Source organism: Phodopus roborovskii, unplaced genomic scaffold (assembly GCF_943737965.1).
Source record: "Phodopus roborovskii unplaced genomic scaffold, PHOROB, whole genome shotgun sequence".
In the NCBI taxonomy this organism is placed as follows: Eukaryota; Metazoa; Chordata; class Mammalia; order Rodentia; family Cricetidae; genus Phodopus; species Phodopus roborovskii.
Genome location: NW_026125278.1, coordinates 6,033,016 through 6,163,794, shown reverse-complemented (window position 1 = coordinate 6,163,794; position 130,779 = coordinate 6,033,016). Strand labels below are relative to the sequence as shown.

The following is a 130,779-nucleotide window of genomic DNA, read 5'->3' as shown; positions in this document are numbered from 1 at the left end:
AAAGACTCATATGGTCAGATAAAGACAGAGATACACAGTAAAGACTGATTCAGAGGGGGAAAAACACTAAATGGTTTACAGTGTGCTTAAAAATATGCATAGGCCTGGGAGAGAAAAGAAAAAGGACAGAGAAAGTCCATTAAACAATAGGGTAAATGAGTGTGTTGGCGCATGCCTTTAATCTCAGCACTCAAGAAGCAGAGGCAGGTGGATCTCTATGATTTCAAGGGCAGGCTGGTCTACAGAATGAATTCAAGGACAGCCAAAGTTACACAGAGAAACCCTGTCTCAAAATAGCAAAGAATAAAAGTAAAATATAAAAGTAATTTTAAAAGCCACATAAAGAGGGAAAATACACAGAGTCTGGATCCTGTGTGTTACTGTGTTGTTTTTACATTGTCTGACTACTGAGGAAGGAGCAACAGCTGCTAAAACGCATTTGACTACAAATGCTGCTGGATTAATTCAACCTATATATTTTCAAAATGCTTTGACCTCAAAATTTAAGTCTAAGGACATGTTACTTTGGAAAAGAGGTTCTGCTTTTGTTTCCATGGAAGAGAAAAAGCTGTGGATTCCTTCCAGACTAATTTGGTTTGACCAAATTAGACCCCCTGAAGCAGGAGATCCAATATCCAAAGTAGCTGAGACCATGCAGACTCCTGCAGCCAGGATTTGGCAAGAGTTCTGCATTTTCTCATGATTCTCTTGGGGTTGACAGTGCCAAACAGCAAGAAGTTTGGAGAGAACTATGCCCACATTCCCAAATATTATTTATAAATGTTTGTTTTCATTTAAATGGGATTGGTTATAAATGGTTAACAATCACAATCTATCTCTTTCCCCAAAACAGGGGATATAATATAGAAACAAATACATGGTATAGAGTTTGGTTTATTGATGCAAATTTAAGGACAGTTTTGTTATATTTACATTTCTGCTCTTATGTAAGTGTTGTGTTTATGCAGCTCTTTTGAAATGTAATGTATAATTAAAGAGAGGGACTTGAAGAAAGAACAAATCTACGGAGTAAATGTTTTTATGCAGAGGACTTTTCATTCCTATGCCCATCCTCACACAGCAAGAAATGGGCAGAGGTGGGGTTTAAATTCGGCAGCACGCCATGAGATTCCGTGTTTCTCTGCCCCCCTTTTAGACCGTTCTCCATCTGTGCAATGTTTCTCCTCCCATAAGCTCCATATATGAGTGAGTACATACTATGTTCCTCTTTTTGTGACTGGGTTACCTCATTCAGGATGGTTTCTTCAAGTGCCATCCACTTGCCTGCGAATTTCAAGATACCATTATTTTTTTCTGCAGAGTAGTATAGAAGACAGGAGAGAGAGAGAGAGAGAGAGAGAGAGAGAGAGAGAGAGAGACAGAGAGAGAGACAGAGAGAGAGAACATAAAAGAGGGAGCCAATAATGGTTTGAAGACAAAATAGGACACAAAGAAAGGTCTAGAGAACTACAAGACTGCTGCCAACTAACAATCTGAGCTTCCGTGGAAAGGCTATCATAAATGCCCTTCCCGGAGACTGAGATCAACAACTAACTTATCCATGGAGCCCTCAACTAATGCCTGTTGAAAACAGGAGCAAACACCCATACATAAACACTGAGTAGAAGTAGAGCCCAGATGCAGATGGAGAGGACAAGACCAGGCTGCAGAAACACATAGAGACAGCTGACCTGAACAAGGAGGAGCTAACAAGCCACCAGGCTGATAGCTGGGAAGCCAACATGGAACTGACTCAGCCCCCCTGGTCTCAGCCAGAAGGACTGAGCAGTCTAAGGGACCTCAGACAGTGGAGCCACAGTGTATCCCTGGTGCCCAAAAGGATCTTGAGAACTCATCCCCCATGGAGGGATAACTGCCTTAATCTAGAGACAGGAGAGAAGCCCTAGTCCCTACTTCACAGGACCTGTCAGATCTACATGACCCCAACTGGATGTCATTCTCCTACATATGGAATTGGGATGGGGAGATGGGAGGGAGGTTAGAGTGCATGTGAGAGGGCAGAGAGGGTAAAAAGGAGGGAAGGAGGGAGGGAGGGAGGGAGGGAGGAAGAGAGGGAACTGGGATCGACATGTAAAATAATAAATTAAATAAAAAAATGCTTTGACTCCAAAATTTAAGTTCAAGGACAAGTTACTGGGGAAAAGGATTTCTATTTTTGTTTCCACAGAATATGAAAAGATGTGGATTCCTTCCAGACTAATGTGGTTTGATCAAGCCAGACCGCCTGAAACAGAGTACAAGCTAATCCTACATTCAAAACAGCTGGACAAAACAGCCCTACAGACTACAGCCAGGATTTCTGAATCTTCTTTGAATCCCCTTGGCAGTGCCCCTTACCAGCATGAAGTAGTTTGGAAAGAATGACGCCCAAATTCCCAATTATTGTCTATAAATGTTTGTTTTCATTTAAATGGACTTGGTTATATTAAATAAATAAATAAATAAATAAATAAATAAATAAATAAATAAATGGAAGCCCAGCTCAAAGGTGCAGAAAACATATTCAACAAAATCAGAAAAGAAAACTTTCCCAACCTGAACAAGGACATGCCTGTGAAAGTACAAGAAGCTTACAGAACACCAAATAGACTGGACCAAAGTAAAAAGACCCCCTCAACACATAATAATCAAAACACCTAATATACAGAGTTAAGAAATAATATTAAGAGCAGTGAATGCAAAAGGCCAAGTAATATATAAAGGCAGACCCATCAGAAGTACACTTGACTTCTCCACAGAAACTCTGAAAGCCAGAAGGTTCTGGATAGATGTTCTACAAACACTAATGAACCATGGATGCCAGCCCAGACTACTATACCCAGCAAAATTCTCAATAACTGTAGATGGAGAAAACAAAATATTCCATGACAAAACCAGATTTACACAATACATATCCAATAATCCAGCTCTACAGAAAATTCTGGGAGGAAAACTCCAACCTGAGGAAGCTAACTACACTCACAAAGACATAGGCAATAGATTATTCCACTTTACCAACATCCACAAAAAGGGGAAAAATTCATACACAATACCATCCCCCAAAAAATCCAGAACATACAAGAATCAACAATCAATAGTCATTAATATCTCTCAGTATCAATGGTTTTAACTCACCTATAAAAAGACACAGGCTAACAGAATGGATAGGAGGATAGAATCCATCCTTCTGCTGCATACAAGATACACACTTCAACTTTAAAGACAGACATTATCTTAGAGTTTAGGGTTGGGAAAAGATTTTTGCAATCAAATGGCTCTAAGAAGCAAGTGGCATAACTATCCCAATATCTAACAAATTAGACTTCAAACTAAAATTAACCAAAAGAGATGAGGAAGGTAATTTCGTTTTCATCACAGGAGAAATCCATCAGGATGAAGTCTCAATTCTAAGCATCTATGCCCCAAATACAAAGGCATCCACATTCGTAAAAGAAACATTACTAAAACTCAAGTCACATAATAAATCCCACACACTTATAGTAGGAGACTTCAACACCCCACTTTTTAATTATTAAATTCTTTATGAGCTGCTCCCGAGGTGCTAATAGTACAGCCTATATTCTGTCCAGCCCACCATTTGTCTTCTATGGTGCCTGTGTCCCTGATTTCCCCAGTAATTTTGTTAATGAGGCACATCTAGCTCATCCAGATCATATCTGAGTGTCCTGGGCCGGGTGAGCGTAAAGCTGATGGCAAGGACACTACCATCTTTGACAGAACATTCTAATTTCCCTATAGGTTCTAATTCATCACAGGAGCTTTGATTTTTCCTGCCCCCCACCACCACCACCACAGTTGTCAGCCAGCACTCTACAGCTGACATCTCAGATATCAAATGCAAGCTTATTTAGTTTGGAATAAAATCCTAGGCAGCTTCCAGTTAGGGGAGGCACAATCCTTGTATTATGTCTCAGTAACTCTTATCTTCTAATTGAACCCCGTTTAAAGGAAGCCGTGGGAACATTACTGGCAATGTTATTTTGTAGTATATGCAATGCTTTGTACTTTGCATGATCGATACCATTTTATCTTAGTAGTGATTCCATAATGTATATACCAATTTGTGTTAGTTATTATCAAATCGACAGGCTCTAGAATCACTTAGAAGAAAGGATTCTGGGCATTCCTGTGTGGGATTACCCAGGTAAGGTGAACTGAGTCAGAAGGACCAACTTAGCTGTGGGCAACCTTAGATGCTGTTCTATGACCAAGGTAACTTATAAAAAGAATGCATTTAATTTGGGTGCTTGCTTCCAGTTTCAGGCCATCTTGGCAGGAAACGTGGCAGGAGATTGGTAGGCTAGAACACTAGCTTAGAGCTTATACCCTGATCACTCTGATGGAGGCAGAGAGAGAAACCCGACCTGGCTTGGACTTTTGAGGCTTTGAAGCTTACCCCACTCAGTGACACACTTCCTCCATCGAGGACGCACTGCTAATCTTTCCCAAAACTGTTTCAGCCACTAGTGACCAAACATTCAAATATCTGAGCCATTCTCGTTCAAACCACTGCACAGCCCCATTCTACAGGGAAGGAACCTGTACCAAATTAAGAGGAGAAAGCACACTGAGCACCGGTCTCTCTCTGCCTGCTGCCTGTAGATGCAATCGGACCAGCTGCCTCAAGCTCCTACCATCATGACCCTGCTGCCGCCATGATGGATTGTGCCTTTCAATTTTGAACCAAATAAACCCTCCTTCCTTCCTCCCAGAACTTGCTTTGTTGGGTATTTCGTTCTGGCAATAAGAAAAGTAGCTGAGACACCAATTTACCCTATTTAGGACTTTAGGACTGGGCGCTAGCGAGTTGATGGATGAACGAGTCTCAGCAGCATGGTTCTATCTATGCCTGCCTGCAGCACTTCAGCTCCATCTGTCCTACTCATCCACACATTTCCCTTCACTTTCTGTTTATCATTTTCTACTGCTTTGAGGAGCCATAGAGCTGGATATGACTCTTGGACCTGAGCTTTATTTAAATACTAATTTTGGTTTGATTTTTATGTGTTCGAGTGTTTTGGCTGCATACATGCCTATGTACCATGTGTCTCCTGTAATTGCCAGAGGGCACCACATTCCAAGGTGGGAGTTACAGATGGCTGTGAGCTACCTGGGAGTGCTGGGAACCAAACACAGGTCCTCTGCTAGAGCAGCAAGTGTCCCAGCCACTGAGCCTTCTTTCTAGCTTCAGACTTGTACATCGAGTGGTTCGCTTGCTAACATACTTAGTACTGTAGGTGTTAAGTTTTTATTTATTCCATCTTCATGAACTGTGGTTGAGGCTCCATGGAGAGTCACATAACTGAATGGATATGGGGTGGAAACTGGCAACAGTAGAAAGTGTATGAGATTGCAACAACAAAAATTAATTCAAAATTAAAAAGACAATGAATCTGAGATTTTTTTCTGTTAGTGATTATCTGTGGTACATGATGCAACTTCACAGCCTTGGCTCTAAACACGTCACCGCCTTACTCTGCACAGCACACACCCTCAGAACCATGAAATGCCAATGGACCTTGCCTAAAATAGCTTGGATTCAAGACCATTCTATTTATGGATTACAAGTGGGTGTAGTTGTTTGAAAGAAAATGATGCCCAAAGGGAGTGGTACTATTAGGAGGTGTGGCCTTGTTGGAGGGTGTGTGTCACTGTGGGGCAGGGCTTGAGATCTCTCATGCCCAAGTTTCCCTCGGTGTCACCTTCAGTTGGCTTTCTGGTTGTTGCCTGCAAGATGTAGTGTCATGGCAGCCTGCGCGCCTCCATCCTTCCCGTCATGATGATAATGACAGAGACTGTAAACCGTAAGGGAGCCACCGCAATGAAATGTTCTTTGTACGAGTTACCCTACAATTGGTCATCTCTCTGCTCCTCCAAATGTGGAAAACACAAAGCAAACTAAAATTATGGGTGCTAGATCTAATTTTTGTTTTTTGTAAAATGCATTCTATTAACAATTCTATAATGAGAAAACTACATATGGTGCTCTCTCTAAATATGGCCTTTCGAAGATGTTATGCTGTCTTCTATTTACAATCCAAATATCCCACATACACCGCACACATACTTTAGACAGAAGAAATATGATTAAGCTTGATTTATTCATATCTTATTTTTCAAAACACAAAAATTATTGTATATGTTTTCCCAAGCATTTTTGGTCTTGTTTTTATTCTCTAAAGATTAATACACAGAATTTTTAAACTTTTAGAATGACAAGATAAACCATATTAATAAATCTTGTTACAACAGAACACATAAATCAAATAACTTTATAAAGAGAACATTTTATTTTACTTTATTTATGCTACAGCCATTCGAATCACAGCCTCCAAGAGTGTGTTAATTCTTTTGCTATCTCTAAAATTCAGGTCCTTGCACATTTCATATTTTGATATTTCACAGAATATCATGCATGGTGTTAGCCAGGTCTGATAGGTATAAATGGAAATTATGGTTGATGTCCTCAGAGTGTAGGGGAATTCATGTTTGCAACATCAGTGAAGTCCAAAGAGTCATAGCTTATTATATTCATATTTTATCTCGATGGCAAGCAAGCATTTATCATCACTTCTGAAACAAAATCCGAGGTATGTATTCAATATTCTTTTTCTAATTTGGCATTTTCTGCCTTTTAAGTAATACTAACTCATTATTTTTGCTAGCCAAAGTTTTATATGTGCTCTGAGAGACTTATTCTTCATTTGCCAAACTGTTCTCCAAATTCTTCAAATGAATGCATATAACACCTCAGTTCCATTAAAATGTCTTAGATACAGCATCAACCTTATTTACAACAATCGTGAATCAAATATGCAGAAGATCCTGTATCACTGGTATTCATATCTGTAAGTCTGAATTTACATTTGCATATTTGCTTCTTCAATGGGACAGTAAGAATTATTTAATTGAAATGACTTCCAGGAAATTAACCTCAGTGTTGCTTTATACAGGTGGTCATATCGTTCTCAAACTGCATTGAGACGTTGAGAAGGGGCTGGGAAAATGGCTCAGTGGGTAACAGCAGCTGCTGTGTGAACATGAGGACTCGAATTTTCATACTCATGTGAAAAGCTGGGTATGGCCCACATAGTCCTGTAACTCTGGTGCTCTGGGGGAGGGGCAAAGAGAGGAGAGCCCATGGTGCTTACTAGTTGCCAGCTTAGCTCCAGGTTCAATGAGAGATTCTGTTTCAAGGGAATGAGCTAGCACATCCCCCTTTGGCTTCCTTCCATACAAAACAGGTGCACATGTACATACATGTGTACATAACACACACACACACCACATATTTCTTTTTAAAAGAAAGAAATTATGAGGAATAGAATAGTCATATAGTTCACATAGTTCAGATTCAAGGTATTTCTAGTAAGAGTTTCTATTGCTGTGATGAAACACCATGGCCAAAAGCAAGTTGGGGAAGAAAAGGTCTATATTTCAGCATACACTTCCACATTGTGGTCCACTGAATGAAGTCAGGACAGGCACTCAAACAAGGCAGAAACCAGGAGGTAGGAGCTGATGCAGAGCCCATGGAAGGAAGTTGCTGACTGGCTTGTTCAATGTGGGTTGTTGATCCTGCTTTCTAATAGAACCCAGGACCTCCAGCCCAGGGAAGACAAAACCCAAATGGGCTTGGCCCTCCCATATCAATGACTAACTAAGAAAATACTTGTAGGCTTACCTATAGCCTCTTAACTGGGGTTCTTGACTCTTGGACGACTCTAGCCTGACTCAAGTTGACACAAAATTAACCATCACAAATGACCCTTGTCAACTTGACTTCCAACAGTTTTGAAGACATAACCTTTCTTTTTCTTCATCCCCAAGATCTCAGGTCAATAAATATCACAAGTATAAAACATACTACAAGTTTAAAAGTCCCACAGTCTTTACCAATTCAAAGATTTTAAATGTTCAGTCTCTGTGAAAATACAGACTATTCTAAAGTCTGAAACATTTAAAAATAATTCAGTCTCCCAACAGTGGGCTCCTATAAAATCAAAATAAGCCCAAAACTCTCCTGCTACAAGGGGAATAACCAGAGCACAGAGCACAATATGAACAAAGCAACCCCACACTCCAATAATGTAAATAATTCATTGTCCAATATCTGGAATTCGTTCATGATCCTCTGGGTTCCTCCAAGGGGCTGGGGTCACTTCTCCAGCTCCGGCCTCTGCAGCGCACACGGCTTGTCTTCTAGGGTCCAGACGGCTCCTCTCCACAGCCACTGTTCTTGGCGGCCCTCCCATGGTACTGGCATCCACAGAATCGTGGAGGCCTCCGCATTTTCACCAATACCCTCTCTTGAGCTATCTTCATGATGCAACACCTCAACTTTTGTCTGACCCCTTCAGTCCTGGGGTTTCAACTGCTACCGTGGCTGCACCATCACCAATGGCGTCTCCTGACCTCTCACCATGCCAAGCTTCAGCTACTCTCTATGACCCCTTCATGCCTACCAGTACCACCAAGAAGACTCTCATATATGCCCACGTTTGGCTGCTAGTGCAGATTACAGCCATGCACCTCTTAACACTGTGAGGAAACTGCTAACTGTGAGAGACACTTCCCAGAAGAGCTCACCTCAATGAGGCTCATCCAGCACTGCGTAAGAAAATGTCCTACAGGCTTGCCTACAGCCTAATCTTATGGCTGTGTTTTCTTAGTTGAGGATCCTTCCTGTCTGACTGTCTGAGGACTTTAGCCTGTGCCATGTTGACATAAAATTAGCCACAACAATACCTAAATTTATTGGTATAAAAAAGAAAAAGTGTAAAAAGCAGTAAAATCTGTATTGTCCACAAGGAACCTATGCTGCTGATAAAATGATCCAACTTAAAACATGTTAAAAATTCTTTTTAATATTAAAAAAAAAAAGATGAGTGATAGGAAAAGCAAAGAAAGGGGACATTATTTAAGGGTATGTAAGAAAGGGTGTGGGACCCCAGGCCCAGAATCAAGGTAGAATTTGAAGTAGGGAATAAAGTTAAATATTTCCTACCAGTTATCCTGCACTGTATTTATCAGCTGCAAGTATCACAAAGCCTAATGAGTAGGTGGTAAGGGAGGTTATCATTTCAGAGATTTAACACTGGCCTCAGGAGCAAGCTTCTGTGCCTTCTAGGTCTCTCACAGGGTAGGGGCAGGGGGGAGTGTCTTCTGCTTTTCTACTAGGTCATACAAAGGAAGCAAGGATAAGGAAGGGGGCAAGAGCTTACGAGAAAATGAAAGACTTCCTCAGAGACCCTTGGTGTTCATCTACTTCACCAAAATTGGATCATCGTGATTCATGACTTAATAAAACTCCTGGAGATCAGAATGCAAAGCTAGCCTCATTAGTCATCTATAGAAGCTGGGCAAGGGTGGCATGCACCTTTAATCCCAGAACTCAAGAGACAGAGGCAGATGGCAAGGCCACCCAGGGCTACATGAGTAACTCACTGTAAAAGCGTAACAGAGCTCACACCTTTAATCCCAGCACCAGAGAGCATATAAGGAGCTCAGTGCAGTCTCAGAGAGCAGTCTAGGATTCTGAGGCTTGATGGAGAGCAGTGCAGTCTGGAGATGCAATCTGAGGTTATGTGGATCACCCCTTCGGCCTGAGCATGGCTCGGTAGAGATGAGAACTCTCTATTCGCTGGCTGCTTTACTTCTCTCCTCTCTGATCTTTAGCTTGAACCCCAATATCTGTCTCTGCATTGTTATTATTCATGTAACAATCATGCGTCTGCCAGTTTTTGCTATGATGGATACTTGGAAAGCAATATTTGAAAATAAATAGTTTAAGTAAATAATCGAATCAAAGCTGTGTGCTCATAAGGTAGAAGAGGGCCTTAGGAAGGGAGCTGGCAGTCCCTGTCTTGAGCTTTTACCCTTCATTTTTTTTATCTTGGTACTAGAGTTGGGTTTGATGACCTGAATTAGACATCCCCTGTCAAGTTTCTCCCACACTCACTGCGTTTCACTGCGAAACAACTGCTTTTCTCATGACATACTGTATGTAGTGACTCAAAGAGATTGTTCTCTTGAGAGCAAAGGCACCAGGATGGATGGGTCTATTGTGGTAAATAAGGATCAGGATAAACAAATAGGCCAAATAGATGTTTATTCAGAGAGAAATAACTTACAACCTAGACAGATGAACACCAGGAAATTCAACCCGATCCTCTCCTGTCCGAGTCACGCCAGAAAAAGAGCGCCTTTTCTGGCCCCCTCCGACCTCCTTCCACAGGTCACTTCCGCCCATGGCTCCACCCCCCAATGGGCATGGTCAGTGCCACAGAAAGACTATCTCACTACAATTCCCCTTTTAGTCTAAAGAAAAGATTTAGGCTTAATACAAAACTATATACAAAACAGTGAATAACAAGTGTGCTCCAAGAAAAGGAAAATTGAGAACAAAATGACCTACATATCTAGTCCTAGGGTGAGGGCATAATGGAGTTTACAATAGAGTTGTCCTAAGCTGGAAAACGTAAGTCTAATATCTAATATATCTAACTAGGAAGAGAGAATAATAGTTGTGATAGTTTAATCTTTAACCTCATCAATACCTGAGAAGGAAATTAACAATACTAGAGTAGACAGGAAATGCGCAAGGACAGAAACAGCAAGCCACCTGAACAGTCACCCTAGGTCTCACAGCGATGTTGGTACACCCAGATTTGGCTAAGGCCAAGAGAGCTTGACAGACCACAACAACAGCAGGGAAATAGAATGGCTGTCTTACCCTGACTTGGCAAGGTCAAGCAGTCTTCTATATTTGTCTCCTGCAAGCACATAGGACTGCATGTCCAAATCAGTGGTCAAGGTGGGGGCAGTTCTATGCCCAACAGGCCATTAGCTGAGGCGAGATTGAACTCCAGCAGGAGCAACAACAGTGTCCAACATATTTTCGGGAAAGTGCACAGTGCTGTCAAGAGCAACAGTGTCTCATGTCAATGGAGTACTAATATTAAAACATTTAAATGCCATGTTCTGTATGTCTATGAAGTGATTGAAGATTAAGCATCTATATCTGACTAATCTCATAGGTACAGGAAATGTGAGTGAAGATAATCTGTAATACTCGGGAACTTAGCTAAAAAGACTGACTAAAACTTTCCTGAGTAAAGCAGGAACAAATACTTAAACAATATAACTATTTACATATACCTACATGTAAATCCCTAAAATAGAGGTAGAGTATAAGTGTCAAGACAAGAGGTAGAACTATAAAGGGCAGCAAGATAAATATCCCAAATTGTATCAATATACAAAATGTCTTGAATACAAGAAAAGTATACATACATAGAATATGGTAAAAAAAATAATGTGCATAAAACATTGTAAGTGGAAATATTTAACACAATATAACAAAATATAAACTTAATTTTACATAGCTTACCACATAAGAATACACAACAATATAAGCTGTAAAATACTATCTCATTCTTACTCAAATTCTCAAGAAAATAGGCTAATCTACCTATATCCCATCTAAACCATACCTTTACCAACCATTCCCTATTCCTGTCTAGAAGATAAACCCGAGTGTAAGCATCACCCAATCCCAAATAACTAAAACCAACCCAAAGACGATGACTATTATCCCAAAATTCCAAGGGTAGGGAAAGGGGGCGTAGTCATATTAATAATCGAATCAAAGCTTTGTGCTCATAAGGTAGAAGAGGGCCTTAGGAAGGGAGCTGGCAGTCCCTGTCTTGAGCTTTTACCCTTCATTTTTTTATCTTGGTACTAGAGTTGGGTTTGATGACCTGAATTAGACATCCCCTGTCAAGTTTCTCCCACACTCACTGCGTTTCACTGGGAAACAACTGCTTTTCTCATGACATACTGTATGTAGTGACTCGAAGGGATTGTTCTCTGGATTTTTCTCTTGAGAGCAAAGGCACCAGGATGGATGGGTCCCCACTTGTTTTAAATCTATTTTCGACTCCACCATCTGCCTTATTGTCGCATGCAGACTTCCCTTCCCAGGAGTCTTTGCATTTCTCTGCTCTGAGCAGTCTTGTTTCACGCCCTTTGTGGCGTGGGCTTCTTGTGCTTCACGTGTTTGGCCGCATCCATCTTTTAACATTTTCTACCTTTATAAGAGAATGAAATTTGACAGGAAGAGCATTGCAGCCATTTTAGAATCTGGGCAGCCTGAGATCAAGAAACCGGTCTGGTTGGAATCTCTGGCTGGTGTAATACTGGAAAATGCTTCACAAGCAAGGTCTGGGGATAGGACCAGTCTCTCTCCCTCCTTTACACTTGTCTCATATGATAGCTCCATTTTCCTGATCTCCCTTAACCTCAAATACTCCCCCAAAGCCACCAACACCAAACATTGTCAACAAAGGAAAGTAGGGATTAAGCTCCTATTACATAAACAATGAAGGACACATTCCAACCACTGTGACCAGATCCTCCCACCAACAGCCATTTCCACCCCAGTGTTAAGGAGAATCAGTTCTCCTGCATTTGGGGATGCTTTTCCCAAGGTAGAGCTAAATATTTCCCTCTCAGTGATACCATGCAAGTCAGTACATATGTACACCAGAAACTCAGTACATGCTTACACCAGAAACTCAGTACATACGTACATCAGAAACTCAGTGCATACTACACCAGAAAGTCAGCACATATTTACACACGGCATGGGACCAGTCCCTTGCCTTCAGAGCATCTGTTTCTCAGTCTTCTCCCTTAGCTCTATTCTTTGGTGTCATTATTCTTAGAGACAGTCACGAGAACTGACAGAAAATACAAGGTCAGGAAATGTTTGATGTATGAATAAACAGGAGAGCTCTACCACTTGACGCTTCAAACAGCATTGCCTTGAAACACAAGCTACAAAAGCCAGGAAGCATATGAAGAAAATACATCTGTCGTCCAAGTGGGAAACTGTAGCATACTTCTTTTGAAGTCTGGTAGACTAAATAGCCCAAGCAGAGTACAGACAGAACACTTGAACAATGTGGGTTAACACACCTAACTATACACAGAGGAACATGAAAGGCTGCAGTGGACATTCTTTACATGTAGATTTGCAGCATGGGCAAAATTTAACCAAAATTTGTCACAAAGTACACTGAAAAAAATCAAAGCAGAAAATAATATGGAGGCTGCATTCTGATAATACAACAATAAGAAATTCTGTTTATATCCTAATTCTGCTTAGATCTGTCTGTCTGTACAGACTTTCAGACCTCTATGGTTAGCTAGTGGCAAGATCCATTCTCTGACCTTCAGACAGGCTTTCTTTGTACAAACAAGATATCACCACACACATGTGCACACACACATACATACACACACAATCTAAGTAATAGTGGAGAGGCTACCTTAAATGTCCTTCTCCTACAATGAGATTGATGACTACCTTATCTGCCATCCTAGAGCCTTGATCCAATAGCTGATGGAAACAGAAGCAGACACCCACAGTTAAGCACTGAGTCTTATTCCTGGAATCCAGTTTTAAAGAGGGATGGAGGAGGGATGAGCAAAGGGGTCAAGACCATGCTAGAAAAAACCCACAGAAATACCTGACCTGACTAAGTGGGAGCTTATGGACCCCAGTCGTAAAACTGGTGAACCAGCTCTGGACTGAGCCAAGCCTTCTGAACATGGGTGTCAGTCAGGAGGCCTGAGCAGTCTATGGGGCCTCTGACAGTGGAACCAGTATTTATCCAGACTGCACAAAAGGACTTCAGGAGCACATTCCCCATGGAGGGATACTCTCTCAGCCTAGGTCCTCCCCCAAATAATATGACAGGCTGTGATGATCCCCCATAGAAGGCCTCACCTTCCCTGGGGAGTGAATGGGGATGAAGTGGGGGTGAGGTATGTGGGGGGCATGGGAGGATGGGAGGGAGAAGGAACTGGGATTAATATGTAAAATAAGATTGTTAATAATAATAATAATAGTAACAACTCAATGAACAAACCTGCAACAAACATAAAGGTAATCAAGAAAAATGACTGCTTTGGGAGTAACCTTTGGGTGGAGACAAAGCACTGGGAAGGTCTGCATAAAAGACAGTTGGTGTGATCATTTCCTACTCCTGTCATGGGCTTCGCTTTACTGTCAGCTACCCTGCTGAATTTGTACTTTTATACCTGTACAATAATTTTAGGTGTGACTAACTTCACAATTTTAAACTATTTAAGGGAAGGAAAACAGGTAGGATACAAGGCTGGCAAAGTTACCCCTCCAGAAGAAATCTTAACACATACAGTCTGTATCACCTAGGATGAAGAGACAGCCTGGATGGCAATTTAGGAATTACATGAATGAATACAAATGTCTTGGATAGTATATGGCCCAAGGTGAAATTCCCCAATGATTCCTCATACCCTTCCCCCACACACGTAAGTGGTAAAAAATACACCAGACAAATCTTCAGTACTGACTCCATAAGTCCAGTACAAACCTAAGAGCTTGTAAAAGTTTCCTGATCAAGCCTGTGTTGCGACTGTTGATCTAAGGCAATCACTAGACTATGGCAGTGTTATTACATCAAAGTACACACAAGGATAACATTGACATACATAAACACCAAAGCACACTGAGCCCATAGCTTGTGAGATTAAAGGTGCTTAGCACCATGCTGGGCTCCAGGTGGCATCGTCTCAGAAGACAGATTATTCTGATTCTATGTAAAAGATTAATAGATATGCATAACAGTTCATTGTGAATTGTGGTTTTGAGAATGATACTTATGATTTTAAACACTAAAAATCATTTGACTGCCAGGCATTTAACATTCTGTTTGAATGCTTGGCCCATAGGAAGTGGCACAATTAGGAGGTGTGGCCTTGCTGGGGTGGGCGTGGTCTTGTAGGAGTGGGCGGGGCCTTGTTGGAGTGGGCAGGGCCTTGTTGGAGTAAGCAGGGTCTTGTTGGATGAAGTGTGTCACTGTGGAGGCGGGCTGTGAGCACTCCTATATGCTCATGCCATGCCCAGGGAGACAGTTCCTTTTCATCCTGTGAATCGAGAGTAGGATTTTCAGCTCCTTCTCAAGCACCACATCTGCCTGCATGCTGCCACACTTTTTGCCTTAATGACAATGAACTAAACCTCTGAACCGTAATCCAGCCCCAGTTAAATGTTTTCCTTTATAAGAGTGGCCATGGTCATGGTGTCGCTTCACAGCACTAGAAACCGTAACTAAGACAACTCCCCATTCCACACTCTCTGGATTATCACCATTAAGTAACAATGTGAATATGATTATAAGTCCATAGGATGGGCCAGACTTCCACCTTTGACTTTGATGAAAATAAGGCTCCAAACAGAAAAACTGAGAATTCATGATAGGCCTTACTTTAAGTTTGGTGATTCCACAGAACAACAAAAGGTTCGCAAATTTAGGTGCTATATTTGTTCTGGCAACAGGAGCTGAAAAACACACAGCGCAACAATCTTATGTGCCCTCTTTTCCAGATACACTAGTGAAAGCAGAACATCCAGGTAAACAGAACTTTTTTCTGTGCATGCTACACACGGGACACGACAAATGTGCTGTTGGTTCCGCATCTCCCTCTGGCTTTTCTTATTTTTATCAACATTCTGAGTTTGTGTTCCAGTCCCTCTGCTAAAATGACGCCATAATTCCATTTGGACTTTAACTGTTGTTTTATTTTTCTTTGAGCAAGTCTCTTGATCACGACCAGCTGTTTTAACTTCCTTTCTTGTAAAAGATGAATAATACACCTTTGATAATAAATTAATCTTGAGCAATGGTAGTCTAACCCTGCCTAACAAGAAAACTTTACAGCATATTGGAATTACCTGAGCAATTTTCATGTTTCTAACTTATTATAAAATGACTTGTTTGTGAAACGTCATTATGCCTTTTACCTGATATTCAATTTGATATCCTTTTGGTTTAGGGCATAACTACACAATAATGAAATATTACATTATGTGATTTAAGTGTTCATAATAACTATAAATCTTTGGTGGCTATATAACTCCCTGATTATATCTATCTGATATAAAATGATACAAAAGCAAAATAGCTTGGGTGTACAAAGAATAATCCATTTGTTTAACTGACCTGGTAAAAGAAGAAAAAAGTGTTTTTTCCTTTGTATACGTCATGTTGGAGGGTTCTATATTTCAAAAATTCTTAGCAATCAAATAAACAACATAAGAAGTTGGCATTATAAGTAAAAACTAGAATATAAATATGCAACTACTTTTTCCATCTTTTCTCACCCCCGAGTTAATGGGAAGTGGAAGCATAAGACAGTTGGGCCTCTCACTACTCCTAAGCCTCATTTCTCTTCTGTAAAAAGACAATAAAATCTTAACTGCATTAGGATTGAACTCACGGTTGCTTTGTACAATGCAGAGTTGCTGTTTCAGCACTTATGACTTGAGTGGCCTTCGCCAAGTTACTTAATATTTTCAGCATCTATTTATTTGGAAACAATGCAAGTAACATTCACTGTATTGTATATTTGTTTTATATATAAGCTTCTTAGCTTTGGTAGGTTGTGCTGTGACAATCAGATAAAAATGACAAAAAATGATTTTACAAATAATTTTTTAAAAACAAGGAAAACAATTCCCAAAGCAGTTCCCACTGGTTTTCCTACTACGCAGCACTGCAGGCTCACAGGTTGGTAAAATACGATGTGGAAGGAAACAGTCTCTCTCTGTACAGCCGTTTCCTACTGTGACAGCTCACAGAGGAGCACAGCGCAGGTTTACCCCATGCTTGCCCGTGGCATAGCAATGTGATTGGTGGCCAAACGCAGAAATTGTTCCATTCTTCAATCATCCAACAACAGCTGTACAGCTAAAGATTTTTGCCAGTTGTACAATTCGTAAAAATCTGATTATAACATAGTCTTTTAGATAGTACACAATGAATAATGTATCCCAATACAGAATGATTTTCTAATAATCAAAAGCAATATGTATGCGATTATAAGTGATCATTAATATTAACTAACAAATCACCATACTTGTTCTTTTAATTTTATATATATTTATTATTTTTTTCTTATTTTACATTTTGATCCCAGTTCCTTCTGCCTCCCTCACTCCCTCCCATGCCCTCCGACCACCCTCCCATCCCACCCACCCCCACTCCACAGGGAGGGTGATGCCTTCCAGGAGGGGTCATCTAAATCTGTCAAGTCATTTGGAGTAGGGACTAGGCCATCCCTCCTGCCTCTAGGTTAAGGGAGTGTCCCCCCATGGGGAATGTGCTCCCAAAGTCCTTTCATGCACCAGGGATGCATCCTGGTTCCACTGTCTGAGGTCCCTTAGACTGTCCAGGCCTTCTAACTGAGACCCACTTTCAGAGGGTCTAAGTCAGTCCTATGCTGGTTTCTCAGCTATCAGTCTGGGGGGGGGTCCATTAGTTCACCCTTGTTCAGGTCAGCTGTCTCTGTGGGTTTCTGTAGCCTGGTCTTGATCCCTTTTCTTATCACTCCTCCCTCTCTGCAACTTTTGGCTCAGTATCTGCTTCTGTTTCCATCAGCTACTAGATGAGGGTTCTATGATGACATATAAATTAGTTGTCAATCTCATTATCAGGGAAGGGCATTAAGGTAGCCTTTCCACTGTTGCTCAGATTGCTAGTTGGGGTCATCCTTGTAGGTGCCTGGACATGCCTCTAGAGTCAGTTTTCTCTCCAAAGCTACTATGGGTCTCTCTATTAAGGTAGCTCTTTTTTTTTTTTTTTTTTTTTTTTTTTTTTTTGCTCTTATTTGTCCCTTGACTAAATCTTCCTGGTCCCACATGTCCTACTCTTCTCCTCCCCTTCTCTTTCTCCTAACTTCCTCTCCACTCACTGCCCCCCACCCCCAATGTGCTCAGGAGAGCTTGTTCCTTTCCCCTTCTGTGAGGGACTGTGTACAAGTAGGTTTTTCCTACCGCCAGGACACACCAAGGCACCAGCCCCCAATTAACACACTGAGACTGACTCTGTATTTGATATTATGCTATTTTGGCCAGTTACTTGTTTCTTATTGGCTAGCTCTGTCTTAAGTATTAACCCATTTCTATTAATCTAAGTATTTCCACGTGGTCCCATCTTACCAGGGAATGGGGCCGGCATCTGGTCTCCCCAGTCTCTACATACTGACCCTCTTTACTACTTCCTCTTTCCTCCTTGTCTCCTAGTTCTGCCTATCTTGCTTTCCTATTGGTCAACAGTGCTTTATTCATTAACCAGTATGAGAAACATATTTACAGAATGACATCTCCCATCACAAATCTCTTAGGTTCCTCCTTGTATCCTAGTTTCTTTGGGGATGTGATAAAATTATAGGGTGGTGATCCTTTGCTCTATGTCTAAAATCCATATATTAGTGAGTAGATACCATGTTCCTCTTTTTGTGCCTGGGTTACCTTACTCAGGATGGTTTCTTCAAGTTCTATCCATTTGCCCGTGAATTTCAAGATTCCATTGTTCTTTTCTACTGAGCAGTATTCCATTGTGTAAATGTACCATATCTTCTTTATCCATTCGTCAGTTGAGGGGCATCTAGGTTGCTTCCAGGTACCTGCTATTACAAATAATGCTGCTATAAACATAGTTAAACAGATGTCTTTGTTGCGTGGATGTGGATTATTTTAGGTCTATGACTAAGAGTGGAATTGCCAGGTCCTGTGGTAGACTAATTCCCATTTTCCTGAGGAACCACCATACTGATCTCCAAAATGGCTGTATGAGTTTGCACTCCCACCAGTATTTAAGTTACATAAGGATCAGGATAGACAAATAGGCCTAATAGATGTTTATTCAGAGAGAAATAACTTACAACCTAGACAGATGAACACCAGCAAGTTCCACTGGATGCTCTCCTGTCGGAGTCCTGCCAGCAAGAGAGCATTCCCTGGCTCTTCCTCAGACCTCTTTCCACAGGTTACTTCTGCCCATGGCTCCTCCCCCCAATGGGCGTGGTCAGTGCCACAGAAGGACTATGTCACTACAATTCCCATTTTAGTCTAAAGAAAAGATTTAGGCTTGATACAAAACTATATACAAAACAGTGAATAACAACTGTGCTCTAAGAAAAGGAAAATCGAGAACAAAATGACCTTCATATGTAGTCCTAGGGTGAAGGCATAACGGAGTTTACAATAGAGTTGTCCTAAGCTGGAAAATGTAAGTCTAGTACCTAATATATAGGTACTAGGAAGAGAGAATAATAGTTGTGATAGTTTAATCTTTAACCTCATCAATACCTGAGAAGGAAAATAATGATATAGGGTAGACAGGAAGTGCGGATGGACAACTTCCAAAAGGTGCAGTAAGGACAGAAACAGCAAGCCACCTGAACAGTCACCCTAGGTCTCATAGCAACGTTGGTACGCCCAGTTTTGGCTAAGGCCAAGAGAACTTGACAGACCACAACAACAGCAGGGAGGTAGAATGGCTGTCTTACCCTGACTTGGCAAGGTCCAGCAGTCTTCTATATTTGTCTCCTGCAAGCACATAGGACTGCATGTCCAAATCAGTGGTCAAGGAGGGGGCAGTTCTTTGCCCAACAGGCCAATAGCTGAGGCGAGAATGAACTCCAGCAGGAGCAACAACAGGGTCCAACATATTTTCTGGAAAGTGCACGGTGCTGTCAGGAGCAATATTGTCTCATGTCAACGGAGTACTAATATTAAAACATTTAAATGCCATGTTGTGCCTGTCTATGAAGTGATTGAAGATTAAGCATATATGTCTGACTAATCTCATAGGTAAAGAAAACATGAGTAAAGATAATCTGTAATACTCAGGAACTTGGCTAAAAAAACTGATTGAAACTTCCCTGAGTAAAGCAGGAACAAATACCCAAACAATGTAACTTGTACATATATATACATATAAATCCCTAAAATAGAGGTAAAGTAGAAATGTCAAGACAAGAGGTAGAACTATAAAGGGCAGCATGATAAATATTCCAAATTGTATCAATACACAAAATGTCTTGAATACAAGAAAAGTATACATACATAGAATATGGTAAAAAATAATGTGCATAAAACAGCATAAGTGGAAAGATTTCACACAATATAACAAAATATAAACTTAATTTTACATAGCTTACCACATATAAGAATATATAACAATGTAAGCTGTAAAATACTATTATCTCACTCTTACTCAAATTCACAAGAAAATATGCTAATCTATTTATATCCCATCTAAACCACACCTTTCCCAACCATACTCTATTCCTGTCTAAAAGATAAACCTGAGTGTAAGCATCACCTTCCATACCCAACCCTAAATAACTAAAACCAAGCCAAAGAAGATGACTATTATCCCAAAATATGGGTATGGGAAGGGGGCGTCGTTATCTTAAGGTTACTTCCTGCTGAAATGGGATGATGATTGCTCCATGGGATCCTGTAGGAAGAAAATTTTAGCAACCAAATTTCTCAACAAAACTGGCTGTGACATATGTAGCTAGTCACTGTGTGGCAGAAAATGCTTGACTGTAGTTCTATTTGAAACTCTGGCCAGGGTGTAATAAGAAGGTGCACCATTACAGCTAGCTAGTCATGAGTTGTCTCCAGCAAAACAGTCTCAAACTGATTTTAGAGTGATGTTTGTAGTCCAGATGCCTCAGGTTGAGTCAAGTGGAAACGATGACGTGGAACTCCTTCTTCTTTCCAGAGAGTTCAAAGACTGCTGTTAGGCATTGTTATTATTTCTTGTGGAAAACTTAAACATCAATATTAAAGTAAAATTTTCAAGTTTTAAGGTATGCATAAGGGAAAGGCAAAAATAAGCATTCGAGATCAAGATTTATTAGTTATGACAGTTACATCTGCCCCTGTGTCAATTATCCCGTCAAACACTCTGTTATTCATCTAAACTATCAGTCTAGGCCTTTGATTATTTATAGAGGTTTACCAAAATATACAATTTTTATTTCCTTCTGTCATGTTTGATTCAATTTCCGTCACTAGTTTGTCATCCAGAGCAGTATGAATTTTTATAATAGGCCCAGAATTTTCTAATTGTCCTGTGGGAGATTGTCTTCCACTGTGACTGGGAATGTTTGAACCACCTGTGACTTGGGGGCCTTCGAGAGGCCCCCCAAGGAGTTTCCCGATGGTAAAGGGTTTCCTTGCTTGTCTCTTGTCGATCTACACTCATTTGTCCAGTGTCTGCCTTTGCCACACCTTCTACATAACCCAGGAGGCTGAGGCCTTCTGTTTGATTTATTCCTGGGAGTGTTATTTCTAGGGAAGCTTTGCCTACAATTTCTTTTTAGATGTCCTATCTTACCACAGTTATAACATCTGACATGTTGATATCTCTTCAAACCTTTGGGGATGGCTTCTCCTATCCAAGCTTCTAAGTCACCATAGTAAGGAACTCTGTTATCTTGATATCTTCTCTGACCTTTAGATATGGCTTCTCCTACCCATGCTTCAGTCTTATTGTCATTATACTCAATGTTGCCTGTACATAGGACCCATTCATCCAAGGGTGCTGATCGCATTTTTAAAGGCCAAAGCACCTGTTTGCATTGAGGATTTGCATTCGTATAAGCTAAAGATTCTATGAGTATTCGCCTAGCATCTATGTCTGCTACCTCTAATTGTACTGCCCTAGATAATCTTTCTAGAAACACACTAATGCGTTCTCTAGGTCCTTGCCTTATCTTGGTATAGGATTCTATCCTCTCCCCTAATTCATGAACCTTATCCCAAGCATTCAGAGCTGCTGTACTGCATAGAGACAAGATATGTTCATCATAGGCAGCTTGGGTTCCTGGGTCAGCATAAAGTCCCTCACCAAGAATTTTATCTTGGGGAGCTTTATAACCTTTCTTTAAGCCCTGAAGTTCAAGAGCTTTTGCTTCCTCTCTCCATAAAGCTCTCCATTCTAATTGAGAGGAGTTTTCAAGGACAGCTGATATTAATTGATCCCAAAACTTAGGGGTTACCTTGTTATTCCTTGCCCATGATTCTACTAATTGCTTCACATAAGGTGAGTGCAAGCCATAAGAGACTACTGCTTCCTTTATACCTTTTAAATCTTTCATACATATTGGTTCCCACTGGTATACTGATATGCATTGACACCTTTTGGGTGGTTTTTTTTTTTTTTTTTTTTGCTGGTTTTTCATTAATGGATACAGGGAAAGCTCCCCTGACCCTAAATGGTGTGGAAAATTTTAAGTCTTTTTCATGCCCTGTAACCTGTAGTTCTTCTTCTGATGTATCCGACTGAAGGTCTTCTAAAGCCTGAAATCTATTCACCATTGTTTCTTTGAGTGTCTGAACTTCTTGAATCAAATAACTTTCTAGAGACTTCATTGCATCAGTCAGTTTCTTACTTTCTACAACTACAAATGATTCCATGTTTTTAATCTTCTCATCCTTAGATATTATCTGAATGGCATGTAAACTGCCTTCCAGAAACAATGTTCTATCTGCTAGCTTGAGGAGTGTTCCCTTCTCCACATCCTCTCCAGCATAAGCTGTTACTCATGTTTCTAATTTTAACCATTCTGATGGGAGTAAGATGGTATCTCAGAGTTGTTTTGATTTGCTTTTCCCTGGTGGCTAAGGATACTGAGCACTTTCTTAAGTGTCTTTCGACCATTTTGGATTCCTCTATTGAGAGTTCTCTATTCAGTTCTGTACTCCCCCTTTTTTTTGGTGTTTGGGTAACTAGTTTCTTGAGTTCTTTTTATACTTTGGAGATCAACCTTCTGCCAGATGTGGGGTTGGTGAAGATCTTTACCCAATCTGTGGGCTGCTGTTTGGTCTTTTCAATTGTGTCCTTTGCCTTACAGAAGCTTCTCAGTTTCAGGGGGTCCCATTTATTAATTTATTAACTGTTGATCTCAGTGTCTGTGCTACTGGTATTATGTTCAGGAAGCGGTCTCCTATACCAGTTTGTTCAAGGGAACCTCCCATTTTCTCTTCTGAGAGGTTCAGTGTGGCTGAATTTATGTTGAGGTCTATGATCCATTTGGACTTAAGTTCGTGCATGATAATAGACATGGGTCTGTCTGCAGTCTTCTACACACCATCATCCAGTTGTGCCAGCACCATTTGTTGAAGAGTCTTTCCTCCTTCCATTGTATAATTTTAGTTGTTTTGTCAATAAGCAGGTATTCATAGGTGTGTGGGTTAATATCAGAATTTTCAATTCATTTCCATTGGTCTACCTGTCTATTTTTGTGTCAATACCAAGCTGTTTTCAGGACTATAGCTCTATAGTAGAGCTTGAAGTCAGGGATGGTGATGCATCCTGAAGTTCCTTCATTTTACAGGGTGGTTCTGGCTGTTCTGGGTCTTTTGTTTTTCCATAAATAAGTTGATTATTATCCTTTCAAGGTCGGTGAAGAATTGTGCTGGGATTTTGACCGGATTGCAATGAATCTGTAGATAGCCATTTTTACTATGTTTATCCTACCTATCCAAGAGCATGGGAGATCTTTCCATTTTCTCGTATCTTGTTTAATTTCTTTCTTTAAAGACACAAAGTTCTTATTATATAGGTCTTTCACTTGTTTCGTAAGCGTTCTGAAGTTATAACTCTTCAATTTGTTTTAAATTGAAACAATCATACAGCAATCTGACTTTTGTGAGGTGCTATGTCTTTGCCCCAGATGGATGTTAAGAAAACAATTATGGTAATGTTACATTTTTGAAAGGGATCCTATTAGGATAAGCTAGTTACTATTTGTATAACTCTTAGAATGCAATATACCGGGTGAACATGTTTGGTAATTTACTTAATTGACAGTAAGAAATAGGATGAAGTTGTTTATAATCTTTCACAGTCACCACTGCCTTTTTTTTTTTTCCAGTAACAAAACTTAAAAATCATACTGAAAAACCTCCTGGTATTACTTTCAAGTCAACAGCCACCCACCTATTAAACGGCAACTGCAGTTGGTGCTCCAAAGGCAAAAAGTACATTTCCATGGTCTCTGCCCTTTCAGAAGTTAATCTTTCTGTTCTAAATTTGGAATGTGTGCTCACATAGAAAAGCTCAAAAGAATACTGAACAAAAACTACTAGAGGAACGTGTAATTTCCTAGTAGGCTTAACTGAAAATCCTAGCACTCTTAAGATGCATACAAGCGCAACATACAATTGGGAATGTGTTTATTTTGAAATCTGCGCATGAAGTTGGTAACTGCGATGATGCACCCAACAGACCTGCTGCAAAATTAGTAACGTTTCCCCTTAGGAAACCGGTGGGACCAGGGCGTGCGAACTCGGGAAGGAATAACCTATCAAGAAGTAGGTGATGGGCCCGGTGTGTTGGGAGAAGAGCAAAGGTTAGAAGCTCCAGTGACAGTTAGGAGCAGAGCGCGGGCATCCCTGGCTGATGCTGGGTCCGCAGGACGCCCAGGGGCTCCTGCAGACGGGTCTCCCTCGCGTGGGAGCAGCGAGTGCATGCGGAACCCACGCGGCCCGGAAGCTGGAGCAGACCGAGCCCCGGCACTGTGCCCCCCGCCGGGCCCTAGGGCACCGGATGCCACGCCGAGGAAGGCTTCGCGGTTCTTCGAAGCTAACGGTTTCCACGTCCCTCCGCTACCTCGGAACTGGCCTCCGAGCGCAACTTGAACAACCGCGGCGGAGAACGAGGCATCGCCGCCCCGGCCGCGCACAGACAGACGGACGGACGGAGAGAGACTCCGCGCGGGAGGGGGCTTGCGCACGTCACTTCCGGGAGGCGCTCCGGCCGAGGTCGCGCTCCGCCCCGGGGGCGCGGCTGGCGGCCGGGGACGCGCGGGGCCGGGGGCGCGCCTGGAGGCCGGGGACGCGCGGGGCCGGGGGGCGCGCCTGGAGGGCGGGGACGCGCGGGGCCGGGGGCGCGCCTGGAGGGCGGGCTCGGGGAGGGGGAGTGGCCGCCGCCGCCGCCGCCGCCGCGCCGCCCCGGAGCTCGCCGCCTCGCTCTGCGCCCCGCACCCGGCCGCTCCGCGCACCCGGGGCCGAGCCAGAGCGGGAGCTGCTGCACTGCGGCCGGCGGGACGGCCCGGCCCCTCCCTCCCTCCCTCCGCCGCCACCGCCGCCACCGCCGCCGCCCGGGCCATGGGGAACACCGCGATCGCCAAGAAAGGCAGCGAGGTGGAGAGCGGTGAGTGCAGCCCCGCGGCCTCGCAGCGCCGCCCCCCTCGCAGTCCCGGGGCCCCGGAGCGCGGCCGCCTCGCTCTCGGTCCCTCCCCCACTCGGGCCTCGGGGGTGAGGGCCAGGCCGAGCGCAGGGAGCGGGCGGGCGGGCGCTGCCCAGCGGTCCCCGCGGTGATTCCCTTTCGCCCTGCGGCGAGGAGGACCGCCGCGGTCTGGAAGGCTTCCCCAAATATGGTCCTCGAAAAGAAGTCCCTTTTGTGATCGCGCCCTGCGCTCCCCTCCCTTCTCCCGGCGCCCCCAGCACCCTGACCCTCTGGTAGGGAGCTACAGGTAGTGCTTCGGGGTTGAGTTGACTCTTTTTTTCCTCCATCCCCCGAATCCATTCCGATCTTAGCGTAAGGTGAGCTCCCCTGCGGGTCTCCAAAGGTGGCGTCAACCCCTGGCGTGGAAGGATCTTTCTTTCACCCCAAGATTAGAGATGGCAAACGTAAACACAAGCAGCAACTTTGTCCATTCGAGGGAAAAAAGAAATGTGAGACAGGTTTGCTTTTACTCTAGACATCCAGGAATGTGTCAGGGTGCCTGTAGAAACTTAAAGGTCCTTCATTCTCAGTTGGAGTGCGCTGCTTCCAGACACTGTCGGTTGGTTCCTTCTGAGACCTGAGAGTGCACGCATTCAGGACTTTACACCAGATCTCAAGACAAAAAGGGGCCGTGGAAATTGAATTTATGTCTGGCAATCTGGTTTTATATTTAAGCTCATGCATATACACGTATAGTAGTGTAACAGGTTGTGAAGGAAAAATTGTGTGCCGTTATAGCGTTCATATTATTCATATTGGAGTTTATGATTCAGAGTAAGTAAAAGGTACTTGCTGTTTGTTACATTACCGTAGGTAAACTGTGCCTCAGCGCTTGAAGTAAGCCTGGCAATTGTTCATATTTATGTAAATAATGTCTCCCCGTTTGTGTCTGTGTTTCTAAGAGATGAAGCTAACCTGATAATTTGGTCCTGTATGAACAAAGCAAAACTGAATTGACTGAAGAGGTCTCTTAGCTATACGTTTTGTGTAATGTAAACAACAAAGTCAGATTTTATGGTGTATGTTTCATCAGTAAGATTTGTTCCAGAAACTTACACGAACAGCCTAAAAGCTGTTAGGAGACTTTGAAAAGCCAATGTAGAAGTAGAACTTCTATGTTCTTCTATTAATTGTGCAAATGTAGTAGTGACTGTTGTCCAGAGCCACAAAGGATGAAGGATGACAAGGTTTTATACCCTCTTGACATTGCTGTTTCCCATTCCTCTTGTACAATGTGGGTGTTAATTGTGTTATGAACACGTGCTTGGCAGTTGAATCAGCTCAGTGAATTTCTTAGCAAGTACTTGCACAGTTCTTATGTATTTAATGGCCGTCCACTCTCCTGTAATCCGTATATTTCTGCTACTAAGCTTCCAAACCAGTTTTCTCCTTGACAGTGTTAATTGAAATTGGTAGCTACGACAGAATCTTGTGTAAATTTATTTGTAGAAATTAAGATCATTGTAATAGTTTGAAAAAATGTTGTGAAGTACCAGAGGAAGATAGCAAGTGTTATCTCATGGGTAAGTCAAATGAGTCATTTGTGGTTCAGCTCTGTGGCTTCATTGGAAGCAACGTTAGCTGGTGTGTGTTGAGGTCCTTCTGTAAGCAGAGACCTTGCATTATGCTTTAATGTCATATCGTTACACACCTAACTGTTCTGTATTACTCTTGAAATTTTGTGGCTCAAAATTTGAATGTAATTATTTAAATTTCCCTTGATACACAGAACATGCTTTTATAAACATACATTAAGAGCTCAGTCTATGCATTCATCCCTTCTCAAGTGCCAGACCACTGAGGAAGCTGGGTTTGAGGTCATGTTTTTAACAATAGTAAAGGGCAGCTCTCGTGTTCTGTTTGCATCCTGCATCACTAAGTAATCAATCCATCTTTTTTCAGAATATTTACCAAGTGCTTTGGGTTTAGTTTTATACCCTGTAGACAAAATATTAAAATTTTACTATTTAGTGCCACCTGAAAGGTAAAATGTAAATGCTAACATTCTGAAAGTAAAATTAGAACTCAGAAAATTATCAGTAGGGAAGTGTTTGATTTGAAGAGCTAATTAAAGATATGAAGGTAAGATTTTTGGTTTGACGAGGAATAAGCCTCCCACAGACAGGTAATTCTAGAGCTTAGTTCTAAAAATACTCCTAAAGGATGAAGCTGGGCATAAAGATAAATGAGAAGGGTTTTTGGTGTTTTGTTTTGTTGGCTTTTTTGTTTGTTTGTCTTTAGTTATGTTTGACTATCTGGGGCTTGTGTTGGGCTCATTAAACTCTTCCCCTGTACTCACAAATATAAAGGACTCTATTCTGTTTGCCACAGTTTCTAGAGAGAAATTAATTTGAGTTCCTTAGAGAATTGGGGTGTTTCAAGGAACAACCTTTGCCATTTATACTTCTCCTGTGTGTTTTAAAAATTATTTTTGAAATAAATGCCTTTCAAAATTTGAGTGTACTTATTTAAACATTAGTTAATATACCCATAAACTTTTAGAAACAGGAATCCAAGAGTCTCAGAGGTTTTCAGTCCTTGTAATTCACATCTGTTTAATTTGAATTAAGTTTGTTATTCACATAGCCTTACTAATACAAATATGGGAAGTATTTTTATTTTTTAAAAAATAAATAACAACTATAAGGTACCTATGGGGCTGTGCATGATAAGCATGTTCAGGTCTGTGGGTGAAACTTGCTTGAAATTTGGTTGTTAATTCTCCCATGATTAGAAGTAGGAAAGCCACCCTGTATCGTAACGATCATTTTTGGAAATGACCTTGACAGTGGTACACGCTGTTGATCTCAGCACTGGAGAGGCAGAGGCAGGTTGATCTCCGAGTTCAAGGCCAGCTTGTTCTGTATAGCAAGTTTAGGTGAGCAATAGTGACATTGCCTCAAAAGAAAAAGGAAGAAGAAAAAAGATCTTTAGAGTCCATTGAAATTGATCAGAGGAAGTCATCAGTACAACAGGTTCAACAAATGCAAACAAGATTCTTAACAGATTTTGAGAACCAGTGTGTGCCTACTTCTCTAGGCGCTATGCACTGCCCTGCCTATCTCTTCAAATCCTATGGAGTGCTTCTAATGGTGCCTCACTTTCAAAATCTGGTAACGTGATGTGTAACTTGCTTAAGATTGAATGGTAGCTAATCAAGGAGTGACATTTGAACTCAGGCAAGCTGATCTCAGAACCTGGGATCCCAATGGATTATGCTGAGCAGTCGGAGTATCCAGTGCAAAGTCAACTTCAGGGCCCACAGAATAGTGCACAATTTGTTTCAGTTGACCAGTTGTATTACACTGTGGTTGCTTTCAGTAATGGCTTTATTTAGATATTCTGTCTGAAATAAGAGTAATTGTCTTTCCTGTCCCATTCTCTGAATTCATATCATGACCTGTGAAACAAAAGGCTAAGGTACCTTGCAGGTATTTATTTAATGTCGTAAAAATACTAAATTAACCGTAGGTAACTTTACACCCTTAGATCCTCCATTGCTGTATGTTTGTTTGTTACTCATTTCTAAATATGTGCCTTATCTTAGCAAGCCAAAACGTTGCTTGAACTTATATTGCTATTGTTAATGTGTTGAGAATTTTGCATCTTCCTGTACTTCCACATAGTTCCATATAACCCAGCTCCTTTGGTGATAGACATGCTCTCCACTTATACTGCTAAGTGAAGAAGCTTCTACCCAGATGGAGCTACTGAGAACTCAAAATGCTGCTGCTGCCATCAAGAGCTGACATTTTACCTTTTGCCTGTCTAATGGGTGTTTGGTGTATTGGCAGCGCATGTTTTTGACAGAGCTGTCTTTACATTTAATAAAAACGCTATCCCTTCTTTCTGTAATTTTGGTAATTTGGTAATCACGAGTGTATTTAGAGAAACAAAATTCCAGCTTTATGTTTTCTCAAAACTGTCAACATTTCTTCTAAGTAACAATTTATAAAGTTGGTGAACAAATTTTAGTTTAGTAATCTACATATACTCATGAAGTTGCCTGAAATTCCTTTTGCTGGTACTTAGTAATAAATATAAGAAAATATACTTCTGCTGAAACAGCTCCTTGTGTACTAGTTCAGCTTCCAGGGAGAACAGGAGTCATTTATGTTCATAAGGGAGATTATGTTTCATGTTCACCTTCAGTTCCAAGATAAATCATCCTGTAAATTAGACTTAAACAAAAAAAAAAAAATTCATGTATTTGTCATTCATTCAGTCCTTTGATCATTCTTAGTCAGTACTTACTGTCTGCCTCCCACCGGACACTGTACGAAGTATAGTTGCAAATAAAAGTGAGGCTTGACTCTTGTCCTCAAGCTGGAAGATAGCTGCTCACAACTCTGTGGTAAGGCATAGGGCACATGGGCCTGGATTTGGTACCGGGAGGAAATGGAGCATGGGAATTTCTATAGCGAAGGGTGCAAAATTCCCAAGTTGTCTGCAGTTGCCTGTTGAGTTCTGCTTAAAATGCTCCAACTGTGTTTGTGGCACTCCAGCTGCTTTGTTTTCTTTGCTGGACAATGTGATCTGTGAGGCAGAAACACTGCCTATCAGCATGTGTGTTTTTAATACACATCTATTTTATTTTATATAAAAATGCTTACACAGCTTTTCCTTCCAAACAGACTACTTGACTCAATTGCTGCGCAAAAACAAAGCTGAAGCAAGACTCTATTCTGCTTTGATTTATATGTGAGGGCAAGAAGAAAGAAACTGCTTAAAACAAAGCAGAACTGACCTTCCTGGAGACCTATAATAGCAGTGTAAGCAGTGTCAATAGACCCACTGTTGCTGGGTTGTTACAGGTCATACCATACTGCCTGCACATTCTGACGTCACACACATACCTAACAATATACCTGGGAAGGTTGCTGTAACTCAGTTACACATGAGTCCCTGCCAGGCAGGTTGATGGAGGAAGAGTAATTTGGAACAAGTATTACAGCAGTTTAGAAGAAAAACTAGCATCTGCTAAATGACCAAGTTACAGTAAAAGACACTGGCCAGGAATCTCCCTTTCACCTTGGTTCATTTCAGCTTTGTGAGTGCATACCTGTTTGATCCCTCTGCTTATAGAGCAACCCTGCCAGAGAACATCAAAGCACAGATATCCATCCCTTCAATCCACATTTTGAATATTAAGTAGAAACACAAATGGTCAAAACTCTTGTGGCCGCAATGGAACTAGGTGGGAAGAGACAGTGATGGAATGAAAATAATCAAATGTTCACATGTAGGGATGTGGTTCAAACCATTAGATTTGAAAACAAGACCCCAGAGGAGCTGCTGCCATGGAATTCCTAGGAAACCTACTTTGCATCCCAATATAGACCCCAAAAGCCCTGACATAAATATCTGAAAATTCCAGATAAGGGATACTATAAACCAGTAGTTCCCAACCTTCCTAGTGCTGTGATTTTTTAATACAGTTTCTCATGTTGTGTTGACCCAATCAGAAAATGTATTTCATTGCTCCTTCATAACTGTATTTGTTTCTGTGAAGAATCATAATGTAAATATCTGGTGTGCAGCCCCAAGGGGGTCAGGACCCACAGGTTGAAACTGCTGCTGTAAATACTTAGAGGGAGAAAGAAGAGCATGGCCTACTATACAAACCACAGTTCTTTAGCAGCTGATAGATCAGGACAAGCCATTGAAATATCAAAAGCGCCGAAGGGTGCCAAACAATATGTGTACAAAACGGTAACAGGACTTCTTGGCCAGGAAATTTTCTAAACAGTAAAATAACCTAGTATATTGATTTAGCATTAAGTGTAGCAGAATTTTAAATATTTATACATATTTATCACATATAGTGATAACAAAATTACAAGGCAGAGAGAGAGCACATACAAAATCAAGACTTTACTGTAGTTTTCAACAGCATCTATCCCACAAGCTAGATGTTTTTTTTTTTTTTAAAATGGCTCGTTTCAATTTATTGTATGATAGAGTTAGACTAGTCCATGTTAAATGTAGATTCCCAAATGGTTACTTTATGCAAGCTGTGAGAGTTTTAAACCTGTGACAAGTGACAGAAGGGAAAATCTACTCATTATAAGAAAATCCTCACAAGCTCCAGAGTACTGCAACACTGAAAACCATGTACTTCCAGCTGGGCATCCTTAGCCTGCCCAATCTATCAGCAGCTGACATATGTTCTTATGCTGGTCCCCCTGAGGTTGATTTACATGTATGGAGATGCTCAATTACAGCACCATCACAGACAAATTTCTTAAATGCCTTCACTAGTTTTTTTCTGTTGCAGTCATCAACAATTCCTTGGTGTTCCTGATGTTTCTCTGTTGAATTCTTACATGGACACAATCCTCGGTGCCAGCAGGAAGCAGGTCATCTCCCTTACCTGCATCAGCAAAGGCATTGAAAGAGGGACTTCTGGATAGTGGATGTACATAGGACTTTTCCTTGGTGCAAACGGCCTGCAGAAGGCTGCTGTAGAGAAGGGGTTGGGCACAGAGCATTGGCAACAAGGAGACTCAAGGGGAAGGCAGCTGAGTCCTAGGAGACCTGGACCTGTCAATCTTTGTTCATAAGTCTTCTATTCTTTGTAAGATCATGTGATGTTGAATCCTCTTCTTTTTACATATTGGAGATGCCTACATAGTCAGCTTTCTGCACTGTATGATTTTAAAAGCTCCTAGGTGGTTTGGACTTCATTAAAATCACTTACTGAATCCCATACCCCTTTATGACTAAAACTACCATCTTCATGGTTATGAACGAGGACTACCATCTTCATGGTTATGAACGAGGATCCAGCTACCTCAGCTCCAGGTAGTGTGATTATGATGAACTTCCACTTTGACCTCCAAAAAACAGTCCAGAAGCTTTTACACTGAACAATAGTCTGTAGCCTGTCTTCATTTTAGCATAAATAGTACAGGAGCCATTGACATAAATCTTTCACATGGCTCTTGAAGCTGTCACAAATCCTGCCTGAGACATCAAGCCTCCATCTACATCCTCTGGCTGGGGAAGGTCACTTGCTTCTTTCTATAAGTGAACAAAGTTGAAGTTTTGTTTCAGGGCATAAAACTTTTGAGATTGTACTCATCATTGTGGTCTCATCAAAGCCCGCTTGTAAGGAGTACGGTTTTTCCGCCTGCCGCTGCTGGTCTTGTCCCGCCGCCACACCAGCCCCAAATAACACACAGAGACTCTGTATTCGATATAATCTTTTGGCCTGGTTACTTATTTCTTATCGGCTAGCTCTGCCTTAATTATTAACCCATTTCTGCTGATCTATGTATTTCTGTTACCGGGGAGCCGGCTGGCATATTGCTTTCTCCAGACTCTCCATCTTGGCTCTCCTTAGTACTTCCTCTTCCTCCTTGTCTCCTAGTCCCTCCTATCTTCCTGTCCTATTGGCCAACAGTGCTTTATTTATTAACCAGTATGAGAAACATATACAGAATGACATCTCCCATCACCAGCTCTGCATTTCCCTCTGTCTTCATAGGTATTAACTGACCCATGTTATACTGGGCATTGTGCCTTTTGTGGGGAGATTGTCATTATTAAATAGTAGCTCGACCTTGACTACTTCATGCTTCATTGAACTCCTCTGGGAGTACATGGGTGATGAACTAGAAGCTGTGCCTAAGGGTGCAGAGGGATGGAGTCCATCATGGCAGGAATGACATGGTATGGCTGCAGGTCCAGAAATATGGCCTATGACACTTTTACATGTATGGAAAGCAGAGAGCTTGTTCAATGTTTTCACTCCAGGGTGTGCCAGGGTTGTTGGTTCATGTTGTGGTGGAAACTAAAATCATGAATGGTTATTGGGTTTAGATACGTTAGAGATTGCTCAGTGGTTAAGAGCATGTGTGCTCTTGCAAAGGTCATGGCTTCAGTTCCTAGCACCCACATGGTGCCTCACAAACATCTGTAACTCCATTTCCAGAGTCTGTTATCCTCATCTAGCCTCAACAGGCACTGGGCATGCACAGACATTCATGCATGCAAAACATCCATGTAGATAAACATTTTTAAATTAAATTCTATTTTGGAAATGTTTTTAACCCCCACATGACACCCCCCCCCCTTTGGAGAGTACTTTAATGCATTGACCATTTGGGGATAATAGCTACTTTACCTGATAGTGTTGCCTTTCTTTAGTAAAGAACAGTTTAATATTTCAAAGAAATATCACTTCTTTTAAAGTGAGTGTGTGTGTGTGTGTGTGTGTGTGTGTGTGTGTGTGTGTGTGTGTGTGTGTGTGTGTGTGTGTACATGCAAGTACCTCTGAAACCTAGAAATGTCAGATCCATCTGGAGCTGGAGTTACAGGGAGTCTTGAGTTCCTGAAATGGATGCTGGGAACCTAACTCATACAAGCTTTTAAGCACTGAATGATCTGTCCAGCCCTCAACTTACAATACTTTAATTGGGAGAAGAAAATTGTTCTCAGGGAGGTAGTAGATACTGGATTAAGAAAAATGTTTTCCTTTTGAAAACTCCCTCTTTTGAGGCATCTGTGGCTCATCTGCACTACAGCTACCTTTTATTGCTATGATTTCCATCTGTGTCATGCTAGCTTCTTAGTCACCAAAAACATGGGCAATCTCTTTGAGGTCTTAAGGCCTGCATTCATTTTGAGTGGTTTCAAATTCTGTGTGGTGAACCATCCATCATCACTGGGTCTCAGAAACCTGGCCTTGCTATCTGTAACCTCCTTCTCTGTCATATTTGGATATCTCATCTCATCAAGAACCTGTCATATCCATGAACTGTTCCCGTGATTGCCCAGTGTGGCTGTCGTTCTCTGAATACAGTGTCTTTAAAAGGCTCATATCCACTCCTCCACTGGGCCTCTCACTTCATCCTCCTTTTTTTAACCAGTTGAGATGATATGGTACCCAAAACCCTTTGCAATTCTTTTTACCATATCTGCTTGATAAAACCCAACTCTGGGAGACTCAGCTACCCCTCCTCATGCTGTCAGTCATGAACACTTGGGGAAAGCCATGTGGAAGGGTGCTATAAATTCATTGTCACCTTCAATGGGCTGTCAGCGTCATGGCAGTTTTATTACATTTCTCTGAACAACTTCCATTCTTCATGAATTCTGTTTCATTCTTCTGTCTGGCTTTTCCGCTGTCTTCTTCTGCTAGTGATAATCTTGTCTCATATGTCATGGAGAAAATGAGATAGCAGATGGGAAGTCACATATATTCAAAGGGGAGAATGTTTCATCTTCGGCTTGTAGTTCTGAGGTCTTTTATATTGACCTATCTAGGAATCTTGGTAATTTTATTAATTATAAGGTGTGTGCATGTGTGTGTAGTACTGGATTCTTTTTATTGTTACTGTTGCTGTGACAGAATACCTGAGATCTTACAAGACGGGAGGATTTGTTTTGACTCTTGATGACAGATGTGGTGGTAGGGCAAAACTTCACCTTGTGGAAGCCAGAAAGCAGATGGCTATAGGGAGGCTCTGGATCTCAGTGTCCTTTCAAGAGTGTCCCTTTAATGACACCTTTATATGATTAAAGAAGGTCTACTCTTTGTCTGACACACACAAATTATATATTATGTATATATATATGCACATGTAGTATATAACCTCATATACATTTGTGAGTATACAATATCATTATTATGTGTGTAAGAATCTGTACATATATAATAGACAATGGGTATCCTAGCTGGCTTCAGCTGTCAGCTTGACACAGCCCAGAGTCATTGGGGGATTGCCCATATCCGATTGACCTGTGGCTTATTTGTGAAAGATTGTCTTGATAGATGGCTGATTGACATGTGAGGATCCAGCCCACTGAAGGTACCAACGTCCCTAAGCAGGTGGATCTGTGCTGTAAGAAAGCTAGCTGCGCACAGGCAGAGAGCACACCCACAGGCAGTGTTCCTCGTGATTCTTGCCACTGGTGCTATGCCTGGAGCTCCTCTCCTCCTGTCCCTCAATGACTGACTGACCTGCAAGTGTAATCCTGTAAGCTCGTTTCCAGGTTACTTTTGTTCACAGCATTTATCGCAGCAACAGAAAACAAATTAAAACAATGGGTAATCTAGTAAATGTCACTTTACAGATACCAGTTTTGAATGTTAAACCAATATTGTACATCTAGAAAAAGCTCAGCTTAGTTGGGAAATATCATTCTGTATTTTTTATGTAGAGGGTGAGTTTAGTTTGTTAAAGCTTCCCTACATATTTAGATTTTTTAATGACATTTTCTTTGATTAATGTCCTCTAATGTTTTGTTTTCAAATGTTTGAATTTTTTTAGTTTAATTTCATTGGGACAAGACTGTATTTGGAAAGACTTTCAGTCTTAAAATTTTGGGACTTGATATATGAACCACTATGTAGGGTATAATTATTTCTGGTAAAAAATCCTGTTGGTAAAACATCCTGTTGCTTTTGAAGGGTATATCTGCTGTAGTTGCTGCTAACAGTGTTCTCCCAATCCTCAAACACCATCGTACAGTTTTAGACAAATTCGGTCATTATGTGAGTCAGGATTATTTATTTTTATTGATTATCTTTTAGTCTGTTAGTTATAGGCAAATATTTAAAGTACCTCACTGCATCTGTGTGTTTCCTTCCAGGCTGCCAAATTTCATTTTAAATGATTTTATAATTTTTTCTTTTAAATTACTTCCTGTCTTTATAATATGTCTTTCTTTAGTTTGTCAGGCATTAGTTTTGTTCATCCTTTAATCTTACTAGCATATTCATGACATAATTTTCTTAGTATCTTTAAGCTTCTCAGTGCTTATATGTAAGGGCTCTGCTACAATAATTGAGGTTTTACTAGTCGACTCTAACTATTTGTATTTTCTGATATAATCTCTTTATAGACTGAGGTATTTGCTACTATATTTGGATTAGCGCTTGTCACTTGTTTCCTGTGGTGTTTGTCACCCGACTCCTTTCTTCACTCTTTCAGATCTTCCTGATCAACACTTATTGTTCACTTGTTAGTTTTAAGTTCTACTTTTCTCGGTTTCCCTAAACATTGTATTTGTCCATGACTTAATACACTGTAATATGAGATTATTACCTTATAAATTCCAGTGAGTGTTAAGAGCCATGTCATACTATTGGTCACCCACTGCCTTAATCCTAGCTGTATTGAAATGTATTTTAATTCTATGTATAGTTAGAATTCCATCATTATTATGGTTATTCTTTGCCATTAATTATTTGGATACTGAGGATAAAGCCTTATCATAACATCCATTGGTCGCTAAGGCCTGTTTCCAGAGCAGCAGCTGCCTGTCAGGGTCCCTGGCTTCAGCGGGAGGGGCTCCGGCACTGGACACAGATCTTAGGGATCATCACATTTTATCAGCGGTGTGTAATGTCAGTGGTGTTGTCTAATAGTTGGACTATCTCGTGGCCATTTTTGACATTTGCCGCCCTCTTTTGTTTCTTATTCACACGATCTGTTGGTTAACTTTGCTCATGAGTGATTTCATACCATCCACAGTACACATTTCTTTTACTGATGAAAGTGAGGTAGATTTTTTTTTTCTCATAAAAATAAGTTTATAAACAGAAAACAGTTACTACATATAAAGGTAGAATATTCTAAATTATTCTTGTTTTGTTTTGTTTGGTTAGGTTTTTTTTTTTTTCATTTCAAGATCCAAAGCCTAACTGAGAAGACGGAAACAGCCTGTGCTGGAAACACATGTAACCCTGTCACTAGGGAGACCAGATGCAGGTGGACCACAAGTTCAAGGCCCATTTAAGTTACATAATATGATCTTGTCTCAAAAGAAGGAAAAACAATTTTCAGTAATTTGAAAGCAAAAGTAGTTAGGCATCACAATATTCGGGGTCTCAAATACTGTAATTATTCTATGTATGACTTTGTACCACCTTTGTCTTAAACACCAATGTGACCTTTGCTGTTACTCGGAAAGTGGAGCTTCGCACGCACAGTAAGGGAGTGCTCATAGCAGGAGGCTTGGTTTGTTTCCCAGACTTCAGCAATAGCGAGTCCATTTCTAGCGCCCCCTCCTCCATCAGCACAGGGAAAGGGAACGGTGTGAGGTAAGCCCCTCTGTGGCCTCCAGCATGTCTGTTCCTCACCTACCTATTTACCTCTTTCTACTGTTGGTCCCCAGCAAGGGCATTCACCATATGCTCCGCCTCAGACATGATGACCTTGTTCAAATAGTTTAGTTGTTCTTGCGGTTCAGGTGCTAAATTATAAAGTTAAAATTTCCATAATCATAACATCTAATTATTGAGGAAAGCAGAAAAGGAACTAGGTATTTATGTAAACAAGCAATACATACACACACATAAATCCGAGAAGGTACTATTTATGGGTAGCCAATATAGTCATCCTGTTTGGAAATTGCTGTTATACCTTTATCATTGACCCCACGTTCCCACCAACACTGTATAAGATAGGATGGGTGCTTTGTCATGGGAGTAGTTCAGACAGTTATTGGTGACTACTCTGATAAGCCAAGCTGAAAATACTTTAAAGAAGAATGTGTTGAGCACCATGATGGCTTAGCATCATAGCAAGTAAGACTATCATGTCAATTGGGAGCCTCACCTCACTTCCAGTGCCCGGCATCTCAAAAACATAGCTTAATTCATATTGCCAGCCTGGGAAAAGATGAAAATTCTAAATTTAAAATACAGTTTCTACCAAGTATGTGTTACTTTTATACCCCTATAATTTGTACCTCGATAAATCAAGGGTTATCATAGTGGATTGGCAAATTCTATCTGTTGTCATTACTATGGAAATCACCGGATGATACTCTCAAGATTGCATGTGTCTACAGTGTGCTGTGCATCTCCTGCATCTTATGGCAGGAGACGGTGCCTCGCTGCTGAGTCATGCAAAGACAGGGACTCCCCTCGCCTACGTTTCAGTGAAGTGGTGCATCCAGAACACCCAGGTGGCACTCTCAACTGTGTGTCAAGGAATTTATTATGTCTCTGTGATAGAAGCCATCTGTTCCGGCAGAGCCCAGAAGTACAGAGCAGAAAAGATACTTTTTCCCAGTGGATAAGTAAACTGGGTACTGCATTCCAAGGTGTCTAACATGAATAATTTTTTACATAGGGTTTGATACTAGACTGCTTTCTAAACCTTACGGTTTATAGTTAGGATCAACCAGGCAGCAGCAGCAACAGACTTGTACTGTTGTATACGCAGACTCTTAATCAGTATCCACATCTAGGAAACAAATCAGAGGAAGTGGGGATAAAGCCAAGCAGGAAACACTTCGGCATTGAATGTCTGTAATAGTGACGTAAAACTCAGAAAAGACTGAGTCCCAGAATGACTCAGAAATTAGATCCCAAATGGAAGGGTTGGGAATTCTTTAGTATTTTTTGTTTAATGTTTTTTTCATTGTGTATGTGTTCAGGAGCAGCATGAAAAGTTATATCAAAGTCTAAGGAGTTCTCAGTAAATGACTATAAAATTTTAATTAATAAAGTATGCAATGGTTGTCATTAGAATTTTTCTCTTGGCAGTAATGAAGTAATGATAATTATTAGAAATTCGTCTTAACTTTAGTGGTAAGTTGTGAGGTCTGCCCTTTCTATCTCTGTAGTCCCCAGATAGATTTTTGCAGTTGAAGAAAAAGCACTACTTCCCAGTTCTTAGTGAGTTTCTTTCTTATTTGAGCTTTAACATTTCAGAGCATGTCAGACTTTCTTGGTAATAACTAGTTTTAATTTTGAATTACAGTGTTTTATCGATCCCTTATATTTGTTGTTCTCCTGCTGACCACTGATGTTAGTGTGTCTTTGTCTCTGTTAATCATCTGTGTCTGTTATCAAAAGACATAACGATTTTCTCTAACACAGTCATATTATTTTTCTAAAATAGACTATTTAACCAAATATGTATTCTGTTTGGAATTTTGCCCTACTGAATACTTTGCTATGATCTGCAAACTTCTTATGATTAGCTTTTCTATGTAATTATATTGGTGGCTTATTGATCTGTGGCTCATCTTTATTAATCTGTGATTTCTAATTGTGATTTTAATTTAAACTTTGAGTATTTGGTATGTAAATTAATTCATATATATTCAAAGTAGGCATTGGTAATTTTGACTTTTCATCAGCAGTAACAGCGTTTTCTCTGTTAGAGACGAAATGGCCTCTTCCATCGATTCCCTACAGAATGGTGTCTTCCATCGGTTCCCTACAGAATGCTTTAGCTACCCCCTTTGCATCTGAACGAATGGGCAGTGTGAAGAAGAGGGAGTACAGGAAAAGGATCCTGTGCTACCGGAAACTTCCATTGAACACAGAGCTAGAGTTAGACCTGAAGTTCCTTGTTTAGTCTGCTCCGCACCAGTGTTTCTGGCTTCTTCTGCGAGGCAGCCTCTCCTCTGGCTGCCCTCCCACACACCAGTCACTCCCATGACTCCTGGTGGGCCGCTCCCTCCCAGCTCTTTGACTCCACCACTGGGTAGAGTTGCTTTGTCCTCCATGTAGTACTTATGTCTAATAGATTTGGAGAATCCCCTAAAACAGGCCCAGGTTCCTGTGGCTTTGGAGATCACCACTGCCCTTTGGAGCCCTCGTGTGAGACCTGATGAAGCACCTGCTCCCGTAGATACTGCTGTAGACCTCACAACCACCCCCGTTAGTTACGGTTTCTGTTGCTGTGAAAGTATACTCATGACCATGGCTACTCTTATAAAGGAAAACATTTAATGGTGGTGGCTTACAGTTCAGAGGTTTAGTCCATTATTGTCATGGTGGGAAATGGCAGCGTGCAGGCAGACATGGTGCTGGAGAAGGAGCTGAGAGTTCTACGTGTTGATCCCACAGGGACAGGAAGTGGTCTGAAACACTGGGTGTGGCTTGAGCATAGGAGACCTCAAAGCCCCCCTCCACAGTGACACACTTCCTCCCACAAGACCACACCTACTCCAACAGAGTCACACCTCCTGATAGTGCCACTCCCTATGGGCTCATGGGGTCCCATAAGCTCATAGGTATCTGTTCAGTGGTTTTCAGTCTTAGTTTTCACCTTGAGTTGTATCCTATTGAGCAAAAACTTGTAGTGGTTTATGTATTATGGGCCTAGTAGTAGTGATCACCAATGCAAAGACAAACACATCTGTTGTAAACAAGCAAGTGGTATTTAAGAAAAATATAGCTAACCTTATTAAACACCCAATATAAAAGCAACTTTTCTTAATAGCATTATGAATTTTATAAAGGATTTCACTTTGCTGTTGCCCGTAACTGCTACCAGCCTTATCAAATAAAATATGTTAAATGGCATAACATTTGTAGTGATTCTCCAAGGAGTTCAGTGAATTCAGACGCAATATTGGAATGGTACATAGGGTGTGGAGGGCCTTATTTTTCTTAGCAGTTTATAAATGTGTTTCTGGGAACAGGACAATGGGGACCAGTCTTCTGTTAGGACGGTCTGTGTGAGAGTTTTATAACCTAGTCTGTGCACGGCACGTGAAATATCTTCCTGTACATTCCTAGCACATCCTCTGGATGAGGGTCCAAAACTGTACTTTTCTTCTGCTGTCCAAACCTGCAGAAATGACAAAAGAATTCTGTAGATTTTAATTTCCATTGTACATAGCTCCATTCTGCCACCTTCTGGTTGACTGTGTTTCCTATACTGCTGTGAGTTCAGTGTCATCTATTTATTCCTATCATGGTACCAGATTTTCTATTTGGGGGCTGAGATACTTCAGGTGGGGTCAGTTTAAGCTATAACCTAGTTCTCACTGTAAACCTGAAAGCCCCAGATGCACTTATTTCTTGGTGGGAAATGTGACACATGGGGCTGTTTATACAGTGTAGTATAGTATGTACTCATAACTACTTTTGATGTTCCCAGAATCCCAACGTTTCTTCAGGTGTCACCTGATATTAAAACTGGGTCAAGTTTGTTAGCCATTTATCAGAGTCTCAATAAGAATATAACTTGTAAGGTAGTATAGAAATGAAAGTTAGGCCAGACGTTGGTGGCGCACAACTTTAATCTCAGCACTCGGGAGGCAGAGGCAGCTGGATCTTTGTGAGCTTGAGGCCAGCCTGGTCTACAGAGCTAGTTCCAGGACAGGCTCCAAAGCAATACAGAGAAATCCTGTGCCAAAGAATGAAAAAGAAAACAAAAACAAAAAAGAAAGAAAGATAAAGAAATGAAAGTTAGTGAAGTGATTGCAGCCTTCTCATAGAGAAACTAGTATTGGATGTGGTTGTTTCTTGTTGGTACTTTAAAATAGAATGAAAATAAAATCAGAAAATCTTAGTGCTTTTTATCTTTGGTGTTGTGGCACCTTGATGTGTTTTCACATTTCCAGAGTATTAACAAGTTACTAAAACATTTGTGCAAAGAAAGTCTGGGGCTTAGCTTTGTGGTTAGAGCACTAACATAGCAAGTGGATGGACATGGATTCAGTCCTCAGTCTCCAGCCCAAACAAAACAAAACAAACAAAATGCTGTTTGAAAATGCTGTAGTTGAAAATATATATACTATACTGAGGACTAATAAATGCCCTTTAGGAGCTGAGCAGATAATTCACTCTATCAATGTTGAGGACATGATTTCAATCTCCAGAATGAATACAGAAAGCAAAACAAAACAAAAAGCAAGGTATGGTGGCATGTGCTTGTAATCCTAGCCCTGGAGAAACCGATGGATCCCCAGGATTTACTGACTGGCCAATCAGCCTATCCTGCTTGGACAGTTCCAGACCACTGAAAGACATTCCTAAGAATGATGCTGGAGGTTATTTCGTGGCCATCACATGTCCATGTACACATGTGCACACTCACACGAACTTGCACTCTCTGTCAGATGCCTGAGTCTACAGTTCACCTGTAGGCACATTGCCAGGAACTCTCCCCTGCTCCTATTCTAGGTGAAACACAGGGGCTTGGGGTTTTCACTTCTGTGTAGGGAACCTAGAGAACCCCTCCAGGGTGATGTAGACTGGCTGTCTGGCCATGGTCCTGGCTGTTGAGTAATAAATGAAAGACAAGTGTCTCACCAACAGGAAGGGTTTCAAAATGTTTGGTGAAGAGAATCCTGTGTCCACCTTGATCTGGAGTTTCAGACTTCCATACTTTATTGTTCTGATCCACAGAGTCGTCTTCCCAATTCCTTTCACTTTATTGCACTTCTGGTTGCTGTCAGGCTTGGAATGTAATGACTTCTTGCCATGTAATTGCTCTTTGGCTTCCAACTCAAGAACATTTTCTAGTTAAAAGCCAATAGGTTTATCTCAGGGCACCTGAATAATCCGTCTGTTTTGGTATCAGTCACCTTAATTCCACCTGCAAAAGCTTTTGCCAAAATTTGTTTGTGGGTTGTTGGAACTAGTGGGAAGAACAGAGCATCCTGCCTTCCAGAATGTGCTCTTTAAATCCCAAGTGTGGCTTTGGATCAGAGCAAGAACCTGAGTTTATAGACATGGGTTAGGAAGGACATGTGCAGAAATAGGAGGCCTACTAAAGGTTGGTGATAGTGCTCGGTTACTTCGGATTCCGGAGGCCATTGGAAGTCACGTGAGTTTCCTGTGAATGAGAGAATATTAAACAAGACTGGATACTGCCTTAGAACATTGTGCTTCGAGATTTATCGTCTGTTAGCTAGGCATTAAGGAGACCCAAAGCTGAAAATTATGGAGAGTGATCACAAGAATTTGTTTACTTGTAAAGTTTCTTGAGTGTTAAATAGTAATTCCTCACTAGTAACACATCACCTTTATTCTGAGTGGTTGCCATATATTTTATATAAAAATTACATTTTGAAAGGAATATATTTGTGTAACTTTAAAAAAGAGATTCTCTTTTATGTGTATGAATGTCAGTCTGCATGCATGCATGTATGTCACGTGTGCCTGGTGTATGAATGTCAGTCTGCATGCATGCATGTATATCACGTGTGCCTGGTGTATGAATGTCAGTCTGCATGCATGCATGTATGTCACGTGTGCCTGGTGGCCAGAAGAGGGCGTCAGTGTTACGGACATTTGTGAGCTGCCCTTGGGTTCTAGGAGCCAAACCTGGGTCCTTTGCACATGTGCTTAACCACTTGCCACCTCCAAGCCACGTGCATGACTTCCTGTTCACAGTTCTGTGACAAAAGCGCTGCAGTTTGGTTGGATTTATTTAGAAAAGTGTGTTTGTTAACTTTACACTGAAACCATACTGCAAGTTGAGAAATCTTAATTTCTCAATCAGTTACCAGTTTACTAAAATAAAAAAGGTGAGATTGGCTTCTAGTGTTGACTAATGAGAGGAAGTAAGCTCACATTATCCTGGTTCTCCTACCAGAATACTTACAGTTGCTATGGAAACACTTTGAAGGGTAAATGACAGCAAGCAGTTTGGGCAGGGAAGCCAAACCCTGGAAAGAGAAGGGTGAATTCATGGTTTTAAAATCCACACCCCACCCCTTTCAGTCTATACTCTAGGCTCCAGTAGGAAGGGAGTTCCCTGCAGGAAGGAGCCAGTGAGTGAAGTTTGGGTGGTCCTTTTCTCCTGACCCCACCTCAAGCCAGGTGTGCACTGAAACATGTGACTGAAACTTGTGTCTCAAGTAGCAGTGCACAAGTGTGTAAAAACAGAGAGAATGGGGATTCCACGGGATTCAGTGCAGTAGCCGAGGGGGCATTTGTTATTGCCAGCAATGGGGGAGAGACTCTTAAGAGCCTATGATTCAATGTAAAAAGTTGTAACATATGCTTGGGGGGTCAGGGTCTGCAAGGGAAGATGGCTGAAAGTCCATGTTTGTGCTGTTCATACTTCTGGTTAAGATCTGAAGTGTACGCCCTTTTAAGTTCACGTGTTAAAGGCATGTTCTTTGTGTCACCGTATGGGGATAACAGACTGTTGGGAAGTGATGGAAACTTCAGGAGTGGTGCTTTAGGAAGTAAGAAATTAGGGGATTGCCTTTAAAGGTTATAACTTTCCTTGCCCCAGAGCATCCCTCGCATCTTTCTCTGCTTCCTGGATAGCATAAGATGGCTTTGCTCTACCATGTCCCCACCTACATGTTCCCCCTGACCTCAGGCATAAAAGCAGATGTCTATAATTGAACCCCTCTGAAGCCATGAATCTGTATGTGTTCCTTTTTTATAGAATATATTCCGCATACATACATACATCGTATACACACACACTGTTCCTTTAATTGCTTATCTCAGTAATCACCATGGGTTCTGAGACCTCTTTATATCTGGTCATTTTTAACATGTTTAGTGATGGAACACAGTATTTTACTAAAAGGGAGCAATAGGGTGCTTTCTTGAAACTGAACTTAGGTTACTTAAAGATGTAAATTGAGAATTCCAAGTCAGCCAGTATAGCATGTGTCTCGAAATCAGAGCAGTTTTGATGAGAGGGTAATGAGTGAAATTTAAGTTAAAACAAAAAGAGTACAAACAGCAAATATGAGTCTTTGTCAAGGGTCACTTCAAAGGATGTCAGTACACCAATTACAGGACAGGTCATTGTCAGGGTAGATTAAGATGAGACTCAGATACAAAAGCATAAACAAAATCCCACTGTGTGTTTTATCTTGGAAACCCACACTGAATACGAACAGATGGGTGGGGAGGACAGAAGCCCGCCTTGCAGTCACTAACATAAGGACGTGGGAATAGCTGCCTTAGCCTCAGACACTGACCTCAGAGCGCAGCTGGGAAGGGCTGGGAAGGGCCGGGCACAGAGCGGGTGTTACATACTTGCAGAGCGGGTGTTACATACTTGCCGCCAGTCACCTGGAAGGAGAAGCACAAGCCCATGCTCACAGCCAGGGGCTCCAGCACTGCTCCTTTAAAACCCCACCAGGCACGCTGAAATCACCCCATGTATTGATCACCTGAACAGTGATGGCAGTCAGCTCTACTCAGGTGACATGTGTGGGCTGTTCTATTCCACAACAGAGTGTCAGCCCTCCCTCCCCAACCCACTATGCAGAATGTTCACCAAAGACCACATTCTAGCCCAGAAACCACAGTTTAGCAAACTAAAAACAAAGGTTTCATAAACTATTTCCTCACACTACAGTGGACATTAGAAATCAATACTAGAAAGCCTCTAAATATGTGGAACCTGCAGAGCAAACCCCAGTAATAATGGGCATACCTGATTCCCTGATCACCCCGGTAATAATGGGTATATCTGATTCCCTGATCACCCCGGTAATAATGGGCATACCTGATTCCCTGATCTTGGTTTCAAATTACCAATGAAAGGGAAACATGGGCCTTGGAGAAAGTGCTGAACCTAGGACTTGGACAGAGATGGAGCATCTGGGTGTGTGAGAAAGTGAGGAGATGTGTGCACATATCACAGGGACACAGGTGAAGCTAAAGAGCATCCAGTGGCCAGAGTATGAATAAATAGTACGGTGTTGGATTAGAGGCCCAAATCTGAGTAAACAAGTTAACAGCAGTACATTATTAATAGGGGCAAAGACCACATCACCCATGCTGAAGAATTGTGCTCAGTCCCCAGGGAGATAGAGTGTATTCTAACTATATCCGATGATCAGAGCTTCTGCGGTAATAAGTTACATTGATATATAAACTTGATAATAACATGATATAAATAGCTGAGCATCATACCTATCATTAATCAGGAAAACAAGAACATTCTGGTGAGGGACATTTTACAGTGTTGGTGATCAGTGCTTCCTAAAGTTCTGAGGGGGAAAATGAAAGAAAAATCTACAGATGTCACAGCCAAGAAAAACACAAAGAGACTTAATGTACTGTTGTAGTGAGGTAGTCCTTCTGTAGCACTGACCACGCCCATTGGGGGTGGAGCCATGGGCGGAAGTGACCTGTGGAAGGAGGTCGGAGGGGGCCAGGAAAGGCTCTCTTATTCTGGTGTGACTCGGACAGGAGAGGATCGGGTTGAATTTCCTGGTGTTCATCTGTCTAGGTTGTAAGTTATTTCTCCCTGATTAAACATCTATTCGGCCTATTTGTTTATCCTGATCCTTATTTACCGCAGTAGTACTGTGGCATCCTGGGGGGGGGGGTAGTCCTGGAGCAGAAAAAGATGCTATGCAAAACCAAGGAGCTGGTTATCCTAGTGTGTTTGATGGATTAATTATAAAAATCCACTACATACAAGCAAGATGTCAGTAAAACTGGAGAGTGAGAATTTATGCAACACTATGCATTTCAATCAGTTATAAGACAAAAACGTTAAGAATGGAATCCTATTTATGTAAAGGTCTATGGAATGCAGGTTGTCTTATTGTTAACATGAGACAAGAGAGAGTAAGGAAGTGTGAGGAAGTTATGGAGGTATGGTTACATCCACCCTCTCCATTGTGGGTGTGATCTCACTGTTTTATTTGTATATCGAGACAATTGAAACTACTGCACTAACCCCAAAGACATGTACTTTCCAGCATGTCAGTTCTATTCATTGAAATTTAAGGAGTAAAACAGAAGAGAAACATAACCAGATCTAAACCTAGTTATGCCAATAATTACATTAAATGTAACTGGCCCATACAAGATCCAGCAATATGCTGTTTTCTTCTCCATTAAATAATTTGAAGAAGTTTGTTTAAAATGAGGAGAACCAGGGAGAATATAAATGCAAACACTGTTATTGTTAATCATAATTCACCAGAGTCTGGCATTACCTAGGTAACAAACCTCTTCTTGTATTTTTGAGGGAGGTTCTAATTGATTCTATGTAATGACATTCTTCACAAAACTAGGAAAAATAATTTTAAAATTTGTGTGAAGCATAGCCAGGGAATAGCTAAAATGATCCCTAGGAGAATATCTACATGCTGGAATTTATTTCAGCTATAAAACAATGAAAAATGTGGAAAAATATATACATCTTCAAACTATTATATCAAGGGGTATGTTGGTCTCAGACAGTCATTGTCTGTCCTTTGTCGTAAGGGTCCTACTTTACCCTGTGTCTGTTTGTAAGTAGCGGTGAGTGGGGCATAGGCTGTGAAACCTGAGAGGAGCCTGGAAGTGTGGAGAAAGTGATCAAGGAGAAAATGTTCATGGAAACATGGAGGTGAAAGGGAAAGGACGCATAAAAGATGGGGTGGGGTGTAGAGGAGGGGAAGAGAGCCAGGAGAACACGTTTCATCTAATACCAGACATGCTGATCAATTTCAAGTTTAAAACAAGCACAGTAATTAAACAAAGCCCAGACTATAGAAGATAGTAAACAGCACTGTTTCATTAGAGCTCCTAGAAGGACAGAGCCAATATAATGTGTGTGTACTTTAAAGGGTATGTGTTTGGTTGGCTTACACAAAACTCAGTTAACAGCCATCTGCACTGACAAGAAACAGAGCCAGGGTCACTGTCCAGAAAGCCGTAGGTGTGGTGATATATTGTTCATGATTTAATGAAGTTTGCCTGTGGATCAGAATGCAAAGCCAGCCACACTAGTTAGCTGTAGAAGCTAGGCAGTCTGTTACTCCCAGGACTCGGGGAGACAGAGGCAGATGGATCTCTGTGAGTTCAAGACCACCCTGGGATACACACGAGTGTATCAGTCTAAAACAGTAATAGTAACAGAACTCACTCGTTTAATCCCAGCACTAGAGAGGTATGCAAGGAAGAAGCAAAGTGTCTCATGTCAAATTTAGTGTCCAGTCACAGGGAAGACAGGATCTCCATTCCAGCCTTGGAAGAGGCAAGAGCTGCTGGCTGGCTGCTTTGCTTCGCTGATCTTCAACCTGAAGCCCATTGTCTGACTCAGGGTTTATATTACTCATGCTACACATAGGTCTCAGCCATCCCACTCCAGTGCTGGAAGCTGGAAGCTCCCTGAAGTCAGGGCTGTTGAGTCCACACTAAATGGCTGCAGAAGCAGGTACCTGATGTGAGCACAGTAGGTGGGCTCAAGGGACCTTACTGGCCTGTGCTCTCCTTTCTCATCTGGCTGTCAGCTTGTGGGAAGGCACCGCTCATAGCTAGCAGAGTGTCCTCTCAGACACTCTTCCACATCAGTTCAGTAGAAATGCCTTCACAGATGCACAAGGGAGCTTCAGTAGTACTAGACATCTCTTAATCCGTGTGTGCACATACACAGAGAAACAGACAGTTCAGTTGTACTGTATCTATTGAAGAAACTGTTAGTATTTGTAATCTCTCAATGAAAACAAAACCTTCCTTTCCCATATAATTTCATTGGCAAGTTTCCCCAAACTTTAAACGAAAACACACACACACACACACACACACACACAAAAAAAAAAAACGAGTATCCCTTTCAGAATCTTTTCTTGAAAATGGAAGACATACATTTCATCTTATTTTTATGAAGTCATCTTATCCTGCTTCCAAAAACATAGGCAAAATCTGAAAATAAAAGTGTTAAAACAGTGTCTAATCTAAATATAGGCACAAAAAATCCCTATAGCATTATTAGTAAATTAAATCCAGCACTATATGAAAAGAATGGCAGGTGTTCCTCCAAGCTGGTTCAGACAAAAGAATTGAAACCATGTGATGCAACAATGTATCTGCAAGTTATCACCAAAACAGGAAGAAATTTATTAGATCCAATAAGGATAGTTACCAAAATTGTGTCTACAGTTATCATAGTAAATGAAGAAAGACTTTCTTCCTAAGACATAAAATAAGACAATCCTATCCTCTCTTCTCTTGTTGAGCATTGCAGTGGAAGTCATAGACATTCAAAATGTATGGCAAGGAAATCAAAGGAAGCAGAAGTCTTAGGGGAATGGAGGCCAAAAATGACTAAATCTATATTAAAAATCCCAAGAAATCTACAAAAAAAGGAACCGGCAAGGTTATCATGGGTAGACTATTCAGTATCAATATATAAACACCAGCAGTGAACAATTATAAAATATTTGAAAATAAAAAAACATTCAAAATTGGTATATTGTGTTCTGTTTCAATACACCATAGTATATATAATTCCATGTTTTTATGCATCAGTTAAAAGCCAATTTAAACCTTAAAAAAGGCTTGAGTCTATATTTACCAAATTATGTATAAGTTTTCCACACTGAAAACTGTAGACGACTGATTTTTTTCAAAATGAAATTGTACACCCAGGTTAGTGCTAGGAAACTCTAGGGTTATGGAATGATTGTGTAAAGTGAAGATGTTAAATCTCAATGAGCAAAATCCCAATAAAGCCCAAGAGACTCTAGGGTCATGGATTGATTGTACAGGGTTAAGATGTTATTTCTCACAATGAGCAAAATCCCAATAAAACCCTAACATGATTACTTTTTGTTTGTTTGTTTTGGTTTTGGTTTTTTGTTTGTTTGTTTTTGCTTTTTTGTTTTGTTTTGTTTTTGAGGCAGAGTTTCTCTGTGTAGCCTTGGTTGTCCTGGAACTCATTTTGTAGACCAGGCTGTCCTCGAACTCACAGAGATCCTCCTGTCTCTGACTCTAGAGTGCTGGGATTAAGGGCGTGGATACCACCACTGCCTGGCTACATGATTACTTTTATAAAGATAACTAAATTGATTTACTCTGGGTTTAACTTCCATCATACACACACACACACACACACATACACGGGGAGAAGGGAGAATCAGGAAAATGATGGGGTGGGAGTTAGAAGATTTACACTAAGATTTTAGGGTGAATAGCAATTCGCAGCCTCCAAAGTCAGTATGGTAGAGATGCAGTGACTGACACAGGTGGATGAAGTAAGAGACCAGGCCCCAGGAGTAGATATACACAGATACAGCCACTTCATTTTTGACAGGTGCAAATGCAGTTTCTTAGGGGTTGTGTAAATTGTGGTAAATCCATACAGTGGAATACTTACTCATTAAAGGTGAACATTCAGACTACATGGATAAGTATCAGTTACTATGCTAGCTAAAATGAATTTGACATGTTGTATGTGAAATCACTTAGATAACATTGTAGAAGAGGCAACACTATAAACTTTTATTTGAGTTAATAAGGTCATGCTATTTGTCCTCCATGTGAAGGCAACATCATTACAAATTAAATATGATTCCATGTCTCCCTTAACCTTCAAACTTCTGTACATAATTTTGCTTGGCCCCAGCGTGGTTGTAAACATAGGTATGGGCAACAAAATGGACAGGCTACAAGGTGACCTTCTGAAGGTCACCCATACCCATGGCAGTCTCGAATCCCGGAGAGAAGATCCAGCAGCCAGTCATGCCCAAGGCTCTCACTGTCACTTCCCAACAGGAGAAACTTTGTGCAGAGCCCTGCTGTGGAGTGTAGAACACCTGGTGACTCTGGGCAAGTCACCGAGGTTTTTAAGTGTGTTTCCATCTTGAAATGGGTGTGGTTAGCTGAGCGGGGAGCCATAGTTCTGCAGTACCAGTGCTCAGCTCAGCGAGTCTAAGATAAGGGAAACTCAATTTCCAGACCAGCTTGAGCAACGTAGCAAGACCCTGCCTCAAAATACAGTTTTTGAAATATCTGAGAACATATCTCAGTTAGTTCAGTGCTTGTTTAGAATGGGTGAGACCCCAGTTGGGGGGAATCACTTGATATTGATCCTGATACTCATAAAGAGTTTGTGAGCCTTAATCACACAATATCTTCTTGTATATGGCAAAGTGTGTAGTAAATGTATCATTAACATCATAATTTTACATAATTTATATAATTACATCATAATTAACATAATTTTACATCAAATTAAGAAACATGTATGTATGTGTTGCATACATACTGCATACAGCAGTCAGAGCAAGATCACTTCTGAAAAACTGCTGTTGTTTCTTGTAATTCCATCTTTGTTGGAGCTGCAGTTGTTTCTTTCAGGCAGTAGATGCCAGTAGAGTTCTTTTTAAATAAAAAGCAAATTCTCTGAACTCCATAGCAACAGCTTCCTGGTCACATTATCATAGAGAAATAGTTCAAAAATGAAATATTCTACATTCTGCATGATCTTCCAAACAAAAGGAAAGAGCTTTATTTAAATAAGAAAAGGAAAAGAGAAGCTTTCAAACAAGCATTTTCAAATACTCAGTTTGTGAATTTTGCTTGTTTGCTATAATAATTTTATATCTTATGTGTTTTAATAAAATGAATCTCATTTCCTGTCTGAAGCGTGGGACTGCTGTGTTTAAGCAGCATCAAACTAAGTCTGGCTAGATGTCTGTTAACAGTGAACACTGCAGGGCTGCAATGTCACGGACACTTAGTTGTGTTTGACAAGGAAACACCATGGGTGTAGTATGTGGAGAGGTCCCTGATCGAAATCAGGGGCAAAAGAAGTGGGTTGAAAATTTGTGTTTGCACTTTAGAAGAGGGGAGATAAACTTTGATTGTCGAAAACTGGAAAGTCTGATAATATCACTTCCATTATTATCTAACATAAATTACTTAGTGCTTGCTAGTTCATTTACAAATATAGTCCTGTTATAAACGCAATGTTTTCTAGTATCTGGGGATTTTTCTTCGAACTTTAGAGTGCTAACAATGAATACTTCACTTATTCAGGTAAGACACAGGGACTCAGCTCCATAAATAGCCAATATTAGCATGCCGTGATAAGGGCAGTGGACGCAGGAGAACAGTTTGCTTCCTAAGACTTGTGTGGGAATGCTGTGCCGACAAGGTGACATTGGTGCCGAGCCTGGTACTGACTGGAAGTCTGTTTTTTCCTTGCCTGCTGGTCACTCTGCTCTGGACACAAACCCTGCAGGCTCCCAGTCTCTCTGTTTTGTGTGATACATTGCCTGCAGGTGTTAATACATCACTGACCAGCCACAGTTGATTTTAGAGGCAGCTGCACGTTTTTACGGTTAGTCGTGTAGGTCCTGTTGCTTACCCGGCTATCCCCTTTGTAGCCCACGCTTTACATGGCAGGGTTCACAGCTCGGTGTCTCCCTGGCAGAACTGCTTGTGATTCTGCAGGTGTGAGCCTGGTGTGCTTACATTATTGTCCATGCACATTTTATTTACCATTTTGGTTCCTACTTAGTGTATTAAAGCAGCTAATGGGACATATGGTCTTAGTTATTTTCCAGAAAGATTTTTTTAAAGTCTTCCCTTCGTTTTCCTTTTCCTGTATTTGAACTTACGGGGTGGGGGTGGGAGGGTCATTCCTGACACATATAATATCAAAAGGCAAAAATTCAAAACTTACTAAGTGCCATCAATTACCTTTTACCCTGCAGACTATAGGTGGTAAATTTTATTTGTTGTAGGTAATGTTTCTAAGATGTCATTAAACAGAAGATCGGGGAAGCAGCAGTCTTTTCTATTCCGAGTTCAACCACTTGGAAGGAATACTTTTTCCCTGAATGAAAATTGCATGGTATGGCTAACAGCCTATAAAATTACAACTTATGGTTGTCTTCCATAATTTAAATTGGATTTTTCCTGTTTTATTTTTTTCCAAATGTTAGCGTGTTTTGAAATGTACTATTTATAAATAAATTTGATAAGCAAAATGGGTATGCTAAATTTCTGTATTAAACTTGAGTGAGTGAGTTAGCAACTTTGAACTCTTTGAAATTAGTTCAGGTTTTTTTTTCTTAGTTATGACATATGTATTAGCTATTTTTTGAAAGAGTCTTGTCACATCTATTCACACCAATTTTCATGGAAAGTTTGCTGCTTATAAAGATTCATAGAATCTGTATGTCAGCTGACTTCCTGTAAGCTAATTCTAGCATGTTAATATTTGGCCTCTTGTTACATGGGGTTGAAATACATGTTTAACTAGTTTCCCATAGTTTGAATGAGACCATTTACCTTTGCTCTATATGTGAAACTTTATATTTACTGTGTTCATCCCCATGCATGTTACTGTCATAATAGTAAAAACTTGGAACCTTTTAGCAGATATTGCAAGTTTTAACGTGTACATCTCCAGCTGAGATGAGTTTCACAAAGGAAGGCTCGTAACGTGCTGTTTTATATTAACAGGAAACAGCAGCAGTAGTGGTTTGCAAACCCTGCAGACAGGAAGTTTTAACACATGCATAGCTCTTAGCTTCTTGATAGGAAGTTGAGCTCCTTCTGGAAACATTTGCAGTTATTTAAAGTGTAACTGCACGTGAATGGCAGCTTACAAAGACCTGTCCTGTGGCCAGCACACGGGCACGTCCACGGCCCTCCAGAAGCTGGAAGGTTTCGCCAGCCGGCTGTTTCACAGGCACTCCAAAGGCACCGCACATGACCAGAGGGCAGCTCTGGAAAATGACAGCCTTCGGGTCTCTGAGCACACTGCCTCATGGGACAGATCAAGTAAGTTTTGTTTGTTTGTTTTAACAGATACATTGTAATTGGTAGCACTTGAGTTTCAGGAGCAAACACAAAGAACCCAGTTTTGTCAACTGTTTTATGACTTGCAGAAGGACATTTTTCAAGATGGTGAGAAATTTCATAAAGTTGAACTGAATCATGTGTATGTAGTTCATTAAAAAAAATTTACATGACTACCTCAGTCAAACATCAGTGACAAAATTGTCAGTGATATATTTATATAATTTCTAATATATATCACTGTATTTTTTACTTTTTCTTCTAAGGTAAAAAAAAATATAAATGTAAACAGTGATCTGATCATTTTTAAATTTCTTTTATCTGTAACTAATTTTATAGTTTGAATGTGACAAGAAACATGTGTTTATGTTTACAGTTAACATTTTATTGGGTTTGTCACCTGTTTAATACATATGTGAAAGTTATTTCAGTTGTTACAGAAAAGTCTTTAAAATAAAAGCAGATTATTAATCTATGTAAAAGTTTGCATTTGTTACATAATAGACATCAAACCTTTCTTATTTGCATTCATATCCTGCATAAATATGACTGTAGGTTAAACTACTTGTGCATTGTAGTACGTTTCTTTGGGGTCTGTTAAAATGTTCAGACATACTACTGCTTTGCCGAAATGACTTAGTAGCGTCGATGGCATGAAGTTTACAGGCTGAGTTTCACATATGAACAGCACTGGTAACTCCATTCCCTACTTCAGCTAGGACCCCTCCCAAGGAGTCCATAACCATTTTCTGCTGTCATCAGATAGAAGTAGAACTTGCCCCTTTGTATCCATGGATTCCAAAGCAGTTAAGGAAGAAAACTCATTTCAAAAATAAGTGTACATGTGGATGGCTCTACAGAAGCTTAGGGTGTGTTTTACTATACCAGACTTGATTTTGTTTTTAACTCCTTGAAGCTACTCTAGGAAGAAAAGGAAAAAGAGTGTGTTTTTGTACAAAACCATCTTCAGTGTAATTCAACATATTCTCTCAGTGTATGTGTGTGTATGTCTGTCTGTCTCTGTGTCTGGGTGTGTATGTCTGTCTTTCTGTCTCTGTGTGTCTGGGTGTGTGTGTGTGTCTCAGTGTGTGTGTGTGTGTGTGTGTGTGTGTGTGTGTGTGTGTGTGTGTGTGTGTGTCTGTGTCTGTCTGTATGTGTCTGGGTTTGTATCTGTCTGTCTTTCTGTCTCTGTGTGTCTGGGTGTGTGTGTGTGTCTCAGTGTGTGTGTGTGTGTGTGTGTGTGTCTGTGTCTGTGTCTGTCTGTCTGTATGTGTCTGGGCTTGTATCTGTCTGTCTTTCTGTCTCTGTGTGTCTGGGTGTGTGTGTGTCTGTCTCTCTGTGGGTGTGGGGTGTATGGGTGTGTTTCACACAAGGTCTCCTGCCTCAGCTTCCTGAGTGTTATGATTATAGGCCCGCACCTTCATTCTTCACTACACAGGAAGTTAAGAGGTGACGTGTCTTCTGTGTGTCTAAGTTCATGAACTGTTGAGAACTGGAATAGCAGCGCAAGGTTACACCTGCTTTGTGATAAAATCTTCATGGTTCTGCTGCCTGCTCTGAATTCCAACCTTATAAACTAGTTTGTAGATATTTTGTGTTCTTTAGAGGTATTTTTTATTTCAAACAAGGAAAAAAAGACAGAATTGGTTTTCTGCTTTTGGAGTGAATGGAATTTAATCATTGAAAGTTATGTTTGAACTTGACTGAAAGGGCTGTAAGTGTGTAAGACCTGTACACTTTCTGTAACATTTTTAAATTCAGTGGTAGTGTACAGTATTGTGATAGACATATAATTTCTTTTAGAAAAATAGGCTAAAAAATGCTGGGCTTTATCCTCTATTAAAATGAAAAAAAAATAAGGCAATAAGATCATGGCATAAAAATACAATCATGACCAAATGTTGTAGCTCTGAGAATAATGAGCTTGGGTAAGAAATGGTTAATGAGCAACTGAAGTTCAGTACATGTTCCTCCACCCTCTTCTCCTTTTCATATCCCCAAAATGTTCTAGTAGGCACCGTGAGTTTATATGTAAGGAGAGACACAGTCAGCATGCACTCTTGTCTGTCAGTGTAGATGAAAATATGCAGAAAATAGAAACTACAACCCTGCCATTTCTGTACTCTGCATTTATTTATTTTGTGTGATGGAAATGTGTTTTATTCATTTGTGATTGTGCTAACAAAGAGCTTTTTCAAAAAACGTATTTCTTTGGGGGTGTGGATGGAAATGATTAAGTGCCGAAGTCAGAGAACAGCTTTCAGGAGTTAGTTCTTTCCTTCCATTGTGTGGGTCTTGAGACTGGACTCAGGTCACCAGGTTCAGGGACAAATAAATACCTTCCCACTTTGAGCCATCTCGCCTGGCCAAGCGGGAGCCGTTGGTAGAAAGCACTGCAGGAAGCTCTTCTGGGAGTTCATTTTGGGTCTCCCAAAATACCAGGCGAGCCTCACCCCAACGTGCTATTGAAAGAAGCAACCAAGGCTCTTGGACTGTTGAATAAGGATTGAAGGCTAATTTAGGCAAACATGGTTTTGGTTTTTGAAACAGTTTTTTGTTGTTGTTTTTGTTATTTGTTTGTTTTGTTTGGCTCAGGTTGACTTTGAACTCACTATGTAGCTCAGGCTGGCCTCAAATGTGCTGTGGTCCTCCAGCTTCAGCCTGAGGATAACAGCTATGTCCCTTTCATTAAATGGCAGATATGAAATATGATAAGCTTTAATCAGACTTTCTTTCTTCTCCAGGGACACTATTTGTAGGAATAAATATAGAAAATGGGCTACAGAGTCATTTGTATGGGTTTCAGTTCTAACTACCAAATTAACAGTAATTCCTAAATGGTAATTTAAGAGTTATTTCCATGCACACTTGAGTACATCATGTTCAAAGTAACAACACAGAGGAATTCTGTTTTTTGTACTGACTCAGAGTAAACAGGTTATTGACATTCGTTGATTTGTCTTCCTAGAAAATTTATTGTATTTTTCCTTTAAATCATTTTTATTGTAATTGCAATTATATAAAACTGAAAGCAATTGAGGATTTGCCTGTTGTGAGCCATTGATTTCCACACCTAACACTGTCTAAACTGAAACATTTTAAACAGCAAATGTATTGATACCATCCACCCTGTTACCTGTCCTTCCTTCCCGAGAAATGCTTGTCAGTTTCTGTGGCAGATACAAGTTCATTTTAGTCAAGGGTGTATTTAAATACTGTAGTGAAAAAGTACATGATTAAGATATGAGCTTCCTCATATCTTACAGCTCAAGTGCTGTAATTGACTTAATTTATCACTCTTACCCCTCTAAAGCTCTTTGAACCCCATTTGTTAGTCCCTTGAATTTGTGTAATTGTAACCTCTAAATCATTTTTTTTGTCGCTCCTTCATTCAGCAACTCTTTTATGAGCTGACTGACTATAATCAATTTCTACGCATTTAAAAACCGTTTTGAATTTATTTATTATGCCATAGTTTCTAAGCCATTGTTACAGGGGCCACAGATATTGCTCAGGGTTAAGAGCACTTGCTGTTCTTGCAGAGGACTTGCTTCGGTACCCAGCACCCACATGAGCGCTCACAACTGCTTGTAATTCCAGTTCCACGAGATCCAGAGACCTCTTCTGGCCTTCTTAGGTACCAGGCACACATATGGCATGTATACATACATGTGTGAGAAAACATTCATACACATAATATTAAAATCATTTTTATTTTATTTATTAATCTATTTTTTCATTCCAATACCATTTCTCCCCCCTCCTCTCCTCCTGCCTTCCCCACTTCCCTCCCCACTTCCCATCTACTCCTTGGAGAGGGTAAGGCCTCCCCTAGGAAGTCTACTAAGTCCCATCTCATTGAATCAAGACCAAGGCACCTCTCCACCCCCCGCACCTCTGTGTCTCGGCTGAGCAAGGTATCTCTCTATATAGAATGGGCTCCACTAAGTCAGTTTGTGCGTTAGTGTTAGATTTTGGACCCACTGCCAGTGGCCTCATGTATTGTCCCAGCCACGCCATGGTCCCCTGTATTAAGGGATTCTAGTTCAGTGTTATGCAGAGTCCACATTTGTGAGACCCAAGTCAGTGATCTCTTGCTAGCTCAGGCCAGCTAATTCTGTGGGTTTCTCCATTATGGTCTCGACTCCTTTGTTCATATTATTGTTCCTCCCTCACTTCAATTGTACTCCAGGAGCTTGGCCCCATGATTAGTTGTGGATTTCTGCATCTGCTTCCATCTGTATCTGGAAGAGGGTTCTAGCTTGTCTGGGTTTGTGGATTGTAGGCTAGGTATCTTTTGCTTATTGTCTGGTACCCACTTATGAGTGAGTACATACTATATTCATCTTTCTGTGACTGAATTACCTCACTCAGGATGGATTTGGGGAAGTTTAGATTATGTTACCCTCAGAAACAAGAGTAAGAAACAAAGTAATATTTAAAGCACACTAATGCAGAATTTTGGGCTGTAATAGTAGAAAGCCAATATGGAGTCTATTTCTCACCACCACTACCCAAGTCTGTGTGTATGATGCTGTGCATATAACTCAGGGAATTGAGCACGGTGGGTAAACAAGCAATATTTCCAGCCCATTAACATTATTTCTATGGAAAATTATAACATACCTTAGATAGAAGAGCCCCCAAAAATTTGAAACATGCCATTTGGAATAAGTTAATTTGCTTATTCTTTACAAGAAAGTGCATATAGCTAGCATACTTTTCATTTTGTGCTTGGTCTTTAATTCAGGCCAACACTTTTAAAACTATGGCGAGTAATAGCCAGATAAGTGAATAGTGAATCTCCCTCCCTCCCTCCCTACTCCTCCCTCCCTCCCTCCCCTTCCCCCCTCCCCCTCCCTCCCCTCCCTCCCTCCTCTCTCCCTTCTTCCCCCTCTCCCCTCCCTCCCCCTCCCTCCTCCCTCCCCTTCCTCCCTCCCTCCTCCCCACCTGTCCCTCAATAGTATTTGTTCACAGTACTCTGATAGGAATTTCTTTTTGGAGTTTCTTCTGGTAAGCTTTGTTCATAGTTAATGTTTCTTTTAGATAACAGCTCTTAACAAGACTGCCAGGGCCCCCTATTCCTCCATCTCTCATTCTTTTTAGAATATACGATTTCTGTATGTTCTCTTCATCATCCTCTACTCACTTTTAGGAACACTTACAGAGTTGGAGTTGTGTGTCTGTTAATCCTTACAGTATGTTTGTCTGTACAGTTTGATTTTTAACTCCCTGGAAGCATAAAAAGTTTGAGTTCATTCTGATATTGCTACCCTGTTCTCAGTAAATGCTTTGTTTGTTATCTTGACATCGTATATCTTTATACTTATGCTTATAGATTCTTTCTAACTTATCCTATTATGGTTTTTGCAGTGTCTTTGAAAATTTTTGAGGTATTTACTAAAAATACTCACCCAACCTTAGCAGATACTGTGCTACAGAGGCCAGGCACTTTACACTTTCTGTACATTTTTTGTGATTTTCATAAGAATTCAGGTAATCAACAATTTTATTTCCATAACATCTCTTTGTATCTGAGTGGAGCTGATCTCCCACTCATACCTAAACTCATAAATACTTGACTACTTCCTCTTTCTGTTCATGTCTTTGCCTAGATGTTTTGCATCACTGGATTTATATGATATAGAATGTACTTTTTCTGACATCTTTCATCTGTGTGGCAGAATATATCAATAGTTGCTTGCTGTTTGTTTCAGAACAATTGTGTTGTGTGAGTAGAGCAAATTTATTTAAAATCAAGTCTGTGTAGATAGTTCTTTTTTTTTTTTTCAGTAGATATATAGTAGGAGACTGGGAAGGAAATGACAGTGCTCTGTATTTATATTTCCTGAGAACTGGCCAGCATGTTTTCCCTAAGTAGCTGTACTCTTTCAAACTTCACGTGTAATGTCAGGAGAGGCCATTGCCTCATATGCTCATCCGGACTTGGTAGCATCAGTCTCTTGGAATATAGCCAGTTTGAGGTTTGAATTGGTATTTCACAGGATGGTTTCAGTTTCTGTGTCCATAACAGCTAGTGGTATTGGTTTATCTCAGAAGACATTTGTGTATCTGGTTTGGATATTTGTATATTTAAATATTTTGTTCACTTTCAAAATTATACTTCTTATGTCTTAAGAATCCATTTTATATTCTGAATCCAGATTCTTCTGAAGACTTGTAATTTGCAAACATTTTCTCTCAGCTTCTGACGTGTCTCATCATTTCTTAAAATGGTAACTTTGAGGAGAGAAAGTTTGTCACGCTAATGAAATCAGTTTTATCTCTCCCTTTCCTTTGTGTAGTGTACCTTTTGTGCCAGGCCCTATGCAGTCTTTGTTTTACCAAAGTCACTCATATTTTTTAAGTTTTTATGTATCATATTTTATGTGTATGGGCATTTTGTCTGAGTGTCTGTTCACCATGTGTGCAGTGCCCATGGAGACCAGAAGAGGACATTAGATTTCTTGGGACTGGAGTTACAGATGTTGTGAGCCATGATGTAGGTGCTGAGAATTGAACTGGGGTCCTCTGGAAAAAGGTAGTTTCTGCTCTTAGTCATCGAGCCATCTCTCCAGCCCCTAGTAATATCTGTCTGTTCAGTTTTATATTTGCTGTGAAGTGTGGATTGTGTGTGTGTGTGTGTGTGTGTGTGTGTGTGTGTCTGTCTGTCTGTCTTTTATTACTTCACTTTTTACAAAAACTTTCCTTAGTTCATTAAACTATCTTAATTCCTTTGTCAAAAGTCATTCATTCTCAAAGTACATTTCATCTGTGAACCCTTAGTTCTGGACCAGGGGGCTATGTTTGTTTGTTTTAATGCCAGCTGCATTGATTTGGTCACTGAATTTAAAGCAAGTTTTCAAATCAAGTAGTACAATTCCCCTAATTTTGTTCTTGTACCAAAATTATTTTAGCTATTCAGGGACTTTGTCTTCCATATAAATTTCTGGATCAGCTTGTCAATTTCTAAAGAAAAGTCTGCTAAAGTTCCTGTAGATAACAGTGTGAAATCTATAGGTTAATTTGTGAGAAATTGCCATCCTAATAGTGACATGCCTCTCCATCTCTGTCAATGGTCTTTTCCTTCTTGATACACATGTCTCTGTGAATTCATAGCTAAGCACTTTATTTCTACTAATGCTATTTGTTAATATCACTTTTGAATTCTTTCCTGTTTTTTGCTTTTTTTTTTTTTTTTTTTTTTTTTTTTTGTAATTGTTTTTAGCTTCTGTAGGTGTTTCCCATCATTCCTTTGGCTATACAGAGTTTATGAGGATGAGTGTTTTGTGCCTAGTCTTATAGAAAAACACCCCTACTTTCCCTGTCAAGTGGATGTGATCCGCTGGACTCTTCTCTCCATCATCGTCAGAGAAAGCCCCTTCTAGTCTTGTTGTTGAGAGGGTTTTATGTCTGTTGGAGTTTATGGAATGCTGCTGCTGGTGGTCATGTGGTATTTTATTCACCGATTTTCAGTGTGGAACTAGCTAGTTTCCTGAGATGAGCCTGCATAGCCATGGAGTATCATTCCTTCAGCAGCAGACTGCAGGCATATGGGTAGAGACCTTTGCATTAGTGGATATACTGATCTGTCGTTTTGTTTAGGTCTTTGTCCAGCTTTGCTTTCAGCCCTCATAAGATGAGCCACAAGGGTGCTTTGCTTGGAATTCTGTATAATTCTGAATACCCTGTGCTTGTTAAAATTAGTATAATATTTGATAACGCCATAGTACTCATTATGAAGCCATTTGGTTTAAGCGTTCGGTTATGGTATAAAACTTAATTATTTTAATGTTTTTGTGTGTATTCATGATTTCTCCTTTCTGGATTAGTTTTTGGTGATTTGTAACTTTTAAATAATTTATTCATTTCATTTAACTTAGTTCTGGGATTTTGTGTTTTTGACTAATTTATCTAAGTCATCTTATATGCTTGGCATGTGTCTTAGGGTTTCTGTCCCTTTGAAGAGACACCATGACTATGACAACTCTTGTAAAAAAAAAAAAAAAAGACATTTATTGGGGCGGCTTACCATTCCAGAGGTTCAGTCCATTGTCATCATGGTGGGGCATGGTGGCGTGCAGGCAGGCACGTGCTGGAGAAGCTGAGAGTTGCATGTCTTGATAAGCAGTCTGAGACACTGGGCATACCTTGAGCATGTATGAGACCGCCAAGTGACACACTTCTTCCAACAAGGCCGTGCCTACTCTAACAAAGCCACGCCTCCTAATAGTTCCACTCAGTTGGGAGCCATTTTCTTTTAAACCACCATAGTAAAATTGCCAATAGTGGTTTTGTTTTGTCTTTATAACCTTGTTTCTCTAGCCTTTGTGATAATACCATTTTTATTCTTTAATTCAGTAATTATTATTTTTGTCATATTTAAGTGTCCCTCCATATAGTATTACTGTAGTTCCATATTATTGGTCCAACTTGCAGTTTTCAATCACTTTTGTATTTTCAATTTTATTGATCATTTCTTCCATTTTTTTTTTTAAGTTTCCCCCTTAAGCAATCAACAAAATGGAAGAAATTATCACTTGGAAACCTGTTAGTCGCCCATGATCTTGTATTTTAGTTGGTTCACAGTTGGCCCCACAGTCCTGTGAGGTTATGGGACCTCCTAGGAATAGGATGCATTTGGCCAGCATGGATTCCCAGGAGCATCCGAGAAATGGCTATCCCTTGTTTCTTTGCTGAGCAGAGTGTTTCCTTTGTGATTCAGTGTTCCAGGAGTTGAGGATTTCCAAAATCTTTCTGTTGTTGATTCTTTAATTATGCTTTTAAAGATTACTGACTGCATCATCTTTTTATGGTGCGCGCGTGTGTGTGTGGGGGGGGCACGGGAATGGAAGCTGGAGGGCCAACCACTTACAGGGAGTTGGTTCTTTCTGTCTGCCTCATGGAGCTTGGGGATGGAACTCAGCTCCTCAGGCTTGGCGCTGGATGTCTTACCCACTCTGTTATCTTGTGGGCCCATAGTTATATTCGAAAAGATTGACTAAGCCTTTTGAATTAATTCACTTACTATATTGCCATACATATGAATACAGAGCATTTCCATCTACATTGTAAAAGAATCCCGTTCTGCTGACTTTGGGTGCTGTATGTTATGGATTGTTTAAGGCATTGTGCAAATTTAATTTATCCTTGCTCACTGCCTGACAAGTTTTTCTGTGATTTATTAAGAAAAGGGTTTTGAGATCACCAACTGTAGCCATGCTTTGAGTTGCTGAGTTTTGGTGAATGGTGAACCACCTCTGTGGTAGCAGCTCCATTGTAATGGAGCTGAAACATTTGTGTTGCGTAGGGATGCTGCGGCTGTCCTAATTCCATAGTTCAGTGTATTGTTCATGTGTTTGTAGAAATAGTGCCATCAACAAATCTCCAGCTCTGACAATTGTATAAAGGTGCAGCACATGAATTATGTATAGACTTACATAATCCCTGGTAATGAGAATAAACAGATTTGTTCTGGTTTTGTGTTTTGGGGGATAAACTGTTTATCTTCTGAAGCAGGGTACCAGGTTATGTGAGCAGCAGCCGCATGCAGCTCACATTGCATTTCTGTGCTGCATCCGCTGCATCATTTTCTCTTGTGTTTGATTAAACTCATATCGTTGTGCTCATCCTGCCAGTGAGAGACCTCATCAACTGACCTGAGGGAGCCACCGAGGACTGCATAGGTGGAAGTCAGTGAGCCCACTGCTGGTTTGTTGGATGTGCTCCATTCTGCTGTGACTGATCTGGAAAGGATGTGCTTCACTGACAGCAATGAAACATCTCCCTTATATTTCCCTCTCGGTACATTTGCAATGTAGGAAGGGATTTTACAATGATTGAGATTTTTCTACCGACTCTGCGTGTTTACGTGATTATTAAAAGTGAGCAGGCTATGGTATAGACATGAAGACAGCTGAAGCATTAGGGGACCCACAGTAAGCCAGTTGTGGAGGGAAACTGCTTCCAGACATCTGGAGAGCAGCTCTGGCAGAGCAGTAGGCTGCACCAGAGCCTTAGGTATGTTGGGGGTCAGAGTCCGCTGTCTAGGTGTATGGTTCCCTCTGATGTTTGCACAACAGAATGGCTTGCAGACACGTTCTGTCTACGGTCTCCCTTCTGTAAACAGGTCACAAGTGGATAGTTACTACAACTACCCAATTCTCCTTCCAGTTCTGTCCGGTCTGTTGTCGTATTGTAAGGGCTTCTGTTCAGTACAGACGCACTAAGTACTTACTCCCCTGGTTGGGTTGGTTTCACAATGAAAGCTCATACTGTTTATGAGTGAAGTGTTTTGCTCAGTGTCAGTGTGTGTAGACACCCAGTGTCTCCTGGCTATTGTTGGGGTGGGATGCCTTTCCCCCTCTCCTTCCTGCTTCTGTTCTCAGATTTAAAGTGTCTCTTGCAGATGGCATCTGTTTGGACGTTGCCTTTTAATCAGGTTGATAATTACTGCTCTTCACTTGTGTTCTTTCATTACATTAATTGTTGACTCGGTGGGTTTATATCTTGCTTTATTGTTTTCTGTTTCATTGATTTTGTTCTTATTGTTAATCCTATTTCCCCTTAGTAATGCCTCCATTTTTATTGAGCAAACACAGATCACACCATTTGAAAGCCTCTGTTGATTTTTTGTAACGTTAAAACATTTTTTCTTAATAGATTTACTGGATTTTAATTATTTTATCTGGTAACAATCTACTTCAGGGTATAATTGACATAATTTATAGTAAAATAGATCTTTGCACTAATATAATAAATTTATTTCCTAAGTATGATGTTATTTTCATATATATTGCATTTGTTCATTTTGAAAACTCATACCCAACAGGTTTAAGATTTGATACTCAGCACCACACACTCACGTATGTCACACCAGGCATAATCATTATATGTGTATATACATATTTCCTCATTGATTTGCCATACACTGTACTCTTTGTTTCGTCCTATCAGCTTACCCAATAGTAGCATTTCTTGTCATCTGAAGACTGCCATTTTCTATGTATCATTTCACTGCTTCCTGGTCACTCTTATTTCTAAAGAAAAGTTAACATTCACTGTATTGCTTTGCCCTTGTACATGAGCACTGATTTTTCTCTTCGTGCTTTTAATTTTTTTACTTTTTCTTTATTTTACACTTGAATGTAAAGTGTCTAGATGTGAGTCTTTCTGTTTGTCCTAGTTAGCATTAGCTTAATTGTTTGCTTCACTTGGAATGGAGTATGGATTTTTTTTTCAAGTTAGGGCATTTTTAGTCATTATTTCTTCAGACATTTTCCACTCTTGGTCCTGGTTCCTATTAGTTGTGTGTTGGGCCCTCAGTATTAAATACACTTTTAGACTGTTCACTGTTCTTGGTATTGTTCGTAGTTACAGTCTATCTTCAGCAAACATTTGCAGGTTAGCTTCACTCCCTCTGAAATGTGCTATTAGTATTATAGTGAGTTTGCATTTTTATATTGATCTCTGTTCTCTGTTTTTCATAGTTCTCTATCTGTAGTGAGATTTACATCTGTTGTATCATTCTCATCAAGTCTTTCAACTGTTCCCCTTCATTCCGTCCAATATTTTACTAAATGTTTGCAAATATTTTCTAAATTGTACGTAAATTCACTTTATGGGATGCTCTCTGTTGACTGCTTAGTCTTCTCAGTATGAACCATGGGTTTGGGCAAAGTCGAGTCCTTAAAATGATGTATTTGTAGCAACTCAGTATTTGGCTTAACTTTTTCCTCCAGGAATTGGTGTTTTTACTTAAACATCCTTCGTCCAGTTTGGAGATTACGTGGCCTTCATGGTTTGTGCTGCTTATGTCTCAATTCTGTCCCAGGACTCAGTTGATGTACACTATCGGAGTTCGTGCTGCTGGGACTGTGCACACGCTCGGGCCATGGCAGCACTGAACTTTGGGTCTGGAATGGAGGCCACTGTGTCCTGTGCATGCAAAAGTGTAGAGAGCTGAGCTCCTCTCTGTCTTGCTGCCATTTGCTCCCCAAACCTTTTGCTAGACCTCCAGTCTGCTGCCCCTCCCTGCCAGGGCACTAAGCTAAGGGAGCAGGCATTGCCCCCACTAATTCCTTACAGTTTGTCTTTTTACTAGTAGTATTGCATTGTGGAGCTTCAGGCCTTCCTCTGACAGTGCTGCCCCCACGCCTTTCAGACCTAACTAGGGGATCTGAGTGCACATGAAGAGCACCGATTTCGGTGTTCTCACCCAGAGCCCCATGGTGCCTTCAACCTGTCTGTGGTTATCTGTACCAGAGCAGTGAACCTCCTGTCCAGCAATCCTGTCCAGCTTGCTGGTTGTTTCTTGGGGAAGGTTCCTGACTGAATGTGCATCACCACAAGTCCTGCCTCTCCTGGCTTTAAAGGGGCAGACTCACCTGCTAACACTGCCTCACAGACTTGGCTCTCTAGGCCATTTGTATCATTCCTGGGACAAGTCTTGGGTCTGTGAGATGACAGTAACCCACTCATGCTCCCCAGCCTTCCCACTGTGCCCTACACTCTGTCCTGGAGTCCTGTTGAATGGGAGGAATGTCACACTGAAATAATGATTGTGGTTTGTTTTGGTTTTGTTTTTTTGTTTTGCTTTGTTTTTTAGATAATACCTGGGTAGTATCAGACGCTTAATGCTGAATGTAATGGAAATTTACAAGTGTTATTCCCTGATTTCCCCTTACACGAGCAGGTGTCTCTCCCACCATACAGAATGTTTAAATGGTTAACATTTTGTGCTGCAGTATAGCTTTTGGCTCATGAAAAATGAAAGCTGTCAGCGATCTGGGCAATAAGATTCATTGCCAATAGTCACTAGCCGCGGCTCACAGCACTTTAGTCTCCGTGAGGTCCGCAGCTGGCAGCGGGGGCTGCTGGAATGAAAAGCGTTTAGGAGCAATCATTCTGCTCTTCCTTCCTGACTGGATCCAGCATGGGATTGTGTGAGTATTTGACGGAAAGGGCATCTTAAAAGTATCTTGGAAAGATGTATAAAAAGGGTAGTTTGTCGCTTAAATGTTTAGAATGTCTTAATTTGAAGATCATGTTGCCCTAAAATAAAAAGGCATTTTGCTTTGCTTCAGTAAAGCTTTAGGAAAGCTACCTCTTGGATAAGAAGGAAACCGATAATGCTGGTCTAATGTTGCCGTGGTAACAACTTGTGCTTTTACAATTGAGAATATCTTATACATCCTGGCTCGCATTTTCTCTCTGCCATTTTGAGTTATTCTGGAGGTATATGAAGGAAGCTAGGCTAGCTTGGGGGGAAGAAAATAAACCTGGTTACATAAAAATTCTTTGGCATTATCCTGTTATCTGGGTTCCTCCTACTGGGCAGTCATCCTTTGCTTCTGGGGGCTTTGCTTTTTAAAACAAAAGAGAGAGCGCTGCTGTTTGGCTGCCTGCTCCAGCCTATGTGTTTACACCATCAGCTCTGCTCTGCCTCCAGAGATTAGCATAACTCCCTTTGCTGTGGGCTGTTGTTCTGAGCAATATGCTCTGGAGAGGTTGGCTGTCATCATGAATGGTGAGTATGGTCTCGGAGACTCTTCCGCTGTATATGTTTTTTTAAAAATACTTAACTGCAGAAGGAAAAGATATTTATGTCGAGGTAGTTATAAAGGCCAGAGCTGTGGTACATAACGCGTGTTTTGATGCTTGTAAAGTAGGCATTATTATAAAGTGCCTTTAAAGCCATTAAGAACTATAAACAATAACAGTGCTGATGGAACCAGCATCCCTTTTGTGGCTTTCTTTATGGTTTGACTTCTTGTATTCACTAGCAGTGTTGTTGTTGACTGTGTTGTATATTAATGACTAGAAGACCATACACTACAAAGAGGGTTTATTTTAGTAAATGGTGCTCAAGGTAATCATATTTAACTTGACTTTAATTAGTTTTGTCATCCAAACAGTATTTTTTTGTTGGCTTCTTTTGGGATCTATTTTTAAAACACTAACCCTAAAAATAAGATGCTGCCAAAATTTTATTGATTTTTCTTTTTGGTGGCTTTTAATTATAACTGGTGTGAAATAATGAATTAAGGATGAAATAAATATATGTGTTTGGCTTTGGAGGCTTTGTTTAAATGATTTTGTGGAAACGAGACTAAGTACATTTGTGAAAATTAATCTTTTGCTGTGATTATTCATTTTTCTAAGCATGTCTACAAGTGCTTTAATTTATTTTTTGAGAAAATCTGCCATAGTATGTACTGCAGCTTATCAGAGAGCAGGAGCTGTTCACTTCAAGCAAACCTGCAGCTAAAAATAGACATGCTGCTGTCAGAGTGAGAGCTTGCTCCATCTCTGCTGAGGCGGAAAGGGCTGGTCCAGGTGCCACTCACTGGGGAGTGGGGAGCGCTGTGTGGCCCTGACCCTGTGCTAAGGGGTCACACTTGAGACATTTGGTCAGAAAGACTTGGGATTTTGTGGAATAGTGAAGAAATTCAGAGCCAAAGAGCCTTCCTTCCATACGTAGTGATGACTTCATTATTAGCAGGAACTCCTCCATGTCCTGCTGCAGTAACGCTCGCTCTTCACGTTATAGAGTGGCATTCCCTACACAAGGGGCTGTGTACATGCACAGTGTTAACAATTGCCTGGGCAATTATGTTCTTGTTTCCAGAGGCCATATTTCCGATCTAGCCCTTGAAATTTGGGCTGATACTGTGAAATCCATATGTTGACATTTCTTTGGATTTTCACAGATATGAAACTGCATAGACCTGGTTATCTTTCTTTTTATTTGGTTGAGTAAAGCTGTGTTTCCTTTGAGAACTTGCAATAACCTTGGAATCTTCAGCAACCACTGTAGTGTTGTGAGGATCTTATAGTCTGATGTGTTTAACTGAAAACATTGCTGCTTGATTGTTTTAGTTTTCTTTCAAGAAAGCTATGGGTTAAAGATAGTACATCATGCCCTTGGTCGTAGTTGCCTTCCCTTACAGCCTTTTCTGCCTCACTAAGTGTGGTAATAACAAATAGATATTGGCTTTTTCAAGAATATTCAGTCTCAAATAATTTCACATATTGTGTGACCGAATGCTCTAGCCATTTCTAAATATGGAAAATTATAAGAGAATGTGGCTTCACTAGTAAAAATAATCAAATATTAGGCCTTTTTACCTGAGTCTGAAATTACAGTGTGGTGTTTATGTGTGTGGTACACGCACAGCTATGTTTGTGGACATAGCTGTGAAGCCATTCCCTCCTGCATCCTGATAATTAGATATTCATCTCTGGAAGTCTGTCTTTGGCCCTCTCAGTGCTTCGTCTTCCGAGTGATCTCATCCATGCCCACGCCTCAGTCACTACCTGAAGCATCCATTTCCAGAGCCAGTTTTCTTCCTCTCTCTTAACATCTATCTGTTCCTTTATCCAGGGTCCACACTTCTGTTAATGACCCACAGGCCATATGAGCAATGAAGGCCAGAATCTTATTTACAACTTGTCGACCCAGTTGTGTATTTGATCATTTAGTTGCATTGATTGTACATCGGGAGTTTTCTCCAGATCTAGTATCATCAGGAATGCCTTTGGAGCTGACACTCAGTCTCCGGTCAGCACCATTTTCTGACTCCCAAGCTCCCAGTGTCCTATCTCTTCAGATGACTTTCCACACTGATTTTTTAAATTAAAATAAGTTTTTTTCTTCACCCATTGTGAAACTTGAAATTCTGTAATTGCCACACAAATAAAGACTAAACTCCTCAACAAGCCGGGAGATATCCACAGCCTTCCTAATCTGTGCATCAGGTATGAGTAATGAATAAGTAATGAGTAAGGAATATAAATCTGGGAGAATTGTGAAAAATTGTGAGAATCGCCACAGCTTTCAGGACTTCCATACAAACGCTGAAGGTGATGTTTCTGTACCTTCCAAACACATGTATGACATGTAACAGTATTTTATTAAAAGGAAAACATATATTTACTGTGAATTCCTAAGCGTTAGCTCTGGGGCTCCTGGGTGAAAGCCTTCCTTTGGCCATATGTATGCTTGTAGCAATTATTCCAGTATCCCAAGTGAAGCAGGGAAGTTCAGTTAAAGGCTAAGTGAGTGACCAAGTAATATAACCAGTGAACCATATCAGCTCAGTGAACTGTCCCAGAAAATACTGTAGTCACATGTCCCTCTTGAAACACAAAGACCAAAGTGATGAAGAAGCTAAATAGTACTCTTCTCCTCTCCCGTCTTTCCAGATTTAAAAATTGCTTATGCAAGAGTCTTTCCTGTCCCTTCTGGGTGGTTTTCATTTGGTGAGGATTTTTCTCTTTTTAAGCAAGTTTTGTGAAGGAGTTGTCACAAAATTCTGTTGAGTTCCATAAAGCCCCTTGACTAGAAGACATAGCAGCCTCCATGAACAGAATAGCTCTTGCTTCCCTTTCTAGCTGTGACCAAGCACCTGTTGACTGTCGTTCCTGCATGCCACCCTCTCCTGTTCTTCAGGTAGGATTTTGATGCAGTGATGCAGGTTCTATTGAAAGATGTGTGAGCCAGGAGTGCATGGTAACTGAATGTGTATGGTGACTAAGCTCCATCTTGCACAAACGGCACAGAAACCTAAGCTGCATGCTGTGTTGACAGTACGACACAGAGAAAATGAAAGTCATTTTATCTTAGAAAGGAAAGCCAAGAAGGGTGTTATGATTTCAGGTTCCTTTACCAGTCCCAGTGCTAGTCTTTGTCCAAGCTTAGGTCCACCTTTGCCTAGGAACTCAATAGCTCAGCAGCCTGAAAACACTGTGTCTGTGCATGCTTCTGCCTCTCTGACAAGATGTGAGGATTCTGCATTCTGCTAGTTCAATGGGAGAAGATTTCTTATGTTCTCACAGCAAAAATAAGGCATTGAGGAAACAGATGAGCTCATGCTGACTTGACCATATAATACATCCCCAGAAACATCATATGGCACACTGTAAATATGGACACATTTTATGTGTCAATTTAGAAATGTTCTAAGTGAGCTTGCCTCTTGGTCCAGCGTAACTGAGGGTGAATGTGAAGAAGACAACTGAATCTTCTATGGCTCCCAGAAATGCTGCGGACCTGAACAAGAATAAGCAGCTGGTTAGTTTCCCTTTCTTATGTTTGACTGAAAACATAAGCACAACATTGAGAAGGCCATGCAGTGCAGCAGTCCTCCAGCTGAGGAAGGGCATTTTCCTGGGAATGAACTAGACCAGAGAATGACCGCCCGCTACACTCTGTTTTATTCTGAATTGTTTGCCTTCAAGAAAGAGAAACAACTATTCACCTGTACTGACTTCCCAGGGTGAGGCTCCTGAGGAAGGCTACCCTTTGCTTTTGCATTCCAGCACCTCTGTTGGGACAGCCAAGAATTCATTAGGTCATTGCAAATTCAAAAGTCAGCCTTTGTTTTCCTGGTATGACAGCCTTCTCCCTTGATGTGCCTAGCATCAATACCAGCAGGTCCCCTGTAGTCCTGAATATTTGCACATTTCCTTTATGTTGTTGTATGACTGTTTTTGCCTTATGTATGTACTCCCTGTGTGTACAGTGAACCAGAGACAGAGGAAAGAAAGCATTGGATCCCCTAGAACTGGAGTTTCAGATGGCTGTGAGCCTCCATGTGGGTGCTGAGAACTGAACCTGGGTCCTCTGCAAGAGCAGCTGGTGCTCTTAATTCTTGAGTTAGCTCTCCAGCTCCTACGATCACTGAAAGTTGCTGTTTTTTTTTAAAATAATGTATGTACATACAGACAAAAATATCTATGCACTTAATTCTAATAGTACCTACAATAGGAGGTGATATGTCAAAAGAAAAATCAACTACCTTATATGTGAAGATTTTAAAAACTTCCCATTGGTTATGGATCAAGAAGCAAAACAACAATGTGGAGCCTATAAAAAAAAAAAAAAGGCTATACACGATTAAAGGATAAAACCAGGGCCTTCAAGATAAAAGGATGAACATATTTAAAAAAAAAAAAAACAAAAAAACCTGTGGAGAACATCTGGACTGCTTAACATTTCAAGGGATTCAAATTAGGACAGAGGAAATGAAATAAACCCAGAGAGGCTGGAGAGATGGCTCAGCCTTTGCTACTCAATTGTAAGTTCCTGAGTTCAAGTCCCAGCACATCCACATCAGGGAGCATATGACTTTACCTGTGACTCCAGCTCCCAAAGCACACTTATGTGTATGTAAATTCACACATACACATGGACACTTGCATGCACATTCATAAATGAAGTGAATCTTTAAGAAAACAACAAAAGACTACGATGGGAAGAAGGGGCTGAAAACCAGGAAGAATAGTGTAGAAGCCCATTGTGATAAGGGAAGGCTGCATCAGATCAGGGGATCCCAGAACAGGCCATGGTGGGAGAGTAAATAGACTAACCTGATAAGCCCTTCTAGGATAGGAAGGAAATGAGCAAGATAAAATTTTCAATATACAGGCAGGGTAGGTGGCTCCATGGGTAAGCTTGAGGGTGTGAGCTTGGATCCCAGGACCCACATAAAAGCTAGGCATGGCTATGGATGCACAGATTAAGATACACGGGATGAGGTTATAATATGGATTATCATTTTATTTGGGGAGAAGTCACTTACACGAAAGACCAATGACCCTCAAGTTCCTGCTCCAAGGATCCATGCCCAGGCTGCTCTCCGACCCTGGAACCAAGAGAGATTGAACTGGGTCTCAGGACCACCCCTATCATGCCATGTCCTCACCTGTGACCACGCCCTTGGCATGGTCAGTGCAACAGTTTCAGGCGGGGTGGATATCTCACTACTGCATGGCTTCAGGTGCCTGTAACCCCAACACTGAAGGCAGAGACAGGTGGCCAGCCATTATAGCCAAAACAGCTTCCTTGTGGTTCAGAGGGACTTTCTCAGGGTAATAGATATGGTGGGGTGCAGACTCACACTCACACACATACACACACACACACACACACACACACACACACACACCCCACAAATAAATATAAGTAAGTGAAATCGGACCCAGGTGTGGCGGTGCAGTCTGCAACCTAGACTCGGGAGTTTGCCAACATTCTTGGCTCTACAGCCAGATACTGCTTCAAAATATACAGAACAGAACTGGTTCAGCAAAACTGAGGTCCTGTCTCAGAAAGTAAAAGGAATGCCTACGAAGTGAATGCCATGGTATATAAAAGCAGGCCATTCTACAAATTCATTGAGCAGTCTTCACATAGGACAGTAGGAGCAGTGGGAAGATCAGTTTTGTTGTTGATGTTTGTTTTAAAAATGAGGAAAACAAGTTTTTTGTTTTGGTGGCAGGGGCCTACAGCATGTACTGTCACCATGCTACACACCTAATACATGAGAAGATCACATGAGCAGACGTCTTCAAGAGAAGCCAGAGTCTGCCAATCAGCAGGAGTCATTGTGTTTTGACAGAATTAACAAAGATGTAGACACCATGTACTTTCTGGTGGCAGCTTTAAACTTTAAGAGAAACAAAACAATCCTCAAATATCTAGGTCTCTTTACATCTTAAAATCTCATGTGAAACTCTTCCAATCAGGAAAAACAAACAAACAAAACACCTAGAATTGGAGGCCACATAACTTAGAAGTCCTTCTAAGAGAGAGGGAAACAAAGCGAAGATCCAGTGCCTTGGAATGCTGAAGACTCTTAGCAAGCGTCCCTTATGTCAACTCTAAATTCACAAGAATTAGAAGAAATTCCCAGGGTGTAGAAAAGCAGGTGGGAAGTGGAAACAAGCCTTAGAGTTTCAGAATTTGTTGTCTGAAGGGCTTTTGTCCTTCTCTCTCTCCTTCCTTCTTCCTTCTTCTTCTTCTTCTTCTTCTTCTTCTTCTTCTTCTTCTTCTTCTTCTTCTTCTTCTTCTTCTTTTTTTTTGTGGGGGGGGGTAGGCAGGGGTGGTGACACAGAGCCTCATTAGGTAGGTCTGGCTGTCCTAGAACTCACTATGTGGTCCAAGCTGGCTTCAAGCTCACAGAGATCCACCTCCTGGGTGCAGGAATTAAAGGTGTGTGCCCCTCCTGTGGCCAGTTGAGGGCTTTCCTGTTAAATGTCCTCACAAAGAGAATCCACACCCTTCCATCATGCAGCCTGGGATTATGCAGTCAGGACCCTGGAAAGATGTTCCCAGTGCAATGTGGGTCAGGAAACCCGACTCTACTCTCATCTCTGGGCTTGAGTGCCTGGGTCAAGGATGAGATGTGTACTCATTCATGTGGGATGCCTCTTCTGGGAAGCCATCAGCAGCCGCTTCCCCTCAAGCAGGTTTTGGGATTAATATATATTAATTTTGTGGTATAAGGAGCTGCTAATATATACTCTGTTGGGAGAGAGCCAGGCTGGTAACACACTAGTGCCAGTAGAAACCAGTTCAGTCTCTGCTAGGAAAAGCCCTTCACATTTTCTACAGGCAATGCATCATTCAAGCTTTTATTCACCACCCTAAAACAAAACACCCACACTTGTGAGGGTCTGGGCCTTCCCAAGAGAATCACATAGTAGTATCTCAGAGATTGGAGTCATTATGTGGGTTAGCATTTAACATCAATAACAAGAAGAAATGAAAACCACAAAGGCCTGAGTCTCAAAATGCACAAAACAAAACTGACCTAGTAATCACAGAATAAACAAATATAAAGAATAGTTATAGAATCAATTCTATAATTAAACATATTCAACAAATTCTGAACACATGAGATTACATTTATTTACTTCCAGTCTTGGACGTGGAATAATTGAGTTCAGTCAATAAAGACTCATTCACAAACACAAATATGTTAGTTTATAGATTTACAAAATGTCAATAATTCTTGGGCCAAGAATTTATATAAATTAAAATTCAACTATATGTTGAAGTTTTTGGAGTGGAGCTAAAATAGAATGTGAGATACGTTAACATAGATTGTGAAGTGTTGAAGAAAAGCGCTACACAAACAAATGTGTTTGTGAAAGTACACACAGGTGAAGAGCACAGATGTGAGGGGCAGGTGCAGAAGAGAAAGTATAGAGAAGAGCAACATTTTTTATTTAGTTACTTATCTTATGTCCCAACTGAAGTTTCCCTTCCCTTCTCTCCTCCTACCCGCTCCCCTCCATCCCCTCTCAATCCACTCCTCCTCTGTTTCAGTTCAGAAAGGGGCAGGCCTCCCATGGGTATTAACAAAGCATGGTGTATCAAGTTGTGGTTATGACTAAGCACCTCCCCTTGTATTTAAGCTGTGCAAGGCAATCCAGTTTGAGAAATAGATTCCCAAGAGCCAGCCAAAGCATTAAGCTGATGGGAAGCAATTTTAAAGAACAGATGAAAATTATTCTCACTTATTCAAGCTGAGCCTGGGAGTGTATGTTTGCAATCCCAACACTGGAATTACAGGAGGCCGAGACAGGAGGATTGGCCTCTGTTTAAGCCTGTTTGAAGCATAGCATATAGAAGTCTAGCCATGGGCATAGAGTGAGGCCCTCTCCAAATAGGACAAACCTAGATTAAAACTTCAAATGTTTAGTCCAATATGGAGACTTCCAGAGAATAAGAAAGAAATCCTGAATTCAGCTCATCACTGTGTAGATGTTTACAGAATGATGTTGTGTCCAGCAGTTGCCAGATTGTGCATTCTGAGATCATAATGGTAGAGTGTCTTGACTTTGTGTGTGGACAACTGTACATGTGGATCATGTCATGTGGATCATGACACTTTGGGCCTTAACCTTTTCCTTGTCTCGTGGTTACTGTAGCTAACAGTGCAGTGGTGTAGAGAAGCGTGGGGTGGGCATCTTTCCTCTGTTCCTCACTGCAGAAAGAATGCTCCTTGTTCATTCTCCTCGATTTCTCTCAGTGACTGAGTTTGAACAAATGAGTTCATGCCTCTTACACAAGATCACCTCGACCCGGCATGTCCACTCTCCCACCTTTCGCTATAACCTTGGAGATTCTGTGCAGATGTGTGCCAGTCCCCATGTGCTTCACCCAACTCTCCAGGAGCTCCGGCCAACTCTAACAGAACTTCTGTTATTTTTTTCAAGACAGGGATTCTCTGTGTAACAGTCCTGGCTGTCCTGGAACTCACTTTGTAGACTAGGATGGCTTTGAACTCACAGAGATCTGCCTACCTCTGCCTCCCAAATGCTGGGATCAAAGGAGTGCACCCCCATGCCCAGCCACCTCTTGTTATTTTAAGGAAAATAATTATTAAACAAATTTTGGCATCAAACAGCAATTGTTAGTTTTATTTCTTGATACTTTAAAGTATATTATTTGAATATAAGCAGTCAAATACATGGGTTTTTATATTAACATTTTATCTCTACAAATATTATTCTAGAAAATGTATAAGTGACTTTATTCTAACATGCCACTTTATGAGTGTATTTTAATCATCATTATTTTGTTTTTGTATACAAGCTTCCTCTTCTTCAGAAATATCTGGTAGGCAACTCTTTTTTTTTTTTTTTTAATAAAACAAGTATTTACTTTAAAACTTTCTACTCAGTAATTTGCAAATTTTTATTATTCTCATAGTTTGATTTTATTATTTTGGTTTAATAAAATATCTTTGTAATGAAGGAGATGATTTGTTTAATTTGTTTGGAATTTTGTAAGATCACCATACAGGTATTACAGTCTCTGTGATAATTTACAGATAATAAATATAACACCATGAAATGGAAGGTTGTAGTAGATAGAGGACAGAAGACACGTGAATGTATGTCGCTTAGGATTATGCAGGTTGATGGGTGGCTTTTGAAAAGATATAATGATATAATTTAGTAATTTAGTACTGTAGTTGCACATTTGACCCAGGAAGCTTGTAGTCTGTTGCTTCTGTCTTCTAATGTCCTTGGACTGAAAGTGGTCCTTTCACTGTGCAATGGGGGAGATGAAGTGCTTCCCCTTAGAGACTCTAATAAATCTACACACTCTGCACATGAGATGCCCATGATAGCATCTAACCGTTAGGCCTTGGCACAGTGTGACTCACATTGTGTCATGATAGATAAGCATCCATCAAGTTCATCTAACAACGCCTTGTGGATTTGCTCAGTGTCACCCTTGAAACATTCTTGTTCGTTGTAGAGCTACATGATTGCATGGGTAAAATTATGCCGTACTTGAAGTTTTCTGTTTAAAATGAGCTTTAATCTGACTTTGAAGTTGTGGCTTGCTTTCAAGTAATATGTAAAAGCACCAGTATTGGGGGGGAGGAAGAGTGGTAAGAAATGAGTATATTTTCATATTTTTTCTGTTTTTTGTGGAAATGCATGAAACCTGTCTCTTGTTGCACCTTCCTTCATCCCTTGGCTAGTAATGAATAAAGAGAACAAACCCTGGATGAATATAGAGATTCCTTTGGTATGCTCTTTTAGACTGCAACGTGATAGACTCTAGAAATGACAAAAGCCAAAGAGAAAATCATTTAATGTGGATAATAAGTAAAATTGTGTGTAAATTGAGGTTTGGTGTGCCCTTTTTTGTACATGGTTTGCTCCATTATTAAACAATACAGAACAAAATACACTTGCAGAAAACCCTTCCTTGAAGTGTTATTCCTAAGAGTAGTAGGTAGACATTGTTTGAGGTTTTGCTGAAGATTCCTGTGATCACACAGCTAGAGAGCTATTGCTATTGTGTACCAGGTTCCCACATTGTATCAGCCTGTCACACTGGTTCAAAGGGCTACTGTCTACAAGGATCATATATTAGAACAGAAGAAAACTGAACATTGAGACCCTCACTGTGCTTGCTCTATTACCTTGAATTGAATGAGGAACAGTGTGTGGGTCTACCTATCTTCCCCAACTCTCATTTTGTTTCCTATTAATATGTCAGAGGGAACAATTTGAAAATACCTATTGTTAGTATTAGGCATCTGTGCTGGCCTGTCCTTGGGGTTCTGACAGGATACACCCTCAGCTGTAGCCATTAGGAGCACGGTCTGTGCAGTCACTATGTTCCCTTTTCAAAGGGCCCTGCCTACCTCCCATCATTCTCTCTCTCTTTCTGTCTCTCTCTCTTCCCCTTCCTTCCTCTCTTCTATCTCCAGAGACTGATTTCCCCTCCCCTTCCCCCTTTTATGATCTTTTTCCCTATTTTAAAAAAATAAAAACCTCTGCTTGAACCCTGTCGCATGGCATCTTTCTCTTAAATCACAACACCTACAGAAAAACAGAAGTTAAATCCACCCATATCTGAAAATAATAAAATCCATGGCAAATACATGTGGTTCTGCATTGTCTGTTCTTTAAATATATAAAATATTTTAGTTATATAGATATAGATATACATACATACATAGCAACTACTTTATTGAGAGCTGACTATATTTGTCTTTGCTTCTAAATAGTGCACATGCATCCTAGAGATTACATGTTTTTACAGATTGAATATGACAAAAGCATGTTTCGGGAACAGAGTTTTCTTCATGGTATTATTTGATGATGATATAACTAATGCATCCTTAATTCTAAAGGGAAATGCCTTTCTATGTTTAAATGTTACTGAAACTTAATATTTTTATCTGCACCTATTGGTAATAGTTTTCCCATGAAACTTTTCTGAGCTGTTTGCTCCTTCCAGTATGACTTGTCAGTGAACTCAGAATACTGTTGAGTGCGGAGAATATTTCAAAGATCAGATTACTGAAGAATATTGAGGAGCATCAGAAGTCTTTCTCACAGCTCATCACCAGAAGAGGAAACTTGTCTTTGAGCAGAAACCTTTGTCATACACTCCCACTGCCTACCAGTCACTTTCCTTTCCTTCAGATCTGCTCACAGTTGGCATGACAGGAGCTGCAGCAGGACACTCAAGGGTCCCTCCCCACTCTGTCTGAAGTCATGCACAACAACTTGTATATATACATGAGAAAAAATCAAATTTTCAGAATCTCCAAGTGTGGTCTCTGAGAAGCCACAGTTGTATGTTCCAACATACTTTGTATTTAATTTAACTTACAGCCATCATTTCCAAGTCATGGCCATATGCAGACATTGCTATTCCATGAAAAAAAAAATCAAATAAAACCAGCTTTCTTGAACCTAGGATGAAGCTCATTAGTAGAGTACCTGCCAATTATGTGTTCCTGGGTTGGAGATCTGGAGCTTGAACAAAACAAATCAAACCTCTTCAGCTGCAACTAGTATACTCACTTTCCAATATACTATAATTCAAAACCTCTTGACTTTTCCAGTCCTAGATTGAATTAGGTGCAACAATTCATTTACGGTTGTGGTACATGAGGATCCTAACTTTGGAAGTTAATTGTTTATGTTTTATAATAGATGTTTTGGAAATACTGTATAATATAGTTCTTAGAAAATAGTAAGATTATATTCCTAGAAATGTATAAACCAGTGTTCTTTTAATACAAGTCTCTACCACTGATGTATGTCATCATCATATTGAAATGTCAAAAACGGTTAGAATGTCAAGCGCCATTTTGGTTTGTGCTGGGCCAAAGGTATACTGTAGAAAACATGAAAGACTAATTTGGGTTCCCATTCCAGACCTCTGTTTTGTTCTATTTTGGTTTTTGTTGTGGTAGTTTTGTTGTTGTTTGCTTGAGACAGAACCCTCTCCCTGTAGACTAGATTTGCCTGGGACTCACAGTGTAGCCCAGGCTTAGTCTGAACATACCACAGTGCACCTGCCCCAGCCTTCGTTATGCTGGGATTATAGACCCGATAACCATGTCCAGCATAAGTGTTGCTTTAGTCCAGGCCACTCATTGTTTCTCAAGTCTTCCCCATCATCCGACTGTTGCCATGGCTTCCAGTCCTACTCTATCCATAGTCCTCCATAGAGCCAGACAGGGAAGTGTCAGGAATCTGCTGAGCAAAAGAGAAATAGTAAAGGAATCTTGTATAATCCAATTGTATTTTCACTTTTCATACAAAACATACAACTATATCAAAATTCTTAAAAAAAATGTTTACCATTATTTGTTTCTAAAATATCAAAATTTGTTTTAAAAACAGAAGCCCTTGTTAGTAAATTTGTGGGAAGAGTGTGTAAACAGGGCATGCTCTAAAATAACTCATCTTTTGTAACAAATCTAACAATATAAACCACAGCTCCGTAAAAATACAGCTGTTATTAGCCATTATGTTAACACTGGCTTTTGTTTGGCTTTATTTTAATGTAAATTTTAAATTAGACATTAATTTTCGCAACAAGTTCAAAGCTTGTTTTTAAAGTAGTGTGTATTGTTAGTGGTGTTTTGTTCCATTTGGGTTTTATTGGTTTGTGGATCCTGTAGCTGTTAGTCTGTGGTTTCTCCTTTGCTCTCCGCTGGTAGAGACCACAGGTCTAAAGCACAAATCCTCTACCTGGGACTTCCCTTTACCAAAGCCTATTGTTCTCAAAACTCCATACCAAGACATACAAATACCCTCAGCCTGTGTTTCAGACTCTGTAATACCATTTCCAGCTTATTAGAAGTCACAATTTTGTCCTTGATTGATGTCTTTTACAAGACTTTAAAATATGTTTTCTGGGACATTGTTACTAGGCTTGAAGTTATTGGAGGCGCTCAGTAACTCCCTGTGATGTCACATGGTGGGCACACTTGTCCTGGCAAGGGCACCTATGTCCATAGCGCCACATAGCATGCTCTCCTTCAACATGAAGTAAGCATCCTTACCAGACACCATCTGTTTTCCTCTTTTCCAGTGAAAGAATTTCTAGCCAAAGCCAAAGAAGACTTCCTGAGGAAATGGGAGAACCCTCCCCCGGTAAGGAATCTGTATGTTTCCCACCACTGGAGATGCCTCTGTTAAACAATTCACAATTCTTGCTTATCTTATTGTTACTCTAGAAAGTTTAGTTTTTAAGTGTTATCAGTAAACATATTATACTGTCTATTGTGGGAATTCTACCCTAATGCTGTGATGTCATGGGTTAATTGAAAATCTTATAGACACCTCCATTGAAGAAGCAACCAGCTTGTCATAGAATCCCTAAAGGGCAGAGAAGTGGTGGTTGTTATTTTGTTTCTTGGCACAGTCCTGTGAATTGAATGTAGGGTCTCACATATCCTAGGCAAATTCTCTACACCACGCTCTGTGTCATGATTGTCTGTAAATGTTGATACTAATTCCAAATCGCTGTGACGGAAGCGCAGTGTTTTCTGAAGTACTAATTTCCAGTTATCCAAGTTGTCACGTGACATACTAGAAAGAGCACAAGGAAGGGGGCATTCTTCTATTATATGAAGAAGAGCAATGGTCAAACATAAAGAGGTGTCCTGTGGCACACTTTTTGGTCTTACTGCTTGAAGGTGACTATATTAACCTTTGCAACCCCCTGTGTCAGTGAAGTCAGAAATTAGATGTAAAGCTATAAAGTTAATTCAATCAGCATTGTAAAGACTTTTCTCCTTTGGTCATCCCACAAATGTGAAATGACCAATATCATACAGTTTTATAAGCAAAATGTCATACTGCTTTCCTCTGTAATGATGCAGTAAGACACCAGGGTGTGTCTCTGAAGCAGCATTACTTTACTGTGGAGATTAAGTTGCTGTGTGTACTGAAGCTGTCTGATCTGTCACGTATAGAGGAACCATGACCATACTGGGTTTTGCTCAAGCTGCACACTGCAGATTGAGCCTTGAAAATATTTTTCTGATGTTTTCATGAGTATCTTCATAATAAAACCTATTAAACAGATGGGTCAGCAATTACTACTTGTTGCTAGTACCTAATTTGTTCCCAGTAATTTTCTTGTTGTGATGGCAGCAACACATTGAGTGGATTGATGCCTCTAATTCTTCGGTCCTATGCATTAGTCAAAGCCAAACAAAGATGTGTGCTTATAACAAAACAGCTATTCAAGGGGGGAAAGAATCTGACTATTGTTCTGAGACTTCAGCTTCGGTTCTTTGTGGGAAGAAGACTCCGCTCCTTCCTGTTTTAGGTAATGCTAGGTTATTATGTCACCAAGGAGAATGCCTGGGACTGCACCGTTTTGAGGACATTGCCTAGTTCTGGCTGTTCCCAAGTGCTAAGGCCGTTATCTAGTTTTACAGGTCTGTACAGTTCTATGGCTCTTCTTACTTCTGTGGCTGATGGCTGGTTCTTTGCCTGTCATCTAGTTCTGTAACTACATACAAAGACACATAGAACCCCACTTTCCTCGGAGGCATGAAAGCTGATCTCTCACTTTTCATTTTGTACAGTTATTTACAGGTGTTCTGTGTCCATATACATCATTTGACTGTGAGTTTGTAATTCTTAAAATGTACACATAGTTCATTAGCTGTGTTAGGAATTCACAGTGCAGTTGAAATATGACCATTAATGTTTTTGCCAAGGCTTTTATTTCCTTCAGTGTTTTATACTCCATTTTATAAAATTATCCCCTATTATTGAACTTTTGTTACTCAATGGAGAATATAGGATGAAAATAACCTGAAATATGAAGAGTCTATATGTGTTGTTTCTACACGGATAAGCTACATTTAAATTTCTCACTATGATATATAACACTGAATGATGATAATTGTAGTCCTGTGGGAATTTCTAATTTAAAAGTTTGTTGTATTATTATTTTCTAAATACTTGTATAGAGCAATGCTGGGCTCGAAGATTTTGAAAGGAAAAAAACCCTTGGAACGGGTTCTTTTGGAAGAGTCATGCTTGTAAAGCATAAAGCCACTGAACAGTACTACGCCATGAAGATCTTAGACAAGCAGAAGGTGGGTGTCCTGGTACCCTACTCCCTCTTCTTTAAAGCAGTTCATTGTGGCTGTAATGTGTGGCTGATGTAGGTCATTGCGATGCTTGTTGATAACATATGTCTGTGCACACTAACAAAATGCAGAGTTCCATCTGTGCAGAGCAAGCCCCAATTATACTGCGTACACGGACTGATGAACACAAACTTAGTGACATTAGTTACTGTTACATTAATTTATAGCCGAAACTTCTATGCTTGATATAACTGAGTTTGGTCTATTTAAAATATCAATTAAGTTATGGAAAACTGTAAAACCTGTATTATACATAAAACAACTTTTAATTGTCTCTATTTCAATATGATAAACCAGGACATCTGAAGTATTTAATACCTTAAATAGTGAGCATTGTTTTTGGATTCCTAGCTAACAGTTTAGGGACAGACATGGGTAAATATTGCTATCTTACTCAGGTGTTACCTGACAGAGACTGACTTCTTGGTCTGTTGGGATCCAGGTAGAAATCTGGTGGCATCATAGTGGGGAAGTAGCCAGGGGACAGACGTGATGGAGAAACTGTCCTATGGGGATATAATGCCAGGGGACAGATGTGGCAAGGGAACTTGGTCCTTGCCAATATGGCAGTATAAAGAAGCTGTACTTGTGGCTCTACATTACCTAGTAGCCACACTTTAAGAAATAAAATCTGATGTAATTAATAGCCCAGTGTGTAGTGCTTAACTGGGGTTCATACCAAGTCTTCAAAATCTATTGTGTATTTTACATTTTGATTAGCCACATTTTAAATGTTGAATAACCACCATCGCATCAGACTGTTCCAACCTTCATTTTATTGGAAACCAGATTCATCTTTCACATGAACAGGGAATAATGACCTAAGTGCCTCTAAAATTAAAGATGCGGTACATACATTTATCTGAACATCTTTGGCAGCCGCTCTCACTCACAGATTTTCTAACTGTTCTTCTTGGAGCAGTGGTCTCACTAACTCACCTCTTGTTGGCTCTCACCCTGCCCATCCATCCCCTGCCTCTCACTGCACTCACTGCAGGGCTCTGTCAAGGACCACCACACCCATGCCCAAACCACCAGCGCCAGGGCATGCTGCTCCTCCCATGTGCCTTTTCCTCTCTCTGTTTGCATATGACTGCAATAGCCTTTCCTCCTAACACGGCCCTGCCCCAGCCCATGGAAATAGCATTCTCCTGACCCCCTGCTTCTCTGGTCTTCCTTTTGTACCTTTCCCATTTCATTGTGTTTACACACACACACACACACACACACTCATATACACACACACATACACACACATTACTCATATACAAACTCATACACACCAACACACTCATACACACTCACACACTCAAACACACTCACACACTCAAACACATACACAGACACATTCACACTAATACACACACTCATACACACACAAACACACTCATATACACACATACACATACTCATACACACATACATACACACACACACACACTCATATACACACACACATACACACACATTACTCATATACAAACTCATACACACTCACACACTCAAACACATACACAGACACACTCACACTAATACACACACTCATACACACACAAACACTCATATACACACTAATACACATACTCATACACACATACATACACTCATACACACACTCATACACACACATACACACACATTACTCATATACAAACTCATACACACCAACACACTCATACACACTCACACACTCAAACACATACACAGACACACTCACACTAATACACACACTCATACACACACAAACACACTCATATACACACATACACACACTAATACACATACTCATACACTCATACACACACTCACACTCATACACACACACACACACACACACACACACATTTGGTTATTTCACATTTTTCCACATATATTCTTATCCAGCAACTTCCACCCTTCCTGGGATTTTGTTCCTATGCTGTGCAGTCTGAGCAGGCAGCTTTTGCAGGTCATTTAATTCCTGTCTTGGTTCTGTGGATGACATTAACGGATCTCGTGCTGGTGACAAAAAGACAAGAGACTTTTATTTCATCTTGTATTTGTAAACCTGCTATTACAGTATTTATTACATGTTCTCAAGATAGCTTCTAAGGGTATGTCATCTTTCTTAAAGAATTATGAAATGCTTCACTTCAAAAATATTGAGAAGATAGTGGTATTTACCATCTTAAAATATTTGGAAAGATATTTTTAGCTTCTAGAAACATATTGAGCAAATACCTAAGTGGCTACCTCATGGATAAGTCATGGTAATGGATATTTTTCAGGAGAATAACTAGAATTTCATGTAATTTCTGTTAGTGCAGACTGTTGAATCTTGACATAAATTAACATGAAAGATGTTATATCCTTACTTCTGTTTATTTAATTTGTATGAGGTAATAAAATAACAGGCCATAATAACTCTGTCAGTAAGTTCATACAAATAATTCAGTTAGGTAATCTTAACTTCTCCAATTTTAGTGTACAAGGGGGAATCAATACCAAGATTAAAGAGATCCCATTACTACAATGTGTCCAATATTACTAGGCTATTACACATGTGGGCAGAGACAAACACATACATACACATGTGCAAATATATGGGTCTGCACATATACACACTTGTAATGTATGCGCGCCTGTGGTATCGGTGAGTCTTCACAAATGCGTGCGCATTGATTGGTCTCCCTTTTAAGCTAACCACCTCTCAATTTCTTCAGTGTGTGACAGCTAGAGAGTTAAACCCATGTGTTAGCCAAGGTTTATCTGATTTCTGTGCCTTATTCCTCCTTAATTTTCCCTTCAAAATGCACCTTATCTCCAGGATCCTTTCTTCCAGCCCCTTCTCTGATGACCAGTTGACTTTAGTAGCACCACGATTCCCAAAATCCCAGACTTTTTACTTCTACTTTTCTTCCTCTCTGACCAAATGCTTCCTTACGATCTCATCGCATTTCTCTGACTCATCGGAAAGTTTCTGACATTTATTAAACGAAGACAGAGTTCATCTTATTCCTCCTACTTCCTAACATGCCATAATTGCTTCCCAAAATCCACCGGAGCCTCTTACCCCATGCTGTCTGTGCATGGTCTGTATCTGCTTCTCTGGCTTGAAAGCTGATACACAAAAGGGTTCTGGGATTTTCTGGGGGAGGGACTGCTGTTCAGCTTGTCTCGTTTATTAATAACTTTTGTTTTACTTGAAAGAACCAGCTGGTGATCTGGCAGTCCTCTCATACCAGGGTATTTAAGCTGGCATCATCATATTAAATGTGAATATAAACTTTAAGTGAATTTTCAAGATAAAATATGAACTGTATCCCAAAGGATATTTGTAAAATTATCTCTGCCACATTCTTTACCAAGTTTTCAGAAGTGCTATCTTTTTTTTTTTATTATTTACTTATTTTTCTTATTTTACATATCGACCCCAGTTCCCTTTCCATCCCTCCCTCCCTCTCTTCCACCCTCCCATCCCCCTCCCCCAATCCACATGTAGGGTGGTGCCTTCCAGGAGGGGTCACCTAAATTTGTCAAGTCATTTGGAGTAGGGCCTAGGCCCTCCCTCCTGCCTCTAGGCTAAGGGAGCATCCCTTAACCATAGCTAAATGAAACCAGGGCTCTTGCCTCTGTGTGTTTCCCCCTTTAGGACTGGTTTTGGGGTTTAGCCTCTACCCAGCTTTCCCTTCCATCTCTTCTGAGCCTTTATTATCGGTCCGTCTTTTAAACTCAGCCCACCCCTCACCTCTTTAGACAAATTAAACTAACAGATGTCTGCTTCCGAGCTGTTACTGTTGTGTGCCCAATCCGGAATGTTTGATAGAAAGATTGTATTTCTTCCATGTTCTGCTCTGTGGCTATGTAAATTGAATTTTTAGATTTTAACTGTATTTCTTCAAGTACAGTTTGAACAGCTTACTCACTTTTGCCCACTCTTTTGGCTTTTCCTTCATCCTTAATTTCATTCTGTTTACTGATAAGTGATTTGGTCATGTCATTAGCAGCAAATATCTTCACATAATAACTTTTACAGCAATCTTATAGATCTATTTTTTGTTCCCACTTAAGTTTTTCTTAACTTGATTTATAGCTGACTTTGGGGTAGGGGAGCCAGTCTCACACTGTGTAGCCTAGGCTAGCCTTGAACTTACAGTAGTCTTAGTGTTGGGATAAGTGACCTGCATCACCACAGCTGAAGACCAAGGCTGGAATTCTCTGTTAGGCTGTCAAAAGTAGAAGCTTAGCACTCTGGTTGATTATTTTCTTTTTATTGAAGCCTAGTAATTCTGCTTATCCATTGGGATTATTGTATGGAAACCTTTCTCTTTAAAATGATAATGTCTTTTAAATCTGTTTTCCACTTACAGGTGGTTAAGCTGAAGCAAATAGAGCATACTTTGAATGAGAAAAGAATACTACAGGCAGTGGAGTTTCCCTTCCTTGTCCGACTGGAGTATTCTTTTAAGGTCAGTTGCTCTGCTGTCTAGATGTGCTGTTGACGTAATGGTGACAGGGTTCCAGTGAAGTGGTAAACCACGATGGTGGCCACGTGCTCGCCATGCCTATCAACTCTGGGGATTGGGGTGATGGGGGCGGGGAGTTCTGCTTCACCCTGGAGTAGCTGTTGATGAGGACCTGTGTGCTTTTCACGGAAGGCAACACAAAACCAAGTATTACAGTGATGCAGACACCCTAGGAGGTCTTACGCTCCGTGTAAATGTAGATGCTGAACACACTTTCTACATGGTTTAAACCCTTCCTGTTGTGACCTGGACCTGGACGCTTCATGTAGTAATTTGTATCTGGCTTTTTGTGGTTTGGGTTTTCGCTGTTGTTATTTTGCACCAGGAGAGCCACCTCTGTGCTGTGCTCATGACTCAGATGAATTGGGGAGGGTTGGCCCTGCTGAATCATGGGCAGTATTTGCCTGTGCTTAGTTCTTTGTTCTTTAAATCCAATAAAGCCTTATATACTTAAATATTAAAGCCATCCATCTTGAAAGCATAAGATGAAAATATTCTTATTAGCGTTTCCAAATTGTTTTTTAACTTTGTTACTCCTTTGCATGAGCTGTGCTACTGTGCCATTGCTCCAGTGTTTCATTGTTTTGAAGTTAAATGTCCCCTGCAACAACAGAACAGCAAAAGTCCCAGGCTTCTTCTGGGATACTAAGGGAGTGGAGATGAGTGTGGAGAGGCCAGAACACTTTTTAGTAATATCTTTCCCCCTCAAATTTTTGATCTGTCAAATGGATTTTACTTTTTCCTTTCTAATTTAACATGGTGTCATCCTAAAATGTTTCTTACTAGACTTTATAGTTGGTACTTGTTTGTTATTTGTTCATAGGATAATTCTAATTTATACATGGTTATGGAGTATGTTCCTGGCGGCGAAATGTTTTCTCATCTAAGAAGAATTGGAAGGTTCAGGTAACTGTTGCTCCTGACTTCTTTCCATGTTTGTGTTTACTTTAAACCAGAATACCCTGGAATTTATTAACCCGTATTTTATCCATAGAAAAGTATTAGGTAGAAACTTCGATAGAAGGCCATGCCATATATGAGCTTTAAAATCCAAATCAGAATGCAGTGAAATCAATTTAAATATTCTACCATTGCTAAGTATTATGAGATGGCTTGAAGAGTTTCCAACAAAAAAATACAAAAATTAAATTTTAAAATACCAACATGTACTGAGTAAATAATAGCATTTGAGACATATGATAATATATGCTATGCAACTTATAATATTTAATGGCAATAGCATTTATGGTAGAAATTTGGATGTAAGTGAATATAAGAAAAGAGATATAAAAATAATAGTGATACAGCACTCGGGAGGAAGAAGCAGGTGGATCTCTGTGAGTTGAAGGCCAGACTGGTCTACAGAGTGAGTTCCAGGACAGCTAGGGCTGCACAGAGAAACCCTGCCTCAAAAAGCTAAATAAATAAATGTTATATTGTGGCGAAATTATATTACAAAGTCTTCTACAGTTTAATTAAAGTCTTTGTTACCTTCAGTTTCTTGAATAAGTACACAACTTAAGGGATTTGCAGCATACTAGGTTATCTCTAACACTTCCTAGCTTTTCTCGTAGTTTTATCTGTGTACAAGAGTTATAGCTATTACTGTAAATTAGCAATCATTCAAGAAGTTAATTTAAAATTAAAACCACAACCAGTTTCACTCAATATTCAGAAATCAGTAAAAACCTAAGGAGAGTTTCAGTTAAACGGAGTGTGAGTTCCTCTGAGACTGGTGACTCACAATAGGGTGATCATAGAGTTGGGTAATCACAAGAGTAACAGATAGGCCACTGGGCGTCATTATTTGAGTTGCCTAGGGCCTAGGCAAAGATCTCATCTATTGACCTTTAGAGTAGGGAACCTACTATGTGTGGAAACTGTGTAATGAAAAGTGGCTTCTATTTTTGATAATTTCCTTTTACTCCCTGTTTCCCCTCTTTCCTGTCTCCATGTCTATGTAGGCCCAGAGTCCTCATGTTCCTCTGTAGTTGTCCCTTGCTTACACTGAAATGCCACACCCAACCCTGTCCTAAAACACGGTGCCTCCTTTTCTGCAACCACTTTATGTCTTTGCTTTGGAGCTACCCACATGTGTTTCTTTAACACCCCACATAGTGCTGTGAAAAAAGCAAGCGGGTTGAAATAAGTCAGCGGGATGCTGTCTTTGCTGAATTCTGACATTTGCTGTGTGAGCTCTAGGAACTGCGCTCACCCAGGGAAACCCAGAGGATCTAAGTGATTGCTCAGTGTGACTCCATCTGTCTGGTCACTCATCAAATCCTGACGTACTCTCCTGTCTCCAATTAAAGCTGCTTTAAGTTGTAGACTACAGAGCTACATACCCTCCATGTTTCTTCTACCAACATCAGCTTGTATAAACAAATAAATAGGATACTAAGCAGATCTCATACACACACACACACACACACACATGCACGCACCGGCACACACTCACACGCACACATGGAGAAAAAGTATAAAGGGGCTTCCATATGAAATTCTCATAGATTCCGAGGTCGCATGCCCCCAAACCAGGAAGGAGTCTCCCAGTATCTACTCCAGAGCCTCCCTCATTCTTTACTACGGTGTTTGGACCTGGCTGAAACTGGAGGGGTATGATAAAAATACTGCTGCTCAAAGTGTTATCACATTCCTGAGTCAGCCGGTATTTACGGAGTACCTGAGTAAGGCAAGGACTTGGGAGTGTGTCAGTGTGTATAGAGAGCAGCATGTGTCAAATTCTTTGTAGAAATTTCTCGTTCTGGTGCCATCCCCTGAGGAAAATCATAGTAACAATTGAGGTTGTTCATAAAAGACACAAATCTGAAAGTCATTAAAGTCAGGCAAATTGGCAAACATTCAATGAATGTACTAGAAAATGAACTAGAAATTTGGTACACCATTTTCAAATAACACTAAAATTGTAGCACGAAAATTACACTAATATATCAAAGTTGCATATGTGCCCTATGCATAAGAAGCTCACCTGGGTTTTACAAACATTCAGTGAGTGTGTGTGTGTGTGTGTGTGTGTGTGTGTGTGTGTGTGTGTGTAACTATAAACATACCTAGTATGAGATTTGGAAATTCACATGAGAAGGATGCCTGTGGATTTTAGACGGGCTGTGTGCACTCTTCTTTTTTAAAATTTTATTAATTTATTTTTTACATTCCAATCTAGTTCCTCCTCCTTCCTCCCCACCCCTGCCCCCCCCCACCTCTCCTCTGCTCCTCAGAGAGAGTAAGTTCTCCCCTAGGGAGTCTACTAAGTCTGTCCCATCATCTCATTGAAGCAAAACCAAGAAACCTCTCTCTTATCCATACTTTCCATCATACCTTTTCTCCGATGAGTGTGTCCCAGCCGTTTGTGCAGCATGAACTACTTCAGAGTAGGGGTACAGATTTCATCTTCAGATGACCACAGATAAGATTCTGTACAGTGAAACCCTTTACGCCTATGAACTGGGAGCTGTACTGGTGGCTCTTAGAGACTACAGAGTGGACACATTTACTTTTCCATCCTTCTCAGGCCAGCTGTAATTATAAAGGCATTACTGACTTCCAATGTGGGCAGTGATAATTTGCAATAAGATGACCATTTTAAAATTATGTTTTCCTCAGTATGAATTAAGGTCCTGAGTGCATCTTATATTTACAATTATATAAAGGAAATATGTCCCATAAATGTCCAGCAGTGTTATTTGAAGGCAGTAGATATTTGTATAATGATGAGTTCTTCTCCTGAATTTGAGTGAAAATATCTCACCCCAGACCCATCTTCTCTTTTGCAGTGAACCCCACGCTCGCTTCTACGCAGCTCAGATTGTGCTAACGTTTGAGTACCTCCACTCCCTGGACCTCATCTACAGAGATCTCAAGCCTGAGAACCTCTTAATTGACCACCAGGGTTACATCCAGGTAGGACTGGAACGCTGCATGGATGTCCTGAGGAATATCTTCACACATTTCACCTCAACTGTTATGACGGGCTTCACTAGTTTTGTTGTCCAAGGGAAAAAGTTGTCTCTATCCAGAAGGCTCAGAGTGGGTTCATAGGTCTGCCGCTACAGAGCAGTAAGCATCACGTCAAGGAGGGACCTGTGTCTTTCTCCTAGAGATGGACTCCTGCAAAAGGAGCAGTTTAGCTAAACGGGGAGTAGTGATGAATGCCAGGAACCCCCGAGTGTGCAGGCTGAGCAGCCCTCAGTCAGAAAATCCACATGAAAGATTCCAGTGCGAAGCCCTTTGGTGTGCTGATAGGACACCAAAGTGAAAAGCCCCTCCGGTGACTGGATGCGGCTTCACGGCACTCTCAAGGGGGTGTGCCCTGAAGACATCTTTGCAATTCCTCCCGGCTGTGGCTGAAAGGAGCCTAAGAAGCGTGAGATTTTGTGTCTGGACTCTCACCAGGGTCTCTCCCTGTGCATTTGATTGATTGATAGATAGATAGATAGATAGATAGATAGATAGATAGATAGATAGATAGATAGATAGATAGATAGATGGGAAAAAACATGGTAAAAGCAAACCCTTTGGTTCCAAGTATTTTGGATATGGGGTACTCAGCCTGCATTGTCTCTTAATATTAACAACCTTGTGAATTGTAAATATTCTTCTTGTCACCATTTTAAAGCTGATAAGACTCGGTCACAGTCAGGAGTGGAAGAATTAGAATTTTAACCCAGACAGTCTAGTCCCCGAGTCCAGGCACTTTACCCCTCAAATATGTGGCGGATGAGACCTAACTTCAGACTGCAGTTGGTGGCTGTGTCCCCTCCAGTTCTGTTAATAGCACAGGGCCGTGGCTTTCCGTGGCCTTCTTGGCAGAGACAGGTCCACAGAGCCTTTTCCTGGTGATACACTTTACGCCAGAGACGTTGGGCTTGAGGGGTATTTTCCTCAGCGCTTACTCCACAGTACCTTCCTTTTTCACTTTTTAATTACTTACATCTGTCACCTGTCACCCTACATTTATTTACTGTTTGGAGAAGAGTTTTGTAGCCTTGCTGTTCTGATCTTCATTCACTAAATAGTTGCCTGCGTGAATTACTCTCAATCACATTGGCTCCTTTTCCCCCCATGGATTTCATTGTCATCCTGAATTTTAGCTTTGAATGTTCTCTGTGAAGTGAGCGACGCTTCCATCCCTTTCACAGGTCACAGACTTTGGGTTCGCCAAGAGAGTGAAGGGCAGGACTTGGACACTGTGCGGCACTCCGGAGTACCTGGCCCCAGAGATCATCCTCAGCAAGGTACGGGCTGCCGCCCACAAAGCCCCTGTCAGGATTCTTCCCTGGCTGGCCAGTGCAGGAGGCCTTTTCTGGTGACAAGGGGGGGGGGTCAGTTCTCTCTTCTGTTCCAAGTCACCACCTAAGTGAAGGGGATGTCTGAAAGTTATTTTTAATCTTAGTTTCATAGCAATAATACAGCAACTAAATGTTTTTAGCCTTGCTGAAGCCTGAACTACATTGCAAATGGTAGAGTGAGGTGCTAGTACATTTACATTTAATATAACAAATGTAGCCACACCTAAAAGGATGTTTACATTTTCCCTTTCTTCTCTGGATGGCAAAAGCAGGAAGGGGAAGTGAAAAGGCCGAGCTCAGAGGAGCAACTGAGGAGAAGAGACACGGCCTAATGCGCTGTAGACTTCCTAAGTTAGCTTCTCAGCCTTACAGTCTGACTAACCAATCTTTAAAAATTCATAAGCATCATTGTTGGAAACGTTACACATTTCTCCCTTTCCTGCACTTATAATGTGACCACAAAATAAGAATGGAAACCTGTACACGTGTACACACTAGAGTACACGAATGCTCATTGCACAAAATTTGGAGATTGTAGAAAAGTGAAGAAACCAAAAATCCTGGAGTCCTAGCACCCCAAAGACAGTTTTTAAGAAAAGACATTTTATACGTTTTTCTAATATGAGTTTAAGATGAAATCATGGTGAATGTATACTTTGTGTATGGGTTTTTAATGCTAACATTCCTGCACACATGGCTGTGCACGTGTGTGTTGCTAATGCATGTGTGCAAATGTACCATAAAGTAGTTAGTCACGCTTCTGTTGTTGGCTGTTTACATTGTCCTGTTGTTCTGTTGTTTGTTGTTTCTGATATTTTATATATAGTAAAGTTTTCCTATATTTTCAGAAGTGGAATGTGTTTAAGGCCCTTGATATAAATTACCAAGTTGCTGTCTAATAAGATTGCAGCGTTTTACCACTTAACCAGGAGTGTGTGTTATTTTACTCCATCCTTTCCAGGCTTAAGACTGTTCATTTAAAAGACAGTAAATGGTATCTCATTGCTATATTTGATTATGAGTTATATTTTCAAATATGTAATTACCACTTAGTTTTTCTTTATATGTATATATAAATCGAATTCTGAGTATATGTCCTTTGCTATCTATGTATAGTGTTTTTATTAATGATTTTTTAAAATCTCTGTTTAAACACTCCACAGAATGTAAAACATACGTTAAAGTGAGCACTTGATCCCATTCCTATTAGTAAGATGTCGTTCTGCTTATTACAAACCTCCTTTAAAACATATAATCAGGAAAGAAGGAAATCTCCGTATTGTATTGTATTTTACCTGGTGGTTAGAAAGCTAAATGATTAGTAAAGCTAACATCTTGACAAAAAGGTGGAATGTGAGATTGTTGTTTTTTTCCCACATAGTCTTAGTTGATACAGATCATGACTGATAGCAAACTTAATGTAAATGTATTAATATAAACATTATCAATAGGTATCCTCTTACAAAGTGTTCTGCATGTGTATTTTAGTAAGCTTGTTATAAAAAAAAAAAAAAAATATGCCAGATGAAATAGATGAGAACCTGGCTTGTATTTGGCTCCAGTGTATTTTTTAAACATGCCTTTCTTTTGATATGGTATTCACAAAACCTTATGCATGAGCTCTCCTTCCTGTGCCTTCAGGGGATGAGACACTGAACACAAAGAGCAAACATCGTGCATGGAGGGTAATAGTGGTCAGAGGACACTTCAGCTTTACTTTTCAAAAGATACTGAAATAGACATGATTATCTTGAGTATTTTCACCTTCCCAGGTCCGAGAATATGGGCTGTTCCGAAGTCAGTTCATCATGTGTTGTTCCAGTAATGCAATTTTGTTTTGCTTTCTAGCTATGCTGTTGCAAACATAATGCATAGGTAATGGCTTAGGATGGGCCTCCAGAGGTGATTTCTGCCATTGACTAGCAGCAAAAGTCTCCCACTGAAACGGAAGAGGTTTCACGCTCAGTGTTAGTCTCAGTGATTTGAGGAACATGATTTAACAGTCCTTCCCAAAATCAAACTCCGGTATCTGGAAATTGCTTCATTTAATTAAACCTGCCCTGATAGGCTTTGTTAGCTTCCCATATTCCTTTTTTCACAGCTAAGCGCTGTGGTTGTGTTCATACATTTCCGGATCATTTTGAGATTGTCATTTTCCTGAGTAACTTGCCTGGTGATCAGCACTGCTGCTCCTTTGTTTCAGGGCTACAATAAGGCAGTGGACTGGTGGGCACTGGGGGTGCTGATCTACGAGATGGCCGCTGGCTACCCCCCCTTCTTTGCAGACCAGCCAATCCAGATTTATGAGAAGATCGTCTCTGGCAAGGTGAGTGATGCGCCCGGTTAGTCCTTTCTTCCCCTTCGTCTGGTGTGGGTTAAAGTTGGCAGATAGAACCCTTGTCGGGCATGAGCTGCTCCCCTCTGTGTTGACATCTTTAGGTAGAGAGCTGTTGCTCAAACATGTCAACAGGGTACTAAGGCAGCTTCCACTTTCAGGGTTTTGGTTTGTTGAGTAAAGATTGTAACTATTCACAGTAATCCTATAAATCACAATTTTGATCTCATGGATTTGTGCTTGGGGAACAGTTTTAGGGACTGCTTTTATGTAACTGTTCTTTTTGAATTACATCAAAAGTGAAAATAAAGTAGATGGGCCTTTTCTGAGAAGAATTTACAGAATTGATTTTAACAGAATTGCTTATGTTTAATGCAGTTATAATTGGTGCCGAATTTTAGCAAACAGGAAATAACAATTATCCTTGACCGTGAGTGAACTGAGCGTGTGACACTGGTAAATTATCCCATTAACTCTGCTTTTGCACTTTTAGTCTCTGAACGCCAGTCTCCTGCCTTAGCTCATGTTGTACTCTTTTCTGAGATGTAGTGGTGTCATTGGGAAGGAAAGCACGGCTTTTGGAGCTTTGGGGCTGGAGAGAGTGCTCCCAAGGTAAAGGTGTCTTCTCTAAGCGAAAGGCGAAGCCAGCTCCTGCAGGCTGTCCCAGCTCCTGCACACTCTCCCAGCTCCTGCAGACTGTCCTCTGAGCCACACTTCTTGCTCTCATTGATGATATATACCACACCCTTTAACTTGTCCTTTGTGTTTTGTGAAGAGTGCCACCAAGGAATGGACTTAAGTAGCATTTCCCTGAGACAGGTGCACTTCCCTTTTTGGTTGTTGTACTTTATGACCTTCTTAGGTAAAGATAAATCTTAGGTAGAGAAGTGAGGTCTCCATTTATTTCTACCTCAACCAGATTCATACTCTGAATGCTTGTTAAGCTGAGCTCAGTATCCATGAATTTAAATTTTATAGTGTTAAATATTCACAACTTACCATGGATAGCCAATAACATAATAATTTAACCTTGATGCTAGGATCCAGATTTAAATTGTAGATGTTCTACCATGAGGCTGCTCGAAAAGACACTTATTAGTAACTGTCTGTCCATCCATTGAGGGTTCCTGGTCCACGTGGCAGTGTTACTCCAAATCTCACAATGTATGTGCCTTGTAGGAAGGTCTTGAGATTTTGTTCCTTATATTTTATTACATTTTCTGGGGAGGCTTTGATATTAGATTAATATTCACAAATTAGAGGGCTAGCCATAGACATTAAATTTGTGACAGGTGAAAAGCAAACACCTCCTGCTTATAAATGAACTGACATGATGTCTGAGGGTGGACACTGGGAAGGGCATACAGGAGAATGGAATGCAGTCTTTATTCCTAGTGAGAAAAATCTCTGCTGTTCTCGTTACATTGTAGATCTGTACTTCAGGTTTCTTACCTTTGTGATTGTTTTCCCTAGCATAATTTATAACAAGAACTATGGATATGCATAAAATAAACCATGGCACAAAAATTTAGTAGTGGCGGTAATTTTGTTTTTAAGAACATGGCCTGGAGAGCTGGCTTGATGCTCTTGCTAAGGTCCAGGGTTTGGTTCCAGCATCCACATGGCAGCTTACAGCATCTGGAAACTCAAGTTCTGTGGGGATCTGCTCCCCTGGCCTCCACAGGCTTCTGTACTCACATGATACACATAAACTCATGCAGACACACACACACACACATTCATAAAAATAATCAATAAATAGTAAATTTTAAAAAGAAAGTAAGAAGTGAATACTTAAATTTTAAAAGAGAATAAGAACCAAAGGTCATATGAGACATAACAAGAAAATATATTAAAGCTGTAACAGGAGAATATTTTTTAATGCAAAGTAGAAATGTAGAAATTAAAGGAATGTTTCAAATAATTTAACTAGAAGTAACTAGAAAGCTCCTGAGCCTTTTCCATACTACTTTTATACCTCTTCATAAAAGAAATCAAATTATAATGAAGATGCTGCATAAGCTAAATTTATGTTTACTTAGGATAACGGCTTTAGTTAAAATAAGTGCATCTCTCCTGGTATGAATAGCCTCAGCTTGACTTGGGCAACATTTTTTCAGCTGTTTGTGAATGTTTTTAACTTCATGTCCAATTTAATATTTTGTATCCAATAACTTAATATCTTCTAAAGCTATAACCATTTAAAATATGATCACACTGTTTTAAAAGCATGAACTATATCACACCACAATGGGAATGGTTTTCATTTTTTTATTATTTTATTTTTATTTTACATATCGATCCCAGTTCCCTCTCCCTCCATCCCTCTTTCCCTCTCTATCCCCTCCCATGCACCCCAACCACCCTCCCCTCCCATCCCCCCCCCACTCCACATGTAGGGTTATGCCCTATAGGAAGGGTCATATAAATCTGTCAAGTCATTTGGAGTAGGGACTAGACCCTCTCTCCTGTCTCTAGGTTTAGGGAATATCCCCCCCATGGGGGATGTGCCCCCAAAATCCTTTTGTGCACCAGGGATACATCCTGGTTCCACTGTGTGAGGACCCTTAGACTGCTCAGTCCTTCTGGCTGGGACACATGTTCAGGGTGTCTGAGTCAGTCCCATGCTGGATTCCCAGCTGTCAGTCTGGGGGCCTGTTAGCTCCTCTTTGTTCAGGTCAGCTGTCTCTGTGTGATTCTGCGGTGTGGTCTTGTCCTCTCCATCTGTATCTGGGTTCTAAGTCGACTCAGTGTTTAGTTGTGGGTATCTGCTTCTGTTTCCAACAGGTACTAGATGAGAGCTCCATGATGGTGGATAAGTTAGTTGATATTATTATCAGGGAAGGGCACTTATGGTAGCCTTTCCACTGTTGCTCAAATTGTTTGTTGGAGTCAGTCTTGTAGCTCTCTGAACATTTCATCAGGTTCAGTTTTCTCCTCAATCCTATAATGCTTCCCTCTTTTATGTTCTTTCTATCTCTCTCTCTCTCTCTCTCTCTCTCTCTCTCTCTCTCTCTCTCTTCCTCTCTTTCTCCCTATCTCTCTTTTCTCTCTTCTATTTCTCCCCTGACTCAATCTTCCTAGTCCCACATGCTTTCCTCTCCTCCCCTTCTCTTTCTCCTAGCTCCCTCTACACACACTGCCCCCTCCCACTCCACATGTGCTGTGGAGAACTTGTCCCTTCCCCCTTCTGTGAGGGACTTTATATGAATCTCTTAGAATACACCTTGTATCCTAGTTCCTCTAGTGGTGTGAATTATAGGCTGATGATCCTTTGCTCTATGTCTAAACTCCATATATGAGCGAGTACACACCATGTTGCTCTTTTTGTGACTGGGTTATCTCACTGAGGATGGTTTCTTCAAGTGCTATCCACTTGCCTGCAAATTTCAAGATTCCATTGCCCCCCCACAGAGTAGTATTTCATTGTATAGATGTGCCATATCTTCTTTATCCATTCTTCACTTGAGGGGCATCTAGGTTGCTTCCAGGTTCTTGCTATTACAAATAATGTTGCTTCGAACATAATTGAGCACATGTCTTTGTTGCATGGATGTGGATCATTTAGGTATATGCCTAAGATGGGGTTTGCTGGGTCCTGTGGTAAACTAATTCCCATTTTCCTGAGGAATCACTATATTGATCTCCAAAATGGCTATACAAGTTTGAGCTCCCACCAGCAGTGGAGGAGTGTTCCCCCTTTCTCCACATCCTCTCCAGCATAAGTTGTCATTGGTGTTTGTAATTTTAGCCATTCTGGCAGGAGTAAGATGGTATCTCAAAGTTGTTTTGATTTGCTTTTTCCTGATAGCTAAGGATATTGAGCACTTTCTTAAATGTCTTTCAGACTTTTTAATTTCCTCTATTGAGAATTCTCTCTTTAGTTCTGTACCCCATGTTTTAATAGGGTTATTTGTGTTTTTTTTTTTTTTTTTTTTTTTTTTTTTTTTTTTTTGGTGACTAGTTTCTTGTGTTCTTTGTAAATTTTGGAGATCTGTCATATGTAGAATTGGTAATAATCTTCCCAGTTGGTGGGCTGCCATTTGGTCTTGTCAACTGCGTCCTTTGCCTTACAGAAACTTCTAAGTTTGAGGAGGTCCCATTTATTAATTGTTGATCTCAGTGTCTGTGCTACTGCAGTTATGTTCAGGAAGCGGTCTCCTATACCAATTTGTTCAAGAGAACTCCCACTTTCTCTTCTAAGAGGTTCAGTGTGGCTAGATTTATGTCCATTTAGACTTGAGATTTGTGCATAGTGATAGACATGGTCTATCTGCAGTCTTCTACACACTATCATCCAGTTGTGCCACCACCATTTGTTGAAGATGCTTTCCTCTTTCCATTGTATACTTTTAGCTGTTTTGTCAAAAATCAGGTGTTCATAGGTGTGTGAGTTAATATCAGGATTTTCGATACGATTCCATTGGTCTACCTGTCTACTTTTGTCCCAATACCAGGTTGTTTTCAGAACTATAGCCCTGTAGAAGAGCTTAAAGTCAGGGATGGTGATGCCTTCTGAAATTCTTTTATTGTACAGGGTTATTTTTGCTATCCTGGGTCTTTTGTTTTTCTGTATGAAATTGATTATTATCCTTTCAAGGTCAGTGAAGAATTGTGCTGGGATTTTAATGGGGATTGCATTGAATATATACCTTGCTTTCGGCAAGATTGCCATTTTATCCTACCTATCCAAGAGCATGGGAGATCTTTCCATTTCCTGGTATCTTCTTTAATGTCTTTCTTTAAAGACACGAAGTTCTTAATATATAGGTCTCTCACTTGTTTGGTAAGCATTACCCCAAGATACTTTATGTTGTTTGTGGCTATTGTAAAGGGTGATGTTTCTCTGATTTCTTTCTCAGCCCCTTTGTCGTCTGAATAAATTAGGGCTACTGATTTTTTTGAGTTTATCTTGTATCCTGCTAGTTTGCTGAAGGTGTTTATCAGCTGTAGGAGTTCCTTGGTAGAGTTTTTTGGGTCGCTTATGTAAACTACCATATCATTTGCAAATAGAGACAGTTAGACTTCTTCCTTTCCAATTTGTATACACTTAATCTTCTTTTGTTGTCTTATTGCTTTAGCTAGAACTTCAAGTACAATATTGAAGAGATGTGGAGAGAGAGGGCAGCCTTGTCTTGTTCCTGATTTTAGAGGAATCATCTTAAGCTTCTGTCCATTCAGTTTGATGGTGGCTGTTGGTTTACTGTATATTGCTCTTATTATGTTTAGGTATGTTCCTGTTATCCCTGATCTCTCTAAGACCTTTATCATGAAAGGATGTTGAATTTTGTCTAAGGCTTTTTCAGCATCTAATGAGATGATCATGTGGTTTTTCTTGTTCAGTTTGTTTATATGGTGGATCACGTTGATAGATTTTGATATGTTAAACCATCCCTGCAACCCAGGGATGAAGCCTACTTGGTCATGGTGGATGATTTCTCTGATGTATTCTTGGATTCGGTTTGCCAGTATTTTATTATTTTTGCAACAATGTTCATCCAGGTCTGTAGTTTTCTTTCTTAGTTGTGTCTTTGTGTGGCTTGGGTACCAAGGTGATTGTGACCTCATAAAAAGAGTTTGGTAATGAACCTTCTGTTTCTATTGTGTGGAACAATTTGAGGAGTATTGGTATTAGTTCTTCCTTAAATGTCCGGTAGAATTCTACACTAAAGCCATCTGGCCCTGGGCGTTTTTTGGTTGGAAGGCTTTCGGAGACTGCTTCTATTTCGTTAGGGGTTATAGGTCTATTTAAATTGCTTATCTGTTCTTGATTTAATTTTGGTGATACTTATCCAGAAATTTGTCCATTTCCTTTGAATTTTCAAATTTTGTGGCATACAGGTTTTCAAAGTATGACCAGAAAATTTTCTAGATTTCTTCTGTGTCCATTGTTATGTCCCCCTTTTCATTTCTGATTTTGTTAATTTGCATCATCTCTAAAATCTGTGTTATGTGAAATATAAGTCACATTCACCAATTCACCCATAAAGTAGTTTTAGCATTCAGATCCTGGCAGGGGAGTCTGGGTTAGGGTTAGGTCCTTATTGCAAGATTCTTACTGCCTCCCTTTTTAGATAAAACCAAGTTGGAAGTTAACTCGTTTTTAATGTTTTAATAGTTTATGTCACTAAAATCCAATTTAATCTTATATTTGGGGAATCTATATTTGTAGTTTTCAATTGTTTTCATTCAAGGCTTTTTTTCCCCCTTCTGGGAAAGGTGGTGCATCCCTGTACTCTTAGCACATGGGAGGTGGAGGGAAGAGCTTTATGAGTTCAGGACCAAACTGGTCTCCGAGGAACCATTTTAACAAAAAGGAATAGCTTTGTCTGATCTTCTCAAAACATAGTCCATAATACAAATAGTATTTCATGTTGCCTCTGTTCTGAAACCCTGGTATAAAATAGTTGCAATGTCAAAGTTAAAACAAAAGTTATTTTGTAATTAATTCACTTAAGTACATTCATTTAAACATTAGATTGTTAAGTAATTTCTCTACTACAGTATTTTAACCCAAACTGGTATTTTAAATGCACATAGAGATGATCAGTCAGCTTTTAGACTCTTCAGCACATATTTTGCTTTTGATAAAACAGAGGAGGTGGCATTTAAATGTCAGATTGTTCATGACTGTTAGGTTTAGGTTTGGAAATGTGCAGTGGCAGAAAGGATTTGCAGTCCTGCAGTCACTGTACCCACCCTAGTGATACATGCACTGTGTTCCTGTATACAGCCTTTGCATTTTATGTCTGAGTGCCAGTAGTCTAAAACACAATCCAGGTATGGTTTCCATAGCAACTCTATCTGACTGTGTTACTCATGGGAATATAAAAATCAATATTGTGTTAAAAAATGCTATGCGAAAGCAGTAATCAAGTAACAGCTGTTACAGAAAACACAATATAGTCTTTGACTTAAATAATTTGAAAAGGAGTGTTAACTTCACTATATATAATATAAATATTATTCCACTCTCAATGAACAGCAAGAGGATACTGCAGGAAATATAGGGCATGAACCTCACTAGACACTGATCAAAGAGTTCACTAATTTGATGAAGAGAAATAGACTTCCCCATGAAGGGTAATTGATGAATAGCACAAAGGTCATTCCCTTCTGAGTCATGATCACAGTCTGTATCCTGGTTTGGTGCCTGTGAAGACACAGAAGCCCAGGATATACTGGTAATTGGGCTTCAATTTCTAACAGCAATAGACTGCAGAGCCAGATAAGCAAAGGGCAAAGGCAGTCCAGACATGGCCAGAGATGAGGCACAGATTCAGGAGCCTCTCTGGAGTGCTGCAGGGAAGGAATTTAACTACCCCAGCATCAAGTCACTAAAAGGCACATGTAGAGAATGTTACATGCCAGTGACAGCCTTGAAAGACTCAGTGCCCAGTGTTTTTATTGCCAGCTCATCATCCACACACCATCTACTTACCACAGAGCAAAGTCCTGACCTCTCACAATGTAAGCACACATTCAGATAAACCATGTGAGCTATAGATCTGTACATGGTGAGCCACACTTGTTCAGGGAAAGTTTCACATAGTGTAAGGAACCGGCACATCACTCAAGGTTCAGATCTCTGACAGACATGGACCTTGGAAGCAGCCATCTGTAAGGCCAGTGTTCTCAGGCCTACTATGCTGTCTTTTCTGCATTCATCCTGCATCCTAAACAATAAACACATATATAAATACACCACTACGTGTTTGTCTAAGCTATCTTTGTTACTGCTCTTTTAGGAAATTAAAATGTCATTTTCTGCTTGGCTTTAGCTATAGTTAAATTGACCTAGAAGTATTCACATGTTTCTTTTTACTGGATCTCATGTGTTGAAGGCTGGCCTCAAGCTCACCGTGTAGGTAAACAAGATTTTGAAATTCTAATCCTCCTGAGTCTCTGCCTCCTGAGTGTTTGTGCCAGGAAGACCAGTTTTATACTGAGGCGCTAGGATGAGACCTAGGGCTTCGTGCATTGTAGACAAGAACTTGGCCAACTGAGCTGTGTCCCCAAGCCAATAAATGTCGTGTTCATGAAATACAAAAGCAGTTGTGCTATTTTCATAAAACCTGGGGCCATTTTTAACATTTTGTGCTGGTGATTTAGTAATCATATGGACACCTGCTTCCAGATGAGTCTTACTTGGCTTGTTGAGCAGATGATTCTACCACTGCTGGGAACACAGTGAATGTAGAACTCGGCACCCATCTGGATTTGTTATGTTTCCCTTAGAGACAGTTCTTATAAATGTATTTTAATGCCTCAGCTCTCTTTTCACTTATGGAATGCAGGCTGATGAGTGTTCCCCTGAGAACTAGTGTGAATGTTGACAATTTATAGAAGGCCTACTGAATGAAAATGTTTTATCTTTAGAAAATATAATTAATGTACAGCATTTTCTTTTGGCTAGGAAATTCCTTTACTGAAAATGTAATAGTTCTCTTAGAAAAATGGTTTCTTAAAATGTATTCCAGTATGCTGTGACCAGAAGTTAATAGAGTACCACTTGACATAATATTCAAACTCTTTTTGAATCAATTTGAACCTGGTGAGTTTATTCCAGTACATAAAAATTGTTACTAGTTATATACTATTTCCCCCATGCCAATAACTGAAGAATATTAACAAGAGTTTCCCTCCATCAGCCAGAAATCAGTTTTATAACTTCTGTAATTAAGCTCAGTGGAGACAAATTGTCTTATTTTATTGCTAAATGAGGGGAGTGGCAGGAAAGCGAGTTAGTGAATTTAAATCATGGATGCCATAACAATGTACATTGGTTTACTTTTTTGGATGTGGCTTCATTTTTGAGAAATAAATGCATACGTTTAAATTTGTAGAAAATAAGTTATCCGAAAATTGAAATGCATGAGCCTGTAACTGGTGCTGAAAGCAGTGTGATTTATCACTCTGCCCAGCTCAGACTGAGTTTCACATGTTATATAATGTAATATGATAAAGTCGTTTATGATATTAGCTGTATGCACAGTTCCTCTAAAACAATGCTAGAGTCATCCATTCTGTCAAACTTTCAACATAGACTAAGATATTTTAGAAACAGATTATAGACTTCCTATCTTAAGCTGCTTCCTTGATTAAAATTCTTTCAGCCAAGAATATTGAAATGGTATTCTAATAGAAAGACTGAAAAGATGGGAAATGCAACACTATAATAAGATAAAAGCCAAAACATTTTCATAAATGTTATGTAAACTTTCATACTGTCAAGTAAAATATATTCCCTCATATTCTAAGTGGGTAAATTGAGATTGAAAATGGTCTTCCATAGGTCACAGAGTATGCATTAATCAAGTGGAGGCTGGAAGTTGGAAGCTATTTCTGCTGAGGAGGTTTGATCAGGTGTGGTGGTAGGTGTCCTGTCATCCTTGAGCCTCGAGAGATTGAGGTCCCGCGTCCAACACACAGGGAAAACATGTTGGCTCTGCCTTTGAAGATGCTTTTCACTGTCTCCATGGCCAGCCAACTGCCATCACCTGAGTCACTAGAGTGGTTCCTGAATAAGCCCCATCCGCCACTCCTACAGAACCTTGAGATGGATGGCTGAGGCTGCAGTGAGTGGCTACACTCAGGCTCAGCATGCTTGAGGCTCAATCTCCAGAAATAAAAACAAACAAATAAACAAAAAGCAACAAAAAATGATTTCTTAAATCTATAAAAGCTTTCCATTGGTTTTCTCCATATTCTTCAGTGATAAACAATGTTGCTACGTGAGGAATGATGTCACATTTTTAGATCATTCTAATTGCACTCATTATTTATCATGTCTTTCTCAGAATAAAATTTCCATGAAGGCAGGTCTCTGTTTTACTTTGTTTCCTGTATGTCCCAAGCACATCACTGCCTAGCACATAGTAGATTTACATTAAGAGTGGATTCAAATTCATCCACTTATTAAGGTCAGTGTAGATGGTCAGGCCAGGTTTGTATGTTGGATACAGCCTATCAGTTGTGATCTCTGCACGAATGCTGTGGTTTCCATCTTTGCTGCCTCACCCTAAGGGCACTGAATAGGTCCTCTGTGCATTTCAACGTTGCAGACAATTCTGATGCTCATAATCTACGGTGAGCTTACTCTACAGATCCGTAGTTTACCTGAGCAGTGCATGACGAGGAAACGCATAATTAACATGGTCTCAAGGTTGGGAAGGAATCACAGGAAGGTAAATTAAGGAAAATAGAAGCAAGCCCTCAGGGAGGCATATGTCACATAGCAGATGCCTTTTCCAGGCCGGTTTCCAGTAACCTCATCCCAGCTTCGATAGACTGCTGGATTTAGACTTCTCCATTTCAGCATCTGCTTCTGTACAGCTACGTCAGCATTGTCTACCCTGTTGCACACTGTCAGAAAGGTCATAAATACTCTCCAGTGTTCCACGTACTAAAGTGTTTTTATTTGATGATAATGACAGAAGTCATTCTCCTTTTGATACAGTTTTTGAAGGAAAAGTTAGTCATTCTTCCTGTTCATAGAAACTATTGTTGAATCCAGGTTATTGTGCCACGATTAGCATGGACCATGGAAGATATGGGCTACCTGTAAACATCTTTAGAGAAGAGGATGTGATTTGGCAATGGGAGTATATCTACAATGGGGAAAGTTCCCAATTAAATATGGCTCAGTTTCTCAGACCACCACCACTGCCCATTTGAGAGCCACTGTTCTGAAACATGAATACACACACACATTTGCCCATGTCGACTAATCAGGACTACCACTCTGTTCGAGCTGCAGAATAAAGAACTACTTTGTTTGGATGCTTGCATTCTATTGTACATTGGCCGAATTCAGGAAATCATTTGTGTGCAGTGCATTGCTGTCTGCAATTGTGAGCATCATGGACAGCATCACTGGCACTTTACCTCTGTACACGTCATGCAAATTCCACTCTAAGCCCAGTCACAGCCACTTGAAATAAGTCATTCTTTGAATCTAAGCATGTTTAGATGCAGTGCTGGAAAATCTGATCCAGTGTAACCATGGGGAGAAAATGCCATTATTTTTATAACAAATATTATTTGTACCATGTGATGGGCTTCGAACAAACAAGTATCTTGCTCTCTACCCATGTGCACACCCTCGTACCTTTGTCTTTCTCGGTCTCCTTCCTAGCCTCAGGGTCAATTCTCTCATCTCATATACACTTACATATGTGTAGTTTATGTGCCATCTGCTGATGGACATGAGTGCTCAGCATATACGGATGCTCGGGGATCTCAGTGACACCTTGACTTGAGCTCTTCTGGTCAAATACCCAAGAGTGATAATGCTGGGCTGAACAGTGGTTTTTGTTTGTGGTGTGGAACCTCTTGATTGGTTCTATAGTGGCTGGCTAATTTACATTCCCACCCATGGCAAGTGAGGGTTCCCTCTGCTTGCCATCCTCATCAGCATCTGTTTTTTTCAGGACTGCCACCCTTTCCCTTTGTGTTTCCTGTGAGAAGTTGTTTCTTCCATGAACCCATTTTAAAACGTGGAGAGTAGATGTTCCTTATTTTGCAGCAGTGGTTTCTAGTAAGGAAGATGAAAGTTACAGAGAAGTTTTAACCTTTTTAGATACTGTTTTTAGTCTGCTAGTCATGGGAGCGTTAGAGCAATGAGCAGGGTGTGTGCTGAGATCCACATGTCTGTTTGGAACTGCAACTCTGCCTCCTCGCTGTGCATCTTCAGCAAGCCATTTGATTACCATACATCTCAGTTGCCTCTCCCATGCCTGGGAACTGGGCCTGCAGCACACCCAAGCCCCCCAAATCTGCATTTTAATATTTCATCTTCTGAGTTATTCCTGGCATTTCTGTGTTATTTCTCAATAGCAGAATTCTGCTTAAAAGGGTTCTCTAACAAATGTAATGGATCCCTATGCCGGAAAAGGCAGTGTGAGTGTTTATGGCCCTTTTCAGAGTCTTCCTTGGTAGACCTCCTCTCCGAATGCACTTACTGAGAGTTTTCACTTACTCCACTTAGATCACAAGTTTAAGTTGAGAGGTTTATGAGGTGCAGGGCTTCCCTCCTGAAGACAGATGAGCCTTCTGAAAGTGTTCAGTGTCTAGACACTGCTCTGTGTTCTTAAAGGGAGTTCACCACTGAAACAAGGCCCTCAGAGAACTCCAGGTCTTTACCTAAATGGATTTCATCCTTTAAGACTGTGGCATGCCATAAAGAGCATTTGGATGTCACTTCTGTCTTCTTTGTTGGTGTGATGATCTCTCACTTGTAAAGCCTGTATGAAATCAAAACAGACGCCAGCCATTTGGAATGTTCTTCACCACATGCTGTATCTGTGCAGGTCCGATTCCCATCCCACTTCAGTTCTGACCTCAAGGACCTTCTCCGGAACTTGCTCCAGGTGGATCTGACCAAGCGATTCGGAAACCTGAAGAACGGCGTGAGTGACATAAAAACCCACAAGTGGTTCGCCACGACGGACTGGATTGCTATTTACCAGAGAAAGGTGAGCCTCTGTTCTTAATCGGAAGCCTTTGAGGAGGTGGTCCTGGAGCTGTGATGCTTTCAACTTCAGCAGTTAAAATGGTTTTATCTTTTAAACAAGTCCTCTGCGGGATCTCTCTCCAAATGCCTTCTTTCCTTCTCCTCTGTAAAAGAGAAACTTCCCGAGTTTTCCCAGCCTGTGCTGACTCTTGACAATACTGTGGAAATTGGGTTCTAGACAATATTCTACAGGTTTGCATTTCAAAGCTGCTAAACGTCACATTAAAAGACGGCGTATAACCGAGTACAGTCCAGAATCTGGACATGACCAGACAGACACTGAGTCGGCCTCAGCCATGGGATGTTGTCAGTTTTACCCTGGCCTTGCTGTGGGCATTGCTAGGGTTGCCACTGTTCCTGTCTTCACGGGCAGACCTGGCCGCCGGCTCACACATTAAGCCCTCTTCACGTCGGCCTCTCAGCTCCCCACACAATCAATCCTTCAAAGTTACGTTATCGTCTCACTGTTCCGTTTGCCCTGAAGCATGTGCTTCCTTGGCATTTTATACACTTGCTCTCATTTTAGACTATTTCGTGAGAACAGGAACTTTATCTTCCTTGTTTTATATCGTGTCTCTGGCAAGAGCCACTGACCCATGTAGCCCGCGTGTGGCCAGATACAGCTGTCCCTTGTCCATTTGAAGACTTCATTGGGGGAGACTAAATTCTACTCAGGAATTGCTGACGTAGTTAGCATCCCTCCACGTAGCACTAGTGTGGCACACGATTAAATAGAGGGCAGCTCTAGCCGGCCGACGGTGTATTCAAAAGAGACTAGCTTTATTTCCCAGGTAGCCAGTTAGCAGCCACAGTAGCAGCGCTACTCTGTGCTAATAAATTGAGGAACGTAGGAGAAGATTTTGCTCTGTTAACTCCATCGCTCTTAAATGCTGAGTTAAAAATAGCTTGCACGAGATGTATATATTTAGCTCTCCCCTCCCCAGCCCCAGAAAACCCACAGCTTCTGATGTTTCTGACGTTTGCCGCAGTTCATGAGGAGCAACCACAGCACATTTCCTGAGGGGAGAGAATTTAATCCTCTGTTTCATATTGAAAGCAGTTTTCCTAATTCATTAACATTTCCAAAGATTATCAAAATGAAGCTATGGAAGAATTCTAAGATTCAACTAATAGAAAACGTAGCAAGGCTGAAATTGTGAGGGCAGTGTAGCGGCTGTGCCCCACAGGGTACCAGAGCTCAGAGCCAGTCCCAGGGAGCTCGGCTCTGGGCATCTGTAGCTCAGCACCTGTTATGTAGTCACAAATAAGGACCCTGGTGATGAAAGTAGACTCCCCAGCTCCTTAAACCTGCTCTGTGCCTCCTCTACACCGTTCTTTGCAGTTATTAAGCGGGCTCTCGCCAGTTTGAAGTTTGCCCATGAAAAGTGGGATTAATGTGTTTTGGGTTTGCGGGTTTGTTGTTGTTGTTACGGTTTCTCATTTGACTGAGATAGCTGCCTTAAGGTCCGCGCTCGCTCTAGCTCCTGGGTTTGAACCCAGATTCACCCGGTTCACATCTGAGCACGCTACTACTTTAAAATCTGCCTGCCTCCTCTTCCTGGGTTTTGTATGGTGTTTGTGTGTGTGTTTCTTTGTGTGTTTGTTTGTTTGTTTGTTTGAGATAGAGTCTCACTCTAACTCAAGGGTTTGGAACTATGCTCTGGACATGGCTTCCCCGTGCTGGGATTATAGGTATGAACCACAGTACAGGCTTTTTAAATCCCTTCTAACATTATTTTTTTTTTTCATCTTATTTGAGAATTTTATTTTCCCCCTTTTAATTTTTTTTTTTTTTTTTTTTACAAATCGATCTCAATTCTCTTTCCCTCCCAATCTCCCATGCTCCCCACCAACCCCCCATCCCATCCCCAGCACTCCCCAGGGAGGGTGAGGCCTTCCATGAGGGGTCATCAAAATCGGTCAAGTCATTTGGGGTAGGGCCTAGTGTCTCTAGGCTAAGGGAGTTTCCCTCCATGGGGAATGGGCTCTTTCCTAACATTATTATTAAAAGGAAGACACAGGGTGTTGAACAACAACACATTGTTTCATAAAACATTCGGATATTGCACATCACCTGTTTAATTTGTAACTTTGAATCTTTATGAGAAGGGGGGAAGGCTGATTCAACAGGAAGGAGAGAGGGAGGGTGGGAGGAGATAGGGGTGGTGGAGGGAGCTGAACTCTTCCTAGGAAGATGTGAGCCTGAGTCAGGCAACTGCCCAGGACAGCATGATCTTAAGCACATAGTCTCAACTATGTAAACATGAGCTTTATCACTCTTAAAAGCGCAGGTTAAGATAGAGAATACAACAGGAAGCTCAGTGTGTTGAGAAAGACTAGAAGAGTTAGTTCAGGCTCCTTTTATACTCTGGTAATTAGGTGTGTAGACAAATGTTGAGTCCTCCTCTCCCAGACATGACTTCTTTGACACTGGGTGTCTTCCCACTCTGTTCCTTGTCCCTCGTCACTGTGTCTCTTCTGTGGCCGTAGATCCCAGCTTCAGTCTTCTTTCACAAGTGCTGCTAGTACACATTGCAGTGGGCGACCCCACTGCCCCATCACGGAGCCATTGCAAGGGTCTGTTGATACCGTCTCCTTCCAGCTGTCAGAGCTAGAATTCCTTGTTTATTGTTGTACAGTAATTAGCCTGTTTCTGTGGTAGCATTGTTGAGGGACCTTGACTAGGCCCTTACTAGTCCTAAACTATTATACACTTGACTGTTTCTGAACAGAACACGCTTCCACGTTTATTCAGCCATTTACTGGCACTCAGCAATTGTTTAAGCTCCCCATATAACTGGAACTTTCTTATACAGAATTTATCTGTATTTCTTCCTTGTAAATGTCAGAAGAAGCCCTTCTTTACTTTCTCCAGCCAACTGCTTACCATTACTGTTCCTATCGTCTCTGCTATTGTGTTTATGGTTAGTCGTTGTTGTAATTGTATGTATTTCTGGGATGTGTTTGTGATTTGTTAGTATTTCAAAGAGTTCTGAAGTGTAAAGCAGCCATGGTGGTACATGTCCTTAACCCTAGCACCTGGGAGGCAGAGGCAGGCAGATCCCTGAGTTCAAGGCCAGCCTGGTTGACAGCCAGGGCTACATACAGAAAACGTGTTTTGAAAAACAAAACCAAAAAAAAAAAACAAATAGTAGTTTTGTGCTAATACTCAGTAAACACATGCTAATGTGTTCATGTTGCACGGGAGTTAGTACTCTTTCTAAAATCGTGGAACTGAATTGCTGCTGCCCGTCTAGACTTCATGTGTTTCAGAGAGAGCTTGACTCATCCCGTCATCCCGAATAGTAAACTGCTAAGTACCCAGAGCAGAGGTGGAGCATGCTGACAGGCCAGGGCACGGTGAAGCACTTTGATGGACAGCTGAGTCTCCCTTATCAGAGATGCAGGGGTGAGGAGTGGCGGCAATTACAAAGAATAATCAGCACCTTAACGTAGGCATTAGTTTCAATATCTTTTCAGTTGCACATTTAGCAGTGCAAAAATAAGACAGTAAATTTCAATAGCTCACAGCCTTTTGTTCCCTGGCTAGTGTTTATGAACAATGAAATAGCCAAATTCACACGCGCGCGCACACACACGCACATGTGCATGTGTATGTGCCTGTGCGTGTGTTGAAGAAGTGGACTGGACAACACATACTTCACAATAATCTCCAGAGATGGTCTGATTCTAAAGCACCATTTGCCTAGAAATGAAGTAATTGTCTGCTTGGCTCATTCTGTATACAATAAAATGCTGTCCCAAGCACAGCATGCCAGGGAGCTAACTGGGAAACAGAAGATATTACAATTTCCACTTACACTTATTTCTTACCTTGTTCTTTTCAAGTATCTTTATATTTTTCACGTATATATTTTATCTATAAGCAATGATGTGTTGATATAGTCACTCATGGGAATAATTTATGAGTAAATAGCTGTACATGTAGTAATGAGGTGCAGTGGAAATTGTTAACGAGGCAACTGCTGCACAAAGAAGAAAGATCCCTAGGCAGTTTGATGCCGGCTTCAGTCACTAGTGGCATGAATTTGGTTAGCTCCCTTTTGTAATATTTTAAGTGGTAATGGGGATGCTTTTCTTGCAGTCTGTTAAAGTGGAGGTGGAGGATGGAACAAGTGTGTGTGATTATAAATCCAATATCTGCTATGTAAATTGCAGCAATCATTTCAGCTTTTCAATTTATCCTCACACATATTTAGTACACCATAAGATTATATGGAAAGACATTTTATTTTCAGAGTCGAAATGAAATGTTGGAATTTGACAGTTCTGTGATTCTGTGAGGTCATTTCTACTTAGACTTTTGACATTCAGAGGCTTTAAGTACACTTGGGAATTAGAAAAGTTTAAATGTATAAAATGTATTGGCTAATCTTGGTAGAAAGGAATTTGAACAATAAAATAGTAAAGACTTTGGAAATAAATTGACAAAAAATAAAATAAAATGCTAAAGAGTGTTCTAAACATATACCCAGAATTTTGATGCTGGTCACTGATTAATTAACCTGGAAGCCTCATTAGTATTTTGTTGCAGTTCTCAAATGAAAATGTGAGATGCTAGCTAACTTCTAGTGCATTGCACGTCAAGGACTCATTTAAAGATGCAGAGTGAGTGCATGAGGCGGGCGGGGTTCATTGTCCTCGGTGCTTGCAAGTCTCTGAGGAGCTGTTCTCTTTCTGTTTCCTCTTGATGTCAATTGTAGGTTGAGGCCCCATTCATACCAAAGTTCAGAGGCTCTGGAGACACCAGCAACTTCGATGACTATGAAGAAGAAGAAATCCGTGTCTCTATAACAGAAAAATGTGGGAAAGAATTTTGTGAATTTTAGGGAGGGGAAAGATGGCCTCGAGCTCACACTAGTCTTTGCACGCTGTGGAGGTGGAAGGTGGAGCCGAGCCCTGCTCATTGAAGCAGTTACCAAGTTCCTTCATTCCAGCCACTGAGTGAGGTCCGTATTGCATCATCAGTGTGCACTGTGCAACCACCTGTGACCAAGGCACCGCTCCGCAAGCATCGTCCGTGCCATAACAGTGTGCACCACTTTCCTACTGTTGGGTTGTTCTCCTCCACCCCCCTGCATCCTTTCCATTAACTTTTCTGACCAGTACTCCACTTTATATTTTCTCGGTGTTTCGGGTGGCAGTGTTATGGCTGTGTGGTATTTAAAAGGAAAGCTACGTGTTGCTTTTTGTAGTTTTGAGCGATATTTTTGCTGACCAGTGGCTTGAAGATAAACTCTCTAACGGTTATTTTTATTTTGAGTAGCTCGGACTCAGTTTTGCCAAAACTCTTAGAATTTTTGAAGATAGAATGTCTTATCACCAAGGGAATATGCATAAGTAAAGATAATAACTTTTCAGGAGTCACTGATGTGGCAATAAATTCAGAGTGGCTAGCCTAGCAGTTTGGATTCCTGGACCAGACGCTTCATTTCCCTTTGCCTTTTAATATTCTTCTCTCTGTGAGAAATTAAGTGACCAGACAGATGCTTCAGTCAAGAGACCTGGGGACGGACGCGGCACCTTGCCCGGCCATCTCTCGAGTACCAACATCTCTGTGGGTTAGAAGAGTGTTCAGAGGTTTCTAAGCCTTCACTCTTCCATGAGGGTTTTAGCCAGTATTTTAGGAGAGCATGACTGCTAAAGTCACACATTGTGAAATTTCTCAGATAGTCTCATGGGCGGTTTCTTAAGGGAAACGAGAAAACTAAAGGGAACATGGATTTGGATAAATACTAAGCCAGTGAAAGCCTTGATCCCTACTTACAGCATAGAGGTACTGCCCTTTCAGGGAAGTTGTCTGTTTGCTTCAGTTCATAACAGGTAAGAAGAAAAGAAGTTGCTGTTGCTTACTGTTGTGACGTATTAAAATGAGGACACTGTGGAAACTTCGACTTTTATCCCCTGCCTAGGCAGTGGGGGAGGAGGCACAGCTTAAGAGACTGCCACGTTTGTATTTTAATTTTGAGGCGTGATATCTTTAGATACATTAGAATTTCTAACCTCTTTTTTTTTTTTCTGTGTAGACAGAGTATTTGATCATGCAGATACAGTTTTGATATTTGTGTTTCCTTAGTTTTTTTTATACTTTGCCAATTGACTTCACAATGTTGCCGTCATGAGGAAATTTCAAGCACTCTTGCACACCTAGTTCAGTGTTCCCTTGTGAATAAATGGGTTAACTTTTTTTTTTTTTTTTTTTTACTATTTTTTCTTTGCTTTTAATTTTCCCATCTCATTTTCTCTCTGTATCAGTGGCCTACCTTAAATTATCAACTCACTCAAATGGTTTAAAATGTTCCATTTTGTGAGCAAGCATATAAGGTTGTTTTAAGTCAAACAAGCCCTAATGTGTATATATATACATACATACATATATATATATATATATATAAAAATAAACCTCAATCTGCTTCCTTACTGGTGCAGGTAGGTCATTGACACCAGTCCTGTTCATATGCACCCGCCCTCACTAAACCCTTGAAGACATTGAGAAGTCCTACCTGAGACCTTCTCTCCACCTATCTGCATGTCTTTTGGTTGTCAAGTGTTTTTGCATGGTAATGTCCCACAAAGACAAATAATGATTTCAGTTGGTCCACCTGTATTTAAAATGTGCAAGAAAAATTGAAATATTCTGCTGTAGCAAGTCTTATGTAACAAAGATATGTCATTGTGTTAATAACTTAAAAGCATCATTTGTATAAAATATTTAGTTTTTTTTTTGTGTTTCATTTAAACCCAAGAACATGCTAATCATTGTGTTTTATGTATGCTACAAATTCTCTGGTAGCATTGTTGTATATTATTGTAAAATTATTTCAATAAATCATGGGGATGACAATTTGATTATTATACTTTAGTTTTCAAAATTGAACAGATTTCTATGAATCCTAAAAATATTTTTTTCTATGAAATCATTAGTACCCAGCTAGAGTCTGCCCAGGTAGATGGCCCCTAGACATACATTGGTTTCTGCGGCTTCTCGGCCATCCATTTCACTGTCTGTTTGAAGTACGTGAGCAAGCTGTCAGATGTGTCTAAGGGGTCGGTCTGTTTCTGACTAATCAAGTACACTAAATCAGAATATATTTAACATACCAAAAGTTCCCATTTTTAGCCACAGTGTAGCCAAAAGGATTTCCTTTAAAACTTGAAATAAGTCAGTGGCAAAAACCAGTATTTTACTCGAATTATATTACACAAAACAGAAGAAATGTTTTTGCCCAGAAAATGGAAGGAAGGAAGGAAGGAAGGAAGGAAGGAAGGAAGGAAGGAAGGAAGGAAGGAAGGAAGGGAAAATAGCATTGTTCAGGAAGGAGCCTGGATTGATGGTGAAACTTACTGCAGTGATGTAGTTGCAAACAGCAGGAGAGCTGGACAGGCACGTTTTGGGTTCCCTTTCGATTCCCCGTGTGAGCCCAAGGTCCCCTCTATCTGATACGCTTAAGGGACACCATACTCTGAAGTAGGTTTCTGTACAGTGATACACTTCTGTGCATCCTTCCTCTTACCTCTTAAAATGCCTGAAAATCCTTTGACTATCATAAGACCCTTGTCTGTCCCATTCCATACTCCCTCACTGATGCTAAATATACACTTGATATCAAACTGTCAACCTACCTAAAAGATACCATGGCTCATGGGTATTGCGGTCTTGTTCTTGGTATGTTCCCGTACTGATTGCCCCTTGGTCTGAAAAAAAAAAAAAAAAAAGTGCTCATTGTAAGCCCAAAACTAGACGATTATCCTTTCCCACCGACTGGCTTTTCTTTCCTTCTGCTTGTTGTAAGAATCCAATGAAATAATGTATGTAAAAGCACCTTGTAAACTGTAAGCTTTCGGTGTAAGATGTAAGGTGTGTTGTTATTTCATTAATTCTCTGTTTAGAGCCAGATTTCCTATGCACTACTATAGCTAGGAAATGCTGAAAATGTGTTTTTTAATCCATCAATAACCGCAAAATTAAAGTATCTTTAAAAGGTAAAAACTGTTGAGTTTTGAATTTCACCCTAAGTCCTTCGTCTTGGACTTTTTTTCTGCTGATGGTTAGGATTTCTGACTTCCGGGTAGTTGAAGTGATGTTTAGGGCTGAGAGCTGAGCAATGAAAGGATGACTATCAATGATTCTATTCAAATGAGACCTTGACTGCAACACTGCTGGGTGTAACCCAGGTTTGTTAAGAAGTGTTCCTACTTCCTCATTTTGCTCCAGATCTCTCCTAACAATGAAAATGCATGCTGCTAGACCCTCATGCTCACGTGCAGTGAGCTAGGAGAGTGTACTTTTTTCTTCAGGGTCCCCTTTGGAGCTCACCTCTACCTTTACTGTTAGTCCATTCCGTGTATGTGGCTACAACGGCAGCTGGCCTTGGCAAATCATCAGTTTTAGGTAATTATTTTAATACCTTGCAATTTTGTTTGATGGTCTTTGCAAACATTTACAAAGATAATGCATTTTCTAACATTCTTTCTGTTTCTAGTGCTAATTTTTTTAGTCATTATCCGGGCTTAATATAAATCCTAGTTTTCTCATTTTCTTATAAAACTCTGGGCATGTCTTTATCCTATAACTATTATAATTTGAGTTCCAATTAACAATAAAATTTCACATACACAGTGTTGGGTGTGAAGATAAATATTTGTTTTCATTTTAGCTTTCCTGAATATGTACTTGATAGTCTTTGTGCTTAGAGGGGCTCAATTCAAATTTTGCCATAAACAAAATTGACGTGCCATCCAAGTATGGTGATGCACACATGAAATCCCAGCATTCAAGAGGCTGGAACAAGAGCATCATAGGCTGGGCTATGAAAGAGAGGCCTCATCTCCCCCCACCAAAAAGAAAAATATGGTATGTGTGTGTTCATCTATTACATATATGATCCTGATTCCCAGTATCTCACCATATAATTATAGCTGGAAAAAAGGTTTTTGGGGTGATTAATGTAAAAACTAGTTTGGATGGACAGTGCCCAGTCCAGTAGGACTTGTGGCTTTCTGAGAAATTAGGACAGTAACATCAAAAGAAGATGAGATGAAGATAGTGTGGGCAGAAGACAGCACTATGAGCCACAGAGACATCTCTACTGAAGTCAGTTCCGCCAGATCTTGATCTTGGACTTCAAGGCTCCGGAACTGCAAGAGGTGTAAGCCAACAGTGCTCTATTGGGAGGGACCAGAAATTAAAGCACTCGCAGAACTTCACGTGCCCACATTCTGAGAGGTCTGTGTTGGCCTCCCAGATGCTCGGCACTTGGCCACAGTTGAACCGATGTTTTTAAAAGTTGGAGAGAGATTCATTGTACTCATGAAGCTCTAGGTACCCTCTCTTCTGTTGGAATACAGACAGCTACTGGGGACTCTGAGAGTTGGAAAAAACGTGGCTCACTCAAGTCACTACTCACTCCCACACAGATTTTCTCTGAGCATTAAGCTACTCTCTTAGAGCAGTTCAAATTGTACATGGAAAGGTACAGGAAGTTCATTCTGCCCAAACTTGAGAGTTGGCTCACTCATTAACAGTGATGTTGGCAGTAACTCTGACTGGATCATCCTTGCCTGTTTTCTTCGGGAGAAGGGCTCAATGGGTGATGACCTTATGGTATTTGCTTCCTGTTACTGCTCTAACAAATCTTCCTAAGTTGAGTGGCTTAAGTGAAGAGGTGTAATATTACCTCGTAACTACGCATGCCTAACATCCACAGTGAAGTTCATTGGGCTAAGCTGGGATAGAAGCAAGGCTGACTTTCTTTCTGGGGCCTCAGCGGGATTTCGTTTCCTGGCCTTTCTCCACTGCTTCCCATAGGCAACTACTTCCCTTGACTTGAAAGACCATTTCTCTTGTCTTCAAAACCAGCAACCTTGGGTCATGTCCTCACAGTACATGACTGGACCTGTCTATCCCCTGTCTTCACCTGTAAAGGCTCCTGTGATAGGGCTGGTGGGACAGCTCAGAGATGTTCTTTCCTGTGTGTACAAGGCCCAAGGTTTGGTCTCTAGCACCAAGGGAGAACACTGCTTTGATCACCTGAGGTCCATCTAGCTAACCTGAGCTCATGCCATCCTCAAACCAACTGATGAGTAAGTATCCTTAAGTCCATCCCCCGCCTTAATTACCTTTAAAGGGGTACATCTAGAAAAGCAGAGTCAACCTTTAAAGGTTTTTCTTTTTTATTGTTTTAAGTTTACTTTTGTGTCTAGTGTGCCTGTGGAGGTCACAGAAGGCACTGGGTCCCACGGAACTGGAGTTACAGGTGGTTGGTGGCCACCATCTGAGAGCTTGGAAGCAAATTTGAGTCCTTTGCAAGAGCAGCAAGTACTCTTAACTGACAGGTAATCTCTCCAGCCCCCTAGGATGAATACTTCATATGGAAAATATGAATAAATATGGGAATTTCACCATAGGACATAATTATCTAATTGTTCTAAAGGAGGGGACAGAAACAGTGGCAATAATGAACTTACAGAAGAAACACTCTCAAGATAAAGTCTCAACTCTGAATCCAATATAAATCAGACCTGTAAACTTCCAAACAGAGCAAAAACCAGGATTCCTGCAACAAAGTCATTAGATGATTCTCAAATGAGTGATTTCTTACTAACCCAAGACACCAGAAGGCTTTTTATTAAAACCCAATTTTTTTTTTTTTTTTTTTTTTTTTTTTTTTTTACCTAGGTGACCACTGTTTGATTAGCAGGTGTGGAAAGACCTAGGTGGCTAGCCCTCCGTGGTCCAGATAGACCTGACTGGTGGAATGATGATAAAAGACTAAAGAACAGGGAAAGGTAACCTAAGGTTCTTCCTGCCATCCTCTCCCTCTGTTTCTGCAACATCTTGTGGATATTATCCATTGTGGATATTATCCACTGTCCAACTCATGGCCTGCTCTTTACTGTGTGGCTCAGCCTCAGTTCTGCAGCCCCTGCCTCCTCTTTTCTCCTAACCCACAGAATGCCCTGCTGGTGCCTAGTTCTCTATCTGCCATGTCTGATTTTAGCAGGCTTTCTAAGCCACCTTCTTAGGTGCTTGTACTCTTTTGTCATATAAAGGACTGTTGTTTGGCTGTGTAATCGGTCTCTTCCATGCATAAATCTGTTCTGCTACATGGCTGGTGTGACTTGTGTTTTCCTGACTGGACCCTGGCAGTTGTCCTTATGGTGCCTTCATACACTGTACTTGATGACCAGTCGTCGTCATGAAGGGAGAACTTATGGTTTAATAAAAAAAAGAATTACTGCTCCAGGTGAAAGATTTCTGTGAACAGACCTTTATTAGAGACCTACCACCATCTTTCAGGAAAAGGAGTCTCTGAAAATTACGAATGGAAAACAAAAAGAGATAGAGAAAACCCCAGGTATGTTTATATGTCCATTGGGACTGGGGCATGAGATAGACACAGAACGGCTTTCCAGACCTACAGGAGAATGCATGTTGGGCGAACCTGTGAAGTTATTCAAACCTTTTCTTGTTTCCTCCCAATGTCTCTCCCAAGGCACAGGGCAATGACAGAGCATGTTTTAAAATTTTTATGCACATAAATCACAATGAAAGCAAGATAAACATCTTCCCAGACGAGAGCTGAAGGACAGACTGACTGACACATAGAAACTGTTCTAACTACACCGAGGTCCTTACAGTAAACAGAAGGAAAGGATGGCAGATAACGGAAATGGCAAATGATACAGAGAATAAAGATAATCTACTGTTGACATTCCTTAACTGAGAAACTGATGAATGGAAATAGAAAAGGTATCCAAATGTATTGTAGAAGTGTTTCTCTAAAACGAAAGAACTAAATGTATATATTTAAATAGCACTCTCTTTTTGTCAGAGTAGATTTTCAGACCTTCTGACACTAAGACATATCTTGAGGAAGATTTTTAATTTTGACAATTAAAGTTTTGTGCATAACAGTCAATCCACTGAAGCCAGGAACACAGCTCAGTTGGTAGAGGGCTTCCTAGCACTCCAGAAGCCCTAAGTTTGACCCCTCATAGTGGGACACAACTGTATCTCCTGCACTCAAGCAGCGGGAAGAGAAGGATCATATGTTGAAGGTTCTCCACAGTTACATAGTAAGTTAGTTCATGGCCAGCCTGCGATGTAGAAGACTGTGCATACAAACAAAACAGCAGTCAAGCTATGCCCTACTCCAAGACAAGGCTGTAGCTCCCCATGCCTTTTTTCATGGACTCCCAAATTGTGCAAAGGCCGCAAAGGTACAGGACAAAAATATATGAGCCAAGAGTATTATACCCAGCCAAGGTGCACTGCATTTAAAGGTAGAAGCCAGGCTCCTTTAAGTTAGCAATGAAAAATCCCTCAGGCCCTTCCTTCATATCCAAGTGGGCATAAATAAAAACCTGATAGCAGAAGCAGTGACAAAGGCCAAGGTCCACGTGAACCTGAGAACATGAAGCGCCCATTAAAGCAGCTGTGGTCACTCAGAGCCAGTGTGTTTCAGACCCTAGCAAACAGACTAACATGACAACAACAAACAACAAAATCAAGCCTTGAAGGTCACACAGGGAGAAAATGAGAAATGGTAAAAGTCATCTGGTTCCTCTCTTACTGTGGAAGGACGCAGGCAGCTGACAGTAATTTTGAAATGGCTCTAACCCCACAGGTTTGTGTTATGATTTTGTAAATCTTTTGTGGGAAGGGAACTTTATCCTTTTGATTCTCACTTCAGCTTTTTACTTGTGATAAACTCAGTTGCAGTGCTAGCAAGAAGGCTCTGTGAATAAAGATACTTTGTTGATGAGTTCAGTCCCCACGACCCACACAGTGGGAAGAGGACCAACCCTGTGTTGACTTCTGACCTCCACGTGTGTGTGTCCCTCTCCCGCACACACACACAATACACAAATTCCCTTTAAAATTCCGCCACAAGTGTCATTTCAGCTTCTTCTGGCAAACTGTCTTTCATAGAATTGGTTTACATATAGGATACATAGAAGGAAGTTGAATTCTTTCTAATATACTTTCCAACACATACAGTTTGTAGAATTGCTACCCCCTGCTTATTCCTCAAGCTTTCTCTTCAGCCCACTCTCTATGTGTTCAAAGGAAAGGCTGCAGCAAGGTTACTGATGATCTGAAATCTGAGGCTATTTGATAGTTTCTCCTTCAAACTTGGCTAGATTATTTGCATTCCTTATAATTTTTGCTGAAAATAAGGGGACTCTATAGAGTCTTGTTTCAATATTTAGGGAGTTGGTGGTAGTCCAGACCTCTCACTGGCCAGTGACAGACCAATCAATCTGAGGTTGGTACAGTGAGGACCTGTCTATAATCCCAATTTCGATTTCCAAGACAGCCTGGCCTATGTACTCCATCCCAAGGTAGCCTAGGCTGCAAGGCAAATCCCATCTCAAAATAATAATTTTGTACAGAAATAAATATGTTCTAGGGAAAGATTGTGATTTTACCTAATTTCAAACTAAAGAGATATCTTTTCATTAATTATTTCAAGCAGCATATGGACAAGAGAATCAAAGGAAGGTTCACTCCTCCTAAATCCTTCTTTGGAGCTTTATGGTTTTTCTTCCCTCTTTTCTTCTGGGAAATCATCAAACTCTTAGGAGAAAGGATTATGAGAGGAAATAATAATATATAAAGACTCAAAATACAAATGAGTGACAAAATTTATCTTATATGGCATTACTTATGGTTCTGCAAAGGAACAGAACTGAGGGAGGTAGAGAGAGAGACGGAGACGGAGAGGCTTGTTAGAGAGGCTGCAGGCTTGAGTCTGAAGACATAGGCGTCCCCTGACAGTAACTCTTCAGTCCACGGCACTAGCGGTCTCACCAGTCCCAGTCAGGTGATGCAGTTCTGGAGGATTCCTCGAGAGCTGCTGACCTTCAGCCTACGGAATCCTGAAGGAACTTAGCCATGCCTCATACCAGACTCCGGACAGAGAAAATGTAGTCTACCCTTTATTAATCTTTCCTCTGCCTCCAAATACTCCCAACTGTTTAGCCAAGGGAAGAAATAGTTTGCTTTTAGGCTATTCGTGTTCAACCACAATCCACTCTGATAGACTGAAGGTACTTAGGAAACAGTTTCTCAGAGATCATCCATAAAACCGAAACAAGATAAAGAGGGGCTGGAGCTGCCACCATGTCCTTATTGCATCAAGGAAAGGGTGACTAGACTTAGGCAGGGAGTGGCCCACAGCTCTTTGGCACGAGGCCTTAGCATGCTTCACATTTCTATATTCACTTCCACTGTGGCAGGTATCATGTTAGGGTAGACCTCGGTCTAGGCATCACTTTTCTGCATAAGACACACCAGCCTTCCACACCCTAGCCTCCAGTCTCCCCTTTCCTCACAACGTTGTCCTCACTAAGCTTCTTTCTGTCCCATGCAGTGATTCTCAGCCATGAACACGTGGGTGTGGTATCATCTGTTATCATGGTAGCAGCTGGTATTTAGTTGCAAATAATTCAGACATTAAAGATCCTGATGGATGTATTTTGATTTAACATTGCAGCAGATTTGAGTGGTGCCTTTAGCAACAGTGTCCCAATCACTTACACTCTAAAACATTGTTGTAAGTGGGCAAACAGCGATGCCTCTGAACTCAGATACCCAGGGGTGTGCATCACACACAAGATCAGTCCCATCATGTGAGTCATGCCAGGCAGAAGGCATTGCTGATCTGATTGCCCAAGTCAGCTGCTGTGTTGCTGTGTGTGTCTCCTCCCTGACTTCGTCCCATTAAACAGAGGGTGGTCCTGGCACGTAGAGGCTGATCTTGGGCCTCCTTGTATCAGCCTGCCAGTACCATCCCCTAATTTGTTGATTGATTGCTCAATTGTTAGGCTGAGAATACTCTGGACATATTGGCCCAATGAGGTGTTGAGTAGTTGAGCTAAAAAGAAGCTATTGATTATACATGAACACAAACTGTGAATTCACAGCCATTTGCTGCATCAGAAGCATCAAAAATATAAAGAGATAGACTTGGAAGTCGTATCTACCCAGAATTAAAGTCTTGACCGTACCTTCTACTAATGCTATCAAGTTGAGTAAGTGGCTGGGATTGTTGATCTCTGCCTCCCCTCTTATAAAAAGCTACAAGTCCTATTTCAGGATGTTTCTTTTTCGAAGCAGCTGAAGTATCAAATGTACGTCATGGTTCAAGATTGGATGTTTCATCCTTCTCTTCCAGAAGAATGTATAGATAATATACCTATGAAAATGAGAGGAAAGCTCGAATGTTTTACAAATATTCCATCTGATAATTGGATCCAGGAACATTGGATTGTTTGTTTGTTTGTTTGGGTTTTTGTTTTATTTACCAGATGTTTGCCTGCCCTCTGGTCAATACAATGAACCGACTCTGCTCTCCTAGCTTGTGTGCTGGTTTGTGGGCTTGGCTCCCTGTGAAGACAAGTATCCCTTTGTGCTGGCCCTCCTGTCTTTAGAATGATGACCAGTCTGCCCTCAGTATAAGAGTGCAACGCTTTGTAATCTGTGTCCCATGTCTAGATCTGAGATAATATTGCAGAAGCCTGCAGCTTTGACAGGCACTTCCTGGCACTGAGTAATTAAAAGCCTGACACCGAGTGCCTGTTGGCTGTGCACTCTGAAAAAGGGAGCTGCTTGGGAGCACCTGTGGAACACCAAGGGAATAAGCGAACTTCAAGTTCCTTCCTGTTAACTCCCCTCTGCCCTTGGAAAAAAAAAAATCCCCTTAGCCAGGACTGGTGCTTTCCTTGGGTCACAGGAAAAACACATTACCCTGGAAAGATTGAAAATTGGCAGCCAATTTTAAATCCCACATCTGAACTCATTCAAGGAGCTCTGCAGCTGGCAGAAGGCAGCAGTTGACTTGGATAGAGGGATAAGAAACACGTCAAAGAATGACACCTCCTTGGGAGTAATTTTGATTGTAAATAGGATAGATACCGTCTGCCTGGATGGCTCGGTGTTCATTCGTTTGTTCATTTGGAGATATTATTATGTGTGTGTTCTATGCTGAGAAGTTGTGACCCAAAATTGATACAAAGTAAAGCTGACAACAAATAAAAGCATATGAGACAGAGGTGTAAGAAAATAAATCAAGTGAAAATCACATCAGGAAAGCTCAGACCTGCATTGGAAAAGCACAGGTGCACACCCAGAGGCAATTGCACAGCACACAGGCACCTTCTGCCTTGCTTTAAGGGTGCAGAGGACTCCAATTTCAATGGGGAAGGGCAGTCCAGTTGTAGAGAGAGTGGTCGGCACCATTGCTATGGTTAATAATGTTCTGCCCGTGCTTGGAGCCATGAAGGAGTGGTAAGAACTGAGATGGGAGGGATATTCAGAATCCTATCATGAGAGCCAGCCAGCAGAAGATATAATAATAGCTGTGGGCTTCGTTCTATAGGTGGTTGCAAACCATTGGAGGGTGTTAAACAGAAAAAGACGCGCAAATGCTTCAAAGATGGCTCAGTAGGTAAAGGGTGATGCCTACAACCTGACAACCAGAGTTCAGTCCCAGGAATGCACACGGTAGAGGGAGAGAACCAATTCACAAAAGTTGTCCTTTGATCTCCTCAACTATGCCATAGTACAACAGACACCTGGCCTCCATAATCAAAAGTAAGAAATCCTCCTTTGGTTGGTTTGTATGTTGGGTTTTGTTTTCTTGATTTGTGTGTGTGTGTGTGTGTGTGTGTGTGTGTGTGTGTGTTGTTGTTGTTGTTGTTGCTGCTGTTGTCCATAACATCTTGTAGGAGCAGCCTAAAATCAGGTAGTAGCATGGATCCTAAGAGATGCTCTAAGAAGGCTGTAACAATCTAGTAAGAGATAATTCAGACTGGAAGCAAGTATGCAGGGGTGAATGACTTCAGGGCTGCCTAAAGGAAGGAAGGGAGAGAGGGAGGAAGGGAGGGAGGGGAGGAGACAGGGAGGGAGGGAGTGAAGGAAGGAAGGAATGAAGGAGTACTCCGTTCAGCTCAGGAAGCAGATCTGGATTGACAGAGCTGTCCCACAAGCAGCTGGGGACATTGTCAGCTTATCACAGACATCTATCTGGTCAGAAGACAGCCTTGCAGGTTGCCAGGCATAGTACATGTGAACAGTTGAATCCTTGGCCATGATGAGATCATTTCCAGGGAACAGAAGAGGAGAGGTTATACATGGACTTCCTAAGGCCAGATGTAGAAGCAGATGCACATGGATTGGCTTAGATGGTGCTTTGATACATTCAAGGCCATTGTTAAGGTTTTAAAGTTGAAAGAGGTAGTAAAAAGAATGAAAAATTGAAGTCCTTGCTTCCCTGAAAGAGAAAGGTCTGGGGAGACTGGGTTCCTAGCCTAGCACTACAGCTTCAGATGGGCTTGACCCACCGCTGCCCCTTTAAGGAGCCCTCCAGCGCCTCCCTGCACTTCTGTTGTCCCTCCTGCCTCACTCTCCTGTCCCTCTGTCCCCAAGCAGCCTGAGTTTACAGTGAGAGGGCAGGGAAGAAAGGACGGTAAAACAGAACTGGCTCCCAAGGATGCCCATGTGGAATTCCTGGAACCTGGGATGCAGATGAACGATGAAGTGAAAGAAAGCGGACGGAAAGTTAAACTTGTTTATCACCTGCCCTTAAAATAAAGGGTCTGTGTTTCCCCAAGTGAACCCAACGTATCTCCCATTGTTGAACTATGGAAGACGCTGATAGAAGAGGAAGATAAGACTGACACAGCCTGGGAGGCCTTGGCCTAATGTCGCTGTCTTTGAAAATACAGGAGCAAAAGAATGTTTTAAAGTGGCAGAGGAAGACAGGAAAAGGGAACCCATGAAAGATGGACTCAGAAGCATTGTGAGACCAATATGTTGTGAGAAATATCTGACCAGCGATTACTATGGAAGTAGAGGAGAGCCAGGCCTTCCCTGAGACTGGTAGTGATTCCCCTGGAGCCCACAGGACAGAGGTCTGCCCATCACCTTAATTTTTGTTTCAGCACTCAAAGAAAACGTATAGAACAGGAGAAGAGATTGAGAACAGCCAAGTAGATTAAAGATAACCTCAGATATGTGTGTGTGTGTGTGTGTGTGTGTGTGTGTGTGTGTGTGTGTGTGTGATTTATTCAAATAGAAACAAGAGGTCAACATTCTCCAGTGTCTTTCCTCAAGAGCTGTCTACCTTGTTTTTGAGACAAGATTTCTCATGGGACTGGAAATTGCTGATGATACTAAAATGGATAGTCCATGAGTCTTAGGGATCCCTTTGACTCTCCTTCCCCAGCCCTGGAAATACAAGCATATGCCACCACACCCAGCTGATTTTCACGAGTTCTGGAGATTGAATTCAGGTCCTCAATCTTGCTAGCAAACTCTTTACCTATGAAGCCACCACCACCTTCCTAATGTCCTCAGTAGACAGTGATTCTTTTTCACATCCAGTTATGAAAAGAAATTGTAGTAGTATCAACTATCAAACCAAGGACACATCATTGCAAAGTATGAGTTCCCAAAGGTCACACAAAACTACTGCACAAGACTCTGATATGCAGCCAAGTTTGGTCATTAGTGAACAAAATGGCATTGTGATTTATGAGTTAAATGCACACTTCATACCTGTTGCCTTAACTCTTAGTGTTAAGGCTCCATGGAGCTATTTCACAAGAGAAACTCCATTTGGTTTTTCTATTAAAACTATTTATAGGCATGCCTCTTTTGCCTCTATGTGATAACAGACTCTGGTATGGAGGTGCTTGCTAAATATTTTCTGGCTAGATAGACTAAATGGACATTGCCACTGGGGAACTATAATGTTTCCTATCACTGGCAGAATGAGCAGATTAATTTAAGCCTCTGCAAATTAAATAATGAGAGTTCTTCATGCACATTCCTTTGTCATACAACTGGAGCCCCACTTAGATGTCTGGAACCTTCTGTGGCCTCTCAGATCAACAGAACCAGAAGGATTAATATCCAGAGGGATTCTTGAATCAGTGTGACAAAACACCTGCTTTCATAGTTCTCCCAAAACTACCGAGAAGTGGTCCACAAGCCTAGGTTAAATGAAATGCATCTCTCTTCTAATTGTGGCTACTGCCGATAATGTCCACAGCTCTGAGCTAACCTCTGAGCCTGGCCTCTGATACTAGCTGGCACCAGTCAAGGGAAAAGGCTGAGTCAGCAACCATAATTCAACCATAAGTCATGATAATGATCTCCTGGGCCCTGGACATAATGTGTGAAGGAGGACTGGTGTGTTTGGGGACTTCAGACTAATCACTGAGGCCAAGGACAAAGAACATAGATAGTGCAACCATGGTTCAGAGCAAGTAAAAACACTCCAATTTTGTTACCATGTGACTGGGATCCTATGCTGAACTTTCAGACACACAAAAGAGCGTGGAACTAAGATCTGACAGGCTGAGATCTTCCCCCCTGCTGCCTAGGGGGAAGGAAGGGGTCCATTGGCCATGGGGGAAGCAAGAAGAGTAGCTGCCAAAGCTTGCTGCATGCCCTCACACCGCTTACATCACAACTGCTAGAACAAGGCCCAAAGAGCTGCAAGAGAAGCCAGGCTGCAGTGGGTTAATGAAACACCTTAGAAAATCTCAGACAAGATGAAAAAGTAGGTCAAGAAGCTAGAAACAACCGGCATAATGAAGAAAGATTTTTTTTTTAATGTTGTCATTTGCGTGTTTCTATTTTCAGGATTAAAAAGAATTGAGCAATTACCTTTTCCAAGAAAGGAAGAAACCTGAAACACAAAACAAAACAATAACAGTAAAAGAACAAAGACCATGGTGAGGTGAGGCAATGTAATCAACAACAAGCCCGCGTGGGATTCATCAATAAACATTACCAAGCTCTTCTTCGCTCTGGCGACACACCACACAGGCATAGTCCTTTCGTTATGACCTAATACCATATATTTATGCATATCATATAAATATATCGAATACATATATGTATCATATATATTCTGATGGCATATAAATATCCAGGTGTCGGTATGAATTTTATCCTCCTTAGTTGTGAATGACATAAAAACCAACCAGGCCAAAGAGAAAAAGAGAACTGGTCGACCCATGCATCTGAAAACCTTCAGCCATGGCTGCCTCTAGCAGAAGCAATTGAGATTCTCTGTTTGTGTCTCTCATCCTATCCTTCCCTCCCTTCCTTTCTTCTCTGTCTCTCCTCTCTGTTGGCTTTGCAATCAGGCAGTTTTGTGCATGGACTTGGAAGGTTCCCAGAAGAGGTGTTGAAGAGGAATAAAGAGTAGGTCTCTTTGAGAGAAGGTTTAGGTGACAATGCCTGTCCATTTCATCCGTTGGTGATGTAAGAATGCCTGCTCTGTGGCACTTTAATAATGAAGAAAATGTAGGCTGTGCCTCTGGCCAACATTCTTTAGCCCAGTTGCTTGCAGATATCTCCATGTGTTCTGTGGGTTCCTGTGGAATAGGGGCATGTTACTTTTGACAATCCACTTAGTGCTTTCATGTCATTGATAAATGGGTATCTTGACTCCTATGTTACAAAGAAGGATGAGGACATTTAAGATGTTGACAAATGTGCCCACAGTGACCACAAGGCTTTGCTGTAAGGCTCTTTTATTTCATGAAACCCCTTAGTATAGTTGTAGAATGACAACCATTACTCTAAGTAAGACCTAAAGATTCCTAGAGGTCCTCAAATGTACCACCAAAGTCTGTGTGAATGTTTCTCTGCTTTAAAGACCCCATACTCACACTCAAATACGTGGGCCTGGACACCACTCGGGACAGTGCCTGCACCAGCTCTGAGCCTAGAAACATTGAAAAATAAGTCTGAGCTCACCGTGGATCACAAAGGATAGGGTCCTCCTGGCTCAGTTCTTCACTGCCTGTTTTGGGGCACACTGAAGACACAGAAGGAGACACTTAAGCAGCCCAGTGGAGGTCAGGGGTTACAGAGGAGGAAAAATGTCGTTAAACTTCAAAGGGCAAGACTCGGAGGAGCTCAGAGTCTCATCATGACACAAGAGGCTCAGACTCAATTCCATTGCAAACACCACCCACACTCTTCCTTGTCCCTACAACTGACAACCTGGAAAAACGGGGCTTCAGCAGCGCTGCTGCAAAAAAGCAGTCTCACTTAAAACAACAACAACAAAGACCTTAGTTACTCCTGTCATAAGCCCTTCCAGGGTGATGTTCTTTTTCCTATTTTGTAGGGAAGAAACTGAGTTCTCAGCAGTCACTAGGTATGGCAATACAGCTCAAGCGGCAGAAATCACCTCAGACCCTTCCAGGGAGGCTGCTTGAAGGCCATTTCCGGGCAGAACTGGAGGAGATCAGTCCCAGGGTCAACCGCTATCTTTAGCTAGCTGAGTATTTCACATCTGCATCTGCTATCTTCTCCTCCTGTTAGAAATCCATCAGCAGGTGTCCTACAAAGGAATGTTTTTTGGTGAATGTTGTGCAGTAAGGCAAAGAAAAGGTTTCAGCATCTCCCCATGGATGACAAGTTCCCTCCAGTCCCCTACCACCGTGGGAGGCCCTCCCTTAAATGAAGCCAAATATGTCATTTGCTCCCTGAATAAGTACACGCCAGACCTTGCATTTGGCTTTGGTAAAGGGTGGGAAAAGGGACTTGGAAGAGCCTCGTGGTGAAGGCACAATGCAAATGCCCGTTGTTCGGTCTTTCTCCTCCTCGCTGTCTTGTTTGCTGGGTGGAGACTGGAAGTCCTTGAGAAAGAGCTACCGGAACACTGAGTGAATGGACTTCCCCTGGTGTTTTCCCACTACAGTATTTTCTTAAATGTTAAACTTCTGATGAGTAATATCTGGGAAAGAATTTAAAAGTTGATTTTTTTTAAAGAATCTTTAAACAACAACTACAACAACAAAATGGATCTCTGAATCAACTCAACAGGAAAAGACCAAATTAAGAAATAAATTATGGCCAGGTGGTAGTGGCTCAGGCCTTTACTCCCAGCACTCGGGAGGCAGAGGCAGGCAGATCTCTGTGAGTTCTAGGCCAGCCTGATCTATAGAGTGAGTGCCAGGACAGGCTCCAAAGCTACCCAGAAAAACCCTGTCTCAAAAAATAAAAAATAAAAATAAAAATAAAAAAAAAAAAGGGAAAGAAACAGACTATGGTGCCAAGTTTTAAAATCTCCTATTCAAAGAGACCAGCAAAACTAAATTACAACCCCTTAGAAATCAGTTAGTAGCAATTTAAAATCCAAGTAATGTGTATGTAAAATATCTATATTTGAGGTCAAAATAATCAACAAATAGTCAAATTTTTGTGTTCCCTTGAAAAATAGCATAGGACTGTAGAACAATCAAAATTGGCCTTGCATTGTCTCAGTTAGCAGGTTCTATTTTCTAAGCAAAGATCTGCCTTTATAGATGTGCTCTCCTGGGCCTCTGTAGTCAGGAGACCTTCCACTGATCATCTATCCTGTGTCTCATCTAGCACCTCATAATCAGAAGTGTCACGGGTTCCTTCAGGTAGTGCTAAGGACTCCCTGCATCGTTGGATGGTTCACACAAGGGCAGCAGGGCTCCCATAGGCACTTTGCTGAGGTGAGGGTGGATTACAGGCCACTTGTCAAGACTGGTTTTTGAACAAGCAACCAGATCGAAGAATGGAAGCTAAAGCAGAGAGGCAACATAGAAGATAGAGCCTATTTTCAGAATAGAGTTCTACACAGGAAAACCAACAAATCTGCCAGCTGAGGGGGAACACTGGAGCCAGACTGGAGGAATAAGAGTGAATTCTAGATTTCTGTGGCCACTTCCATTTGGGCCTCTGAGCATAGAGTGTCAGCTAATAAATATTCCTGCCATCTATGAGTGTAGCAAAGCATTCACTCCAGGGCTAGTTGTGTCCCTACATAGAGGAAAAATAACAAACATTCCACAGATTCTACCCTGAAATGCATTTATATAACCTCAGTTCTCTGAAACCCTTTCAGAAAATATCTTATTCACTAATGTCATCAAAATAATTTTAAGCAGTCAAAATATGGACAAGTTTAGCAAATAGAAAATTGTTCCTAAGATTGCTAAGTCAACATTTGGTGAGGACTAGGAAGTGCTGGCCATTGAGAGATTGGAAGAAGGAATTCCGTGATTATGGCAGATCAGTGAGTTTCAAAATGAAGCTGGTTTTGCCCACCAACTTCCTTCTGGCCCTCGGCTGGTTTGCCGTGGTTGAATTAGTAGTTGAATCTGTGCGGATTGCTTCCTGGGATTGTATACTGCTGACCTTCTGCTTTCTGAAATGAGGATTAATTTCCAGTTAATCATTTTCACAGTTTCTGTTATCTTTATTCTATCGGTAGACCTAAGACTACAAGACAAGTCGTGGAGTGTGCTGCACATGGAGTAGGTGGGGCTGCCCAAGCCTTTTGAAGCCCAGAAAATCAGGAGTGAGTGCAGACATTGGACACTGAGCTGCTTACAGTATTGGATTTGGGTTTTGCTTTCATCTGATGGTAAGCAGCACTGCCCCGTGGTCTCTGCTCTATTTCCCGCCTCCGGGTTTCTGACGAGTTACTTTCCTGACTTCCCTAAATGATGGCTGTGATCTGGGAGATATAAGACAAAACAAGCCCTTTCCTTCCAAGTTGCTTTTTGTTGTGATGTTTATCACAGCACGAGAAGCAAGCAGCAATGAAGCTGTGTGTTTCTGCCTTAGCGCTAACTGGTATACCAACAGACACCTACTGACTACAGTCAGATGAGAAGTTTCATAAGCTTCTTTCATTTGGTTTACATTTCATCTGGTTGAAAACTTAGAGCAATTAAAAGAACTACGTGTTAAAATTAGTTGAGAAAGGAAGCTTAGTTGGTGAGTCTGAATTAAATCAATTTCAACTAAGTCCTTATATTTTGAACCCCCAAACAAGAACTACTAATTATGTTAAGGTTCATGCTTTAAATGGCAAAGAACTTTTTGTCTCCCAAGCTGAATGATGCCCCATCCTCAGAGTCCCCTTACCTGCTTCATTAACCTGGGTAACACATGGCAAAGGAGGTTAGGATG

The 130,779-nt window shown here is 40.9% G+C and overlaps 1 protein-coding gene across 3 annotated transcripts; it reads left to right on the top strand.

The window, feature by feature from the left end:
- Nucleotides 1-25,006: 25,006 nt before the first annotated feature.
- Prkacb (protein kinase cAMP-activated catalytic subunit beta) lies at nt 25,007-114,786 on the top strand. 3 transcript variants are annotated; one of them, XM_051195023.1, is made up of 10 exons: nt 25,007-25,088; nt 80,033-80,094; nt 81,930-82,058; nt 86,462-86,560; nt 87,441-87,523; nt 90,412-90,538; nt 91,777-91,872; nt 94,130-94,252; nt 106,573-106,737; nt 111,500-114,786. In XM_051195023.1, the coding sequence occupies exons 1-10, from the start codon at nt 25,043-25,045 to the stop codon at nt 111,623-111,625; spliced, it is 1,056 nt and encodes a 351-aa protein (XP_051050980.1). In that variant the 5' UTR covers nt 25,007-25,042; the 3' UTR covers nt 111,626-114,786. The 3 variants fall into 3 exon arrangements, with proteins under 3 accessions (XP_051050980.1, XP_051050970.1, XP_051050988.1); XM_051195013.1 differs by lacking the exon at nt 25,007-25,088 and adding an exon at nt 53,140-53,364; XM_051195031.1 differs by lacking the exon at nt 25,007-25,088 and adding an exon at nt 66,756-66,910.
- The last annotated feature ends 15,993 nt before the right edge of the window (nt 114,787-130,779 follow it).

Bases quoted from the DNA above. Each gene is read 5' to 3' on its own strand.
- Prkacb (XM_051195013.1), top strand. From the start codon at position 53,178: ATGGCAGCTTACAAAGACCTGTCCTGTGGCCAGCACACGGGCACGTCC. The intron at 53,365-80,032 runs GTAAGTTTTGTT...CCTCTTTTCCAG, and splicing joins TGCCTCATGGGACAGATCAA to TGAAAGAATTTCTAGCCAAA. The intron at 91,873-94,129 runs GTACGGGCTGCC...CCTTTGTTTCAG, and splicing joins CAGAGATCATCCTCAGCAAG to GGCTACAATAAGGCAGTGGA.